This window comes from Podarcis vaucheri (genome assembly GCF_965113315.1).
Source record: "Podarcis vaucheri genome assembly, chromosome: 15".
NCBI lineage: Eukaryota > Metazoa > Chordata > Lepidosauria > Squamata > Lacertidae > Podarcis > Podarcis vaucheri.
In genome coordinates, this window is record NC_138753.1 from 20,901,153 (window position 1) to 21,019,783 (window position 118,631).

The 118,631-nt window shown below is 46.5% G+C and overlaps 1 protein-coding gene across 6 annotated transcripts; it reads right to left on the reverse strand.

Annotated features, from left to right (window-relative positions):
- Nucleotides 1-524: 524 nt before the first annotated feature.
- On the reverse strand, nt 525-115,798 carry IGSF9B (immunoglobulin superfamily member 9B). 6 transcript variants are annotated; one of them, XR_014214128.1, is made up of 21 exons: nt 115,467-115,798; nt 76,245-76,442; nt 71,848-71,994; nt 61,591-61,742; nt 58,453-58,570; nt 52,448-52,589; nt 51,572-51,717; nt 45,350-45,492; nt 38,992-39,132; nt 37,312-37,428; nt 32,640-32,790; nt 27,903-28,026; nt 22,315-22,490; nt 21,511-21,737; nt 20,182-20,266; nt 19,247-19,408; nt 17,717-17,762; nt 15,613-17,244; nt 14,723-15,089; nt 13,216-13,261; nt 1,624-1,665 (listed from the first exon to the last, which is right to left on the reverse strand). XR_014214128.1 is itself a non-coding variant. In XM_082201350.1 (20 exons), exons 1-20 carry the CDS (start codon nt 115,531-115,533, stop codon nt 531-533), a joined length of 4,308 nt encoding a protein of 1,435 aa, XP_082057476.1. In that variant the 5' UTR covers nt 115,534-115,798; the 3' UTR covers nt 525-530. The 6 variants fall into 6 exon arrangements, 5 of the variants coding, with proteins under 5 accessions (XP_082057476.1, XP_082057475.1, XP_082057479.1 ...); XM_082201350.1 differs by lacking the exons at nt 13,216-13,261; nt 14,723-15,089 and adding an exon at nt 525-754 and having other exon boundaries at nt 1,544-1,665; nt 27,915-28,026; XM_082201349.1 differs by lacking the exons at nt 13,216-13,261; nt 14,723-15,089 and adding an exon at nt 525-754 and having other exon boundaries at nt 1,544-1,665.
- Between the last annotated feature and the right edge of the window lie 2,833 nt (nt 115,799-118,631).

Sequence of the window (118,631 nt, forward strand, 5' to 3'; positions counted from 1 at the left end):
ACTTCGAAGCTCCATTTCCCTCTCCTACAGAACTCCATGCACTGAGCTCTTCCTTTGCCTGATCCTCTGCAGGAGATCCAAACAAAGCTGATTTGCTTAAGCAGGGATGTTTCTCCCATGCCCGCCCACCTCCCTTCCTCTCTCATTTTGGATATTGCCTATCCTAACAGATTGCATTGCAACTGAAAATGCTACAGGGAGATGCAAACGGTCCCCCCACCCTGCAATGGTCAAAGACTTCATGTTGGGTTTACTCCTATCAAATACCACACAAGGGTATTGTGCACCATATGTAAGTTATTAATTGCTTTGTTAGGCACTTCCTGCCCCCCCATGTTGGTACCCAAAAACAAGACTGAAGCCCACACCCTCCAGTATGGATGAGCCACAAACACACACGCGTGCACACACACCTGTGCTTCAGCTTCTTCTCTCCCCGCTGTTTCTCTGTGGATTCTGCCTGATCACAAGATATTTGCACCCTTATCCTGCCCCACCCCTCCACACATACACACCCAGCTGGTGCTACTCTAAAGTAAGGTTGCATGCCCACTGGAATCATCATGGTCCACACTGTTGAGAATGGCTGTCTGGTCCTCAGGAACCTGCCGGTGGCAGAGGTCATCCTTCAGTGCTGAGAGGCGGGCAAAGGGGTCCTGGCGAGGATGTCTCTTCTTCTTCCGGAGACAGACAGCTTCGTCAGGCCACAGTACCTGAGAGTTAGGGTGTTGCTGAACCTGGGAGGCAGAACCATCTGAGGAGGAAGGTGACAAGGGCAGAGGAAGAGGGTGGTTAGGCATTTTGCACAGGCATCATGGCGGGATGCACAGGCAATCAGCAGTTTTGTTTTGTTCTTTGTTCTTTTTAAGCCAACAACAAAAAGAAGGAGGAAAAAGAAGTTCAGTACACAACTTAAAATATAACCAAGGCAGAGAGGTATTATTTTAGCACATGAAAAGTTGCGTGATTGTAGGAGAACAGGGGAAAGAAAAGCAATGTTTTGGGGTGGGAAGGTTTGCTTTATGCAGAGAGGGTGTGAGATGTTCATGGGATTGCCAAGAGGATGGATGATCCTTGGGAACGAGGCAGGGTTTTGTTTAAATAAAGATGTAACCAAGAGGAGGGCAGAATAGGAGGAGGAGGAGGAGTTAGGAGAGTTTATTGAGGAACTGGGGTAGGAGGGAAAAGGAAATGAGAGACACAGGAGCTGAGTTTAACGAGAAATCCACCGGAAAACTGTAGGAAACACCAGCTCAGGGTCTATACAAACTGGAGGTGAAAAGGGCTACAAACTACCTTTTGGCTTAAGGGTTGGAGGCAAATATCAGTGGGGTGGGTGGTGCAACCTTTCACTTCTGAAGATCCCGTGAACGGGTGAAAAAACAGGACAGAGTAGCACACTTTCTCTAGGCCCAGAGACAGAATCAATTCTCATTACAAGTCATTGACTTCAATGAGTATTGTGCCAGGCCCAAAGTGGCAAGGGGCAGGCAGGGCGGGGGGTGGGACGATTAGCCGGGAGTCTCGTGTTCCTCGCACTCACTGATTTGTTTTTTGGATTTCGAGGAGCCCTTGGATGACTTTTTGGGCTTCTTTATCCGCTGGTATTTCAGAGCTTCGAGCCTCTCAGGTGCAGCAGCGTTCCGGGTTGGAGATGGACGTTTTCTAGAAAGACAAAACAGACAAGCGCCATCAGTGGCCCCCTGCCGTATTCTGTCTCAAGGGAGGTCTCTCTGCTGGGAAGAGAGCATTCAACCTCTGTCAGGTCTGCCGTGGAAAAGGAGGGGGGAATATGAGGAGGGTCCTAGGAAGGTGAAATAAGGGTCCACACCACCACACTGGTGCTGGAGGGGAAACCTTTTTTTCCCTCACCTCTTCATGAATATATATATATATTAGTGTCATCACCCCACACTGCCAGACACCCCTGGCATTCCCCAACCAACCCTACCAGCTCTTTCTTTGGGAATTGTTTGATTTTTTTTGTTTGTTTGTTTTTTTGCTACTCCCACAACAAATGCTGCTCAGGTCGAACCAGGCAAAGGTTATAGAAAAAAGACATTAAGACTCCGACCCCTTGGCCATTCCTGCAAATGGAAGCAAACTCCTACAAATGGCTGGATCTCTAGAAATGAACCATGCTGGAAAAAATTGAAATAAAACTAGCACCAAGGCTCTTGAATTAAAATGATCTGCAATCTTTAAAAAAAAATTAAAGTGTCAATTCTAATGTCCAATAAGGCACTTTTTGGAATTAAGAGGGGAGGAAACGTGAAAGAAAAGAAAAGTCATATAACAGGTGTCCACAGTGGTGAGGCAAATTACCAAAATTTAGTAGCAAAAGGATGCATCCCAACTCCACAGCACAAAAAGGTGAAGGACATGAAAGTATCATGGGGTGTCGGGTGGCAGATGCAATGAGGGAAGGTAATAAAATTCTGAACTTTATTTCCAATATACATTTGCATTCATCCCAGTTTTGTTCTAGTGAGATATCATTTCTGCATATTCACCACACAAACATACAGCACACAGGTCCAAGGGAAAGGAACATTGCAAATTGTCTTGAAAGGTACAAGAGAAAGTGGGAGAACTCCTAGACTACCAACGACTTTCTCAAAGGACGTATCTAGACCATTACACTGTCACACTTCAAACTGATTTTGGACAACCACAGCTCCAGCTGATGGGTTTTGCCATAGGCAATGGCATGTTGTTGGGTTGGCTGGAGCTACAGCTACAACTCAAAGCATACTTGCTCCATCAAAATCTGTAGAACTTAATATGGGGCTTCTTCCACATGCCCTGTGTTGGACCCCAAGTCCCAACAACCCCAGCCAGCATGGCCATCAGGGATGATGGAAGTTGGAGACCAACAGCATCTGCAGGGCTAAGTCTATTGTTTCTTAGATAAGGGCCTTCTCTTTAATAGTACACCATCTCTGGAATGTTCTTCAGGAGGCTGACTACACCTTGTTCTAGAGGGACCTAGTTTCCCACTCCTGAATTTCTCCCTGGACAGACTGGGTTTGAAGCGAGCTGAAAGGCCTTCTCTCTTTATTTCAAGATAGATGGCCAGGCATCTGACGAAGTTCCGGATTGCCACAGGTCAGATTTGCTCTAGCTCAAACGCTTGTCCCATCACCCCACTCTTCCCCTAAAGGATCAGGTGAAGGACTGAAAGATTACATCTCTCCCCCCCCCCTCAGCTGAACCACTGTACCCATAACATTGCCAATGTGCCCTGGATGTCCTGTCATCTGCAATGTCTTGCTAATTGGTCCATTAGACCAAATAGGTGGAGCTAAACAGGTTTTGACTGTTTGGGGGATCAGAAACGAAAAGGAATACACTGTGGAGGCAGCAACTGTGACAAAATCTTCCAAAGTTCTCTTTGGTTTGGGGACACTCATCAAATTCCAGGGCCAGAACAACCTTCACAAAGAGTTGCTTCTCTTGTCACTGTCCCCTTCCTTGTGTATAGAACTGCAGAAATCTTCTCTGGCACCCACAGAGGGGGCGAGTCTCTCCTTTGCTGGGGGCAGGCCATATCACAGGGCTTCTCATAGGCATCTGATTCACCACTGTGGGAGCAGAATGCTGGACTAGACAGCCATGTGGTTGTAGTGGTTAGAGTGTTGGATGAAGACCTTCAGGGTTCAAAACATCATGAAGCACACTAGGTGATCTTGGAAACCAGTCACTGCCTCTCAGTCTCACAGTGTTGTTGAGGGGATTGAATTATGAAGGGGAGAACCGTGTTCATCACCTTAAGCTCCTTGGAAAAAAGGTAGGATATAAATGCAATAAATAATAAATGAGTGACTAGACTAGACTAGACATAGATAGATTTGGTTGCAAATATAATGAGCTACACTTAGTTCACAGTAGTGTAACATGGTATCATATTGTCATTTCTTTGTTGATTTTTCTACTTCTGTTTCTTATTACTCTCCCCCCCACCCGCGCACATTCTTGCTGTATCATCCTGCTTCTTCTCCTTCAGAATCATGTGGTTTAGGGGAGGATGTTCCAAAGCAGATGTATTATATAAACACACAAACACAAACTCTGTGGGCCAGACATTATGCCAGCTTTCACCAACCCAGTGCCCTTTTAGATGCTTTGAAGTACAACTACCATCAGCCTCAGTCAGCATAACTATTCTAAAACCCATGTAGTGCACCAGCCTAGCGAATGTTGCCTTGCGCAGTTCTCAAAACCCATTGCCTAGTTTCATGTTGCTCTAGTAAAGTCCTGGGCTCTGTGCTTCTGCCCTCAGTAGCAAATAAATATTGTGCAAGATCAGTGCTTGAATGATGAGGAGACTGGTGGGCCGAGCCCTGTTTTAGCCATATAATCCCCCCCACCCCAATTTCTCAAAACAGCAGCTAAGGGGGTCAGGATCCTAGCTACTGTTATCTAATCTGAGCACTGGGAATGAAGAGTTTTGTGAGAGAAACAAAATGCCCAAGGCTAACTGTTTGGAATGCAGCAACCCCTCAAAACCCAGGTAAATCTAGTGATGGGAAAATGTTATCTGGCTTTCTTTCTTCTTCCCTTTTGGTTAAAAAAAGTGACGAAATACAAAATTACAGAGTATGAGCAGATATTTATTGAACCTAATACTTCTGGTATGGAGATAAGAAGGAAGTCTGAATAAATGTTGATGTAGAACAGATAGAAGCAACATGTTATCTTCACTGTTTCTCTTCGGTTCTTGAAATGTTATTCAGATTCTCATCTCCTTCCATATTCTGTTCTGCTGCACTGCAAACAAAGCGTCTCTTGTGTTTTTGCTGGTTTTAAAAGGATCCAGGGAACAGAGATGGTTGCAAACAGGAGTTCTTTCAGGAAGGCCAGCTTTAAATAGGTAGATAACGGCAACAACAAAAGGAACGTAGAACATCTTTCCAGCTCCTTGACTTCAGCTTTTTCAAAGATGCATTTTTTTTCAATGGCATCCCAGGTTCTTCACTGCCTCCCATAACAGCCTAACTCCCATGTTCAAACTTGAGATGCAACAAAAGAAGAAGATGGAGAGGAAGCAAAATAACACCGTCTGTTAATAAAAACCCTGAGAGGGCTTCCTTTAACATGTGTCTTGAATATCCAATCTGAGTGTCCTACCATTTGGGACAATTACGCCAGCACACAATTTTCAGCAAAATTTAAAATGTTATTAACAAGCTGGGACACAAACAGCAGAAGTATGAAAAGTATGGCAGAAAGAGAGAAATTAGTCACTCCCATTTGAAGTTTTTTAAGAGACGATGGAAGGTGGCGGTGGGCCATTTGTCAAGATCCGGTCAATGGCGCAGAAGACGGCAGCAGAAAGGAGCTCCAGCCCAAGTTTGCATTTCCCTGTTCCTGCAGAACATTTGGAATCAAGCTTAAAGTGATGACGTTTCTTTTTCTTCTTCCTTGTAAACTACTAATCCAGAAAACTGCATTAGCCCAGCTCAGGAAACAGATTATGTTTTTTCCCTTGTTAATGTTAGATTATGAGGCATACTGGGCTGCTAACTAAAGCACGTTCATAATAAGATTTCAAATAATAAAATTCTCTCTCTCTCTCTCTCTCTCTCTCTCTCTCTCTCTGTGTGTGTGTGTGTGTAACATATATTCAACACCAAGCAGTAGTTGATATCAGGCATCTCCTGTCTACAAGGACTAGATAAGATAAGATGGGGAGCAAAACAAGTCACCTTGAACATTTTTGTGCCATCTTTGTGATTTGAAGTACATCTTTTCTACTGATCTACATTTCCCCTGCCTACACTGAGGAAATGTGTGCATGGACTATTCTGTTTTTTTTTTGGGGGGGGGGCAAAATAAACCTAAAATATATAAGAATATGGATATATATATATATATAGAAGTAAGCTATACTAATTGCATAAAAATAAGCATTCTAAGCATGAAAGGCTATGAAACCTCTCCAATTATTTTGGTGAAAAGACAGGCTGCATGTTCAGGACAAACATGCAAAAATGGATAGACTTTTTTTTTGGAATGGCAGGATTTTCCAACTTGTAATGGCACACACTAGTTTGGACACTACCTAATGCAGAATTGGCTGGCTGGTGTGCTACTGCACATCATGCCAGTCTATGGCTCACCACTCTTGCCCATTCCAATAGCTGCCATGCTTACATCTGCATTGAGTGCTGGGCTATTGTTGAGCACAATTCCCTATTAAAGCACTGGAGAGCCAGTGTAGTGTAGTGGTTAAAGTGCTGGACTAGGTCCTGGGAAACCAGGTTCCAATTCCCACCCAGTCATGAAGCTCCTTGGGTGACCTTAGGACAGCCACTGCCTCTCAGCCTAATCTACCTCACTGGGTCTTTGTGGGCATTAAATGAGAAGGGCGAGAACCACATACGCCACCTTTATTTCCATGGAGGAAAAAAGTGGGATACAAATGCAACAAATAAATTATGTTGAGCTATTTATTTTTTTTAATAAAAGTATTTATATACTACTATGTCATAAAAAAATACCATATTGGACACTATTCAGTGTAACTGGCCTACTTGTGAACTGTTATCAATCCCCTCGCCCACCCCACCTTTTTATTACACAAATGTGGGATACCTGTTCAGAAATCTGTTGCTGTATTTGGGGTATTTATCTGCAACTATGAATGCAGGATATTTACTTTAAATAAGATAGCAGATGCTTAGCTCAGTTTTCCCACAAGTTAATGTTAGACGGCAAAGGAAGGAAAGCCACTAATCAATAGCATATAGGGCTTCAAAGGTTGGGATTCAGGCTATTTTTTTAACGTATCATGGATATTTGTTGCATCCTTACTTAAAATCCTAAATTCTAAATCATACACAAGCCTGTGTGTGGCTTATTTTCATTCATTTTACTTTTGAGTCCTAAGCCTGTTCTAGAAGGAAAAGCAATTGTGATGGGTTTGTAACATTTTTTTTTAAATCCCTGTCAGTTAAGGATGGAGATAGACTACATTTGTCTGTTGTCTAAACTAGGTAGAATTTCCAAGAAAAGAATAACAGTATCACTGTGATGCAATCAAGATTAAGATTTAGAGTATAAGGTGTGCCTTTCTGGCTGAAGCAAAGGCCTTTCTTTTTTGACCAGCATCAAGTTTTCTATAATAAGCCATTAGAACAGGCATCCCCAAACTTGGTCCTCCAGATGTTTTGGGGCTACAACTCCCATCATCCCTAGCTAACAGGACCAGTGGTCAGGGATGATGGGAATTGTAGTCCCAACACATCTGGAGGGCCGAGTTTGGGGATGCCTACATTAGAAGTTCACAGGCATAACTTGAAGGTGGTGGTGGTTAGTGTTGTTCATACACAGCAGGGGCGGACTTTGGTATATGGCACCCTGAACGAGGACAAAATTTGGCACCCCTTGCCCCATCTTTCTAATTTTCACAGTAATTCTTTTTGGCACAGTTGCTTTTTTATGGATCTTCTCAGTAGGTATCCACAGAAATACAGGTTGATGTTGTTGTTACTATTTTGTGCCACCTTGGCTCGGTGTCCTGTGCAGGGGAACTGCTGGCACTGCCCTAAATCCAGTGCCATACCCAGCTTTTGGTATTCAGACCACCCTGCAGTGGCGGTTCCATTTTTAGGGTTTGAGGCTAATGGTCAGGGGTCCCTTTACCTAATTTAACATGGATGAAATGTCACCCATTCTTCAACATTACCTGCAATGTAAGTCATTTTTACTTCTCAGGGGAAGGGTGCAGCTCAGCTGCAGAGCATCTATCTTGTACCCCCAGAAGGTCGCAGGTTCAACCCCCAACATCTCAAAGTAGGAAAAAAGACTCCTGACTGAAACCCTGGAGACCTGCTGCCAGACAATGTAGATCACACTGAATTTGATGGACCAAGGGTTTGACACAATATAAGGCAGCTTCCTATGTTCCTATGGACTACATCAATTGTAAAAATTTCTAGAGGGGTAGCCATATGTGTCTATGAAAGTAAATGCAAGAAATAGTGTTGTAGCACCTTAACACATTTATAATGGTACATACTTGGAAGTGTCTAGGAAATATGTCACTCTCCCTGCTTCCTAATTTGGGTATTTTAGACTTTTTCTAATGGAATAGCCTAGATTAGATAGTGTACAAGCTTTGCTTTGGAAACACTGAATGTCAAGTACAGTTTTTTAAAGGAGTAAAACTTTCTAATGATCCATCTCACCCTGTTTTCTGTCTTCAACTGTGAACAGATTAAAATGGTTTAGAGGAAACTCTTCAAGTATTTAAGGAAGTTACCAATTCAAAGTCATTTATTCCCAGCTTTTAAAGAGATGAATGGTTTGGGGATCCACTGAATGTAAAATATGAACTGACTCAGACCCTGCAATCATCATTCTTTGTGTGCCTCCTTCACAAGAGGTCAGAGGGTGGCAACACAAGAACAGGGCTTTTCTGCGGTGGCTCCCCATTTGTGGACTGCTCTCCCCAGGAAGGGTCACCTGGCACTTCATTACATATCTTTAGATGCAAAGTGAAAACATTTCTCTTCAACAAGGCCTTTGACTGATTAAACAATCTATGACCTTTTAAATGTGTTTGTGGGCCAAGCAATTATTATTATTTTGTTATTATGTGTTTTTATGTCGCAAACCACCCAGTGATCTTTGGATGAAGGGCAATATATAAACATCCTTATTTAATAATAATTATAACAATAACAACATAGTATTTAAGTAAGTTTTACTCAGAGCACACCCATTGAAATGAATGAATATTACTAAACTAGGTTCATTCGCTTCGGTGAGTTTTCCCTGAGCAAACCTAGTTGACTATCACCCCACTCTTTCCTGTTAAATGCTAATGTTATGGCCCATTGATTTGTCTTTTTACAAAAACTAAACTAAACATGGTACCAGGTGATGGCATGCTGTGTTAGCCACATTTCAAATTCTTACCCAGACTCTATAATTAGGGCTCAAATGGCTAAGTTTTTTCCTGAAATGTCCAGTTCTTGTTAATTGAGCATAGGTGAAAACTAGGCTAAAACAAGAAAAGACTAATATGGCTTCCTTCCATAGTGTCCAAAGACAAGAAGAGAAAAAGCACCTGGAAGAGATACATGGTTTGCCTATTTGGCACAGTATTTTTCTTGAATGGCAACAGCAAAGGACAACTAAAATGAGCAGTTCTACTAGTCAGCAATGGCAGAAATCGGGAGCTATTATTTCTCTGGATCTTCCTTCCCAGCTGAAGGTTGGAAGAGTAGAGGAAGAAATGTAAGGGTGAAGTGGCAACCCTTGGCACTGGAATGAGACACCGAGCTGGAAAGGTACAATGAGCACAGCATTACCTCAATAAATAGAGTCTCTCCCCAAAACGCTGGATTACAGCCTCTAGGATTTTGAAGCTTTTAAGCACAGAGACCCCTCCTTCTCCATTTTAAGGGATTGCCAGCCACCTCAAAACTCCAAGAAGGACCTACGCTTGAGTGATACTGCTGCATAGCCATTTGCAAGCTGAGTCAATGAAAGATGCTCCCATCCTGCCCCCCAAGCATTTTCCTACTGCGGTGCCAGGCTCCACCACCACCAGCAGCAGCAGTAGCAGCAGTGCAATGAGGTAAGGAGGAAGCTGATAAAAGAGCAGGGCACACACCAGATAAAGGCATCCCTTCACCAGGTTTGCGGGGGACAGCACAACTTGTCTACACAACGGATTTTCACCATGCTGACAGGAGAGGGATGGAGAAGGGAAAGGAACAAGGGAGAGGAGGCACAGGTTGGGAGGTGAGGAGAGAGAGGTGGGAGGAGGGGAGAAGGCAGGAGAAGGAGGGGAAGGAAAGAAGAGGAAAAAGTAGTAACAATGGAGTGAGAAAAGAGAGAGAAAGCAAAACGTAAGGTAGAAATCATAATGAAATAAGAGAGAAAAAGCAATCAGACAAAGAGGACTTACAACTTCTCCAAGCCAGAGCGAGTGTGAAATGCATGCAGAGAACTGGCACATGGACAGCCTTTAAAGGGGAAAACTCTTCTCTTCCAAAAAAGACAGACAGACAAGAGTCCTCAAACTCCAAAAGATGTACACCAGAGTGACAACTGTCAGGGCATATGCAAGTCCTGGCCAACCCCCACCTAGGCTCACATCTAGGGCTATGAGCAGAAGGCCCTGCCCCACTTAAGGGAAGAGCACGCAGGACACCAGCTTCGCCTTGTGGTTTTTGGGTTTCCCATTGCAGAGATGAGATTAACTGTGAGGGGACAAGGAGGCCTGTCCTTGGTTAACAGACATCCACAGTGAACTGAGTGTACACACATAGCTTTTTATATACTAAAGGGCTGCAGGGTGCAGTACTGCACACCCACAATTCAGCTTCCTGAGAACCAGTGCTTCGCCCCCACCCGAGAACCAATGCTTTCAACCATGAAAAGTCAAGTTTCTAGCCCATACGGACACAAATATATTTTTGAAAATGTGTGGGCAATGCTTGCTGAGATCCCAGAAGCCAGACAGGGTTTGTGCAACAGTTAAGAGGCAGGATTTTAGCAGCCTGCTCTCCACAACAAGCAAAAACAAAATAAATTATATGAAATAAGAGCATCACACAAACTTTGCAAATATTTGGTGAGGGTACCTTATCCAGCTTTCATTGATGCAAAATTTGAATGGCCGAATGTGCAGAAAGTTGAGTGTGTGTGTTACACATACAGCCCAGATTAAAAACTGAAAAGAGGGCGATGACAACGCAAATCAAACCAGGCCATGGCTCAGTGGCACAGTCCTTGCTTTGAATGCAGAAGGTCCCTGGCTCAGTTAAACAGTTCAGGTAGCAGGTGATGATAAAGTCTCTCTTCCCAAGATCCCGGAAAGCTGCTGCTAGTCAGAAAGGATAATCTGGGCTAGAGGGAGAAATGGTCCAACCTGATTCAAAGTGGCTTCCCATCTTTTGGTCATGTGATCTACCAAGGCAGGAAATGGGGAGCCTGTCACCATTGGCTGGGGTTGATGGGAGTCCCAAAACATTTGGAGGGTGCCAAGCTGCAAAAGACTGCAGTAGGGGGTGGACTAAGGAGCCTGGTATAGCAGTCCCATCCAAGCTGCCACTGGGTATTAATGGGCCTTCCATTAGGGAGGCCTAGAATAAATCACCCAGGATCTTAAGTGTAACTTGGCCTGCAGTTCCCCTGGCATGACCTTGTATTGAAATCCATTCCCCAGTCCTCAGAAGACGGCACTGGGTTTTTTATGTTGCAGAAGAGAGTCATCCAGAGACACTGACGGCAATGCTCCAGATGCCTGTCCAAATTTGTCTGCATCTCCGCCGTGGAAGTGAGCTGATCTAAGGCGTCTGCACAAATCTCATAAAACATGTCCCTCTTCAGTTTTTATGGCTCCATAAAACAGTGGGGTTGTGTGCGTGTGTGCTTGCGGGTGGGGATGGCTGTATACTGACCTGGTCATAAAGTGCCCAGTAACGCTTCACCCACTGACAACTTTACAACCCCAAATCATAAAGCTATCACTTGCCTCTCTTCTTTATAGAGTCTCTTTTTAAATAACAACAGAGTATGCAGTCGCTTATCATCTGCCGGTTTTCACACAGGGCAGAAATGCCCAGCCTCTCTCGTTTAAGGAGAGACTCCTAGTAGATCAATGTTGCAGGACATAAATCAGTGCCTGCACAATTTGTGGTCATTTTTTGGGCAAGCAAAGCCAACCAGGCCTTTACAGCAGACTACTAGGGGTTTTGTCAAAGCCTCTCCTTTTGCTATTTTGCTAAGAAGAATGGTGAGAACAAAGAGTTTTCATCCAGTATTTGGCATGTTGCCACCCAAGGCTGGCGGTTTGAGATTCTATCAGTGGGTCTCGCAGACCCTCCAAGTGCCTCTATTTTCCAGGAAAAGTCCCAGATTTACAGAAGCCATCCTGGTTTCTGATTTGGTCCTGGAATGTCCCACTTTTTCTTAGGACATCCCTATTTTCATTGGAGAAATGTTGGAGGGAATGGAATAGGATGTGCCTATTTTCATCGGAAAAATGTTGCAGGGGATGTCTTTATTTTCATCAGAAAAAAATGGAGGATATGGGTCTTGCAAAAGGCTCCTCCCGCTCCTGACAGTCAAGGTGCACAGCTCTCAAGGCCATGACAATTATTTTGGCACCTGAGACAGAACATCCCAAAGCCCTGCTCCCTGTCCCCATCACTAAAAATAATTATAAATCAAATAGAGGCATCTCCCAGTTTATGCAGCAGTTTTGTTCCAGGCTTCCCTGTGTGTAAATGGAGCACCCTGGAGAGTCCTACTGGCTCACAAGGAGACCCTCCCCAGAGCCTAAAGAAGGTCTGCTGGTGAGCCAGGAAGACTCTCCAGGGTGCGCCACGTTTCCAGGTTCCACTTCTGGGTTTGTGGCATGTTGCATGTGCACCGTCACATCAAATATAGTATGCATAAATGGGGAGTTAGCAGTTTGCTGCCCTTTCATGACACCCAAAATCAGCTGCCTGGGGTGGCTGCCTCACTCTGCCTAATGGTAAGGCCAGCCTGCTCATTAAGTATGGGGAAGAGATGGGTAATATAATCTCATACACAGCAAGCTATATGGGAGGGTCTCTGAAGAACGGGGTTTGGAACTTCTGACTGGTATGGCGGTTAAAAGTGTTAGGCTAGAACCTGAGTTCACTGCTTCAATCGCATTGCTCCACTTGATATCCATTTATTGTGGTCCTTCTTGGTGACGGGGCGCACTCTTGAGGAGCAAGGGGGCAGCAGGGGGGAGGTGTGAGAGGTGTAAATAACTTTTTAACTTAGAAAAGCTGGTATCACTGGATCAAGTTAATTTGTTTTGTTGAATTAATTAAACTAAATTGGATTTTGGATACATGTTCAATTTATTGTTACTAAGGCAAACTGCTATTCTGAGCAATGCTTTTTGTAGAGTAGGGAGCACTGGGGAAGAGTTTATGGAATCAAGGGGTCAGTGGGCCGAAAAAGTTTGGCTGATATAGAGTCTGTGCTTATAGAGAGAGGGAGATGTACAAGAGAATGGGGAAACCCAAAAGCCACGAAGACTAAGTGTGCAAAGGTTTGTCCTGGATTTTGCAATACCTTATTCCCCTTTAAAGGAAATGTATAGATATATAGATATATGTTATTGAAAAGAGCCCCCCTCCTTTGGAATCCCCTCCCATGCCCCTCTCCCCAACCACGCCCCACAGCACCATCCTTCCAGACATTGATCGCCCTTACCTATTGAGCTGAGGAGTGGCTTGTCTCGACAACACTGCCCAGATAGCTGAGATTAATCAAAAACAAAGCAGTTATCAACACCCGCAAGGAGCCAAGCTCCACAAGACATCAGCAAGTCAAACGGAGGAGGAAAAAAATATATAATAAAATAAATCCAAAAGGAAAAGTGAGGGGGAAAGAAACCGAAACACAAAAGAAGCAAACAAACAATGCTGGAAAAACAAAGGGGGAAAAGAAATGGAAACAAAAGAAAGGATGGCGAAAGTGTATAGAAGGCATGGCTTCAAAGCACAGACAACAGGGCGCTAACACAGAGAAAGCTGCAGACCTGCAGAAAGCTTCAGGCTGCAGACCTGAAGCCAGCTCAACATTCATTTCCTCCTTCCAGGGAAGCCTGGGAACTGCATTTGCATGAGGAGGGTAGGGCCAGCCTCAACATCAAGTGGGACAGTGAATGGTTTGGGGGTACCATTAATGGGGAGAAATTTGACACATTAAAATTAAATTTGACACACTTGTGAGAGGGTAAAGGTGGGTTAGGGATCTCTTAACAGGAAGTGTTCAGCTGAAAAACCACTACAATTCCCATGATTCTTCGGGGGAAGTCGTGGCAGTTAGAATGGTATGAAGTTTGTGGTGTGGACGTGTCCTCTAGAGTAGTGTTCTTCAACCTTGGATCCCCAGATGCTGTTGGACTACAACTCCCATCATCCCCAGCCAACTAAGCCAATTGTCGGGGATGATGGGAGTTGTAGATCAACAATAAATGGGAGCCCAATATTCAATAACACTGCTCAAGAGTGTCCTAATATGTTCCCATATGTGGTCTTTAAGTGGAAGTCTTGGATCCATTAGGTTTCAGATTGTCTATACAAGCATAGGTTTAAAGTAACAGAGGTTGCTTTCATTTTGCTAGTCGTTTACAGCGCCCTTCAGCAGTTTAGTGCAAAGACATGTCTCCTATCCCTTGGGTCCAATCTCCTGAAGCAGCAACCAATAACCTTGCTAAATGGGTCTCCAAAGACTTAAGTGCTTCCAGGTACCAGAGAGTATAGGTAGAATGCAAGGATGTTTAGCAAGGGGGTGAAAAGCCAGCTTCCCACACTATACTCAAGTCTCACACCTTTGCTCTACAATGACCCTACCACAACCACTGCTTGGGATCACATACCAGGCCGACCACACAGTCTAACCAGCCCACCCTTTGTTCCTTGCTTGCTGTTGAGTCACTTCTCCCTCCTGATCCAAATTGATCTACACATGTTTCCATCAAGCCATTTGGGCGGGGGGCAGGGTACCACCACTCATTTCCACAACACTGGGGGATCAAGAGAGGGGGCAAGGGGAGTCAAACTCCACTACATGGAGAACAAAAAAATTGTTTCAACAAAGACAAAAGGATGGAAGGAGAACGCACCTACAGTTAGTGTGAAAGACAGAGGTGTGGGGAGGAGAAGGAAGAAACGGAAAGAAAGAGAAGACGCTTTGCCTGGTGCAACCCTGGTACCTGGAAAACCAGCTGCTGGAGGTAATTGGCCAGCTGCAATCCCTTGCATGGACAGGATCCGAGGGTGCTGGCGGCTTCCTGATTTGACTTCTGTGTGTTTGGGGTAGATTTTGACTTTTTAAATTTTTTGGTCCTCTCCTTACAAGCTGTTCATGTGGCTAATGTCTTTGTTTCTCTCGCCTCGCCCAAGTCTTGTGGGTGGGGCTGCAGCACCCCTTTTGGAGATGTTGTGGAAAAAGGCGGCTTGTGCGGCCATGTTTCGTTCATGGAAGATGACAAACCCTCTCGGGGGGTAAAAGAAGGATGTGAAGAAGGCAAAGAGCGGGCCTCAAGGCCTTAATGTCCCAGGAAAGTAAACAGCCAGGAACTAGAAGAGGAAAATACTGGTAATATCTGGGGCTCGCTGACCCAGTTGCAAAGCGAAAAGAAACACCACCTGAACCTACAGTTTTTAGACATTTGGACACCCTCTTCATTTCATCCCAGCACGTGACTCCCAAACAAAAATGAAAGCTTCAATATTTTTATTTCTTGTGATGGGGGAGGAAAAGGGAGAGCCCTTGAGCTAACCAACAGTACACAATTCCCAACAGTCCCAGAGGCCAGGGACCCTATGAATCTAATCGCCCATGCTGAGGGGGTAATGGATATTGGCAGGGGGTGGCCCAACACTGCAAAACTTGACTGGGGAAGGGAGGGGGGAAATAATACTAGAAATCCCAGCTGGAGGCCATCTCCAAAAAAGTTGCTGCAGCGTGCCTCGACATGGATTCAGGTGATGGTGGCAGGGGAAGAAGTTGTGGGGAAGGGATGGGAGCAGGTGAGGCGGGGAGGGAGAGAGAGGCTGGGGGGGGAGGGGAAGCAGGCAATGTCCACACACACACACTTACCCCGAACTGGTTGTCGGTGTCGGCTCCGGCCTAAGAATGTCCTCCCCTCCCCTCCTTGGAGAGGGGATTTGTCCGAAGACGTCTATGGGCTCCACGGGCAGGGAAGGGCACTGAGGGGGGGGATAGCCGGTGGCCAGAGAAGTGAAAGCCATGGCTGGCCGGAAGCTGGGGCTTCCTCCCCGGCTGCTCTGAGCAGGGGATCCTGTTGATGGGGTGGACTTGCGGGAGAAGCTGACGGCCGCCGGAGGCTGCAGAGTGATCTCAGACATCTCCGCCTGGTGGATGAGGCCCGGCCGTGGCCTGGCCCGCGCCGTCAGCTCTGGGGAGCTGGTGCGGGAGCTGAGGGGGCTCTGGGTCAGGGGGGAAAGCCTCGAAGGTTGTAGCACCACCTGATGTAAACTGGGCTCAGCCCTCCTGGCTTGCCGGGGGCTGGGCCGAGGTCTGGGTTGGGGGTCGTACCACCTGGTGTCCAGGCCAAATGTGCTTGTGCCGCTGTGGCTGACTGACTCGGACGGCCCATGGTAAGGCAACACAGGTATGCCCATGCCTTGACTGGTGTGTCTTAGCTGCCCTTGACTCGCCATTGGTTGCATAGGTTTGTCCTGCCATTTGGCGGTGGTGGGCATGGAAGGTTGGCTTCTGCTTGGCGACTTGCCAGTCCAGCTCTTTGGTGCCTCCAGGGCCAGGATGCCAGGGTAGGATGTGGGGACCTGGAGCGAGGAAGGTGGTGGTCCCCTAGGAAGACTGGCCTTTGGCTGCAGGCTCTCGGCCATTTCGCACTGGTGGAGCTGGTGGGGGAACATGATGGGCGACGATTCCAGGCCGCTGAAAGGGAACTCGGCCCTGCCCCATGGCTCGGGGGACCGGCCCCCCGTCGGAGTCTGGGTCAGGGGCAGCGTGCTGTTGGAGGCGTTCTCTCCGTTCTCCTCAGGGATGGTGGCATGACCAAAAGGCCCCTCTGGGTGCAGAGGAGGGGAGGACATGACAGAACTGAGGGGGCTGACCTCCGGCATGTAGAAAGGCGGAGGGTCCATCTCGCCGGGGCTGCTGCTGCTGAGGTAACCGTAATACGGGCCGTGGTGGAATGGCCTGGGGGCAGGAGGCCTGGCCTGGCCAGTGGCTTGGAGGCGGCTCTCCATGGTGCCCGTCCCCTCCAGGCCCCGGTGAAACCTTGGGCTGTATGCTGGTGGCTGAAGGTAAGACTCCTGGCTGGAGGAGAGAGGCGTCAGCTGGGACTTGAGGGCTGTCACAGAGGCAGGCATCACAGGGTCGTCATTCTCTTCATCGGACTGGCGGAACTCCGGGTACATGTCCGTCTCCTCCACAAAGGGGAAGCCCTCTATTCTGCGGGTCTTGAAGGAGGGCTCCATCTCTGAAGGATCCATGACAAAACGGCCATCTGGCCCGCGGCTGATGAGTTCGATGGGGGTGGTCGCCTCAGCTTCTGCCTCAGCCTTGGAAACACTGTACTTTTTGCTGCTGATGGCTCGCTTGGTCTTCTTGTAAAGGGAGAGCTCCTTCTCCTTGCTGGGGCTAAGCATCCGCTTGCCAGGTGGGCCCTGGTCATCGGAAGATTCAGAGGGGGGACGGAGCGTCCGGATGCTCTCGGGGCTCACTTTTCCAGAGGACAACCTGTGCCATAGAAAAGAGGGGGGCATAATTTTAATAATGGATCACAGAGGGGACCAACGTCTGTAGTTTGCTTAATACCACAGTTTGAATAAAAGGATGTATGAGCACTATATAACATAAACCCCATAACTGGATGTAAAATGAATAAGCAGAAGTTAGGGTGGGACATCATTATTATTAATATTACTTCTCCTTTGCAAAGGCCACATTCACGTCATACATTTAAAACACCACAATACCACTTTAAACAATCATGGCTTCCCCTAAATAATTCTGGGAGATGAAGCTTGTTAAGGGTGCTGAGAGTTGTTAGGAAACCCTTCTATTCCTACATTTCTCAGGGTGGTTTAATCATTTAATCCATCTTCTCAGGGAACTCTGGGAAGTGTAACTCTCAAGGGGAATGGCTGCTTTTAACTGATGATTTCATAGATTTTCTTCTGCTTTTTCCCCCCAACACACAGATACTTACGGAGACTCTAAACTCTTCCTGCAATGGGTTATTGAGAGAGGAGGGTCTGGAAAATATAAAGGGGGTGTGGGAGAAATAATTAAAAGAGTTGAAAGGACAACATTGAATGAAGCACCCTATTTCTTACTTTTCCAACAATGAAAAACAGAACAAGAATGTAGCCAATGTAAGCTGGGTATCCCCACTATTACAGGATGTTCACAACATTAAATGTTTCTCCACATGACCAGATGCTGCTGCACATATCATCATCATCATCTATTAATTTATACACTGCTTACATGTCAAAATGGTTTCTAAGCACTTTACAAGTATAACATCAATTATAAAACACACACACACATGCAATATATGCAATAAAGGAATTCCATTTAAAAAAACATTAAAAACATCCATCATTAAAATACACAAGAAAAAAAGCTCATTAAAAATATTATTTAAACAAAACACAAAGTTCAAGTTCCTGGAAATGCTTGCCTGCACAGGTTTGTCTACAGAAGCCAGTGGAATGCCAATACGATAGGGCCTCTTGTATTTCAGCAGGGAGAGCAAGCCCTAACACTGCATATCAGTGTTTTATAGTAGCACTGCATATAAAACTAGCACATCAGGGAGAAGGCAAGGTCAACTTCTTTTTTCCAGACATCAAATGCTTTGTGGTATTATTATTAAACGTTTGGTCATGCGACACCCCACCCCATGATACAACCTGACACTGTGGAAACAGGTTAGCTCTTTGAGGCCTTATCATCATATCTAGTGATTATATCCAATGTCAGTCATACATTTAATAGACCCATTGAAATGAAGGGCCATGACTAACTTAAGCACATTAGTTTTAACGGGACTACTCTTATTATTATTATTATTACTACTACTACAATTTATTAACCATACTTTGCCATAAGGTCCCTGGATAGGATACAACAATTAAAACACAATGCATTAATATTAAAACACAGTATTACACAACTTAGCTGGATACCAAATAGGCAAGTGGGGGTGTAGAGAGACATTTTAAGACCACATTCACACCATCCATTTACCGCACTGATATACCACTTTAAACAGTCATGGCTTCCCCCAAAGAATTCTGGGAGTTAGTTTGTCCAGGGTGCTGAGAGTTGTTAGGAGGCCCTTATTCCCTGCCCAGAGCTACCAGTCCCAGAATGGCTTAACTATCAATTCCTCCTCACAGAAAACCCTGGAAATTGTAGCTCTGTGAGGGGAATGGGGGCCTCCTAACAATATTTAGAACTTTAACCAACTGCAGCTTCCAGAATTCTTTGGGGAAAGCCATACGTGTTTAAAGTAGTATCATGGTGCTTTAAGTGGATGGTGCAAATGCGGCCTAAGTTTGGTGGAGGAGAAATAGTTTGAACACATATTCTGTACCTAGGAAAGCAAGTGTCTTGGATTGCAGCATGTTTATCCCAGAACTACTTCCTCAAGATTTCTGAGTATAAGGCTGTCTTGACGCCTAGGTGATTATTGCCTTAATTTTCCAGGAAATGCAAGGTACAGACTCACCTTTTTTGCGCTTAAGTTTCCGTTTGCGTTGCTTGTTGACGAAGCAGGCAGCTAGAGTACTGAATAGGATGGCAGCCGCGAGGAAGCAAATGGTGGCAACTATTCCAGCCAGCACAGGCCGGGCCAAGCCTTCATCAGTCAGCTCTGGCTGTGGAAATATGTCTGGGAGAGACAGAGAATAGGGGAGCCTCTTAAGACATGGCTACAGGCACTTGTTCTTCAGGGAGACCGTCAGAGTAAGAATAAACAAATGGAATTACTTCCATCATCTCTTCACCACACACATTTGAGGAGATTTCATTGGAAAATGGTTGATGCTACCATGCTGTGGTAGGCAGTTTTGAAGAGGTTTGGACAACAGTCAACATCTCAAACACATCTCCATGTGGGGGGGAAAACAAGGCTTTTGGCTCCTTCAACATTTAACAGGTCTGCTATGGCCGTCTAGAAGTTGTTGAACTACATCTCCCATTGGCCCCAGCCAGCATGGCCAATGGTCAGGGATGGTGGGAGGAATGGCCCAACAAGTTCTGGAGAACCACAAGCCAGGAGCACTTCTAGTCCAGCATCCTGTTCTCACAGTAGCCAACTAGATGCCCAAGGGAAAGACATAAGCAGGATCCAAGCAAAATAACACTCTCCCCTCCTCAGAAGCATTACTGCCTCCAATAGTGGAGGCAGAGCATGGCCATTGTGGCTAGTAGCCATTGATAGCCTTACCCTCCTCTATGTATCACTCAGATTTATGCATTAAATAATTTGGCAGGAAAACAAAACTGAGTTCAAATCCTTCACCTGGCAGGGAGGGCCAGGACAATTCTTCAGTTCTGAGGCCATTCTCAAGGATCCACTCCTTGTGATGATCATGCCCATCCGCAGATTAGGTTTGGCTGGTGAAAAAAGCTTAATGGAAGGTGGAGAAAGCACTTCCTTACCTGTGCTGGATACGCCGGCAATGTTGCTGGGTTCACTGATGAGGTCTTGCATGACAGCCAGAACTCTGAACTCGTACCATGTATCCTATGGCATGAAATATGTGCATTATCAAACATCGCCTGACACCAATGCTGACATTTGTTGTGAAAAATGAATGCCACCACAAACTGTGGTCGACAGTTGGACTCAGTTTTTAATTGGAAACAGTATATTTCCCCAGCGGTGGGAAAAGAATTGGCTTTATACATGCAGGGAAATTAGCCACTTTTAGTATCTAGAGTCATCAGGTTGCAACACTTGTAGTTAAAGTCAGAAAACAGAGTATTCTAGGGTCTCCGAAGAGATAGTGAGTGTAGCAATTAAGCCCCCAAAATGTATTTAGTGGGTTTCCTTAGGGACCATTTAACACCAAACATATATACACACATATCACTTGATTACCTACAACTTGCTTCGTAAAACTGAATTCACAATACCATTTATACCCCACCTGTCCACAGTCAAAAGGGCCGTCCAGGTGGCTTATACTGGTAAAAATATATAACATAAAATTAAACATAATAAAAGAGAACAGAGAGAATTATTATTTTTTAAATGGAGCACAGAGGATTACTAATGCATTGGTTCCACTTCAGAAGCAAGACCAGGTAATTTGCAAGTCCCATATCCAGGGAGAAATTTTGATATACATAATTTTTAAAATGGAATTTGGATGGGAATTTCAGAAGCATCTCTAGTCTGGAGAGATGAATAGTATGTCAACCACTCTTCTCAAATGAAAGATCAGTGTGTTAGAAATTTGCATCATTAGGGCATCATTTCTGGTGCTCCAAAGGCCTATTTGCCAAGGAACCCTTTGCAGTCTTCTGTAGAACCTCTTCTACAGAAGATTGGGCGCTATGCTCTAGGATAATGTTCTTCAACCTTCGATCCTCAAATGTTGTTGGACTTCAACTCCTATCATCCCTGACACTTGGCTAAGCTGGCTGAGGATGATGGGAGATGTAGTCCAACAACATCTGGAGACCCAACCTTGAAGAACACTGTTCTGGAATGTACAGACAAGCTCATATTCAGTGCTGCTCAGGCTTCCTGGAACCTCATTTTGTTCCTCAGAGAGCAGCCTGGAACATACCCAACGCTCCTCTGTGGCAGAACATTGCAAGGAAAGATAAACAGTTTGGGAGACAAATTGTCTTTCAGGGAAGCTTGTCTATTATTACTAGCCTTCTTATTAAGGCATTCCTATTAAGCTCGCACACTTAATTCACTCCAAGATTTCCCAGAAAGACCACCACACTGTAAGGTTCAATCTGTCATCCACTTACCTGAGTCAAATCCTTTGCAAAGAAGTCACTGTCACTCCCCAAGATGGCATCATCTAAAATCTCCCATCTTTCTCCAACCCGAAACTCCATAATATAACGGTCAATCGGAAAGCTATGATTGGCTGGGGGAAGCCATGACAATAGGACTCCTTGCTGCGTCCGATTGGCTGTTAGGCACCTTGGTGGAGTTACCAGCACCAGGGGTTCTGGAGTTGTGACAGGGAATGCTGAAGATAAAAAAAAAATGTTGGGATAGAAGGGGAAGGGAAAAGAAATATTTTTAAAACAGACGCAAGAAACCTATGGGGGCGGTGATGGGTCTTGTGTTTTACACTTGAATTGTGGCACATTTGCCAAAGTGTTTGACCACTTCTGCTTTAAAAGCTCTGCTATTTCACCCTTACTGTCCCTTATGCCCAGAATGTTTTCCTCAGAATACCTGCTTTATGCCACCTATCCTGCTGCCCCTTAACTGCTTCCTCAAAGCTCTGCTCTTCCATGACACCTTTGGCTCAACCTTTTACTTTTACTGAGAGTAAGCACAGCACTAAATTTCCATGTGCCTTCCCCCCCCCCTTTCTTAAGATGTCATCACCAAATTCTGCTTGGCAGTTCCTGAGATCAATGAGAAGGTTTTTGTCTATGCTTGGATGCAATTAGACACCATTTTGAACCATTTGGAGAACCCTTGAAAGCTTTCTGGTTTCTTAGAATTCCAGAATAACACTGGGTACGACGCTGCTAGTAATTCATTCTTTCGGTTTATGGAACCTTGGGTCATCAAGGTCCTCTTCTGAGTCTCACCTAAAGTATTCACAGTGACCACCTCACTGAAGGAGCTTGTGCCTAGCTTGTTTTGGGCCAAGACACTGAACTGGTAGGCAGTCTCCGGTTCTAGATTATCCATGAGGAACCAACTGGGCCCAGTTGGCACTGGGAAAGAGAGCCAGTCATGAGGTCCAAATTGTGCCCGCTTCATCCTGGCAAGATAGAAGAAAGACAATCGAAGGGGCGGGTTCTTTAGAGGGAAGAAATCAAAGAGGAAAAAAGAGAACAAGAGAGAGAAAAGAAAAGTGTAGAAAGAGGAAAAAAGAGAGAGATAATTCCTTAATGAACAATGGAGCTACTTGGGGTTGGATCTAATGACACCCAGGACTCTGCTAAATACAAAATTCTGCACCAACATGACTCACATTTCATGGCAAGGAATGCTTGATTCTGCGGCCAGACTCAATCCAGCACATTTGCATTATCACTCCAGATTTGAATTATTTATTTTGCTCCTGCTAGTTACATGGGAGGGGAAAATGAGACCTGAACCCCACACCCTCTGGCTTCCCACAGATCTTATTCAGAGACTCCCCTGATTCCTGCAAATGCAGCAGGTGTTCCCACAAGCTTTCAAACCTGTTTTTAACCATCATATGGGCTACAAACCTGATTGTTGATTTTAATGAAGGGCGACACATCAAAGAAGTTGAATTCTGCACCCAACACTTAATGTAATGAGTTTCTTCTCTCACTCTCTTCACACACACACACACACACCTGCAATTTTGTACCACTAAGGTCTGTGTGCAAGTTTCTAAAGGCTTGATCTGTTTCCACAGCAGCAAAAGAGGAGGGAGATGTAATTTGGTTTTTTGCTTGCCACTCTAAACCTGGGTACAGATCTTTCCATCCAATCGGATGTAAACTAATGGAATGATGACAGCCCCCAGCAGTACAATGATAATCGGAAATGATATGTTTTCATCCAGCCATCCTGCACCCATGGGTCTCTTACCGCATCAACCCTGATTATTTGTCACGGCAAATCTAAACATTAATTACTGACGGCCCTCTCCATGGCACACGGTGCTAGCTCTGCTAACGGATAAGCAGGTGGGAGGCTAGGCTGACTCATACGTCAGCAGCGGGACTGCCAAATAAATGCCAGAGCCAAATGCTGCCTTCAGGCTAGGCTCACCTGAGCAGCACCTCCCATGAGGACCACGGCCAAGAAATGATTTCATTCACTCTGGTCGCATTCCAGACCCTGCTGATGCCAACGGAACGGAAGGCAGAGCATTGAAAGAAGGTAACGGGGATTGCCCAGGGCTGTCCCTAACATAAGGAAGAGTGAGGCAGTCACTGCAGGCAGCAGATGCTGAGGAGTGAGGATTGGGTAGGGCTGTTTGCACCATATGGCCAGGTTTGCACCCCCTAAGTGAACCTGCTGTCCTTCAGGGCAGTGGAGGTTGCTGTTTGGCATTGAGATAAGATTCCACTGCTAATCTGGTCAGCTTCTGTACATGAACCTGAGGGAGCCACAATCTTTGCCCTTTGCCTCAAGGAACAAAATGGGGTTGGCCCATTGAATTGACAATTCTCCTTTGCACCACTAATCCTATGTAATGTTTCCACCGAGAGCATCTGCTTCTGCAGAAACAAAGCTGCTGGCGGAAGTAGGTGCAAGTATGTGATTAAAGTGAAGCCAGAGCAAGATCCAGGCAACCCAATAAAAGCCTAGACAATGGGACCATCTGGACAGCAGCCCATAGGGCAAAGGCAACAGTGCCTGTCAGGATCCCTCCAACCAGAGTTCAACCAGAGCCTTTCCAAGGAACAATTTGGGAAGACGTGAGTCCCTTTTAGATCCGAGCAGCTTCAGTCTGTCTTGCTCTGCCCCTCTTCACAGTGACTGGTCCCTGTCTTTTCCTGTTCCTCTGTAACATCTCCTGTAGGCAAGCTTTGCCTTTGCAGCAAAGCACCTGCTACATGCAGGAACTCTGATCCTTACCCTGCTCTGCTGATCTGACTCTGCTACCTCCTCCATTCCTTTTTAATGTTATGCAACAGAAGATGCCAACACAACAGGGGTGCTAGTGGAAACTCTCTGTGCAATACATTGAACCACTTGTCATGCAACAAAATTACCAGCAACCTGCTCATGCATTCTCTTGAGCAACAACTTTCTGCTGGGGCAAAACATTTCAAGGGTGCAACAAGTATACCACTAAGTGACTTTAATTTAGCACGACTTTGGATTACAACCCATAGACAACAGTGGAAGTGGATAAGGCCCTATGGAGCAGGCAGGCAACCTCAAACTGCATGAGGCCCTCCCACTAACGTCAATAAAGCCCTCTGCAAGCAAGCAGTTCAGACCTCTGGCAGATCCTGGCAGACTGTCGGATGGGGAGAAAGGAGGCAAGGGTAGAGAGAGAAAGGAGGTAGTCTCCTTTTTGCTTTTGCCCCACTGCAGGCTTCATGTCTGCTCACAGTTGGCAGACTCTCTCTGATAGATTACCCCTGTTGGAATACAACCATAGAGCGAGAAAATGTTGTCATTTCTTGCCCTAAAGGGAAGATCCAGCTGCTTCAAGCTGCACCACATACACCAAAAAACACCAAACCCAACTGCAATTCACTTGGGGAGAATAAATGAATAAGAGTCCAGCAGGAAAGAGAATCCCAGGATGTAAATTAAAAGGGGAGGGAGAATTTAGCATGGCACCAATAAGTAGCTCCAGTGGGTAATAACTTGCAACTCTTTGCTAAAGATGGAAGCAAACAACTCCTTAGGGCAGTGACTTTGAAACCATGTCCTGGAGCACTCTGGGCTTCCCCAAAGCTCAGTTAGTTAGGAGGGTGGGAATCAATAATGGTGAAAGACAGCTCGTCTGTCATTTGCAATCTCCCCCTGCAACGCCAGATGTTGGAAGGGCACTGGGTTGTGCTCAGTTTTAGGTTGTGCTCAGTTCATGCAGGGCCATAAGGAGGCTCAACAGACGCAACCAGGGACCTGCATGAAATAAGCATGCCCCAGAATCCTCTGCGAGGGCACCGGGATCCCTGTAAAAGAAATGCAGGACTTCTTCAGCACGTGAGTCAGCATGGAACAGGTTCCCTGTAGAGGGGAAAAATGTTTATCATTTATTTATTACATTTAGATCCCACCTTTCCTCCAAAGAGCTCAAGATGATGGACATAGCTCTCCCCACCTCCTCATTTTATCCTCCCAACAACCCTCTGAGGTAGGCTAGGCTAAGAGACAGTGACTGCTCCCCACCCCAGGGTCACACAGTAGCAAGTTTCATGGCTGAGGGATTTGAACCCTGGACTCCCAGATGCTAGTCTAACCCTCTAGCCATTACATGCTACTCTTTGCCTTGGGAACCTTCCAAAAACGGAAGCATCTTGTATCGACAGAGCTGGCTTAATGCAGAAGCATCTGCCACAGATGCCTATGCTCCTTTCCCGCACCCCTGGGGACTCCTTGCACAGACCCAAGACAAAGAAAGTTAACCTATTTTGTTTTAAAGGTTCTGAAAACATCCCTGTTTCTCAACAATGTGATGGGGTAAAAATTGCCAGGACAGCTGACAGCAATCTGGCTGTTCCCCTCCAAGGTGAGACACAGCTCACAGAGTGAAGATGGTTTAATCGTTCCTTTGCGATGATATTTTAATCACAGAGGCAGCTGCATAAAGCTTGTACTCTAAGCCTATTCCCTTGATTGATCTGTGTTCCTCCACCCCCCACAACACCCTTTTCCTTTATCCCACCCCTATCTCCCATCTCTCCTTCCTTCCTTCCTTCCTTCCTTCCTTCCTTCCTTCCCTCGTTTTGTTTCTGTACATAATCATATAACCCTCACTTTCGCAAGCACTACCTTTATCCTCTTCAGGAAGCCAGGTAGATTTTATGATGGGGAAGCACATAGCCAATCTCTGCTCCATCAGCAACACACCATCCTCACCCCTAAGCTGGTCAGCTTCGACCACCAAGAGGAGGGAGGAGAATAAGAGGAGAAGAAAGGGTGGGGAGAAGATCCCCAAGGATTTGAGATGAGAAACGCAACTGAAATGCAGTTCGCTGTCACCTCTACTTTTCCTTCAGAGTCAACAGAGTGACAGAATGTCAATCAGCTTGGAGGTCTCTTTCTGCCAAGCCGTGTGCAAGGCAATGAATTTGCTGTGCTGCAGCAACATCTGAGCACCTGCCTAATATGGCAAAGAGCTTGAAATGGGAAGGCATGTAGCTGCCTTACACCAATTTGCCCATCTAGACCAGCACAGAATGACAACAGCTTTCCAGGGCCTCAGGCAAAGAAGGGTCCTTCCCAATCACCTGCTGCTACCTGATAGTTTTGATGCAAGGGAACCTGTGGCCCTTCAGATGTTGCTGGACTACAGTTCCCACCATATCTGGCTAGTGGTCATGCTGGCTGGGGTTGACAGGGGTTGGAGTCCAAGGACATCTGGAAGGCCAGAGGTACCCCACCATGGTTTTAACTGGAGATTCTGGAGATTGAACTTGAGGTCTTCCATCTGCCATGAATGCAGTTTACCCTCTGAGCTATGCTCCCTTCTCTGGAATCCTGGTGCTCTCTGAGCTAGCTTGTGCTGATAGGCAATGTAGCTACTATCTGTCTACCTATCCCCCACAAGACCTGGGATATAATGATCATGAATAAAATCATGAGCTATAAGCAATTGTTGCGAGGAAAAAACAGGGAGGGGGAGAACAATCTATGCCACCTTGAGCTCCTTGGAGGAAAGGTGGGGTTTAAATGACAAAATAAAATAAACTATGGAATGGGAGAAACCACTCAATAGAAACTTTTAAACAAAACTGGGTGTCCTATCTTTTGTATAGGAATCAAAATCAAACAGGAAACACTTGATGAAACCATGAATATATGACTGGCAGGTTGCATTCAACTTCATGAGACACAAGCTATGTGGCAGCAAGTGCCATAGTTTATCTGCTGCATGAAGTAGGACATTATTTTATCAGTCCTGAGTTTTCCAACATTCAGCTTCATTGGGGGTTCACAAGTTCTCATGTGATGAGAGCGGGAGAAAAACTGTCAAAGAGCAACTGGAGGGGGAATCAAGAGTGTGATAGCAGTGGGGACAAAGTGCCAACACCCCCTTCCCCCAATGCTGGGGTTCTGCTCCAAATGGCCCCTACTCCAATCTAAGCACACAAGGGCCAATCAAATGCTTGATATCACCTCTGGTTTGCACCTCAGGACGTCTGGGCCTCGTCAGTGCCCAGAAACCCACCTACAACACCTTGAGTTCCATTATAGAAACAAAGACAAGAGATAAATGTATTAAACAAAGCACATGAACAGCCTCATAGTAGTGGATATAGGCACTACTGAGAGGGGTGGAGAAAACCCTATTCTGCGTTAATCTTCTTCTTTGGAAAATAAGTATTGGGTACACCTGACACCCTTGCTGGCTCGCTTAGAGTGATTGGCATTCAAGCACATCAGGCTAAAAACAAGCTGTTCGGGGGAACTCCAGCCTGAGAAGGGCAAGGCCCCTTCCTACTCCGAGTTCTGGCCGAGTGAGAAAGAAAAGAAGCAGAGAGCAAAGCATGCTGGGATGACTCACAGAGGGCCGTACCAAACTGAGAATGTCTGTTCATATCCACCATCATAGCCAGGCTCCCAGGAAACATTGGCAGAGGTCATGGAAACAGTGATGCGCACGTTGCCTGGGGCATGGGGGCTTGTGCCTGAAAACAAGGAAGAGGGGTAGAGAAAAAAGAATGAAACTGTTTAAGATGCCGAGGGGAAATAATTAGAAAAAAATGGTTGCACATCAAATTATAGAGTTGTTTTTTTAAAACTGACATGGGGAACCTTTTTCAGCCTGAAGGCCACATTCCTGCATGGGAAATCTCCCAAGGGCCGCATGTCAACGGTGGGTGTGGCCAGACAAACACCGCTCTCCCTCCAAGCAAGCAAGAGGTACCATCAGAACTCAAGGACATATTAGAACCAGGTAAAAGCAATAGAGGAAGGCACAGAGCATGGTCTGGGAAGGTGTGGCAGAGTCCAAAGGGCTAGCTGAAGAGCCACGTTCAGTCCCTGGCCCTGAGAGTCCCTGGCTGCTGCTGCTGCTACTACTACTACTACTGTTGTTGTTGTTGTTGTTTTTGTTATCTTTGAGATCACTACTGTTTTGAGATCATTAGTATGTTTAACAATCCTTACAATAATTTAGTCAAATTTTCTAAATTTGGGTAGCCTGCCCTATATTATACATTCCATTATCTTCATATTTCTTATTTTCTGTCCTTATCAGGACAAAGTACCAGGGCAAAATAAAGAGAGAGCACATAGCTGTTAAGAAGAGAGAAGTGGAAATTAAAGGGCCAAGCAACCAGGTTCAAAGCTGGCAACCTTGTTTTGGAGAGGGTGTCACCATGCAACATCAGTAATTTTGACATTATTCATTTGAGGGCAGGGGAATGCAACAGCAGCACCCAGTGGGCAGCTTCCCTCTTTTCACAACCCTTGACAGAAACCTCTTCTGCAAATACTGCAATAGTCTTTGTCCATTGGAAGCAACACAAATCCATGGGTCACTTCATGAGAACGTGAGCAGAGCCCTCCCAGATCAGGAGAAAGGCCCATCTAGTATAGCATCCTGTTCTCACAGTGACCAACCAGGTGACTATGAGGAGCCCACAAGCAGATTCTGAGTGCAACAGAAGTTCTCTGCACTTGTGATTCCCAGCAATGGACATTCAGAGGCCTCCAACAGTCAAAGCAGAATGTGGACACCATGACTAGTAGCCGTGGATATCGTTATTCAGTGTGAATATGTCTAATGCTCTTCTACAGCTGTCCAAGTTGGTGGTCATCACTATGTCTAAAATGGATACACAACCAGTCCATGCAACCTGTACTTTAGGGAGCTTCAGCTGCTCACACCATTGCATCAGTGTGGTCTGTTTGCTGCATTGGGGCCTGTGGACCTTCCAGAACCACATTATCTTTAAAAAGATACATTATTTATTATAGGCCTATGTAGACATGACTGCTCACAAAGTCCACATTATTTCTAGGTAAAATAGAGTGTTATCCAGGGAAAATTCAATATTCTAAAGCCAAAGAGAACCCCTTAATCATCAAATAATTATGAGGTTTCACAATTCTCCCTCCTCTGCATCCCCTCCACATATATGTTTGGAGGTTATATTGTCATATGAGAAGCTGGGCTTGCTCTGAGGTTGCCCTGAAACTATGGAATATCCTTCCCTAGGAATGTCTGCTAGTCTCACCTATTTGATTTTTTTCTGAACAGGGCTTTGCAGTCCACCTTCTGCTAGGAAGTGGATTGTGCCTCTACCTTTTTGCTTATCTGTAAAAGGAAAGAGGCAATGCTTTGGAAAGGTGCAGATGAACCAAAGCAGTAATCAAGGAAGCACAGAGGATGTGAGTCCATAGGAAGCTGTCTTATACAGGGTCAGACCACTGGAGCTATTTAGCTCAGCATTGTCTACACTGGCTAGTGGGCAGCTTTCAGACAGGGATTCTTTGCCAGCCCTACTCAGAGATGCCGGGGAATTCAACTTGAGATGCTGTGCATGCAAAGCAAATATTCTACCACTGAGCTATGGTTCTTCACCAAAATCTGAGTAATTGGGAGCCTGAATCCTGCTAGGCCCTGACAAATATTGAGGCTGAAGCCATATATGTGTCTAGACTCATCATTTGCAGGTGAGAAACTTGCACCAACCTACAAGAAAGGATGCTCTTTTTCTTCCCCCTCAACCCATCTAAAGAGATAGCCAAAATAAAATTTAAAAAATAAAAAAGAATTAAAGAGCAGATTTTAGCAACAGGTTCACTGGAGCATGAAATTAAAAGGAAAAAATGATCTTCTCTTCCTGGGAACCATCTATGACTCAGACATGGCATTTGCCACAGAGATCTTCCAAGAAATATGAGCACAAATATGACACAGAGAAGCACATCACCTCCCTCCAATTATCCATTAGCCACTCTGCTGGCTGTAGGCTCAGATGGGACACTTGAAAAGTCCACACAATGAAATCATTGAAAAGAGAGGCAAAGAGAAGTTGGGGAAACAGCACTCAACCCAAAACACAGGGTGATGGATTGGCATTTTTTCATTCAAAGGTGGCAGAACAGTATTTTCTTTTATCTCAGGTCAAACTTTCAAGAAAACATGCTTCCAGATGAGGTCGCTGAGATAGCACTAACAGGTGATATCTGCTGTTTTCTAAAGAAACTAATCAGATTTCCCCCAGAAATAGTAAATAAGGATTAGATGGGTGGGGATACATACTGCCATTTTAATGCCAACAACACTATGCAGATGTTGCAAAACAAAAAAGAAAAAAACCCTTGAATTCATCAGGAACCCTGATTCTAAAATAAATAAAATAAAATCATTCCTCCCTGTTTATCTATCCCCAGCACTGGATCAATTATGCATTACCTAGGAGACTTTATGAACCTGATGGTACCACCAGACCTTGGCTAGTTGGCTCTTTTCAGTGAAACATCAGTATCTGGGAATTTTACTTGTCCTCCAGTATGGATCTAAAACTGGATATCTTCTTCATACACACAAAGGCCAGACTTTCTAAATATGGAAATCAGCCTCCGTTGCACTTCTGCTTTCTCTACATACCCTTCATTCCCAGCATGCCTTCTCCTAATCCATTCTTTTCCTATTCTGGAGACACTATCAGCTATCTCAGAAGCCAGCCATGAGCCAACCCTCCTCCTCAGCGGACTCTATTCCATTCTCCTCCTCGCCACCAACATTCAGACATCCTGTCCTGTTTGGTTGTAACCTCTCATTAGGATTTTGTTCAACATTTCTCTTCCTACCCTTTCAATTGCAATGGTCAAGAGAGAACTGCATTCCTTATTACAGATATTTCCATCTTCCTGGATACCACCACCACCTGCTCCAGGGGCGTCTTACCCATAGAGGCTAGTGGCGCAGGCGCCAAGTTCTGAAGGGTGCCAGGGAAGAGGCGGAGGCTGGACGTGGCACCTCCCAGCATCAGCTCACCGTCCTTGCCCACCTCCGCCATGCCGCGCCGAAGCAGCGCCGCGCCCGGAGCCTCCGCCTGCCATGGCCACTACAGCAAAAAGTGGCCAGCTGAGCCAGGAGCCGCCACGTCCAGCCTCTTCCTCTTCCCCACCAGAGGAGCTGCCCTCCAGTCGCTGCCCACCTCCTACTACAGCCCCGCAAAGCTGGGAGCGTCGCCGGCAGTGCCATCCCCCCTAAAAAAGGTCGGTAACTCTGGAAAACGGGGGGCGGGGGGGGGCGGAGGGATCTTTGCACCACGGCGCCAGATATGCTTAAGACAGCCCTGATCTGCTCAAAAGACATATCCACAAAAGCAGATCTGCTATTTTCAGAGCCATCGGATTTGGGGCGGTTCCCAAACTGCTATAGTTCCAAGGTTTAAAAAGCACAGGCAAGACTATTTCACAACTACTGCAGTTCAGTCACCACTTAAAAACAGTGCTCCAGTGGTTGAGAAAGGGGAGGGGGGTCCTTATTAAAACCCACAAGGTCCCCTTCCTGACTCCTTATCATTCTCCCCCCCCCAAAAAAAAAAACACCTGTAAAAAAATTGCACCTTTAAGGGACTGCCATGAAATGTATTTTGAGCACTGTAATTTGAGCACTGATTTACTTTTATTTTATTTTATTTTATTTTATTGCAAGCCACACTATTACACATTGTTATCTGACTAATGTGTATGTAAAGGGTTAATTGCAAGAGCTTCAGAACTCTGTGATGTCATGTGCTCTGTGGCAGTTATGGCAGTTGGTACCTTTATGGCAGTTAGTTGAACAGTCCTAACAGTTAGACCAGCAGGTATGCTGTGTTGTGCTGCTGTCTGCCTCAGAGTCAGAGTCCGTCTGTAACAATTTAATCTATGTAAGATGTTTTAGCAACCTATGTATCACCTACCTGCGTTGCTTTACACTAAGTAAAAGCTATTTGCTCTTTAAACTTTAAAAGACCCAGGACTGTCTTCCACAAAGCTCTGCTAAATGGGAACTAGAGTCTAATTCCCACAATTCTGAACCACCATTGCACTGAAGGGGACAAGGCTACAGCACTGCTGGTTTAACAGTGCAACTGTTCATGCTGATTGTTTTTTTTTTCTCCCCACAGCTCAGTGAGAACTATTTGCAAATGGTTGCTTCCTCAGGACCGTTATCCGCAATAGCAAATATAACATTTTTCACTCCAGGAAAAGAAAAACCACAAACATCCATGGCATCCCCCGTTTGATGCCTTGGCCATGCCCATGAACGCTTCCAAACCATTCCCATACCTACCGATGACGGTCAGATGAGTGCTAGCAGTTATGCTTGTGACTATGTTGGTAGCGACACATTCCCACTCTCCGTGGTCATCCTTACTGAGAGATCGGAACTGGAGGCTGCCACTTGGAAGGGTGTTGTGCTTGCTTCTACTGGGCTTCCCTACCTTGGTCAAACAACAGAGAAAGCACAGGGGAAAGGAAGGAGAAATAAAGAGAGAAAAAACACAACTCAGAGGCATGTCGCAAGGGCAGCAGAGTGAGGCGACACGATGCCAATGCTGCTAGCACAAACTGGGAGAGGGGTGCGATTCTGGGCCCTTCCTGCAGACACTTGGAGGCATCTTTGGCAAAATCATTGGCCAGAGAGGTCAGCTCCCAAAAGGCGGTATGAGCAGGTAAGGCAGGTGTGGAGAAAGGAGCACAAAGAGGTACAAGGCAGAGCTGGAGAACCAGCAGAGATGAGGGAGCAGGCAAGGACAGAGCAAGGAATGGGCATGAGGGTGCTTCTGCTGCACACATAAAGTGGGGTTTGGGCAGGGGACCCCCTTCACAGTGGACAGTTCCTTACTTGAAGGGTTGCCTGGCTCAAGTCCAGTTTAAATGAGAAAGAATCGTAAGAAAGAAGAGCAGGAACAACCCTGAAGTTACACATTCTCAATTAGCAGCTGGTCAGCAGGCTGAGCAGAGACACAGGTAATCAACCCATAGTCTGCTTCCTCTACAGTGAGATGTACAAATTTAGAAATAATTAAAACAGAAATCCAGTACATCTATGAAGTAGCACATGTAAATCTGCATCTACCACTCTTCTTTGAGGGTGGGTTGATGCATTAATTTTTCTTAGCCACTGTTATAGGAATTCTATGTTCATAAACTTACAAGGCAAACACATGCATAAGTATATAAACTACGTGTCTGAAATAGTACAGGAGAGCAATCCTGAAACCATTTTGACTCTCCCAAATTGACCTCAAATGTTTCTCTGCAAGGAGGAAGGAAATGGGAAACCCTCCCCCTTGTTTTTGGCTAACAAATCCTGTCTGAAGGGTGTATCTGTGTATGAATAGGGTGAGCCTGTGACCTGGATTCAGGAACTGAGTATTTATCATCACAAAAGAATGGCCAGGATGCCCAGATGAAAGCAATCAGTGACCATTAGGTATCTTGGCAGACAGGTTTTCTGCTGTAAACCACCCCTTCAGTAATGTATGTATGATGTTTTGGGGGGTGGTCTTGAGCTGCAAGGGAGGCAATTTTCAAATGTCTATATAAGAGCTTGCACACCATTGTTCTAGGTTCCTCTCCTCCCTCCCTGCGTGGGGTGAGTGGGGGACCCTGTTGCAACAGTTTAATAAAGATCATGCTTACTAGCTGCTTTGCTTCTCAATATACTCTGGTTGGCCTCTGTTATTTTCTCCTACCATTAGAGAACCTACTTAAGGACTCTATATGGGCTCTTAGATACCCCGTAAGGGAAAGGGAGTAATATTTTTCTTCTAACAGTCACCTTAAGAGGCACCTGCTTCTGACAACTGGTAGTGATGGCCGTGATAGCTGGAAAAAAGTACCCAAATGTTCCTGCACTACTACCCCACTGGCAAAGCACCCACTTGAGTACAGCAGGCTTCTCCCTGCAGATGTTCACCCTCCAAAGGATGCAGGTCAGTGGGGTCAGGCAACAAAAAGATGAAGTGTTCCGTGTGACCTGAATGCCTGCATAATTCTGCAGCAACTGAAGGCGGCTCACCTAACAGCTATGAACCTTACATAATTGTAATGTATGTTTTTAAAAAAGACAGTAATATTTGGGAGGCAGAATAGATGAATTCTGGGATATGAAACACTGAGTGCATACATTTATCTGCACTATGACTTTAAACCACTTCTAGGCCAGTTTTAATGTCCATGACCCCCAACCCAAGGAATCCTGGGAGCTGCAGTTCTTCAGGAGTCCCTTCAAAAAATATCCCCCATGCCACAAAACTACAGTTACCAGGATTCTTTGTGGAATGGGTCAAAAGTCATGACAGCTGATCTGGTCACTGGTAGATAGATATTCTTTTGCATTCTGTACGTACTGTTATTTAGTTTAAAGCTTTAGGCCGCTAGAGGGAGCTACGACACCATGGATCTCACCTGCATTCACCCTATTAATATCTGGTTGCATGATGAGGCAATCACTCTGTTTCCCTTGGGTTTCAGGCAGTGCCGTTTCCCAAAGAACAGGTATGGGAACCACAGGACTACAAGCCCCACCATCCCTTGCCACCAGCTGTGCTTGGTGGGGATGATGGGAGCTGCAGTTCAGCAACACCCTAAGGGACAAAGGTTCCCTGCATCTGCACCAGAAGATGGCCCTAAGGTGATGTTTAGGGTGGCACTTGGCCATGGGAATTACCGTATTTTTTGCACCGTAACACTCACTTTTTTCCTCCTAAAAAGTAAGAGAAAATGTCTGTGCGTGTTATGGAGGGAATGCCTACGGGTGGCATGCCTATGGATTTTCCTCCTCTAAAAACTATGTGCGTGTTATGGTCGGGTGCGTGTTATAGAGCGAAAAATACGGTACTTTAGCAGCAATGGACAAAAGAGATCTCCCCTTCCTGACCTCTGACAGTGTATGTTGCTTTTGCTTGTCAAAAAGAAAGAAGATGCAATGCTATAAGGAGGTACAGACAGTCCAAGCAGCAATCAAGGACACCCTGAGGACATGAGCAGCTGCCTTATACTGGGTCAGCAATGTCTACACCAGGCATAGGCAAACTCACCCTCCAGATGTTTTGGGACTACAACTCCCATCATCCCTAGCTAACAGGACCATTGTTCAGGGATGGTGGGAGTTGTAGTCCCAAAACATCTGGAGGGCAAAGTTTGCCTATGCCTGGTCTACACTGACTGGCAGCAGCTCTCCAGGTTTTCAGACTCTGTGTCTTTCCCATTACTACTTGGAGATGCTGTGGGATTGAACTTGGGACCTTCTGCACGCAAAGCTGATCCTCTACCACTGAGCTACTCCCCTTCCCTGAAGTTCAGGGGCCCAAGTCCAGATGTGGAGCACAGCTAGGCAAGCAGCAGTAGGCTAGGACTCTTAAGAGAGTCAGAATGGGGAGAATGCAAAACAGAAGATCACAGAAAAATGGGAAAGCTGATATCACTTGGTGGCTTTGGTTTGGACCTTACCCTCTGCTGAATCTCTCACAGCAGACACAAAATGGGAGAAACCCCTTGTCCATTTGCTAAGAGTCAAAGCTTGAGGGAGGACACCCAGTGGGGCAGCAGCTGAACGAGATGTTTTGGGGTGGGAAAGCTCAGAGCTTATACACTACTTGTAAGAAATATGCCTTCACTGGAGGTATTTAAGCAGAGGCAGGATTACTATTTCTTAGGGCTGCAAGATTCCTGCATCAAGCAAAGGGAGTGGGACTGGATTACCTCCCAAGGTCCCTTTCAACACTAAAATTGCAATGCTCCTCATATGAAAGCCTGCTGTAGTTAAGAGACAGCATCCTCCTGATTGTACTCCAGCTAGGAGCGGGAGAGAATTTTGAGTTTTGTTTACATTTTAAGGAGAAACTACCAAATTTGCACGTCTCAAGCTGATGCACAAAACAAAAAGCGGCTATCCTACAAAATTCACACTTCCCCAAATTCTGCAATGCGGTTGCCCAACCAATCTGTCTAAAATGTATATATTAAGGGAAAGTGGGAATAAACATACATATATTTCATTAAAATAATGAAAAAGAATGCATTGTGTTTGGGGAAATTGCTTGCAAAAATGTGCACATTAGTAAAAACAAAGGTGTATTAAGAGATATTTGTACTCAAATGCTGGCAAGATTTTCAGGAGCCCCCCCCCCCCAAAAAAAAAATGCAAATTGCTGGGGAAATGTTGAGAACTGGATTTAAGAGTAGAAAAACAGAGAGAAGCAAAACTAATAGGTTCCTTCATCTGTAGCTCCAGCAAATTATGGTTTGATCTGGCAGTATGTTGCAAAATATTAGCACAGAAACCCATGCACTGCACTGGGGCAACTGTAGCACTGGAGGGAGGGGTCCACAAGGGGGAGGGGGACCTGCAGTAGATACCGGCACAGAGGAGTGAGTGGAGGAAGTGAGCAAGTGAGAGCCAGTGTGGTGCAGTGGTTAGAGCATCAGACCTGGGAGACCAGGGTTCAAACTCCCACTTAGCCATGAAGTTCAGTGGGTGACCTTGGGCCAGTTGCTGCCTCTCAGCCTATCCTATCTCATGAGGTTGTTTTTGGTTTTTTTCGGGAAAAGTTTTCAATTAGCAATAACCTCATTGGCTACGATACTGCCACTGCGCAAAGCTATCTCATGAGGTTGTTGTGGGGACTAACTGAGGAGAGGGGAAACCTTGAGTTCCTTGCAGGAAAGGTGGGATATGGATGCAATAAAGAAATGAGTAAAACAGAGCGGCTCATTTTGCAATTGCTGCTGTTGCTGGCTGACGGTGGCTAAGGTTTCTGCAGCTTCTAAGGCTTCCTTGCTAGGAGCTGGGTCTCTCCCCCACCCACCTGCGGGACGGGGGCGGCAGTAGTACAGCCCGAAGCGAAGCAGCTGAACCTGCAGTTTTGCTCTTACCGGGACAGAGTGTGGCTTCTCTGTCTGCAATATTCATCAAAAGCCAAAGGCACTGCAGATTTTTCTGGCAGGCCGGGTACCTTTCTCCAGGCGATGGCAGGAAAGGGGTCTCCTGCAGCAGCACAGGGTATCAACAGCTCCCTCCCTGCCTCTTGTCTGTACTCCCAGCCTGGTAGCACCGTAAAATAGGGCGGGTCCTGCAGCCAGGGATGGAAGGCAAGGGGAGAGAAAGGCGGGTGGGGGAAATTAAAAAATCGAACAACTCTCATTGAACGCACAGCCGAAACCTGCATTAAAAAAATCTGCCATCCAATTACAGAACTTTTAGCCAATTAATGAGTCTGCCAAAAGCCAGATGGTTAAACAGATTACATTGACATACATACAATCACTGACCCATGTAAATTCACGGATGAGGCGGGTGTGCAATACCTTCTCTGTGTTCGTTCTCCCTTCGCACACTCTCCCCCACCAACGCTTAGCTGCTCACAACGCTCATGCAAGGATGCAGCTTGCTCGACTTGGCTTGCATGATGCTCTCGTGCGCACACACTCACATTCACTGTCCATTTCATGGAGACAGTGTGTAAGAGCTGCCCAATGCTGGCAGATTGACAGGTCATCTTCTCTGCTGGATGTCTCCAACTGACAGCACCATCTCCTCCTCCTCGACATTTGCATGCTGACTTTTTCAGCTTCTTAGAAGGTGGATTGTTATAGTATGTCATATCACTGGGGTCCCCACAGGCATCCTGGTGCACTCAGATACCACAACCCCTTGGTAGCTGCCAGATCCTCATGCCCCTCCCCACTTTATTTTTTAAATTAAGAGTTCTTCCTCTCTCTCTGTCTCTCTCTCTCTTGTTAGGTTGATTTTATTAAAGGAGGCTGCCTTTCTTTTGTTTGTTTTTAAAGAATTTTGCTCATTGGGCAGGGAGGGTCTAAGTATCACCAGATAATGGTTCCCCACCCCCATGAAATGGATACCTGTGGTGTCTGTGGCAGTTTCTTAGACTTCCAAGGGGGCCTCTGAGCTCAAAAGGGCTGGGCATCTGTCTTCTATCACATTAGCAACAGAATCAGACAGACACATTTCAATCGAATGAATCTACAATTCCTTTAAATCAAAGCCTGTGGTCTCTTCACTTTAGGTGAGCTGATCTGATTTGGGGCACCCAGAGAGGCTCTGTACTGTGCCCCTGCACACCACAACCAGCCAGGAGAGCTTCACAACAGTCAAGTCTTGTCATCACAGCTGGCATTTTGTTGATGCGGATTGCATCCAAAGTTAGGCATGCTCAGTGCAATATGCATAGTTCACAAGCTTTTCAGAACAGCAATATATGAAGAGGTGAGATACTAGCTGCATCTGGCTCTTCCCAACTGTCCCTCAGCGTTATTGCATCAGGCTGCTGAGCTTGAGGGAGAAGCAGAGCAATTCAACTGCCTCTGTTGAGAGACCAGACACCTTTAGCCTTTCCTCAGATGTCACCTGGCAGCAGCCATTCCATCAGGCTATGTGGGCCATTTGCATTCAAGCTGATTGGTATAAGCACTTTAAGAACTACTGCCAGACCTGGGGGGGGGGAGTTCTGCCCTCCTCCCTCCCTGTTCCTTTTTCCTTGTGTGCCATGCCTTTTAGAATAAAAGCCTAAGGGTATGCAGTGCCACACTACTTCTCTTTTTTTTGTGAGTACGCTGCTTTGTGAGCCTCTTCAGTTAAAGAGAAAGATACTAATGTTTAAAAAGTAAATAAATACCTTCAGTACGAGTCGGGCAGGGGGGGACTGGCCCATTGTACCCAGGGCATTATAAGGCACGCAGGTGTATGTGCCAAGAGCTTCTTCCGTTGCCTCTTCTATTCGAATTGAGCCATCTTCCATCAGACTCCAGCCAGAAAACTGCACAGGCAAGAGAGAAGACTAGACACATTGCAGTTTTGAGTTTCATATGAGATATATGGCTGTTTTGTGTTTTTCTCTCCGCTTAAATTATCTGGTTGAATGTGTAGCCATATATTTAAGTGTAGATGCTGCATAGACTGGAACCGCAATGAACCCCTCCTCTTCAGCTGACAATTCAATATATACTTTGATGTAATGCTTTTCATTTGTCAGTAGATGTCTCTACAGTGCTTTTTGCACCACCTAGTGATTCAGGATAGAACTACAATAAACTTAATAAAACTTGTAGTTGTAGGATTCTGTTTTAAAGACTTTTTCTTTAAGACAATGGAATTACTGTAGCTGCATTTTGAGGGGGAAGACCAATTCTTGGGGTGAGAGAGAGGAGCATTTTAACCCTGTCCAATTCTGCATTTTTTTTCTTCTGGAAGTCCTCCCCTGCCCTGACCCCCTGCAGACACATGGGTTTCACCTCTGCAAGTGAAATAATATGGGTATCTAAAGAAATTTCAAGTGGAGGCCTAAGGACTGTGTCATGGCCAGGAGCTGATTATGGGAGAGGGAGTTAGGAGCAAATCTGTCCTAGGTACCTAATTTGGATCAAAGAGTTCTAGGTCTAAGCACAACATGTTAAATACAGGAATGGGGGCCTGGTCTGTCCAGGTACCTGTTCTGATTCAGGTTTTCGGTTCCCAGGCCACACAGGCCTCCATCTCTATGCCCAGAAACCTCTAATGCAGCAACAGGGTCAACGTTACAAGTGTAGGGAGCATGTAAAGTTCTCCTGGTTTCAGAAGACCTCTGAAGGCATCCTCAGGTCAAACTGAAGAATCCACTCCAAATTTCACAATCTTCTGGAATTCTGGCAGAGTGAAATTGCCCAAACTTTCCAGAATGGGAACAAGCAATTCAGCTTATCCTTAATTCAGAAACATCATAGCAGCTGCCAGATCCTTAATGTCAGAGCTTAGAAAGTTCATTTTTTAAAAAGCAACTAATTCTAGTTCTAGGTGAACGTGTCCAAAAAGAAATTAATTCTAGTTCATGTTGGTCCCCCTTTACAAAATGAACTATCTTGGCTCGTGTTCCGTTCAAGTTCATCCAAATGATCATTGGCAAAATACTTTTCAGTATTCACAAAGTTACAAGCAGCTGTGCTGAGGCATACAGTGTACTTCAAACAACTAAAACAACAACATCAAAATATGGACACAGTGGGATGTGAATAGCTTAATTCATTCCTTCAAACAATTATCATATTTAAGCTTAAAGGCCCCCAAAGTCCAAAGTGTAAAAAAAGAAAACCCACATGTAAGACGTTGAAGGTTTTAACTGGAAATTGTTCAAAGTTCCACCCTAAAACTTAATCTACATTCAATTCACTCAAAAGTTATGGGAGCAACTTTCAGGTGTCGTTCAGAGGTCTTTGAACTAATTCAGTGGACTTTTTTTTAATTCAAGCTACTTTATTCCAAGCACTGTATAGAAGAGAGAGAATGGATTACTGGAGTTAGAAACTAGTGAGCCCTGGTCCCCAGTTCTTTTTCTTTTTTCTTTTTCTAAGGGGAAGGTGGGGAGCAGGAAGGAAGATTCAAAGCTGCAGCTGTAAAACATCAAGAATCACACCTAGCAAATTCTGAGGAAGAGGAGAAAAACAGGACAGCAGTTCTTTAGATTGGGGGGGGGGGAAGGATTCATAAACCAAAATCCCCTTGTCAACATTTTGGACTGCATTTGTAATCCCTTTGTTTCTGTCTGCTGGGAGACGGTCAGTTATCATAATTGGCCTACTTGGATGGCACAGATGTATCGCTTCGGGGAAACATGTTGACACAGAGCCCTGCTAATGAGATGTGGACAATTCCTCCTCCTGGCATCAGCTTGAATATAGCTCAGGTCAGTAGCGCTCAACAAAAACAAAGTACCCTAGGATCACCAATTATTCCCATCATCATGATGGCTGGGGTGCAAAATCATCCCATACCAACCCGAGTGCCGGCCTTGATTCCAGCATACAGCAACTTATTCCAGAGTAAGCTGACTGTACTTTCAAGGGAACATATGCTCGCTCGCCTCCATAGGCAAGTGAAGGTCCACATTCAGCCCCAGTGCCCACCCGACTTAAGGGAAGCCATTTGTATCAGATCAAGGCAGGAGCACCGCTAGGTATCCAGAGGGCTTTGGGTGCAGGCCCACAACACCTATGTGTATCCATGTATAGATCTTCCTTTGGGAAATTAAAGTGGTGGATAGAACATGGTCTCCCCGGCACTGCACTTTACAGCATGCATCACCCAATAAGCAAGACTAAAAATGTATTTTTTTAGGTTTAGGTGTTTAAAAGCGGGGACTGGGAAGAGGCAGGGCTCTGCAGAAAAGAACTGGGCTCAGGCTTCCTAACAATCTTCCTGGATGACCAAAGGATCATCTGGTGCACTGCTGCTTCTCCAGCTGTGGCCAAGCAGCTTGCAAACAAAGCAGGACTGAGGTATCCTTTGTTGCCTGCTCAAAAACATCTGAGATCTCATGCCTCTGAATAAAGCATCGTGCCAAACATTGGGTCCCTGGGAGTGTCATTTCTGGTGGTCAGGTCCTGAGAACAGGAGAAGTTAGTATCCATCCAAGCAGCCCAGTAGCAGCTGTGTTGTCCAAAACAAATCTGGGGCCTGGTTCTAGAGCACCAATCAAGGGTGGCAGGAGGGGCAGGAGCTTAGGGACTATTGTTGTACCAGAGAGAAGTTCCTTGGAATACAAAGCAAACACTAATACTACGGCTTTAAAAAGGTCCTGGTGGGCAGGGATTGGCTCATGGGAATCAGCTGACTCAAGAGTTGTAACAGGCTGGGACGGCAGCCAAGATGGTGCCTGAGCTACAGTGCTGGAGCCATGTGGGGAACACAGGAAGCTGCATTATACCAAGCCAGACCATAGGTGCGGTAGCAGGAGCCACCACAATGAGTCCTACCAGTTCAATGGGACTTTCCCCCTCTTCTCCTTTCCATGTGTGTCCCCCCCCATTGGCTCTGGAGGGGTCAGGGGAGCAGGCAGTGGGAGTAAGCAGGCGCACCATTCCATCAGGCAAGCAGAAATGCATACACTGATGGAACATTTGTGTTAGTGCAACACTGAATTCCTTCCCATTTAGATCAGGATTGCCTACACTGACTGGCAAAAGCTCTCCAGGATTTCACTCCCAGCCCTGATTGGAGATGCCAGGGATTGAACCTGGGACCTTCTGCATGTATAAAGGTAAAGATAAAGGGACCCCTAACCATTAGGTCCAGTCGTGACCGACTCTGGGGTTGCGGCACTCATCTCGCTTTATTGGCCAAGGGAGCAGGCGAACAGCTTCCGGGTCATGTGGCCAGCATGACTAAGCCGCTTCTGGTGAACCAGAGCAGCGCACAGAAATGCCATTTACCTTCCTGCCGAAGTGGGACCTATTTATCTACTTGCACTTTGATGTGCTTTCGAACTGCTAGGTTGGCAGGAGCAGGGACCGAGGAACGGGAGCTCACCCCGTCGCAAGGATTCGAACCACAACCTTCTGATTGGCAAGTCCTAGGCTCTGTGGTTTAAACCACAGCGCCACCTGTGTCCCCTTCTGCATGTATAGCAGATGCTATATCACTAAGCAACAGACCTTCCCCAGAAAGACATGCAACCCTGGCACCATGCGATAATAAGTTATCAACATGTTATGAACATAACTTCTCATTGTATCTTGGTAGAAACAATCCATGACAAACATGTTTCTTTGCTCAGCTTGAAATCTAGATTGCTCATTAATACATATATATAAATACATTTCTACCTTGCTCATTACAGAAATCCATTCTGCTGAGGGGAACACCCTTACTTGGTGCAATATCTGCTCATCTGGAGCTCCAGGAAGTGAGGAGGGCACAGTGTGGCTGTAGCCAGACAGGGAAATATTGCCACCTTCCTGTATGGCTGAGGAGGGGGTGGCTGCCTGATGCCGCCCTCCCCCTGGCCAAGCCGGACCCTCTAAAAGAGTGGATATTTCCCACAATCAGGGCATGGGGGTTGTGCCCTGCCTGTCCCTGGGGTATTTAGGAGGGTGACCTGGAGCAGACCACCCTCTTGGTTGACCAACACATGATTTACCACCCACCCGGACAGCTAGAGGCCTGCTCAGTGGGGGAGCAGGCAAGTTGGCGTAAGGACGTTGCTATGGTTAATTAGTCATCATATTTGGGGCCAAGGAGCAATTTTCTTCTACAAGCAAACTGGCCAGCTTGCAGACTTTCGCCCAGTGCTATTTTTCTAGAAAAAGAGGTGCAGGAACTCACCATGAACACCTCCTTCATTCTCTTAGAATGACAATGGTGTCCACCTGAGAGGTACTGGAACTGAGTTCTGGTTGAAAAAAAGCCCTGCTTTCGCCTACCTCATAGCAACTGTCACAACTTTGGTGTATAAGGCATTTGGCTGTATCCTTAGTCACACAAGTACCCCATTAAAGGGGTCCAGAAAGGATGACTCTGTCTGGGAGTCCACATGAAGACCGATGAGCCAAATCACCTCTCCCAATGGTGGGCCTATGCAAGATTGTGGCACCTGACCCATATCGGGAGCAATTCCCCAGCACTGGATCAACCCATTGGGTTCCTATCCGCCACATCTGCCACAGACATCATGTGTCTGTGGTGGCAAATAGTGGGCATGATCTTTCTAAACATTGAGCATGATGAACACTCACTGATTTCAATGAGTGAGCTAAGGACATAACAAGTATCTTCCCCGTGGAAATCCACAGGGCTTCCAAGTGCTCAGCTTTGGCTGGATTGTACCCTTCCCTGATCATCAACACTATCATGCCTGAAGTTGAGAATCACATTAGTAGATGACTTTCCTGCACACACACTCCATTAGAAACAGTCAGAATATAATCTTTAAACTGTTAATATTTAAAGGAAACTCTAAATATTGAGTATTTTGTTTAAATATTTAAAAGAATGAAGTCCTTGATAGGATTTTTCAAACCAAGGTAATAGCAGGACGGAGTCTCATTAAAGAGGATCTTTTAAGCATCCCATATATAGTAATATCTGCCAGATGACCCGTTATACTTCCACCAGTGTTAGATTAATGATGCTCATCTCCCACAGTGACAAGAGGAATAAACTCCCTATGAGACCCTAGATGGAGAGATTGCTGTTGATTAGATTGAAGAATCCAAATTATTGTTCTCTTCTAAATGCCAAGAGACTTTCACATGGTGTGGGGAGGGGGGGAGAAGTGCAGCATCTTTGTATGCAACAAGGGTGTCCCAGCCTATATTGGCAGAGATCACATGGAAGGGGGTAGGTCAGTGGGTCACTAATTAGCAAAAGGTATTCCTTACGGGACAGGTATTCAACCAGTAGGTTGGGACGCACAGGTGGGGGCTCTCACAGGCTGGAGGGGAAGCTGGAAGAGCCTGAGAAAGGACCAGTCCTGACTTTTCAGCTTTTTCCAGCTGTTGCTGCCATGTTGGAATCCAGCTGAGGCCAACCAAACCAAAGAAGAACTACATGCAGTGTTTGGGCTAGAACATGTTCTTCTGGTAAGACACCCATTTTTAATTTCCAAGAGTTCTGCAAAGTAGCAGGAAAAGGGCAAGTGTCTTTTTCAGTAAGAAATATATTTCAGACCAACTGTATGCCTCTTGCCCTAGCAGGCAGATGAGGTTTAATGTTGTGCAACAAAGGAATCCAACACAATGGATGTGCTAGTGGAAATTCATTGCACAATAGATTGCACCATCTGTCATGCAACAAGGTTACTACCAACCTGTTTATGCATTTGCTTGTGCAACAACGGTGAATTTCTTCATCGGAACATGTATACAGTTAAGAGGCATTAACTTAGTGCTACACTGGATGCAGAACCATTGAGTTCAACAAGGCATACTCGTAGCTAAGCAAGTATAGGATAACAACCAAAACCTAGTTTCAACCAGGATAATTAAATCAGTGTGGTAGATCAAGACCAGATCTGGGGAGATTCAGCTTCAAATCTCCCACCAACATTACTGAAGGTTGGTTGCTATCTCAGCCTAGCCTACCTCATAGGGCTATTGTGGGAATAAAACAGGAAGGGAACAATCTTGCATGCCACCCTGAGCTCCTTGAAGAAAAGTCCAGATATTAATGCAAGTAATAAACAGCTTAAACAAACAAAATCATACACAACTAAGAGTTCTTTCTACCTTTTCAATGTGCAGAGGGCGTCCATCTTTGTTCCACTTGACCAGGGTAACCGGAGGTTCCGCCTCAACTGGGCAGCGAATGTATCCATGTATCCCCACAGGAACGTATATGACGGGTGGCATGTTGACCACACGGGCAGGATCTGGGATGGGATAAGTCAGAAGGGATGAAGAGCTTTAAAATATGAACCCTCCAGACAAGCATCAAGCTTGTACCTTTCTACTGTGGCCTAATAGAACAGAGGTCAGCAACGTTTTTAATAATGGAGTCCAAAACCCCACATACTAAATCAGTAACATTCATAAAACTCTGGCCTCCAGAGACCTTTATCCTTGTGCTCATTATCTCTGCCATTTCCATTAGAGCAACACTTAGCATTTACATGGACCCTTACGTCACCAAAAACGTTTTATCTCAATCTATCTGTGCTAAGCTCTAGGAGCATGGAAGCATTTTTCAGTCATGAGGGAGGGAGGGAGAAGGAGAGGGAGGGAGGGAGAGAGGGGAGAGAGAGAGAGTGAAATATAGGCACATACACCCCCTCCATCTTCACACACACACACACACACACACACACAATCAGCGTTAAAATCCTTTGCCATCTTACTCAAGAAGTAAAATAAACCTTTCCCAGTCAACATTTAGCAGGTGCAACTCACACCTTTCCCAAAGTTGTTTGCATAAAATTTGAGGAAGGATAGTTATACTATAATTAAAAATGGGGTATGGGATAACAAGGTTACCCGCATTGGTACATCCCACTGGGAGTTAGATGGAGTGGAATTTGAGGTGTACTTGAAGGTCCCTGTTCAAATACAATGAACCCTGTAACCATAGAATCATAGAGTTGGCTCAAACCACTAACCATCTGGTTAACAGCCAGATGCATTGACCCATTGCGCCAGGTGAGAGAGAGGGGGGGGAGAGAGAGAAAGAAAGAAAGAAAGAAAGAAAGAAAGAAAGAAAGAAAGAAAGAAGGAAGGAAGGAAGGAAGGAAGGAAGGAAGGAAGGAAGGAAGGATTTTGATCAATTTCTCCATGTTATTCTTATTTTATTTTTATAGCTGGGAAGGTGGGTTGTACATCATCAAGCTGCCACCTAAAATAAAATAAAAATCAAGGCTACAGTAAGATGGGAGCTCCCACTCAGGAGAATGAAGAAGAATTCTGGGTAAAGCAGAAGAGAGATTCAGTGAGCACATACTCAACAGCGCAATTCTAAACATGCCTAGGTTTTGCAGAATTTGAAAGGGGCTACTTCCAGGTAAGTGAGTATATGATTGAAGTCCAGCTTTTCATAAGCGACATTATACTTCCCCTTCCTCTCATTCTGCCTGCATCTCTCTCCCCCCCCCCAAAAAAAAAATCTACTCCTGGAAGTTGGGGGACATTCTGGGACAGATTTGGGAGGCATGCAAGGGGGCTGCAAGGGGAAGAAAGGAAGTCTCATTGTGCAAAGAAGCTTCCCCTCACATGACATTGGATATTGCTCCTTGTTTCATCCCTTTCCCCCCAGTTATTAAAAAGATACCATATCTATACCACAGCCTTAAACTGCTTAAGAACAGTCATTCTCTCTCCGCAGGGAACTCTGGGTATTATAATCCTGGGTGGAATCTCAGCAACCAGTGGGGGTGGGGGGAAGAAAAACATATATTTATCTATATGAAAACTACCACATTCAGAGAACTCTCAATTGAGCACAATAATAAGAGAGGAATCAATTTTCAGTTTCCTTATTTTAAAAAAACACATTTCCTTTTTAGTTCTAGCTGTTGTTGTTAACTCAAGAGGTTTCACTGCTTCTTTGGATAAAGAAGTTACCTGTAATAGACAGAACATGCAGTGAACCAACAGAGAAGGGTTTTTTAAAAAATCAAATACTAGATATTACTTTTTTAAAAAAATAAAGGGAACGAAGGCAACCTAAAGTAATTTGCTGGGAGTTCTCTGCTCTGGCAGGGACACTCTGATCGGCTGGAGGAGTATAATTGGAAGGGAACAGGAGTCAGTATTAAAACCTTTAGTTGCATCGCTAAGGAAAGGAGGCTATTTTGGAACACATGTGGGGGGAACATAAAAGACAACAAGGATGGGGAAAATACCTGACAAATAGTTATGAACATCAGAAGCTTACTGTGAGGGAGGCTGCTGGTATACTGTCTGCACTGACTGGCAAAGACACACACTCTCTCTCTCTTTCTCGGTGGTGGATACAGGGGTGTGGGCTTATTGGAGAGAATGGAAGCTGAAACATGAGTTGCAGCATGATTTGGGACCAGTGGCATAGGATTCAATTTTTAAGTGCAGGAGCTTATCATGACAGCTTTCGTAGCCAACAAGAGTTCAAAAATGCAGACACCACTGACAATCCATGCACATGTACACCTTAAATAGCAGGTGTATATAGCACAATACCCATTTTGTTGGGATCAGTTGACATCCTTAGGCTAGTGAGTTGGCAAAGGGTTGTGAAGTGATTGTTAGAGTGTTGGAATTTGGCTGGGGAGACCTGGGTCCACAGCATTGGTCAACTATGCAGCATGACTGTAATCCTGGAAGCAAGATCCATTTGACTCAGTGATACTTAGTTCTGACTTCATAAGTTCAAGTTGTAAAACATACTGAGCTTTAACAACAGATCTGAAATGCAACAGTTCTTCTAATCAGAGATGAAAACAATCTTGCAAGGAGGTGTCATGAAGCAGGAACCCCATCAAAGAAAAAGAGAGAAGTGCCCAGCCTCTGCTTCACTATTTTCCTTCATTCCTCTGATGCTAATCTGCCACAGACCACAGCAAAACGCTTGATACCACCTCATTAACTTGCCTGAGCAAGGAGGGCCTGTCAGCTACCCATGTGGTCCAGCACATGACACTATCACTCCTGCTCTGGAAAGAAAGAAAAAATCCCAGAGCAGTGTTTTCCCTCTGCCCTTGTTTGTACTCCTCAAAATCACTGGGGGGCAGAGATGGGGGTCAGAGACAAATGCATAGCACAGTCAGTTCTAAGTCAGGACCTAAATCAAGAAATCTGTCTAGTGCAGAGCTGGAACAAGGGGGTAAGGCAGAATGGACAGGAAAAGCAAGTTTGCAGAGACCAGACCAGACAGGTAAAGACAAAAACTGACTGAAGGGAATACTTGAAGTAAGGCTGGAGGAGCACACAGGCAAGGCCAAGGCCTGTCTGTTGCCTAGGCAACAACTCAGGCCTCACCTGGAGGTATTTATAGCCAGACCAGGCCAGAAGAAACCAATAAGCTGACATAGGGCGGAGCCACACCAGAGCCCAGGAGGACAACAATGTTCTTCCTTCTACAACAGTGACTGGGTTCCTCTCAAGGGGCTCCAGGACACTGCCATGAGGTTCTTGGTTCAAAAACTGGTTGATTGCAACATCGTGCCTGGATCCTGCACCATAGTCCTCCAAATCTCATCCTCCACATCTTCCTGTGTCTGCTCCCTTGCGCTACACAACCTTGTCCAATTAGCAGTATTACAGAACAGAGACTATAACCTCCTTTTGCATTCTCTGCTTTCTGGTCCACTGACTATTTGGGAATTCCAGATTCATTCGCTTTTGTTTTTCTCCTCCCCTTCCCTTGGGTGATGGGGGTGGGGAGCAAAAAAAAAGGCAACGGGTAATTCCTAGCGTCAAACCAAGAGTGATTGAATGACGCCACCATTGTCAGGGATTTTGGATCCCCCTGCTTCTGTGATTGATGGGAACAAGTCAAAAGGAGGAGGGAGGGCATTAATCCTTATTATTCTGGCTTTAGAGGGTTTTGTGTTCGTTTCTTTTCGCTTTCCAAATTTGATAGCCTGCCAGGGACAAAATTAAAAAAAGAAAAAACCCACACAACAGAGGTATTAAAGATTAAAAACCAAATGATTAAAATCCATAAAAGAGCCTTGCATATTCCCATGCAGCAGTGTTCCAGCGGCACTCAGCACATGAATTGTGAACGGGAGTAAGATTCTCCAGAAGGAGAGGGATTTTTCAATCAAAGGTTTTGTCTGATCACACTGCACTGCACAGCACACACACAAACACACCACTCCCCCAGCCCATCACACTTTGCAAACAGCTGACAACCACCAAGGACTGAAACGTTTATCAAGGTCATCTGATGCCGTCTGTGGCATCGTAACCCAGATTCATATCCAGGGCGTAATGAGGAACTTGATTTGTATACACACAGTTTAGTGCCATGTCTTAGGAAATGTAATCAACATAGGCTCAAGGGATTGGTAACGGGACACTGAGCTTTTTCACTTCTAGGTCACTGGACAGCATCCAACTTGGTTGATTAATGACTGGCCAAAAGCCGTTGCCATCTGACAGCTACTTGGGGAACACTGAACGAGACAGCTTTCCCTCCCAGACAAGAAGTGGAGCAAAAGTGACCCGGAAAACCGGAACCTAAAAGTGATGTTCCTTTCCTCCTAGGTACATAGCATGTCGCAGATGCGTATGAAGCGCCAAAGTCCAAACAGTGAATCCAGAACCAGGAAGAGGTTTTAATTCTGGGCAAAGATGTAACCATAGTTAGGAGATGTGGAACATGCTGCAGGCGTAGTCACTTTCTCCTCCTCACTTTTCTGGCATTAATCCCTCTCCTGTCTGTGGTTTACTTTTTAAGCAATGGTGTAGTGTTGCACCAAGGTTAACACAGACCATGGTTAGAAGTAACCAGTGTTACACCCTGGTTTCAAGGAAACTGTGGCTAGCACTAACTTAACTGCAAATGCAACACTATTTTATTTTCTTTAACAACAGTTATATACCACTTAACTGTAAAAATGATGATGGGTGTTATAGTCCAAACTATCTGGGAGGGCACTAGCTTGGGCAAGTGGTCATATGTGGTCAAAGTGCACAGCAATGACCCATGAGCCAACATCTGGGTCGCTTCAAGGAGCTGCAGGCAGTGCCTGCTGAATACTGCTGGTTGTTACTATATGCCTTGGGCTTTCACCTTGGAGGCAAAAGCCTGCCCTTTCCCAAGCTGCTTGCTGGTCTATTGATCCCCAACTTCCTTCTCAGAGGCAGTGGCATGCCAAGTGTGCCAGGGCATCTGCACAACTACTGTGTCCCTTCCAGCTCAGCCTTGTGGTTAACATCCAACTCACACGGCTGGGCCTGGGAGCCGCAGGACAGCTCTCACCAGCCACCTTGAGATAAAACAAATGTAACAGAGATGAAACCATTCTGATGCACTTGAGTTTGCATGGATCGGTATGGTATCTCACCTATAGTTCAGCTTTTGGAAAAACCCCTGGAAACAAATGTATACACATACACAAGCACACGTTAGGGACTCCGACAATCCTACCTACCCCTTTGGCAATTGCCCTTCCCCTACATCTGACCAAAGCCCCCTCCCTTTACACCTCACCAAGCCTCTCCCCTCGCTCCAACATCCAGCTCCTTTTAAAGCAGAGGGGGAGGCACTTCACAGAGCAGCTTGCTAAACTGCACTGTGAAGCACATCTCCCCTCTTTCCACTCCAGGAGAGTTTAACAGAGAGGGGACAGGTGCTCACTGAATCACAGCCTGAAGGGCGCTCCCACCACCCCATTAAACCCCAATGCACGGCCAGTCTGCCTGGGCCAGCCTGCTGCTCCTCACGCTGCAGTTGGCATGGCTGCCATAACCTGCAGAGCAGGACAACGTTTTACGTGTGAGAGAGAGAGAGTGAGTGAGTGAGTGAGGGGTTAAACTGTGTCCTGTTTGGGGGGTGGAGGGCTGCAGGAAGTAATGCTGGCCAAGCGCCTAGCAGATTGCATGCACTGGTTTAAAAACAAAGAATTAAATAAAAGCTGATGGGTGTGCATCCTGCCTAGGCAAGGAGTGGCAGCTTAACCCTCCCCAGGGACATCTAATACTCGTATGATACTCTAACTCTGAAGCATCTGCTGCTTGGTACAATATGGCAGGGCTAGGTAGCATTGCATTAAACAAAGCAATTAACCCAGCAACCGCACTGATCAGCTTGTGCCTCGTCAGTCCCAGTAATTTAGGCACAATTTATTCTCCACTCTGTGGGCTGACGTTGTGCCAACACAGTCATCTCAGTGCCCGTAAAAAGTTACGGGGAGGCTGCACAGGGATGCCGCTGCCGACATTTCTCATGCCAGTAAGCATGTCATTGACTGTCCTCCTGTGTCTGGGAGCTCATCACCCAGGCAGCCTCCATTCACCCCAGACAAACGCACTCACACTGCACAGTCAGGTAGGCAGAGGCTGATGGCGAGCGCCCTAGGCTGTTGCTTGGAATGCAGGTGTATTTTCCAGCGTCTTCAGGCTTGACTCGGAAGATGATCAGCGTCCCATCAATCAGGATCCGAACCCTCAGCTTTAGGTCGCTGCAATGGAAAAGGAGCAAAAGAGAGGACAAGTGAGCAATGACAGGCTCAGGGAGAAGGGGGTATCCAGTGTGTAGCAGAAGGAACATAGCTCAGTATTAGAGCATGCGCCTTGCATGCAGAAGGTCCCAGGTTAAATCCCCGGGCATCACCAGGTAAGGCTGGGAAGATAACCATGTCTGAAAACCTGGAGAGCTGCTTCCAGCCAGTGTGGCGAGTACTGAGCTAGATGGGCCCAAGGCTCTGACTCAGTAAATGGCAGCTTCCTAGGCTCAATTATGAATGATTTAACACCACTGAATGTGAACTGCATGATGGGCAAGAGGCAGACATCTCCTGACTACACAGACTCCCGATATTGACAGGTTTGCAGCACAGCACAAAGGACTTAAGCACAAAACCAGAGTCATACTTGGGATCTCCCATGGCTTTTACAACAATTGAACAGCTAGTTTGGGCAGGGAGGCAAATTCAATCAGGATCACAGCATTGGGGAAGGGGGTTGATCCTTTCCATCAAACCTTGCCATCAAACGTATGTGTCAAATGCACTTAATTAAAAATGAATAACTGTTAGTGGATGAGTCCAAGGGCCTCCTGCTGGAGTGTGCAGTCCTTTGAAAAGAGAACTGAGGCTGCTTGCTCACCCTAGCTGCCCCATTCCCAACCACATCCTTCACCAAGACCAGACAAGAAAGAGAGAGAGACCCGAAAACAGAATCCAAACTCACTTCTTAAAGTAGACGTTCTCGTCTTCCCAGTGCCAAGTGTAGGTCAGGTTGCCTGGATATGCCTCAGCCTGGCAGGTGAACATTGCATCCTGGGAGATGTTAACCGTGATGTTCTCTGGAGGGGAAACGATGAAAGGGGGTCCTGTGGGAGAGCAGGAGACAAACAGTTACCTCAGCAGCCAAGAAAGGGAAGATGAGCTCATTGCTAAGAGCGGCTGACTTAACAGTGCAGGGAACGAGAGCAAGAAGTGCCACCGTGCCTAACGAACACAAACTCTTGGCATTTTGCCTAGGTCACATAATCCAGCACAGCTCCACTCTGAATTCCTCCCTCATAGAGTAAGAACCGTGTACTTTTGAGTTGGTGCATCTGGCCCTGAGACGACTTTGCCGTAAGAACATAGGAAGCACCCCCATTGGATCAGGCCAAAGGACCCATCTGCTCCAGCACAGGAACTGATCAATCTGAACTTATTGCTCTCAAAAGGTGCTTAAGGCAAACTACTCTTTCTCAGCCACAACCCCTCAATCCCACCTCAATGGGTACTGGGGCGTAGCTCAGGGCAGAGCCTTGCTTTGTATGCAGGAGGCCCCAGATTCAATCTCAACCATCTCCAGGTAAGGACTGGGAGAGCTCTGTCTGATACTCTGCAGAGCCATTGCCAGTCACTGTGTGGAGATTCCAGGCCACGGGCCAATGTTGGCCAACCAGGGGATCCAATTTGGCCGACAAGGCTGTTTTCCCCAAATCACGCAGGATCGTCAATCAGCTGATATCTCTCAGGTGATGGAAGGAAGCGGGGGTTCAGTTCTGTTTTGGTTGCACATGCAAGTCCCCAGCAGGGAAGAGCTGCTCGCAGCCAAAACAGGATTTGACCCATTGCTCTTCAGCCAAAGCAAGCAGCCTCAGTTGCTGTTATTTGCAGACATTGGCTACTAGAGAGACTTTTCCCACCTACAGCCAATGTTTGCAAATTCCAATGTAGACTACTGGTCTTGAACTGGAGGGCTGGGACCCATTAGTGGGTCACAGCCTGATCCAAGATGAGTAACAAGAAGAGCATTGCCACCATGCAAATGTAGGGTGAAATATTAAGAAATTGGTCCCCAAATGCATGTTTGGGTTAAAAGTGGGACTGAGAAAAGTGAAGGCCCCTGTTGTGCGCAATAATGAGCTAGCTGGACCATTAGCCTGGCTCAGTATTGCAGCCATCTCCCAAATTCCCAACTCCAAATCTAGAATACTAGGATAATGTTGGCTTGCTACAGAGGTTTGTGGTCACGATTATCAAGATGTTATGAGTTGCTTTCAATTTTCCGAAGTGCTAGAAAAATGCTTATTACTATGATTATCTATAGCCCAATCTCAACATTTGGCAAAGGGCCATTTTTAAATTGAAAAGAATTATTACGGGGGTGTTAACAATGGCCATGTTTTCTCCTCAGAGCTAGATGGAAAATGAATGTTTATGTATCTATGTGTCAGTCACCACATGGCATAGATTCAGAATATACAGCATTTCTCAGCAAAGCTGCTGCAGAACCATCATGGGTGCTTGAAACACCCAGATCCTACAGAAAAGTAAAGAGGCTAGTCCTCGTGGCTATCATGTTTCCTGTCCTCGAGACAGATGAAGGGAGCAGTTGCAAAGGGTTCTGGGGTTTACGTGGAAGTTGGCCCCTAAGTCAGGCATTTTCCTCTTCTATATGTAATAAGAGGCATGCTTAAAAGGCTACAAAGAGGTTATCTGTCACTGGTATCTAGAAAATCGAATTCTGTGGGGATTCAAATACGACAACTTTGTGTGTATATGCAAGTACATACAAATCATGGCCTGAGTGTGACTCTATTACACCATACATTTAAAGCACTGTGATACCACTTTAAACAGTCAGAATCCTGGGAGAGTGCTGGCCAGTGGTCAGTAATGATGGGAGTTGCAATCCAAAGTCGGGTAGGCAAAGGCTTGGCCTGTGAGGTTGCAAACACTGCTTTAAATCAGCATTATTTGCACAGAACATCATTTCTGCTCTTGCAAATTTTACACTCTCCTCTCCAGGAGCAAATGTTGGCTAGATTAAAATAGGTTTTTGCTTTGTTCATGAAGGAAAGTTGTGCATGCACCGTTAAAAACAAGAAACAATAAATGGCTATTTTCTCTCCAAATAGATCTCTCCCTTCCCCACCCCACCCCCCATTTTTCATTTTAAGACTCTCCAGACTTTGGAGGGAGGGTGTGAATTAAAACAGTCTGCCTATAAACCAGGATGGCTGTTCAATCAGGATGGCAGGCCCATGCACAATTGTGTTCCAATTAAATGGATTTTTCTTTAATACTAATGGAATGCAGGGCCATCATGACAGACGAATGCCACTTACACATTTGCGGTGTCTGAAAAGGCCTGGGAGTTCTTTTTTTAAAAGCTGGGGTAGCCAGCTGAGAAGGAGGTCAGGGCTCCTGCAGATTTAACAACTGCGCAGAAGAGGACAGTTTTGCGGGACATAGATCATTTCCTCTTCTTTAAAAGACAGAAACCTTTTGCTTCCAAGAAAAGAGGGTGGTGACAGCTGTCTGCCCTGCATTAATAACTTTGCAAGGGAGCCTTGGAGTGACTGTCACATAGCTGGGGGGTGTCACACATGTACCGCAAAGATGCCACAAATACAAATAATATACTTGGGGGGGGGGACCTACCTAACATATTTTGATGAATCCCAAGGCTTGCAGAAGTTCAAGAGAATCTTTAAAAAAAATTCCAAGGTACCCCCAAAAAACAAGTGGAGGGGATGCTCAGTAACTACTGAATGTTGTGTGCTAGTTGGAACACTCTTCACCACCCAGCCCAGTTTGAGCTCCTTAATATCCAGTAGTCAAGCAAGGCTGTTGGGGAGGAACCCTGATCAAGAGCACTCCTGAAGAGCTGCAGGCCAAAACTCAGTGGTAGAGCATCTCCTTTGAATGCATAAAGTCCCAGGTTCAATCCCCAGCTAGGGCTGAGAATGCCTCCTGTCTGAAACCCTGAACAGCAACTGTAAGTAGAGACAGTGTTGAGCAAGATGAGCCAAGCGTCTGACTACATACAAGGAAGCTTCCTGTGTTCCTGGGAGGTGAGGACACGCTGCAACATTTTGTTGCAGCATGATGCAGATCTTTGGGCACTCCAAAGCATATCCACAATGCAACTAATCACTGCTCCAAAATGTTACCCTCCAAATGGGGCAAGGAGTCTTCAAAAGGGGCTGCACCTCAGTGGCTGAGCGTGTTCTTTGAAATCAGAACATTTAAATGGCTTGGAATGGCCACTTACGCACTTATGCCAGTCAAGAACAGACAGCGTGAGTCACAGGACACTGTGGCCTCATCCACTGGCCAGTGAACCCAGAATAGCCTGAGCCCTTCCAAGAAAATATGCCATCAGCAAGGGCAGGACAAGGGTTGCAGGTGGCCTCACATATTGACCCGGAGGACTGACAGCTGGGGGAACACAAAATGTCATCTCTCTTCCCCTAAGGGGACTCCCATCAGAACCCACTAGCTGTTCTCTGTATTGCTGCCAAAAGAAACCAGGGGAAGAGAAGTAGCCCGTGCTCTTCTGGATCTGTCTGCAGAATTATTTCTCCCTTCTTTATTTCTTTTGCTCTTTCTGTTCCCTCCCTGTTTTTAAAATGGTGATGCTGCAAACTCGAACCGCAAGCTGTCCCAGCTCTTAAAGAACAGGAGGGACCCAACTGCAACAATAAAAATCAATGCACAGACAAATCCAGCTTGCAGAACAGCTGTTAAGCAAGCAGGAGGAAGGGAGCGGGAAGGGAAGTTAATACTATCGATGCAGACACAGGAAATCAATACAAAACGCTCCCCCTCTCCCCTCAAGGCAAGGCCAAGGCTGCCAGTTTGGGCTCCACCTGCTTTCTGCGAAACCTTTTGTCTCCCATGCAGGACAAGGAGGCATCAGGCCTCTGCTCTTTTACACACACACACACACACACACACACACGACCCACTGCTCCTCTTTTGCATTCCTTGGGTTGTTCAGCTGAGCTAGCAGCCTTCAGCGCTTTTTAGATGTCTGAGGTCTGGACTTAATGCTCTTGTTTATTTATTGATGGCATTGTGGAGGGGGGTCTTTTTTTAATGGAGGGTTGGGAAAGAGGCTCATCTCACTGGCTGAAGGTTATGTGGCCACATGCTCAGGGTCACCTTCAACAGATGCTGCTGTTAACTATTCTTTTAGCAGGAGGCACTAAGAAAAGTCTAGGAAGCACAAGTGGGGAGGCCAGTTGGACTCCATCTCCCATCATCTCCAGCCAGCATAGCTGATGGTCAGGGATGATGGGAGTCTTAATCCAGCAATGCTTGGAAGGCTGCAGGTTCTCCCACCCGTGCCAGAGAGCACATAGGAAGACAGGGTGGACGATGCTAACTCAGAATCATAGAGTTGGAAGGGACCCCAAGGGTCATCTAGTCCAACCCCCTGCAAGAGAGGAATCTCAGCTAGTTCAACACCCTGCAAAAGCGTTTGTGGCCAAGACTTTTGGGGATGCAGCAAGCCTCTCTCTACATAAAACAGCACATTGTACAAATCTGCACATGCAATTTCCTGTCTGAGAAATACAGGACCACGAAGAATCAGGGCTGAAAGGTAGATTCCACACACAGCCCAATTCCAACACTGTCCCCAAACCAGCATTTTACTTCCCTACACAGGAGTAAATAAAAACCACCTACATAGATGATTAAAAAAAAAGATGTGGAGATGCAGTTTAGGGGGGGGGGTCTCAGCCTGCTCTCTCTCCTTATCTCAGCCTCTTCATTAACTCTCAATACTATCCAGCCATCATGCTAGCATGTGAAGGGACAACCAACCACTGGGTTTTGATAGACAGATGCTTGGAAGAATTACAAAATAAGTTTTGGGGGGAGGAGGAGTATCAAATTTCAATAGTATATATATATTTCTATGAATCCCTTTTTTGCATTTTTTAAAATTAGTTTTATATGCCTCCCTTTATCAAAAGATCTCAGGGCAGTTCACAAGAGAAAAACACAAATAGTTAAAACCAGTGCTTTTTTCTGGGGGTACGCATACCCCTAAACATTTTGTGAATCTTTTTACTTTTGTCCATTTACTGTATTTATGTTTCCCAATTTGAACTATAAAATGGTGATTTTCTTGAGTCAAAATGAGAGTACCCCTAAACATTTTTAAGGGGGGGGGAGCACTGGTTAAAACAGAAACATTGCACTCCTGTTGCAGGCTATTGCACACCTTGGTGTTTGTGAGACTCTGCTTCTCCCTTATTTCTCATATTATACGCAACCCACCATGCAGAGGGCATGGTAGGGCAGCAGCACTCACCTGCACTCCCAACAGCCAAGTCACTGATGAGTACCAGGAAGGTTGGCGCTGTGCAAACATGGCACGCTGACCTCTTTGCCACCTCTCCTCTCCCAGTAACCAGCAATGACCCGGCTGTAAAGAGATCAGGGGAGTGGCACGACCATGCCATCCACACCTGCTGTACGTTCATGCTTAAGAGAATCGCAGGGCAAAGGAGGAAGCTACTGTTCGTGCCGTGAAACAGAAAAGCCAGCTCACAAAGTTTACCAAACCCAGAAGAACAGTCTTCATCCGTTAGCCACTAAGGCATTTCTCTAACGACTTCAATTGTACACTAGGCAACAACTCCTAAACAACTCAGGTTCCAGTGGCTTCCTAAAAAGAATAAACAATGCAGCCATTGCACAGGGTCATACAGGACAAAAAGTGAAATATAAGACCTAAAACAAATATAATTAAGTAAAATATGCTGCTGAAGCAAGCATCAGTTGTAGCACCAAATGGTTACCCCCAAGCTGCTGCTGGACTGCAACTCCCATCATCCCTGCCTAGTGGCCATGCTGGCTGGGGCTGATGGAAGTTGGGAGTCCAGCAATGTCTCTAGAGCACCAGTTTCCACACTCCTGTTCTAGGGAGCCCATAAGGACTCTCCAGCTAGTTACCTTGGACAAGCAAGCGGGTAGTGTGCACAGCCTCTCCCTGGATGCTATAAGCCCGGCAGGTGTAAGCGCCCCGGTCATCCCGACTAACGGAAACAACAGTCAGACTCCCATCACTAACCTGAAGAGGGAGAAAAAAAGAGAATGAAAGTTCATCACCCAAAACCATTGCAGATACAAACATGTGCATGAACACACACGCACACCCCAGCTAAACCTATGTGCAGCATTAACTTCATGCTTTCATTCCTTCCCAATGCAAATAGCAGCTTCAGAGGGGCATTTTTTGACAGGCAGGGGAGGAAAGTGTTAAAACACCACCTCCCTGATCATCACCATCGCTCCCACAATGGCTGCTATTTGCATTTCTAAAAAATATGCATCTAGACCATTTCTAGCTGGTGTCACACACACACACACACACACACACACACCAGTATCCCATGCCAGAAAGCATGAATCTCATATTAATGACTTTGCCACAATCTAGTTCAATTTTGTATCCTGCATGAAAATGGAAAATTGTTCAGTGGCTCCTCCATCAACCCATGGATGACTATAGTGAGACTTACAATGGACATCATGTACTGAATAGCTAAATCAACACTGTACCTCTATGTTCTTGTTCATCATCACCCCATCTTTCCTCCAAGGTGGCATACGTGCCCCCCACATTTTACAATCACAACAACCCTGAGAGGTAGGTGAGGCTAAGATGCGGTGACTTGCCCCCAAACACTCAATGAGCTTTATGACTGAGTGAGGATTTAAACTCTGGTCTCCCAGGTCCTAGTCCAGCACTCTAACCAATAGAGGAAAAAGTGGGAGACACAAATGGAAAGAACTCTTACCTTTGTACTGTTGGCTACATTCCTGCCAAGTGAGCCCCAGAGGTTTATACACAGAAACACACACACACACACACACACACACACACACACCTCCATCCAGGCAAGCAAAGGAATGATCACATTTGAAGAACACATTCCAGGCATACAAAAGCGATCAAGGAGTGCATGGATGAAGCAGGACCAGGGAGGGGTGGAGCATGGGGAGAGGAGGTAGAGTTTAGAGAAAGTCCCAAGGGCCAGACAGAAAAGGCTGGAGGCCTGCATTTGGCCCCCGGAGTGTGAGGCTGCACCCTCCTGCATCATTTTAGCTATTCATTTGTTTATTTAACAAACTTTATACACTGCTTGATTGGAAGGAAACCTCCAAGCAGCTGAAACAAACATGAAACATTAAAGTGTTCAATAAAAACACAGTTAAAAACATGAAGATAAAACCAACAGCAGCTAAGAAGACATAAAACACACATAAATTCTAATTTCAACCCATGTGCAACTGCATTCATTGTATGTGCCTATCTTACAGTTTAGCTTTTCGTATTTTAAACTTCATCCATCGTTATAATTATTCCCCCTGTTTTATACATGTTATAGAATGAAATAAAGAAACCCATACATGTAACTTCTGCAGGTCTGGACAGGCTTGCTGAAACAAACAAATGTTTTATGTGGGCTCCAAAATGAGTACAGCGGAGGCACCTGCTGATGTCAATAGGCAGGGAGTTTCAAAGTGTGGGTGCTGCCACACACAAAGACTGATTTCTTACACATGTGGAACGAATATTAGGGGGTACCTAAGCCCCTTTCTGAATGGGGATATGATAATCCCACCTCATCCTGCCATAACACACTGTGGACAGCCAAGCCCACTGCAGGGTCACTTAAGCTACCATACTTTTATTCCCACGTTGCTTTGTTTAGCACAAGTGTGAAGTGAGCATACAGACAATGCATGTATTATTTCCTCCACCTTTGATCCATCCTCTTCCACCCCGCTGCCAACGCGAAGCTTCATTTCACTTCACCCTTCCATTTCAGCTCATTAACAAATGACTCCTAATTATTCTCGTTGGTGCCGGTACCAATTCCAATGCCTGATTTGCCAATTACAATTCATACAGATGGAATTCCTGGCTGAGCAAAGGACAGAGGCTTTTCCGGGGGGTGGGGGAGAAGAGAGCATTTATGAGAAAGGATGAAACAGGGTGGTCCTCTCTGTGAGATTTTGATGAGGGTATGACGGAGCTTTGCACCCCGTGGGGCGATTGTCACAGCTCAAGACAGCAAACATGACATATTTAGAAATGCATAGTGTTTTTTTTTGTGTGTTTTTTAAAAACCGGAAACAGTAAAAGGGTGTTCAGTGCCACAGGCACTGCTAATTGATGTGTGAATCCTTCCCGATTTGGGCATTGCATTTCAGAAGGTTCTCAGGACAATAAGTCCATGAATGTCAGCTGGTAAATACTTGCAAATCCAATAGCGGTACCCTGTGGCCATCCAGGGGTTAAAAGTACTGTTTGCTTGGAATCACAAGATCAGGAGAGTTATCAAGCACCTGCCATGTATAGGTAGGTAGGTAATATGGCTGGCAAATTTATTTGCCTTTCTGGTGAAGTTGACAGAGAATCTCTCTTGCAATTTCCCCTAATACACCAAACTTCAGTGGTTCTGTGCCTACTGCTTTGGAAGCGAAAACAGAGCCATCCAAAAAGAGAAAACAGGATGCTGGACAAGACATGACCCCTCTCATGTTCTTACATTAGCCCAGTACAGCATGCTTGGATCACCAGCAGCTCTCCAAGCCTCATCCTGGGTTCTTTCCTAGCCATCCTACCCACATTCCATTGAATGTGGTGATGCGAGAAATTGTACCTCCCTACATTAGGCATGGGGTGCGGGTGGCGCTGTGGGTTAAACCACAGAGCCTAGGACTTGTCGATCAGAAGGTTGGCGGTTCAAATCCCTGTGACGGGGTGAGCTCCCGTTGCTCGGTCCCTGCTCCTGCCAACCTAGCAGTTCGAAAGCACGTCAAAATGCAAGTAGATAAATTGATACCGCTATAGCAGGAAGGTAAACGGCTCTGGTTCGCCAGAAGCGGCTTAGTCATGCTGGTCACATGACCTGGAAGCTGTACGCCGGCTCCCTTGGCCAGTAAAGCGAGATGAGCGCCGCAACCCCAGAGTCAGCGACGACTGGACCAAATGGTCAGGGGTCCCTTTACCTTTACATTATGCATGCAGAGGATTTCCTCCATCCTTGAGCTGTGGGGCCCTTCTGAGCATGACCTTACCTGATATTTATTGTTGGCACCTAAGAGATCCCCCTCTTTCAGCCAGGTGACGGTTGGCTTAGGGTTCCCGAAAGCCATGCAGGTGAGTGTAATGCTGCCGCCTTCCTTCGCCTCTACGTATTGGGGGGGAGTTTCTGTGAAGGTGGGGGGAGCTGCCAAGGAGATTGGGGAAAAAGAAGAAGTGAGAAGGATGATGGCACACGCCCTGGCCACACATTCCGAATCTGCTTGAACTTGAGCATCGCTGGCCTACAAACCCTTTGCAAATGCAACATGGTTCTCTTGACCCACACATAGGTATGGATGCATCATACCTATGTGACTTTTATAAACTTTGTTCTGTCCTGTATCCAATTCAATCTGCTATTTCTTCTTAGGGAGGGTTGGAGGAATGAATAGGTAAGAAAAACACACATTTAATTATTTTTTTCTTTGACATATTTTCTCACATTCAAAGTGCATTTTGGTAATATCATTTGACCGAAGAACTTCAAAGGCACGTGAAATCCAAAGGAGGGGCTGTGTTCTGATCCGCACAACAGATGGGGGTGTGTGTGGATCAGGTCTGTTAGCATTGCCATTCCCCCACAAAATGGATTCCGTCAAGCATCCCTTTACCTGCACAGGCTTCAGACAACGTTCCAAGAGTAAGCAAAAGCATACAGTAAATAGCTAAAGAGTGAACAACTGGAAAGTGGATTTTATATAAGGTTCTGTCCAAATTTTAGATAAAGGTTCTGCAAACCTTCCAGCTTGTCAATATCCTTCTTAAACTGTGGTGCCGAGAACTGAACACAGGACTCCAGTTGGGGTCTAACCAAGGAGGGCAGCATGAACTATTCTTCGCAAGGCACACACACACAAAGAGCCTTGTGGCACTAGACTAACAGATGGCATAAGTCTTTGTGGATCTGAGACTATTTCAGACACATGAAGTGTTATGCTCGGTTGGCAGATACCTTATTTATATATACATACACATTCATATGCAGAGAGAATATATATTATAAGCAGTGCGAGCAAAAGGCTATGAAATGCACGAAGCGTAGTTTGCGACATTTCTATGCAAAACTCTTAAGTATACATTCAAGCAAGTGCAGTGACCTTTTGCAGTGGCCATTTTGGCTAATGTGAAGTATGAAAGGAACACCCTCTCCATCAAATACAGGAAAATCTGCCTGCGTTACTCCGGGACCCATTCACCCCACCATTGTAGGAAAGCTATCAAAATGCACAGATGCACCACAGTGCAGATAACTAATCTGCCTTTTGATTAAACAGGCTCTGGGAGAATTATAATATAGGCCTAATCATAAATAGCTGTTAATTCCAATTTTCTACGAAGGCATTCCAGCAATTTCAATTGACTCTGAAAAGAACTGATTTTTGGGTAACCACCCCCAGAAAACGTTGCTTATTTTCTGAAAAGAAAAAAATTAACTAGGCTAATGTGCTCAGGGTGGAGGGGCAAGAGAGGGTGGGGAGAGAATCATAATGTATGAATTATAAATTCTTAAGAACACGAATTCTACTTATATTGCACTGTTGGACCTGGAGGATTAAGTCTGCAATAAGGTTATTTAAAAACCAGGGTTTTTAAAATTAAGTGTTCAGTGTCATATGTAGAGGAATGGCGGATTCCTTGGAACCGGAGACATCTCACTGGTGCGAAGATGCTGTAGATATATCTGATTTGCAGTTTCCAATGTGAATTATACACGCTGCCAAATGCCACCCTGGCCGTCCTCAGGGGGCAAAACCTTAGGAGTTGGCTGGACTGAAAGAACTAAATCCCATTGAATTATGGAAGGCTATGGACCAATCCTGGGAAGAGGCTCTGATGCAGTAAAAAGGTGGCATGTGGGATATTTTGCCACTCCTTTGATAAGCCACAGATCTCAAGTCAGAGGTCTAATGTGGCTCAGAGCCAACCCAGAGCCCTGGGTTCACCTGTTCATATGGGCTGGGGAGCTTCATGCCTTGGGAGCTGGATGTGGCCTTCAGGGTGTCTCTTTCTGTCCCCTAGGACTCTTACATACATACTTACTTACTTACTTAAACTTTCAAGTAACACTACATCATGAAAATATATCAAAGTGGTTTATATTAATAAAACCATGCAGTAGAAGCATCAGGAAGTTAAAAGCAAAACAAAACAATGCTGAAAATGAACACCAGTAAACCACTGTATAAGGATGTATTCTCAATTGCCTGCCTAGGCCTGGCAGAAAGGGAAAGTTTTCAGCAGGCATTTAAAAGTTGGCATAGAAGGCCAACTTTTGAGTCTGTATTGGCAGAGTATTCCAAAGGGCTGGGCAGCTTACATTAAAGGCTTAGGATTTCTCCACGTTACCAAACGAACCACATGTAGGGAATAGTCAATGATGTTTCTGCAGATGACCTCGGTGCACAAGCTGGGGTTGAAGGGTCCAGGAAATATCTCTTCCCAAGCCACGCCTCCTCAGGCCACATATCCCTCTTCCCAGGTCACACCGTTCACTGATCTTTACCGTCTACTGGCGTTTTTGAATGACTGGAAAGTGCCCTTGAACTGCGGCTATACTTCACGTTGGCCTGAACGAAGGCTGGAGGAGTGCATGTGTGGGTGTGCGCCTGTAAAACATTTGACTTTTGCATGGTTGAATGTGGCCGTTGGGTTGAAAAAGGTTCCCTCAGCCCTCATCTGGGGTCTCTGATGAGGTGAGGAGGCAATGAAGATTATGCCCCCTTCCTCTGCCCAAAGTCTTAAGGTACGCACTAAGAGGTCTAATCACAGCAGTTCTCTCTAAGGGTGCCTACCAGGGACTGAAGAATCTATCTCCATTCCTGACATTCATTCCAGTCTGGCAGAGCAAAAAAACTCCAGAACTCTGGAGGCCAGAACCAGGTAAATCTGACCACCTCACATGCAAAGACCGCCATAGACGATTACCGCAGCATCTTAAGGCACATTATTTCGTAGACGTTGCAGCAACATGACACTGGAATCAGAGGCTGACAACTCTACCATGCAGACAGCCGCAGATGTAAGGCCTTTGAAATTTTCTTGTGTGGTTTTGAAAGCTATTCTATGTCACAAAGAAACAGGGGAAAGGGTTTGTAATACCCATAAGCATTCTGGCAATTGTAGGTTTTCTCTTACACAGCTTGGTGAGTGAAAGCAACTTGAGATGTTAGCCCCAGCTTTAAAAGGAAGGTTGTTGTTTGGGGAGGGGGCAAAACCCTCCATTTGGGCTCCCAGCAAGCATTAGGAACATCATTAGCCCTTAAATACAATGCCACAGAATTCCAACTTTGCCGTCCCATCCCCATCCCTTGGGGCAACTGAACCAGACACAAGTTAGTTAGTTTTTTTGCGATTCATTAACTCCCCACAATGCAGCCAGACTGGTGGGTTTCATTCTCTCCAGCCCACAATGTCACAGTGTTGCGAGCTGCCACCGACATGGCCCAAGAAGTGTTAAACAAAAACGAAATCCCAGCCACACTGGAAATGGTTTGAATGTTTCATTCTCAGAACACACACACACACACCAAAAGATGGTAACGTAAAAGTCTCAAGGTCACGGCTTATGCAGGAAAAGATTTGCTCTTCGTGCTGCTAACAATGGTGAACCAAAGGAAAAAAGGAAGAAAAGAAAGAAACCCTAAGGATGATATTCCAATTAAGGCTGAGCTAAAGGTTCCCTTTGGAGGCCAAAAAGAGAGGAGAACAATCTTACTTTTTAACAGTGTTTTGCTGTCTTCTAATTTGCAACAGCAATATTCCTTTGGGTGCTTGTAAACCCCCCCCCCCATTTTTTTAAAGGTTGTTTAGAAATCCGTTCCATCGTGACATATAGTCATTCCAAGGGGATATTTTTAAAATAAAATAAAATAAAATGGTGAGGCAGGAAGAATGGGAGTGCTGCTGCCATCCACAAGATTATTCATTTAATTAAGAAATTTATATATAGTGCTTCATCAAAAGGCCACGGGGAGTTTTGAAACATAGCAATATGACAAACAACACACCATACATGCATAATGTAATATACATAAAATACACAAAAACGAAAGCTATATGGATACAAACCATAGTATGCATTTGTGGCAAACTATTCATAAATTATTTCAGCCATTCACCCAAAAGCCTGTTGGAAGAGGTGTGTCTTCACCCATTTCCTAAAAGAAGCAGCTATGTGCTCAGATGCACCTCAGTGGGCAAAGCAATAGGCAGACCACTGAAAAGGCCCTTCCAGGGACTTCATCCTGTGTAGGGACCATCACCTTCACCCTATTTTGCACCCATTTGGGGACCCATACTGGAAAACCACCCAGATACCCAGATACACACACACACACACACACACACACACACACACACCATTTTACCAATTGCAAACGAGGTGCAGAATTGGAGGTTCAGTCCCAACTGCTATAGGATGGTTTTACACTATGTTGCTCCTCTCCTTTCTAGGCTATCTATAATCTATATCTATATCTCTATCAATATCCCTATCTCTTCCTTATACCGAGTCACACCTATAGTTCACCTAGCCCTCTTCTAATTCCCCACGGTTTCAGGCAAGGCATTTCTCTGAGACCCAGCATCCTTTATTTGGAGATGATAGAAAGTGAAGTTCATCTCTGCCACTGAGATATGCATGCAGGCGCTCGCCGCCTTCCGAAGCCACGGCCCTGGTGATAGCAACTCCCAGCAGGAACTGGTGAGAGGGGGAAAGGGAGAGCTTCAAACAGCCCTGGCTCTGAATTCCACATCCCATTACGAACCTTCAAATGCAAGCCTGGGTTATAGTGAGGTCTGCTCCTACCATCAGCCAACCCTCCCCACCAGTTCTCACTACTTCCCCCTCCAAGCAAGTGAACCTTTGCGAAGGGGGAGTGTAACCACGCCTAATTTGCTGGGAGAGCCAGGAGATGCCTTTCAGGCCTCTGCTGGATCAGGCCAAAGGTCCACCTGGTCCAGAATCCTGTTATCACTGTTACCAACCAGATTCCCCAAGTGGGAAGGCTGCAAGCCAGAATGAAGTGCAACTGCACTCTTCCCACTCAACTTGAAAACCATCTCTTCCTGTTGGGATTCAGGGGGGTTGTAGTTTCCTAGCTTCCCAATTAAACTCCATTCAAGGGCACTGACTTAACACTTTCAATAATTTAACTTTTAAAAAGATAGAGACCTCTTGATATCAGGGGAAGAGATACAAACCAGGGAAAACAGTCAGGCAAAGCCAGCAAGCCCCATGATTAACGGTGGATACGCTCTAGTCCTCAGTTCATTTATGTCACATTCAAAAAAAAAAAAAAAGCATCCAAAATGCTGATGGGAAAATGCAGCACTGTCCAGAGCCTCCCCAAAGCACTTTACAACTCTGAAGCCTGCATTGATTATTCTGCAAGTCAGAGAACCTCTCTCTTCAGTCAGCCATGATGCAACAACAGTGCCCCTTTGTCCCAAGGTAGCGTTGCTTGATTTTCTAAGGGGTACAGCTGTCTATGATCAGTGAAAATGTTTCTATGTGTATGGGGGGGGTCCCAATAAAATTAGGTCTAATCAAATCCTAGTAAACTTGAAGAATTATAACTATTGTGGCCTCTGAGCAGTACTGAAGTGACCTATCCAGTGAGGAAGCATTAAACCTGGCACCACCGTAGATATGAAGTTGTCAAAATGAAAATTCAGAAGCAGCCTTTCTCCTAGCAGTGAACTGCAAGGGCAGGTGTGTGGGGATCCTGTGTCCCTCTAGATGCTGCCGAGGTACAACTCTCAGCATGCCTGGCCATTGGCAATTCTGGCCAGGGCTGATGGCAGTTGTAGTTCAGAAACATCTGGAGGGTCAAATGTTCACCATTCCTGCACTACATGATCTTTCAACAAACCCTAGAGGTCTAAACATTTTCCCAGGGGTGGTTTCCTTTTTTTAAAAAAGTGCCAGCCAAAAAAATACGAAGACATTTCCCCATCAATGGAGAAAAAAAGACAAAGACACACAGGGGGAAGCCTGTGATTTTTACAAAGCGGTTCCTGTTCCATTCTCTGAATTGAGACATGACAATATGCCGCATTTTGCAAGACTTCAAGGCTTAGCTAATTAGAGCAATAAAATAAAATAAATGGAACTTCTGATGTCCTTGGAGCCAAGCCTTAAAGCAAACCCCGGCCCACGGTTTCATGCAGGCATAGCTCCTGAGCTTTGCCGCCGCTTGCAAATCGTGCAGCTGGAACGAGAAGCAGAGTCTGCCTCAGTGAGCATGCCTCATACTTCAAGAAACACACATTCAAAGGATGCTCAGTTGAGTGCAAAACTCTTATTAAAAGTTAACGAGGCCAAGTTGCTCATTTTCCTGGAGGTTTGTTCCTCCCATCTCCCAGGCACGTCTTTTAAGTTAGGCACAGAGCAGAGCCATTTAACGAGGTCACTCACTTTCCCCTCTCTGCTTTTCAAGGAACACTTCTGCCCCCCCCCTTTCCGACATCGCTGATCACCCCCAAACACTGTCACAGCTTATGAAAGTCGCAGGTGACGAATCACAAGCATTAAATGGCATGTCTGAAAAGGGCATCGCAAAACAGGTCTGATATGCAGGTGAGATGCTGCAGCAGCCAGACACACCTGCAGTTTCCTCCATGGTCAACAACTCAGCTTCTTAGAAAAGGATGCACCAGCATTTTGTATCTCACCTACAGAAATGGGTTACCAGAAAGCAAGGCAACATTCCTCAGGGAGATGGATTAGGTCCACGAGCTGCTGTTTTCCTGCTCATCCCCGCTGCATGTTAACCCTCCAATATGACATCCTTACCAGTCCCTGATCAGCACTCCTCCCTCTCACCTGATGACATCCCATAACGTTATTCTACTACAGGGGCAAGGGACATTTTTCAGCCCAGGGCCAGCATTTGCTCATGAGTGACTTTCCGGGGCCCACATGTCCAGAGTGAGCAAGGCCAGAGGCAAAAGAACAAAGGCTCTTACCTTTGTCCAAATGGACTATATTTTCATTCATGCAAAAGCCAGATCTTTGCATAAACATCTTTCTCCATCTTCCATGCTGGTAAGCAAGAGCCATTATCACAGTTGAAGGATATATTGCAGCTGGGCAATATCACTCAAGGAAAGACCAGTGAGGGATGGGGGCATGGCCTGCGGAGATTTCTATGGGCCACAAAGGGGTATCTGGAGGGCTGCATTTGGACCATTGGATGGTGGCTTCCACCTCCTTGTTCTACTGAAAGCCATCTCAGCACAGGTAGCTGCTACTTTTGTCCCAACGCTAAGCAGCTCATGGGAGATGCATCAGCTCCCTGTATAATAATATGGGTCACCTCCTACAAGGCCGGTTTTAGGTAATTCCTCTCCCTCTCACTGGAACTTGGAGGCCTGGACTGCTCCTTGCCACCCACTTACAGCTTCTCAAACCTTGCCACTAGATCCCTTTTTCGGCTCCAGAAGAGTCACTGAGCTCCAGCACCCAGCTACCAACAGGCTGCTGCACACCTGCTCCACCTCACTTGTCACTGCTTCTCCAAGACTTCATGCTTACCCTAGGGTGCTATGCCTTTTTATCAACAACAGGACACTTGCACTTCCTTAATGTGCTGTTCCTCCTTGGAAGCAGGAACTGAAAGCTCTGGGAAGCAGAGGTACTTTCCATCTGTTGCTGCCATGATAACTTGGACCCCAGTAAGCTATTCACGCCTAGACCTCAAGACCCTCTAACAGTAACCTTGAATCAGGAATATCCGTCTTGCAGGGCCACTAGCCCTTGACTCTACTGGCACAGAATATGAGGAGGGGACTCTTTTTCTGATAAGAAGGGTTTATTGTCAGACTGTGAACCCAGGCCTGGCTCCTCTCACTTAACACATCATGTATCCAGGCAGTTTGTCTTCATCAGAGGCAAGATCAACAGTTGGATGCCAATGATGAAGTACCCTTTGTTGGCTTAGGCAACTTCTTCCTGTGCAAATTCTCCGCAAAACCAGTGTGGTGTAGCAGTTTCAGCATTAGACTAGGACCTGGGATAGCATGGATCAAATCCCCACTCAGTCATAAAGCTAATAGGGTCACCTTGGGCCAGTCATCGCCTCTCAGCCTGAACTACCTTACAGGGTTCTTGTCAGGCTAAAATAGGGAGAGGGAGGACCACGTTCACCACCTTGAGTTCCTTGCAGAAAAGATAGGGAGTAGAGGCAATAATTGAATGAATTTGGCAATCAGCAGAGAGGCCTCTGGCCTCCATCAGAACAAAATTGGTGGCAGCTAAGAATGAGCTGTCCATGGTCCTGCAGATCTTGACTCCACTCCTAACTGTCTACCTCCTCAAACTTCTAAGTTTCCCACATATTTATGTTGCTGTCATAGTTTCTACCACTTGGTTGAAAGTAATCCAAAACTGAAACTTGACATTTCAGCTCTGCTAAGCCAGACAAACTCTTATAGCTACATCCTGCAAAGGGGCAAGAAGGCCCATGCACCAGCCAGCAGCCTGAGGAGACATTCTCTCCCTCCCTTGCTCCCCACATGGAAGCAGCCATGTGGGATTACCTTCTAAGATGATCCCATGGGGGGGGGATGCTGTGGAATGCAAAGTCAACGGGAGAAAGTTCAGAAGACAAAACGTGTGCATGAAAAGCTTGCTGCTACATGATAGGAAAAGCTGAATAATTGCATTCAGGAATACAGCTGTGGTCACTTGTGCAACAGAAAAGGGATTTAGTAGTTGGGGTTACAGAGAAAATTACAGCCTCCTGTGATTTACTCTATAAATGTCAACTTGATTCAGTGTTTAGGTAGCCAAGCAATGTTACTGAACAGACATTTCACCACAGGAGGAGGGGGAGGCAGATGGATCTAACTACGTGTACAGCTCTATTCGTTCTATTCTCAACTATCCTCTTACCAAAGGAAGCCTCAACAGTTAGTCAGCTGTTTTAACCCCCAATTCCTTCTCAATATATTTATCCAAGCAAAATATAGTAGGTTATTATTAATCGTATATGTATTTGGACAATAATATTTTATACATAATAACATATGGAAATGTAACTGATTACGGTAAATATACTATATTATCTTTTTCTTATTGTATTTTTGCACTATTTCTTTCTCCGTTTTCTTTCCTCTTTCATCACTGAAATTCTTTCAATAAAATGGTAATTTGTTTATTTTTTAAAACCCAATTCCTTCTGTTACCATCTCCATATGAACATAAGAAGGGCCTGCTGGATCAGGCCAGCAGCCAGTCTAGCCCAGCATCCTGTTCTCACAGTGGCCAACCAGATACCCATGGGAAACCCACAAGCAGGATTTGAGCACAAAAGCACTCTCCCTTCCTGGTGTTTCCAGCAGCCACCGCCAATCTTTATCATCCATGGACTTCTCTAATCCTCTTTTAAAGCCACCCAAGTTGGTGGCCATGGCTGCCTCCTGGGGGAGTGAGTTTCATAGTTTAACTATGCACCAAATGAAAAAATACTTTCTTTCCCCTATCCTGAATCTTCTAACATTCAGCTTCACTGTATGTCCATGAATTCTCATGTTATAAGAGAGGAAGAAAAAAACTTTTCTCCATCTACGTTCTCCATGACATGTATAATTTTGCAAACTTCTATCATCTCACCCCTCACTCGCCTCTTCTCTAAACTATAAAGTCCCAAACCCTGCAACCCCTCCAAATGGAGGAGTCTCTCCATCCCTTCAATCATTTCAGCTCCCCTTTTCTCCCTTCACTCTTATTTCCCACTCATTGGCCACTGTGACAAGACTGTGATTTAGACTATTCTTGGGTCCGTGTGGGTTTTGGGTGCTTGATCCATGTGCTTTCTCTGAGTATGAAACACATGGGAGCCTCAGAGGACAATTTCAGGTCCTGTAACCAGGGGATGCAGAGAGAGGTCAAGGGAGCACCAAGCAATTAAACGCACCTTGCGCAAAGGAGTTATTGAGCTTGTGGAATAGCTAGGTAGATAATTAGGCTTCTTTACTGATATTTACTCCAAGCAGACCCATTGACATTAATGAACAGGACTAGGTTAATTTCAATAGGTCTACCCTGAGACAAATTTAGTTGCATTATTATACACACATATACACATCTCCCATGATTGGTCCTACTTCTGGAATAGGCAACAGCAGATGCTTTGATGAAAAGGGAGAATTCCACCTGGTGGAACAGCATGAGAACACTTGTGTGATAGGCCACCACACATGGTTGGCAAGAGAAGAGAGTGATACAGAGCAGCCCCCATACTTACCATTGACGGTGAGGTGCACCCAACTGCCATTGTGGAACGTGTCGTACTGCTGATCCAGCATGAGCACCTTGCACTCGTACCAGCCTTGGTCCTCGGAGCGAACCTGCTCAATGCGCAGAGATGCCTTGTCATGAAGGTTGGCACGGCCTTGAAGAGAGCAACAAGGTGGAGATCAACAGAGTTCGCCAACTGAACCCAACAGAATGTGGGCAGCACAAGGACATTCAGGACAACTGCAGAGCCGTATTTTGCCAGTAGGAGGAGAGTTGTGTGGGGCATTCATGGTGGTTGTGATCCCGGGTGCTTACCCGCAAATGAGTAGAACACTAAACATTTTCTTCCACAGGACTTTTAAATTTTGGTCCATGGAAGATGTTCAAAACAGCACCTACAAGACTCATGAATCAGCTTCAATTGTCCCTGTTTATTTATATAGGCCACACCATACATTTATAGCACTCTGATACTACCGTTTTTACTTGAATGTAATGCACCCCTTTTTTGGCCAAATTACGTTGTGAAAATTAGGGTACACTACATTCAAGTAAATATGGTATATTAAACAGTTATTGCTTCCCCCAAGGTCTTCTGGGAGCTGTAGCTTATTAAAGGTGCTAAGAGTTATTGTTGTTGTTTAGTCGTTTAGTCGTGCCCTACTCTTCGTGACCCCATGGACCAGAGCATGCCAGGCACTCCTGTCTTCCACTGCCTCCCGCAGTTTGGTCAAACGCTCAGAGTTGTTAGGAGACCCCTATTCATCTCCCAGACCTACAATTCCTAGAGTGGTTTAACCATCTATCCCTCTTCCCAGGGACCCCTGGGAATTTTGTACTTTTGTAAGTAGACCAGGGATCTCCTAACACAGGCATAGGCAAACTTGGCCCTCCAGATGTTTTGGGACTACAACTCCCATCATCCCTGGCCACTGGTCCTGTTAGCTAGGGATGATGGGAGTTGTGGTCCCAAAACATCTGGACGGCTGAGTTTGCCTATGCCTGTCCTAACAACTCTCAGCATCCTTTGTAAACTCTAGGTCCCAGAATTCTTTGGGGGAAGCCATGACTGTTTAAAGTGACATTGCAGTATGAATAAGGCCTTAGACAACCAACACAGGCCAGGAAAGGGCATAGCTCAGTGGTGAAGCACTGCTTTGCATGCAGAAGTTCCCGAATTCCAACCCCTGGTAGGACTGGGAATATCCCTGCCTGAAACCCTGAAGATCTGCTGCCGGTCAGTGAAAGCAGTACTAAGCTAGACCAACTAATGATCTGGTTCAGAATAAGGCAAAGCTCTCAGTAACTTACAAAGCAAGTTTACAACTTTTATAAATTCTATTAAATACCCGCATGAAGAGAAAAGCCATAACCTGGCACCAGAAAGATGTCAAGGTTGGCATCAGGCAGGCGTCACTTGGAAGGGCATTCCTTGGGCAATATATGCATGTGCAGGAGCCCTAACCATCACTGCGCAGCACCCAGCCTTCCGTTTCACATGCTGCCTAGATGTGCTTTGAACAGCTAATATCTGAACCGCAAGGATGCTTTTCAAGCATACCTTTAACCACAACAGCAACCACTTTTAATTCTGTGGAGGACAGGGCTATTGCAGAGTAACATGGTTACAGCAGCTGGAGCAGTAGAGCCTCCAGCAATGTGAGCAATAGTCCTTGGGGGGCGGGGTGTCAAGCAGTATGAGAAATGGAGTAGAAAAACAACCAGAGACCTGGGAAGGCAAAGCAAAAGAAAAAGATGAAGTCAGAGAGAAGGAAACTCTGGGTGTTTGGTTTCACAGAGGCTGAGCATATTTTGGAAGAGTCCTTCTTTGGCGGCGCATTTTAGGTGGTTCAGCTGCATGAACCATCCTAGTAACTAGTTTGTGTGCTACAAGCATTTGCAGCTGTGAAACACTGAAGGGCATGAACGACTCAGGGCCAGATCAGAAGTGGCAGGATCATCATTCACATGCCTTGCCCTGTTTGCATTCAAGGCAGGCAAGGCTGGGAGGGTCTTATGGTTGCAGAAAGAGGAGCATGCGAGAGAAGGGTGAAGAACCTGCCCCCACTCCATAGCTCCTTTCCCAGCTTTGATATCAGAAGTGAGCTGGGAAGGGGGGGGTGCCCGGAGAAACAGATTAAGGGTTAGGGGGAAGGGACAGGGGAAAGTTCAGCACCCCTGACCCACATTCTCCTGCTGATGTAAGACATGCAACCCCATCACCCCTGCTTTATAAAGGAATGAGACAGGGGCAATGTAGATGGAGAGAAACTGTGTCCATCACTGTTGCATCTTGTTTAGACACCAGAGCCCCTAGTTTCCAGGAAAAAGCTCAGGGAAATTCCTGCATCTCGAGATGCATCAATGGGGGGGGGAGGGGAAGAGAGACAGACAGCAGACAAAGCGAATGCATCCGGTTTCCAGTCTTCTCTGAGGCCAGAGAAAAGCTTGTGGGGATTAAAATATCATCACTGAAAGCTGTTCCCTCTTCCCCTTCCCTTTTCAAGAAAGAGCCTGTGTATTCAGGGTAAGGCAATCCCCCACGAAGCAAGCAAACCAGGTAACAGAGAAGGGAAGAGGAGAATGAGGACTAGACTGAGAGGCACAGAATGGAGCCTTCCTCAAAATGTACCCTGCTCACATAGCCCCTGTTTAATCCTTTCATCCTTGCCTACAAGGAGACCTGAGCGAAGAGCAACTCTGCTTTCTGACATGCATCTTTCCCATGCTTTGGCATTTGTGCTGGAAAGTAAGGGGAACGGCCTCCCAAGGGTCTTTGTCCTCTGCTTCATGGCAGAGGCCAGTGTGTTGCTGTTTCTCTCCCCACCCCCCTTTCAGGTGCCCTCTTGGTGTGATCTAGCAGCTGAGCTCTTCTTAGAGTCCAAGGGCAGAGAAAGACAGACAGAAAGACAGAGAGCGCCCAACTGACACCCAGCACTGGTTTCAGCTAGATTTTGGGGGGTATGGGCTGCACAAATGATGCCCAAACTACTGCAGCAGTGTCAAATGCATCTTCTCTCCAAATCTGCCACTCAAGTGCCGGGAAAACCGCAGTGCTTCAAGAGGTGACCTAATAGGCTAGTTCGCATTCCTGAATGGCGTCCAGGGGCACTCCTGGCTGCTTGTGGCCACAGCAAACATTCAGCCAGACACGTGGGAGAGGCAGGTGCCTGCAGCATAGCCAAGGCCATCCAAGCCACTCTCTTCCATCCCTTACGCTGCCTTCTTCTACATTTGCTTTTCAAAGTTTTCAACTCTACACAAGCGCTCAGAAATTCAAAGGACGGTCCAGTAAGCACAGGAGTCCTCCAGCATTTACCAGGCATCCTCGTCTTCGGAGCTATCCTGAGATGGCCCTGGAGTCAAGCCCTCTGGGCCACGTGGAAGCCGGGGACAAGGACATGCCAAGGTAGGCCATGTCCCTCCACAATGTCAGCTCTCGTTCTCTTCTCACCGGCTCCCCCCAAACGCATCCGTCCAAAGAGGTTTAGCACATGAGCATGCGAGCGAGTTGCAGCAGCAGCAGCAGCAGCTCCCCCTTCCAAGGATGTCACATGAGGTTTCCAGCACAGGGCCCCCGAAAGCATCACTCAGGGCTCTCTGCTGCCACTGGAAAGCCAAGGCAACAGGCACGGGAGCAGCAGCGGATGCCCTCCTTTTCGCTGCCTCGGCTTCTCTTGGCCCCGACAGCCCAGCTGGCTTCTCTCTGCCGCTGCTTAATTAAAACCAACCAGGCAGAAATGATGGAATAAAAAAAAGGGGGAAAGAGAGAGAGAACTTCCTGAAAAAGAAGAGGGAGGTGGTGGTGGTGGAGGCAAAATGAGCCTAGCCTGATCTCTGTATTTAACCAGCCAGCCCAAATTGAACCAAGGGTAAAGACAGATGCAGCGGTTTACTTGTGGCAGAGGTCACTTTGAAAAGCATCTTATCTCCCCAGCCACGAACACAAGATACGCGTTTTTCTGTGCAGCTACAAGTTCTGGGGTGGGAAAGATACAAGAAATGATTCTGCAGGTTTCAAATCTATAGACCCTGCAGATTAGGAGCTTACAGAACTGCTGCCTGTAAAGGGGCGGGGGGAGTCCACAGTGGTAAGCACCTATTGGCTAGCAACTGTGATGATTTTACAAGTGTCCCTCCAGCCTGGATTTGGGTTTTTTTTACAAGTGTATTATGCAACATGTCGTTAATTTGCAACAAAAGTAGTGCATTACTGGTGGACTTATATTAGATGAAGCATGCATAATCCTGCTTAATAGGTGGTTCTGCAATGCTTCCCTTTTTCATGCTTGTCTTTTAAAAATCAAAACCCTATGCAAATAATAGAACCCATTCAAGTTTTTAGTGTAAATGAGAAAAATTCTTCCATGGTTTTTATTGTGACGGGGTAAAAAGAAGACTCACCGGCATATTCTGGGTCCACATGGGGAGGGTAGAACCCAAACTTGATGAAGATGGGGATAGGCACTCCAAACTTGAACCACTCCACCACATAAGGAGGGGGCTGGCCGGTCAGTGGGTGGATTACGTCGCATCCCAGGATCACACTCTCACCAGCACGAGCTGTCACAAACTCGGGTTCCTCCCTTAAGCCGTGGGCACCTAGAGAAAATGAAGGGGGAGAGGGGGAATCAGTGGTGCTGCTTCCCAATTGCTCGTCTGGCAAGGGCCAATGATTCTTATTTTCAGTAGGAGCAACTTTTAAGCTCAGCAAGCTTCGAATGGCCAAGTGACATTGGCTGCACTTACTCACTCGCACTCTGTACTTGCCAAGCCGCAGGCCAGAGGACTCCTTAACCAGAGGCAGTTTTAGGGGAGCAAAACTAGTTCAGGTGCACTTGGCACCATGCTGCAGGGGGCACCACAACGGTGCTGCAGAATGGACCGAGAGAGGCCGGGGGCAAGTTTTAGTGTTGCACAAGGTGCCACTGGAATTTGAGAGCCCAAGGTCCACCACTGCCTTAATGCCCTCTTCCTGGGCAGAAAAAGAACAGAGGTTTTGGTGGAAGGCTCCCCACCTCAATCAAAAAACACCACAGTAGATTTTACTGTTTCTAGCCAATGGCCATCACAATCCCCACCCGTGCTATATACCGTATTTTTCGCTCTATAACACGCACCCGACCATAACACGCATGTAGTTTTTAGAGGAGGAAAATCCGTAGGCATGCCACCCGTAGGCATTCCCTCCATAACACGCACAGACATTTCCCCTTACTTTTTAGGAGGAAAAAAGTGAGTGTTATGGTGCAAAAAAGACGGTACTTGAAACATCATCATACCACTTTAAGCAGTCATTACTTCCCACAGAGAATCCTGGGAACAGAAGTTGGCAGATGTTAGGTGATCCCCTTATTCCCCTCCCAGAGCTACAATTACCAGCGTGGTTTAGCAACCAATCCCTCTTCAGGGGGAACTCTTGGAACTCTAGCTCCATAGAGGGTGGGGGGGTCTCCTAACAGCTCTTGGCAGCCTTAATAAACTACATTTCCCAGGATTCTTGGAGGGACGCAATGGCTGTTTAAAGTGGGAGGATATTGGGGCTTAAAAAATTCATAATCAAATGTGTTTAGTACAACTTTGGCTTTGCAACACAGTGCCTAGGAAGAGAAGAAACATGTCTGTACTTTTCCCCATGATGTGAGGAGCTTTGTTTTTTAAGGCATTCTCTTTTGGGGGGCAGCACCCCACTACCAAGAATCCACATTCTGAGGGTTTCAAGCAGGGATCTCTCCCAACTCTAGATGGAGATCCCAGGGACTGAAAATTCTGCATTGAAGGGGGTTGGACTAGATGATCCTTGGGAGCCAAATTGCAAATCTACTATTCTGTGAACCTGGGGCCTTTTGCATGCAAAGCACATGTTTTATCATGAAGCAATGGGCCCTCCCCTTATATCCATCAGGAGGGGACAAACACACAACTGGCTGCAAATTTAATCTTGAGAAATACCATCGTATTCCTTATCACGGTCAACACCAAACTTGTGCTCAGAATGCGCTGCGCCTTTTGCATCATCTCGGTCCACTTTGCTCTTGACAGCCAAGCGAAGGGGGACAGGCTCCCAGGATGAAAGGGTGGGTCAAGCAGAGGGCATAGGAAAGGGGAGAGATCAGCAAGATTATAAAAAAAACCAACACAAAAAATAGGCATCTCTGCAAAAGGCTCCAAGATGAAGCTGACTGTTGAGGATAGAAAGCAGGAAGTAGAAAGAAAAAAAACTGGGAAGAGAAGAGACACCTGTGTGTCCAAAGGAATATACACTTGTTTGTGCAAAAGCCTGTTCTGTAAAGGTAGCAAGATAAGAAATCTACTCTGGACCCCTCTGCTCACAGCACATAGGCAGGCATCCTCTAAACGCCCCCTGCCTGGAGGGGATTTACCCTGAGCCGACAAAGGCAGAGTCAGGCAGTTCAGGCAGTTGCCGAGTCAGCCTCCAAGCATCACTCCAAGGTGACCTTCCCGTGGGGGCTTCTCACAACCACCACCAGAGAAGCCTCTCTGCCTCTCATTTCAGAGAACAGAAAGGAGGAGGGGAGAACTGGGAAGAGCCACATGGGTTTTGGTGTGTTTCTTTGCGAGGAGGGGGTTATTTTAGCATCTCTGCATCACCTAGCAATACCTGCAGGGAATTTCTCCCCTCCCTATAGCAGGAGCAGCATCCATTCATAAACCAATTTGCCTTTGCAGCCAATCACCAGCAAAGCGCTCCAAAAATTCCCTGGAACGGGCCTTTGATGGGGAAACCGCTGACGCAGCCCAAGCTGCAGTACAAGCAGTGGCAGCATTGTTAAAATAGAAACACAGTGGATTACAGCGGCTGCTACACCCAGGGAGACAGGGAGGGAGAGAGAGGCCGGCATCCATTACACACACCTGGTACCTTCCACCCTAACTGCAACCTGAGAATCACACCTCCATCCAACCTATGAGCCAGAATCCAGAGTCAAATGCACGCACGGACACTTATAGACCCAAATTCTAAGCCTATTTCACCTGAACATGCAGAGCATCAGAAGTTCAGCTCGAATCTGCATCATCGTCTGATGCCCCAGAGAGCCAATACTACTCACTGTAGACAATCCTGAACCAATGAGCTAACTTGCTAAAAAACAGCCGCCCCATGTCCTGGCTAAAGACTCAGCTGTAATCAAACAGCATCAGATTTGCAACTCAAATCCTGCAAAAGGGAGAGGCGTATCTGCATCACTGTCTCTGCCACCTGCACCCAACCCTAGATCGCAATGCTAATTTTTGGCCTTTTAGACCCACAACCAGTTCCCCACATGGGACCCCAAGATGTGGCCATTTGATGGGTGGCGGGGTGCTGACCTCTGACATGCTGTAGGAAGGCACTGCCTCACACAGCTGAGAGCACATCACACAATGGGAAGACCACAAGTCTACCGGGGCTGGCCCCATCATGGCTCAGGTGGCATATTGGAAAGGGTGATGGATCACAGACACCAGCCTCCTCCACCTGTATGGCTGGCCCATCCACCACCATCACTGCCCTGGATCGAACTGGCTGGCCAGTCAACCATTCCCAGCTTGCTGGACCTGTCCTCTGCAAAAAACAGACCTGAACAATAACTGGGAGGGGAAATAGCTCTTTGCAAAGCAGCGGTGCAGGTGCTCTCTGGAAGGAATTTGCCCACAATGCCTCACTTTGAGAAAGAAGCAAAACAATGTGTAGAAAGGAAATGCCCATAGAAACCCGTGATTAAAATAAAAATACTGCCTTACTCATGCTTCCAATATTGGATAGCTTTGGATAGTTTTGTGTCTCATTTGTAGAAAATATATACTTTTTTGTGCATTCTGCAATCCCTTCCTCAGAGTGCAACGTTCAGGTGGCCAGGACCGCCACTAGGGGACATGGCATGGCTGGCACACAGGTCTGTGCAGACTTGAAACCTACCATGCCTCCCCAATATTACTGGCCTACAGGGTCTGACTCAATCACTCTCATTCTCTCATTCACACACGGTAAAGCTATGTGAGAAAGGCTCTCAGTTCAGTTCCCAGACTAATCCCACCTTCAGGGAAACAGCGTCCAGAGAGCTGTTAGCTCAGTGGTAAAGCAGAACATTGCATGCAGAACGTCCCAGTTTCAATCCCCAGCAGAGGAAAGACTTCTGTGTCAAACCCTGGACAGCTGCTGCCAGACAGTGTGGACAATACTGGGGCTAGATGGACCAGTATTGCACTATAACCCCCCCCCCCGCCCCCGCAAGGCGCTCAAGGTGGTATGCACCCTCCTCATTTAACCTCTACAACAACCCTCTGAGGTAGGTGAGGCTGAGAAGCAGTGGCTGCCCCCAAATCTCCCGGCAAGCCTCATAGCCGAATGCAGGATTTGAACCCTGCTCTCCCAGGCCCTGTTCCAACACTCTAACCAAAACACCACGCTGGTGTGCCTTTGCTCTCAGGCTTTAAAAGAGGGGATTAGATGGATGATATGTCTGTAATCCACATTGATAAAACAGATCCTCAAGGTTCATAACCCTGTTACCTCTGCATGTCAGTACAGTAGCTGTACAAACAGCAGGAATAAGTACTGACTGCAAGCTCTGCTTGTGTGCTTCCTGGAATCGTCAGATTGGCCACTGTAGAAAGCAGCAGACTGGTCTGGTTCAGTGGGACTCTTTCTGCGTTTGAGGAGCAGAGGAAGCTGCCTTGTGCAGACAGAGGCTGCTGGCCCAACCAGACCAGCCTATTCTGTCTCTCCAGGGTTTGGGTCTTTTTCCAGGTGAGAGTCTTTTGTCAGGGATGGAAGCAGGGGACCTTCGCATGCAAAGGCTGTGCTGTGCCACTCAGCCGGGCTCCTTCCACCAACGCAGAGGGATGAGGGTCACTTAACAGCCCATGCCTCACTGGTCTAACCAGGCAGCCAACCCTCCTGGTCTGCTGTTGCGTAACCAGTGTCAGGATCTGCAAAGCCAGTAAATCGCAGCATTTATTTTTAGAGCCCTAACTGCCAACGCTGTGAAAAATCACAGCTTCCTTATTAGAGGAGAAACATTTTTTAAAATAAAAAATAAACAGTATGGTTATGTCAAACCTGTGCCTTTATTTCCACAGCCTTCCTGGTTCACCCCCTCCCACCCCCTACATAGCCTCAGATATCCACAGAAACCTACATGGGTGTTTTTTTAATTACTTGTGCATTTCTGTGTATTACACACACACACCACTTTTTTCTTTCTCCACATTTGATTGCATGCACAATATTTTGCATGCAACCAGAGAGCTCAGTGTTTCATGCAACATATTTTGTTCCACCTGCTACCTGCTCAAGCTCTGCCTCAGAACCTCCAGATTATGCCAAATGTTGCTCCTCCCCTGCTTCTGCTCCCCTCCCTACCTGGTCCAGCCTGAGTTGGGGGGAGATTTTGGCATTTTTGGAATAAAAGATGTTGGTGACTCTCTAACCAACTCACACCACACGAGGTCCAGTTGTTAAGGTGCAGGCGCAGAAAAGGGATAGGGTACAGTGGGTGTCATGGAATAAGAGTACAGTGGTACCTTGGTTTAAGAACAGCTTAGTTTATGAACAACTTGGATTAAGAACGCTGCAAACCCGGAATTAGGTGTTTTGGTTTGTGAACTTTGCTATGGAAGCAGAACATGTTCCGTTTCCTGTTGAGTGTGTTCCATTTGTAAATTGAGTCACCTGCTGCTATTAGAAGGCACGCCTTGGTTTAAGAACGCTTTGGTTTAAGAACGGACTTCCGGAATGGATTAAGTTCGTAAAGCAAGGTACCACTGTATTGTGATTTGAATCCATAAGGACTAGAATCTTACTTTTAAATTGGGTGGGAAGGGAACCAGCTTACATTTAGAGGGAGGTAAATCATTTGCCTCTATATTCTGCAGTGCTACCAAAACTCAGCATGCGCCTGGCCCTGATTACAGATTCTAATGTCCCTTTTAATAAGCACTTAAAACAAAAGCACTGAACATCAGAACAACCTGGAACATTAGCAATAATGGCATGGCCATCCATTAACACTTCATTAATAAAAGCCTGCCTGGTCACTCTCTTGGGGCTGACAGGTGAAAACGAAGCTGAAGCCCATCTCACCTGGATTCAAAGTAAAATGCGGACTTAGTTTATATCGCTAGAATCACTTATATAGGGCAAGCTACGGCAGGAAGAGCGAGAAAAAAGCTTGGCGATTAGAAATAAGGGCTACTGGGAAAGTGAGGTGCTTTGAAACAAAGAAAAGGTATTTTTCTCAAATAAAAGGCCTCCAAGCATCATTATGTTCTTGGCTCCTTTTGAGGAAGAGAGCAAGAGTTAACCAAACACATTGCTTTTTGCAAAGGAAAGGAGAACCCGGCACAGCAGCTGGTGCAGCCTGGTGATGTCATTTCTCATCAGTACTGTCATATGAAGCTTGACTGTCTGTAGAGAGGGACGGGGTCCTCCATCTAGAGATTAATATCTACAGAGAGAGAGGCACACCAGGGCATTAAACCTGAAGCAAGACCTTCCATCAGCTTGGGAGCCTCCTTCTCCTCCCTGCCATCCCAGCTGTGTGGAACACAGGCTGTAGTGACCCTCCCCACCAAAGGCAAGCGAATTGCATTCCATGAAGATTCAGGGATGCTCTTAGCTGTCTAAAAATTGACTAGGAGGTAGATGGGCAAATTGACACAGGTGGAACAAGTTGTGTGGGTTGAGGGTCTCTTTTCCAAACCATTAACACCCACCCCACTCCAAATATTGAATGTTGAGGGAGGGAGAGAAACAAGAAGCTTCATCCCAACAGAGAGGTCCTATTCCTCACTCCCAAACCCCATTTTTTAAAAAAACCCTTACGTTTTGCACACTCTAGAAATGGGTGTCCCTATCAGAGAAGACCCATCTGTCAACTGTCAAGGGTGAGGGTTTCCCCCCTTACTACAACAGCATAAACCCCTCACCTCGCACGCTGCCCCGTATGCACAGCCAACAACCATTCAATTCTATTTTTGAAATTAAAGGGGAGCAGGGAGTGGGGTGCTAAATATGCCCCTCCCAGGGGACCCAGCCTTTGAAAGAAAACAAGCCAGATCTGAATAACCAGAATCCTTAAGTTGTGCCCTCCACCCTCCCTCCCTCTCTCTCTCTCTCTCTCTCTCTCACACACACACACACACACCCTTATCTATATCTATGACTGGATGAGTGGAGCTGGCTTCCATCTACACTGAAGATTCAGTCATCCCAGGACTAAACCTCAGCACAAAAGAACCACAGGCTTGCCTCGCTCCCCTCTCTCTTTCTTTCTCTCTCTCTCTCTCTCTCCCTCCCTGCATGAAAGCAGGACAGGACCACTGCCTCCTCCAGCGAGGCATCTTAAGAAAAAGAAGTTGAGCGGGGAGAGAAAGAGAAAAGCTTCCCCTCCCCTTGCCAGCTCCTGCGCTCTGCTCTGCAGGGCTGGTGCTGATTGGCCCAGAATGACATCACTGTTTTTTCCACAGCAGGAATCTAGTACGCCGGCAAATCTATTTTTGGCACCCAGGAGATAGAGGCATTAACCAGCAAGTGGCCCCAGCGGGGCCCCAGCGGGGCTTACGACGAAAGTCTCTCGGGGACCCGGGTGGGACAGGTGGCCTCGGTGTTGCAGGTTGCAAAAACCGGATAGCTGGAGAAGCCACAGCGCTACACAAACACCAGCACAAGCCTAGGGAAGATAATAGAGATATGCATACGTGGATGTTATCAGGAGGGAACAAGAATGCGGGGAAGGAGAGAGGGAGAAAGCTGTGTGGCGTTTAAATGCAGATTGCACCGCATCAATTGCAAAGGGTGGGCAGGCGCTACTCTTGTGTGATCAACTTGGGGTTCACTTTTTTTTTTACTAGAATCCCCCAATGACCCCCATCCAGAGCCTGATGCAAAACAGTGGCTCAGAAGCAATGGGGGGGGCATGCACTCAGAATAAAGGGGGTCTGCTGAATACATCTTCGGCCAGAATTTTCCCCCAGTACCAGAACCATGCTGAATGTCCTTCCACAAACACCCCAAAACCCTCTCCTGGTCCCCACCCAAGCTAACTTTATTTCAGTAGCCTAACTTAAAGGGAAGGGAAGCCTTTTTCTTTTCTTTTCCTTTTTGACAATATAATCCTATATATGTCTACTCAGAGGGAAGCCCCACTGAGTCCAATGGGGCTTCCTCCCAAGCAAGTGGGTTTAAAAATACAGCCTTGTTGTTTTTTTCTACTGTCAAAATGTCTAGAAGTTGAGAAAGACCTGCAGCTGCAAATGGGTCGGAAGTCTTATCAGGAGATTTCAGATATCCCCTGGTCTATAGGACTGCAGAGTTAATGGTGGAATCGCTCACCTATCAGCTGCCCCTCCCCTCTCTTTTTTTAAGGGAACCCTGCGCTTAAAAATAAAGGGGGTGCGTGAGTGAGAGAGGTCCCTCTCAATTTCAAAGACTGATGGCAGCTCCCTGCTGCCTCCTCTCCATCCCCCAAAAGAAGCCTATAGAAAGCATCTACTGCTGCAACCTCCTCTCCCACCCTCCATGCAATGGCTGACCTCCCCCAATGCGCACACACACACACCAATTGCACACGCTTTGTTCGCACCTTGATGCGCCTCATTATCACTGCATTTCAAATCTGACTGAGGCTTTCGCAACCTGTCAGCAGACAAGAAGACTTCAGCTCCTTCCCTCCCCTCTCGCCCTCCCCACCACCTCAGAAAACCTCCACGGATGTGCAGAAAGAGCAGGAACCTGCCACCTCTCCCCCCCACACACACACACACAATATCTGAGGGAGGGTTGAGGGAAGAAGAGGAGGGGAACTTTTATTGCTGTCAAACATGCATGCATGCTATTGCAAGGAACATGCAAGGACCTCTGGAACTCAGAGCCCTGAGCAATGCTTCCTAAAAGCAACATGTTCTGCTTTTCAGTCACTGGAGCTGCTGCAAAAGATCCTGGGCAAAAACTAGCTGAAGCCCAGAAGCCTTTCACATCTTGTTCTACAGTGCAGACTCTGGCTGCATCCGCCTTGCACCTTTTGCATGACTCTCTCCTAAGTGTTACATGCTTTCATACAACGTAAAACCTACTTCTGGGATTCTAGTGAAATACAGCGCAAGGCTCATTTCCGTGTTCTTATATTTATTTATTTATTGCAAATAATGCAGAAAGGAGTGCTAAACTTGTACTATATTTTACTATAGTTCCAGAAGGGGCTTATATATATCATGTGCGAGCTCAAATAGAATTACCTAGAAATTAACTGTTAGGGAAATACCATGCAAATAGAATAAACTGCCATGTGAATGCAGCCTCTGTGTGTTTAAGAATCCATGTAAATAAGGCAGGAGTTAAGAACCTGAGGCTCTGGGGCTAAATACGGCCTGCAGTCCTCTCTATCTGGTACCAGAAACTCTCCAGACCTCACTACCACTCTCTCCAAGCCACTAGCCTTGCAAGGGCTACTTCACACCTCAAACCTTTTTGGCTGGTTGGAATGTGTCCCTGGACAATAAAACCTCTTGCTCATCTGAATGGGGAATAAACAAAGGTGTATGGGGCAGGAAACAAAGGTTAAGTTCACATTAGATACCCTGCCCACTTTTGCCTCTGGCCCCACTCCCAGTACATGGAATGGCTCAGTGGGTAAAGCATGAGACGCCATCTCAGGGTTATGGGTTCAAGTCGCACATTTGGTAAAGATTCCTGCGTTGTGGGGGGTTGGACTAGATGACCCTCGTGGTCCCTTCCAACTCCACAGTTCTATGATTCAATATGGCCCTCCAGCTGAAAAGGGTTCCTTATGATCTTATTCCCACCCCGCTGCCATTTAACATTAACCATCCACAAGTTCTGCAGCTTGATCCATAGTTTTAGAGTCTCCATCTTTATCTCTCTACAATGTTTTTAATTTCCCTGGGGATTTGGTAGCGCAATTCCTCTAAATCAATTAATTCAAGCACCTTCTCTGCAATATCTACTTTGCAGCCGTCACCCATTTCCGGAGAGCACCTTTATGTTTCGCCCCAAACTTGACCCTCGATTTGACAGCTTGTGGCCGGAACCTTTTACACCTTTTCCTGATGTGTTCAAGACCAGGCTGCAACTTCTTTTGTTGTCCCAGGTTCATTTTCGCCTTGAGAATGAAACTAGAAGAAGTACTAGCAGGGGTAAATTACAGGGAACGACCATTTTGCAAGAGATCAAGGCACATGTGACCACCGACCAAGCGTGCCCACCTTGCCCCTGCAATTGAGGGCAGTGGCACACTGCAGGGTGCATTCTACCTCCACTGTCAGAGGCAGTCTAGTTCTGAATACCAGTTGCTGGAAATGGCAGATGGGAAGAGTGCTACTGTGTTCATGCCCTGCTTGCAAGCTCCCCTTAGGGGCATCTAGTTTGGCCACTCTGAGAACAGTATGCTCGGTGAAGGGCAGAGACAAAAGGCAGAACATGGGAAAAGTGAAAATTCAATCTCATGTTGCATGTGGAATTACTGGCTAGATAAAGGTAAAGGTAAAGGGACCCCTGACCATTAGGTCCAGTCGTGGCTGACTCTGGGGTTGTGGCACTCATCTCACTTTATTGGCCGAGGGAGCCGGTGTACAGCTTCTGGGTCATGTGGCCAGCATGACTAAGCCGCTTCTGGCAAACCAGAGCAGCGCACAAAAACGCTGTTTACCTTCCCACCAGAGCTACCTATTTATCTACTTGCACTTTGATGTGGTTTCGAACTGCTAGGTTGGCAGGAGCAGGGACCGAGCAACGGGAGCTCACCCTGTTGCGGGGTTTCGAACCACCGACCTTCTGATCGGCAAGTCCTAGGCTCTGTGGTTTAACCCACAGCGCCACCCACGTCCCACTGGCTAGATACCAGGTCTGAAAAGAACTAGTTTCTTCTCTCTCTCTCTCTCTCTCTCATACACACGTGTGGCACAAAAGCCATTGTGAAAAGGGCTCCCTGAACAGGCAACGTTCCATTTCATTTTACAAAGGTTTATACCCTGCTTTTCAACTCTAAGATTTTCCAGATGGACTATTAAAACAACATTTAAAACAAGAATTCAGAACACTGAAACAATTGAAAAAGCAGAACATTAACAGCAGGTGTTGGAAATCATTTAAAAACAAATGCCAGAGGGGGCAGAAATTTATCAACAGTAGCATCTAGCAGGCTTGGGGCCAAAGAGATAACAAAGGCGGCGTCAAGCAACTCTTTCTAGAGAAGACACCCCCATGGCTCATCGGCACCATCACTAAGGGCTGCAGAGCACGTGTGGATTTTGGCAAGTAACTTATCCCATGGCCAAACTATTCTTCGGGAAAAGGGCAAGGCTGAAATTAAAATGTGCTCCAAGAGAAGTCACCCCAGTTTGTAGCACCTGTGAAAAAGGTAGATTCCACGCTTCTGTACACAATATGCATTTTAGAGCACATTCAATTCATATTCTGTCCCGTAAAGAATTCTGGGTGCCACTACCAAGAAGGCCCTCTGCCTGGTTCCCTGTTAACTTCACTTCTCACAGTGAGGGAACCACCACATACTTTGCTATGAGCTCCTTGGAGGAAGTCCAGGTTGCATCCAAGGCAAAGTAAGAAGAATAAGCATTTCCTGGGTTATAGCCCCTTTCCAGACTCCTTGTTCAGGGTCTCACAAAGGAGCTTCTGCTGAAACTTCTATCAGTGATGGGAGGTTGGTTGGATGCTTGGAAGGAGAACAGTGCCCCAAGCTGCTTTTTCAGCACCTAACGAAGCCAGCTCCCTGCCCAGTCATTTTATGCAGCGTAGAAACTCGGAGCTGGTCCAAGTTGTCTCTGGTACAAAGCAATTGCGGCATCTCCCGAACACACAGCTGGAGACCAGCCAGGAAACAGAGGACTTGATGCGCCTTGGCACTGTCCCCGGTTCTCTTATCTCCCGGTCAGCACCAGTGCCACCTGCTCACCTGTAGAGCTTTGCAAATTCAGTTTAGTTTGCAAGGCTCGAAGCAGAGCAAAGCAGACAGAGAAGGAAACGGGAAGCAGGCAGCAGAAGAGGCATAGAATCCCAGGGACCAGGGAAGTCATCCAGGTCCAACCTTCTGGCTCAATGCAGGGTCTGGAATGCTGGATGCAAGCACAGCATCCCTGGCAAATGGCTGCTAATCTAGTGGGCTACCATCTCTCTCTCTCTCTCTCTCTCTCTCTCTCTCTCTCTCTGTGTGTGTGTGTGTGTGTGTACTCGGAGTCCACTTTAGACCCAGACATGACCCGGGAACTTGGCAGTCAGTATGAGCCTCTGGTTCGGGCAGGCAACATAAAAATACTAAGGACTAGCCCCTTGCCTAAACAGTCATTCAAGGATTTTGCTAGTTATGCTTCAGACTCTAGCTTTCCTAGGTGAGCTCCCAGGTCCAGCCACCAAAACGTATTTTTGTATGCCGTTTTGGCTAATATACATATTTTTGCAAGCAATATACCCCAATAAAATGCATTTTTGCCATTTTCACCAATATATGCATTTTTGTGCATACTTTCAGTACATTTTTGTTGCTTCAGAGAACTGATTTGCAAAATTCAGAGACATGTGAGTTTCGAAGGACAGTTGTGCCTCAATTTAGCTGTCAGTTTGAGAAATGTGAACTACTTGGTTTCTCAATAAAATGCAAAAAAAAAGAAGAAAAAGAAGTTATCCTCCACCCATGCAGAAGACCATGCAGAACATGAATGGAGCAGCCCTGTACAAGACTTCTGCTCCCCAAGACAGCCAGATGGCTACACAAGCAAGGTTCTCCCTGCCTTAAATACACTTCCCAACAAGCTGAGTGGTTCCTTTTCACAACCCATGCATATCCAGAGGTAGCACCAAAGCCACTCATGTATTCCATTGCATCAGTAGCTTTCAAAGCAGGTAGTCCTCAGTGATGAGAGCCAGTGTGGTGTAGTGGTTAGCATGTCAGACAAGGATCTGGGAGACCAGGGTTTGAATCTCCACTTAGCCATGGAGCTCACTGGGTGACCTTGGGGCCATTCACTGCCTCTCAGACTAACCAACCTCACAGGATTATTGCAGGGATTAAATGTACCACCTTACATGGAAGTAAGAAGTAAGAGCAGATTTAAACCATCCCTCAACTGGCCATTCAGATAAGATGTGCAACAAGCACAATCTGCATCTACTAAGCAGTCACATGAATACATTTAAGAGTTTGCTTGCTTTCCTCTTTCCTCCTCCTCCCTTCCTCCTTTTGGGTCATGGCTTGTTAGATTACAAACCTGAAGGCAAGTGGCTGTTTGAATTGGTTTTGGAAACCATTCTGAGAGCTTAAATACAACCATGGTAAACTACCTTTCAATGAAGGGTCATTTCCACATACCCACTGAATGTCAAAGCAGCTCAAACTTGCAGCTGAGGCAAAAGAACAGAGGGTGGAAAGGTGCCAGAAGCCCCTTCCCCAAATTCGATTCAAGCTATGAAAAGAACCCGGAGATTAAACTGGAAACAGCATTTCTCAGGAAGTTGCCCAGGTAGACGACATCCGATTGATCTCCTGTCTCCGTTATCCTGAGCCAGCTTCCAGATCCCTCCATGCTAGTAGCATAATGTTTAGAAACAGCTCTCGACTAGACTGTGTTTCCTCGTGGGCCCTGCTGACAGGAAGGAAGCCGGTAATTCAATCTCCACACAATCCTTTAATGGTTTCTCAGCACACAATTTTTTTAAAAAAAAATAAAAATGCATAACCACAGCAGCTCCAATAAAACTTGACAGTGAGCCAAGCCAAAGGCATGGGAATATGCCCAGCAACCTTCCACCCTGAAAAGTCTCAGGTAAGAATATAGTCCACTACTGGAGTAAGCCTCAATGCCTCCTCTTCCATGTCTTGGCCATGAGGACATTGGCTGCAATTACTTTGCAGTGTACATAAAATTAGGGTTTGGGAGCTTCCAGATTACCTGTTTATTGATCATAGACCTGTGGAGTTGGAAGGAACCCCGAGTCATAGTCCAGCCCCTGCAATGTAGGAATCTTTTGCCCAATGCAGGACTCGAACTCATGATCCTAAGATAAAGAATCTCAATGTCTACCAACTGAGCTATCCCATGCAAGCTCTTTCCATGCTGGGTTTTCCTGCTGCGGAAAGGGCTTTTAAGTTCTCTGCCTTCTTCCCGAGCTTTGGGAAGCCATCGTGAAATCTTGGATGGGAGGCAAGGTCACGTTTGTACATGCTTTGCCAACAGGCATGGGGGCCAGGAATGGAACCCCCATATGAAATGGTTACCACCTGTATATGTGATTTCAGCTTTATGCACAATCCCCAGAACGTAAGCCCCACACAAGGTGCGTGTCATTTGTATTTGAAGATTGCTTTCATATCACCTCTTCTCCAGGCTAAACATACACAACTCCCTCAATGGTTCCTCATCTGATCTTTGATCATCTTGGTCACCCTCTTCTGCACACCTTCCAGCTTGTCATTCTCAAACTGCAGTGCCCAGAACTGGTCACAGAACTCTAGGTGGGAGTCAGACCAAGGCAGAATAGTGTGTTGCTATTACTTCCCTTGAGGACGCGGGTGGCGCTGTGGATTAAACCACAGAGCCTAGGACTTGCCGATCAGAAGGTCGGCGGTTTGAATCCCCGTGACGGGGTGAGCTCCCATGCTCAGTCCCAGCTCCTGCCAACCTAGCAGTTCAAAAGCATGTCAAAGTACAAGTAGATAAATAGGTCTGCTCTGGCGGGAAGGTAAATGGCATTTCTGTGTGCTGCTCTGGTTCACCAGAAGTGGCTTAGTCATGCTGGCCACATGACCCGGAAGCTGTACGCCGGCTCCCTTGGCCAATAAAGCAAGATGAGCGCCACAACCCCAGAGTCAGCTATAACTGGACCTAATGGTCAGCGGTCCCTTTCCCTTTACCTATTACTTCCCTTGATCAGCACACTACTCTCTTGATGAGATACTTTTGTTGATGCAGCCTAGAATTGCATTAAATCATTTTGTTAACTTTGGTCCAGTTCTCCAATCTGATCATCCATCCAAACTGTTTGCAGGGAGATTAGATGGCATTGGCTATTTAACAAGCATTCATTTTGATTTGTTTGTGGGGAAGTTATATGACCCTTGCATTAAAGCAAGAATTATCTGACAATTAGCCTTGATTAGAGTGCACACATTCTTGCTCTCTCACTCTCTCTCTCACAGACATACACACACGTAAGTCCCTAATGTTTTAGCCTTTACTGCATTCCTCTCATTTAAGCAAACGCCTGTCACCGCATGCATGACATCACTCCTACTTACTGCAATTTACAACCCCTCTGTCAACATTTGGGATGCTTCCCCTAGAGGCCATTCAAGCAAATGAGACAGGCTTCTAAGCAAGGCTGATTGCATATGCTACTCAGCATCTAGTTTAAAAAGGGGAAAGGGGTGGGGGGAGAGAATAGATGCAGCATAAGGTTTAATTTGTGCAGGGCTCATCCAAGGAAGCTATTTTTAATACCAGGGTCAAGTCCTGGAATACGGGTAATAATAAAGATGAGGCCACAGCACATCTCTCATTTACTGAGCAACCCAGGCCTGTCCTGCAGGCGTCAGATGGAAGGGGGGGGCAAAAATTAAAACAGCGGATCGCCACACGAGCTTAACTGCAGGCACAGAAGCAAAGTCTTGGAAAAGGGGGAATCCGAAGTGCTGGAAACGCAATGGAAGCAAACCCTCCTCTCCCTGCCTTGCCGCCTGCCTATCATGTCAGCTTCAACACGGCTCACTCATGGCTTTTCCTTTGCAAAGATATGAAGTCACCTTTTCTCTCTCCTGCTTTATTTGCATGCCGCGTGCCTATTGGATGGGAGAGCTCTCCCTTGATCTATTTGCATCCTGCAAGCTCAACGTGGAAGCACAAGCCACAACCAGAGCACATACGTGTCACGTAATGCCAAGAGAGAAGAGATTTTGCCATTTCTTTCTGTCTCACCACCACTGCCCACTCTCCGCTCTCCCCGCTCCCATCCGTAGCAGATACTCTCTAGTGTCTGCAAAGTGGAAACACAGTAATTGCTAAAGGGCAAGTGAATTGTGGGAAAGAAGTAATCTTCAGGATGGTTTCTTTGGTGGGGGGGAATGGCAGCATGGCCCAGCAAGCAGGCAGCTATATAAAGAAGTAGCAAAAGCCTATCCCTGGCAGAACTGGGACCAGAGTCCCTGGGCAGGTCATAGTCACAGAAGCATCATCAGTCTGAAAAAGGAGAGGTTGGGTGCAAGGCTAGAGTGTGAGCCATGAAGTCCATCAAACAAAAAAAAGGCTTCTGTAAGCAATTATCTGTGTGGGTAGACACATAAATGAATCCATTTCAGTTTCTCTAGTTTGTCATTTTCCAGTCTTAAGTTTGGTTCTCTAAAATTCCACAACTGTTTGAGTGTTGTTTTGTTTTTTTCAAGTTATCATGAAGATTTGTAAGTCTCTTAGTGCAAATTTAGTCCAGCTATACCGGACCCTCTAAGTGTCTCTATTTTCCAGGAACAGTCCCAAATTTACAGAAGCCGTCCCAGTTTCTGATTTGATCCTGGAATGTCCCATTTTTTCCTTAAAGGTAAAGATAAAGGGACCCCTAACCATTAGGTCCAGTCGTGACCGACTTTGGGGTTGTGGCGCTCATCTCACTTTATTGGCCAAGGGAGCCGGCGTACAGCTTCCAGGTCATGTGGCCAGCATGACTAAGCCGCTTCTGGCGAACCACAGCAGCGCACAGAAACGCTGTTTACCTTCCCGCCAGAGTGGTACCTATTTATCTACTTGCACTTTGATGTGCTTTCGAACTGCTAGGTTGGCAGGAGCTGGGACTGAGCAACAGGAGCTCACCCCGTCACGGGGATTTGAACTGTCGACCTTCCGATTGGCAAGTCCTAGGCTCTGTGGTTTAACCCACAGCGCCACCCGCGTCCCTATTTTTTTCCTTAGGACATAACTATTTTCATCAATGTTGGAGGGTATGGAGTTATGCAAAACCATGTTTCCCACATTCCTATGCCTTGAGCATCATTGGCATATGACAAATTGCTTTATCCCGAAATTGCTTTACCCCAAGTCAGTCTCTCTCCCAGTAACTTGTCTGCTCTGTGAAGCAGCATCTCTCCCAGGCTCCCCACTACCCAATCCGTTTTCACTGGAGATGCCAAGAGAAGGAACTGAACCTGGAGCCTCTTGCAAGCAAAAGCACCATGGAGCTCTGGCTCCCTCTCCCTGCACAGTGCCTTGCCACAAGGGACCCCAGCAAAAAGGAGAAGCTTCTGCTTTGAAGCCCAGCTAATGCCAAGGTCCACATCCTCTTCCAGGTACCTGCACGAAGAGAGAAAGTTTCCACTGTCCTCCAACGACCCATCACTCTCTCCCAGATCGCTCTCTGTCTATTCTCATTATACTCCTTCAGCCTTTTACCTTTCTTACTTCCAACCTCTCAATGGTATATGTTGGATAGAAAACCCTGACTAGGAGCAGACAGATTAAAGCTGGTATCTCCCTCTTTCTCTCATTTTAGTTACGTTGCCCGGAGTTACGTCACCCAAGAGTTCCGACAAAGAGTAGGAGAAATGTTATACATAGGGGAGAAAGATCACCACTACAAATCTCCAGAGCTGCTTTAAAAATCTTTCAGAAAGCTTCTGCGAAATTGACCGAAGCTATCACCAGAAGTTTCCATCTTGCTGAAGCTAAAGGCAAATGACTTCTTGTATTATTTCCATCTTGTTAGAAATAAGTAGCAACAACTAAAAATGATGTCACTTTGAACTTATTCTACAGTGCAGCAACAGCAGACAACTTAATAGCAATAAATGCATTCTAATAAGTTAAATTTATACAGTGGTACCTTGGTTTATGAACTTAATCCGTTCCAGAAGTCCGTTCTTAAACCAAAGCATTCTTAAACCAAGACGTGCTTTCCCATAGCAGCGGGGGACTCAATTTACAAATGGAACATACTCAACAGGAAGCAAAACATGTTCTTATTCCAAGGCAAAGTTCACAAACCAAAACACCTGCTTCCGGGTTTGCAGCGTTCTTAATCCAAGTTGTTCCTAAACTAAGCTGTTCTTAAACCAAGGTACCACATAAGCCAAGCTTCCTTGGCTTATGGCAATGGTTTTCAACCAGTGCGCTGTAGCACCTTGGGGTGCCTTGAATGATAGTCAGGGGTGCTGTCAACAACACTGGCCTCTATCCTTTTTCCTTCCCTCCCTTCCTCTAATGCCCTCTTGCATCTCTGCCTCCCTAAGTCTTGCGCGGCTTTTTGTTGCAGCAACCCTGGCTACAAGCTCTCCAAACAAATAGTGCCTCTGAGGCTGGTTGGGGGTGCTTCCCAGGCCCCTGTAAGGCAGTGTGAGAAGACACCTCTCTTTGGGGTGGGGGGCGCAACTCAGAGACCAGGGGTGGCAGCTGCGGCTGCCCAGAGGACTCCCAAGGAAAGGGGAGAGGGGACGAGGCTGAGGGAACATTCCACAAGGGAGGGTGTTCAAAAAGTGGTGAGGGGCTACCAGCTCTGCAAGCAAGGGGAGACATAACTGGGCTCCTGAGCCCCACAAGGGTGCCACAGAAAGAATGTAGTTGGTCAAGGGAGCCATGGACCCAAAAAGGTTGAAAACCTCTGGCTTATGTTGCTAATGCTGTCCAACTTTTGCTAGAAATTTATTAATGTGACCAAGATGCCTTCCTTCTGCCTTCCTTAGGTCCAACACCCCCCAAATACCGTGAACTGTTTGGCCCATTTGGATTCCCCATTCCTCCAGCATGCCATGTTTAATTGCATTTGGAGAGGGGAGGTGACACAGATGTAAATGTGGGAAACAGAGCCTACACACAAAAAACTACCAAAAAACCACACCACAGAGCAAAACCCAGGTCAGTTTCCATGAAAGTACTTCTAAGAGCATGGGGTTAGAAAGGATCCTGGAGGTCATCTGGTCTAACCCTCTGTTCAATGCAAAACATAGGATTGCAACTATAGCATCCCTAATGGAGGACTGGCCAGGCTCTGTTTAAGTGCATCCAGTGAAGAGGAAGAACATGAGACGAGTCATGCTGGATCTGGCCAATAGCCCATTTAACTCAGAATCCTGTTCTCACAGTGGCCAACCAGATGCCACTGGGTACATGAGCACAGCAACACTCTGCCCACCTGCTGTTCCCAAAAACTGGTATTCAGAGTGCTGATAATGGTGGTAGAAGATAGGCTTGTTCTCCGTTAATTTATTTAACCCACTTTTAAAGCCATCCAAGTTGGTGGCCATCACTGCCTCCTGTGGGAGCAAGCTTCATGGCCTAGCTCTGCACTGTGTGGAGAAGTCCATTCTTTTAGCTGCCCTGAAGCTTCCAACATTTAGCTTCTTTGGATGTTCAAGAGAGAGGAGGGGGGACTTTTCTCTGTCCCTTTTCTCCATGCCACACATAATTTTTCTATCATGTTACCTGTTAATCACATTTTCTCTAAATGAAAAAAGGCCCAAACACTTCAACCTTTCCTCAAGAGGAGTCTCGCTCCATTTCCCTTGATCATTTGAAGCTTCAGAAGAACAAGTATGCTCCATCTTTCACATAACAGCCCTTCAAATATCTGAGATTCAAAGGCAGTTATCAAGTCTCTAGCTGTTTCAACCATTCCTCCACTGGCAATTGGTGCCCCTTGGGAATGGAAGGGCAAATGTCTGGGAAACCAACAATAGAAGGATCTCGAGACAATGACAGACAGAGTCAACTAATCTCCATTTTTCTGCCTGCTGAGTTCTACAAGGGGCAACCCTGAAACTAAGGAGAAGGAAGCTGACAGGCAGTGCCACCCCCTGGGTTGCCTGTAAGAGGGCAGGCAAATGGGGGCTGGGTGAAGGAAGAATGAAGTTGGTGGGGCATTGGCCCTAATAGGCCTGCCTCCACTGCATTCCTCTTAGGACTTTAGTTTCCAGACATCTCAACAGCATGGTCACCCTTCTCTGGACATGCTGCAGATGGCCAGCATCCTTTTTAAAACATGGTGCCTAGAATAGGACACCATAAACCAGATGTGATCTGACTACTGCCAAAAAAGCTTAAAACTGAATACTTGGAAAGACCTGGAGTTCCTACATCCCAGTCCAACTCCTCTGGCTTTAGCTACCTGCTCAACCCAAGTAATGGCATGTTCAGAGAGCTCCAGCCCATGAGATAAGCAACCCCCAAAGTTGACAGAAGATCCCACTTAATCATGGACCTCTGCATCCCTTTCCAAGAGAAACAAAGTCCGCATACATGCACCCAAATGCCAAACCACTTTCATCATTCTAAACAGGGAAACAAGTGGTTGCTGTTGGACTCAGAGACTCAGCCCCACCCAAGATAGCCCATGGTTAGGGGTGATGGCAATTGTAGTCCAGCAACATCTGGAGAACCACAGGTTCCCCATCCTTTTAATAAACATTTCAAAATCACATGTGTTTCTGCCATTTGGTTACTTGCAATTGATTGTGTAATGGGACTCGGCCAAAGAGTAACGGGTTTGAAGAGATCTGAAAGTTCTGTTCTCATTCGCATGCATGACACTCAACGCTGCAGTCATGAAGATGTGAACACAGAAGCATGGAAAAGTCCACGGCCGAGAAAATCTCTCTCAACCTCTTTAGCTCTGGGGTGAATTGATTTTTTTTTAATGCAATTTAAATTGTAAGGGGGAGGACAGATGTAGCTTACCATTTTGTAATGCATTTATTTCCTGAGTGAGAGTGCATATTAACTTGTTATACTATATACAATTTAAACCTACTGATTTTTTATTTATTTTTAAATGGAAGTCTTCATATTTCACCTGCAGTTCAAGCCTGGGCATATTTACTCAGAAGTAAGCCTCACTAAGTTCACTGGAATTTTCTCTTGAATATGTTTAGGATTAGCATCATTCAAAACATGTGTGCACGCAAGCCTACCTGCCCTTACCCTACAAGAATTGTATCAGCTTATGGAAAAGAAAAGCTATTTCTAAAAGGTATGGATTTCTTTTCTTTAAAAAAATGAGCATTTTATTGATTTTAATAAACAAGCAATAACAAACCAGGTGTGGAGCAGAGTCAGTCAAACATACATCCATAACATTGTTCAACACATGGATTATCAAAAGACCCCTCCAAAGAGTAACATGTGTCATTGGTGGTTTAACTTGGGAAACATATTTATTAATATAGTAAATGAATAAAAACTACATTGCATCAAATCTATCTTTAAAAAAATGGTCCCTTGCCACTGCAAAATGTATATATTTCTGTACAGACGCAAACATACAAAGATCACTTTCTTGCTACTGTCACTCATGGCTTGGTGAATTCCTCATTAATATTACTGTGTTCTATGTAGGTTACTCATGAAGTTGGTTCAGAAACAACAACTGGTACATTTCACTGGTTACAAGATAGCTCCACTCATCTGCTGACAGATGTGAGTTGGCAAGAGCATGCGTATTCTAGCACACCTCAACTGGCAGCCAATTTCTAGGTCAAATTCAAGGTGCTAGTTATGCCCTTTACAACCCTAAATGGTCTGGAAAGTGGTTGTATCAAGGGACGCCTTCTCTAGAAAAATCCCTCTGGCCCAAGAAACCAGGGCCCCAGCCTTTTACAAACTGAGGCAGTCTACTAAAAGCAGGGCCTCACTGCTGCAGCCCCACAGCTATGGGGTGGAGCTCATTTGTATATTTCTTTCCCTTTTAGTAAACAGGTAGATATATTCTGTCAAACATTTGAAAACTGAAGCTGGTGCTTTTTCTGTTGTTGTTTTTTTTAATTCTTAAAACTATTTTATTTCTCCAAGGAGCTTAAGATGGTATACATTGTTATCCTCTTCCTCATTTAATCCCCCTCAAAAACTTTGTGAGGCAGCTTAAAGCTGAGAAAAAGGACTAGCCCAAGGTCACAACCAGGGAGCTTTATGGCCAAATGGGGATTTGGTTGCCCAGGTTCTAGTCTCACACTCTAACCACTATGCAAAACAGCCCACAATCCAATAAAAAGAGAGTTGGGTTGTTAAAAGAGAGTTAGGTGTGCTGAACCATGAGCAAAATGCCCCCAAACGTTCAACAAGCAATGAGCAATTAGAGGGCAAATATGTTCCATTAGACAGAAAGTTTAAGTGACCACGCTGTTTGGTCAACAGGGTTCATAAATATTCATAATCCACCAGGGTAGAATACAATACATGACCTATTATATCATTTATAATGCTGGACCCAGAAGTCAAATATCTTCCCCAACGGTCTTCTATTTTGCCAAGAAAGAAAAAAAGCAACGCATGCTTTAATTTGGCATGTTCAGTAAGATGGTCAGGCTCATTCGTTTTTATGCTGGCTGGGGCTTACAGGTGCTGTAGTTCAAACACTAGATTGGCAGTTTAAAAAACCAGAACAACTGGGTTTTAAATGAGAACAGCAATCGAATTTCAGAACAGAGCAGGTGATACAAGATATCTGGGTTCTGGGTGAGGGATCAGCAGCAGGGAAGGAGTGCTGCCCATCTCATGCAGCCCTTAGATGCAATAAGAGCCCCCCCCCCTTCCATTTGGTCTTTGGAATGCCTGCTCTTCATCCCCTCCAAGATGCTGGCTGCATCCGTTCATTCTGCCTCAACAAGCAGCAGCATCCAACCCTGCCTCCGTCGCCCTAGTGCAGTAGGAAGCTAGCTCCTCCAAAGCACCTCATTGCGCAGAAGCAGCCACGCTTGTCAGTGTAATCTGAAGGGTTCACTCAAGGCCACAGGAAAAAAGCTTAGAGGATGTTAAAAACCATCTCACTACAGGCAGCGTCTGAAGCACTGGGCTTTCTGCCATCAACAGGTAATTAAAGGGCTCAGTGGACCACTCTGCCACTTTGCACACCCATCTGGAACTCCTAGCAGGCCTGGGAGATATATGCCCTGCCCCAAACCAGGACTGAGATACTGGGAGTGTTTTGCGTCCTGGCCCTGCATTCTTGCCTGTCCTTGCCATGTGGCTCCATTAGTGGCACAGCCATCCTCCTGGGTCCTCCCCAAACCACAGTGCAAATTACTGGCAACCAGAGGGAGAAGAATGCACACTCGCAATGGCCCCATGGCAATGCAAGGAGCCTATCTGTAGTGCCCACACACAAATCTATCATGATGAGTCCATACCAAGCTCTTAAGATGATCAAGAAGCAGCAGGCAGCTCTTCCCTGTTAAACCTTTTGGAAAGGGGAAGAAGAAAGAAGAACTGAGCATGTCCGGTGACCTCCAAACACACCCCAAATTAAGCCTAATCTCAGGAAGGGAAAATTTTCCAAAGTGTGACAGCAAAAGGAGTAGAGGTGTACAAGGGTGGAAAAATAGAGAATAAGAGTTGCCTTGCTGTGTCAGGTCTATCTAATGCAGCACTGAGTTTCCAACTTTGGTGGCCAGCTAGACGTTGGTAGCCTCCTGGGGATATGGAGGTTCCACTCAGCTCACATACGTAAATAAGGGTGGACAAATCAGCCTATGCCTGTACTGTGTCAGCTTGGCATGTAATCAGCCATGCCCATTTTGCCCTGTTTCCTGGAAGGTGCTTTTTACTGCACGGTGGGGGGATGCATTTATATTAGATGCACTTTCCCCTAAAACATGCTTTTTTGCATTCTCTCCCACTATATGCATTTGGATGGTTTTCTGTGCATTTCCCCTTCAACGCATTTCCCCTCAAATCAGCATTTTGCACATTTTTTTCACCAAAACTGCAGGGGGGTGGGAATCCAGAGAACAACTACTAGGCGATCTAATAGCTGCTTTTAAGACTGAAAAATGCCAGTTCGCTTTAAAATGAAAAACAAACCAGGATTGGTGGCAGGGGATTTCTCTGTTCCGACAGCTAACAATAGTTGATAGGTTATCCTTCAGGAAATGACCCTCCGTGTATTGGGCTCCACCTTCATTCTTATTTTTCTAAGGAAGCAAAACAGACATCTAAGCAAGTGTCTATCACCACATCCAATAGGAGCAAATTCCATGGCTGAATCACAGATTTGGAACTTCCTCTCTACAACAGGGTGGCAGGAGGGGGGACTACAATCAAGGAAGAGCAGGAAGTACTGGGTGAATCATAGGCTCACACACAACACATCGCCAGTCAAACCCGACTGGAGCCAGCATCTCTGGCTGAGCTACTGGGTGGGGGGTGTACTCAGCCAGTTAGAAACTGTGTGACAGAATGCTGCAATTAGATGCTCAGTCATCTAAGAAACTTCTGAGGAACCTGCCCTCATTCTGCATGCCCCTTCCCTCCCTGTCACTACAAAACATCCAGCAGGTTATCAAATTGCCGAAGGGGTGGGGTGTATCGTTCACAGGCCCCCTCCCTGACCACCTCTGGCAACAGCCATCATCCATGATCACCATCTTTTTGCAAGTCCCTGGTCAATGACCTTTCCTTCTCCTCGGTTTGCTTCTCTGTATCGGTGAAGAAGCAGCATCTGGAGGGAGGGTTCATGTAGGTTTTGGGAGCAACATTTCCTGCTTTTAAACCAGATTTTCCAAATGGAATGACTTGGACCCGTCTAGGTCAAGCAACCTGCCTCAAGGTTATACAGACCGGCAGAGAAAGCAGGGAGAGGGCCCAAAAATGGGAAGTGGAGCAGATATACGGGAGAACTGGAACTGGTTCAGACACCACCCCATTCAGATGAACCCAACTCCCCACAAGAAAAAAAGGCTAAAAGAGAAATCCCCTCTTTCCAGCAGTAAATATATATATATATGCAGAGGCAAGTAGAAGAAATTAGGGTTTCAAAGATCCTTTGAGATTTTCCCAGTGAACAATGACCATATAACACCGGTCTTAAAGGATCTACATTGGCTCCCAGTACATTTCCGAGCACAGTTCAAAGTGTGGGTGTTGACCTTTAAAGTCCTAAACAGTTTTGGCCCTGCATACCTGAAGGAGTGTCTCCACCACCATTGGTCAGCCCTGACACTGAGATCAAGCACTGAGGGCCTTCTGGCAATTCCCTCACTGCGAGAAGTGAGGTTTCAGGGAACCAGGCAGAGGGCCTTCTTGGTAATGGCACCCGCCCTGTGGAACGCCCTCCCATCAGATGTCAAGGAAATGAACTACCTGACTTTTAGAAGACATCTGAAGGCAACCCTGTTTAGGGAAGTTTTTAATGTTTGATGTTTTATCATGTTTTTAATATTCTGTTGGGAGCCGCCCAGAGTAGTTGGGGCAACCCAGTCAGATGGGTGGCATACAAATAAAATACTAACAACAACAATGCCCCTCAGAATGCTATGGCTGCGGTGCCCTCAAGGATCCCCAACAAGAAATAAATATGGGGAAAGCAAAGCAAGCCTGCACACTAGATATTGTCAGGTTAAACCAATTAAACCTTCTGCCACTTCAGAACAGCCCGACTGTCTCACTATGAAGTACCGGTAACTGGATAGTGTTTGTTTGCCCTGCTGTGGCCTGGAGAATGCTGAACATGAAACCGGCTTCTGTTTATAACAGCTCCGGACCTTGGCTTTGAAAAATAATAATGCAGTCCTAAATCTAGTAACTAGGACGCTCAGTGTTCTCTGAAAGCAGAGATAGGAAGAGGACAATGCCCCCATTCAGTCCTGAGAGTTGCCAGTCAACATGAATAACATATTGGGGCCTACGAAGCAAGATGGTTCCCACCAAGCACAGACCCAACCTACATTTTAAGGGCCTGTTCATCCAACGTCAGCCTCCTTAAGTTTCAAAGCAAACATTACCATTAAGAAAAAGACCTGCCACATCCACAGACTTACCAGCCACCGCCCATTTTAGCCTCACAGCAACCCTAAGAGGGAGGGAAGCACCGTGAGTTTGGCATAGTGTTTGGACTCAGACCGTGGAGACCAGAGATCAAATCCCTGCTGAGCCATGGAGCCCACTGGGTGACCTGTAACCAGCCACGATCTCTCGGCCTAACCTACCTCACAGTGTTGTTCTGAGGATGAAATGGAGAGGGGGGAGAACACTGTAAACCACCTTGAACTCCTTGGAGAACAAGTGGGATAGAAATGGCAGAAGACAAAGACGGAAGGCAGAGAGGGGCTCCATTCACATGGCAGTTTGTTCCATTTCCACACTGCTTCCCTAACAGCTATTCCTTACATTTTATTTGAGCTTTCACACAACTACAATGAAATGTAGCACAAGTTTAGCACTCATTTCCGTATTGCCAGTAGATTTTTCCTGGAAGCAAATAACATGGAAAGGAGCACTCAACTTGCATTATATTCCCCTATAGTTCCAGAAGTGGCTGTTGCATCATGTGAAAGCTCAAATATAATGCAGAACTTAGCAGTTAGGGGAAAGTCGTGACAATGGAATAAACTGCCCCATGAATGAAGCCAGAGTGTTCGTCCACACTTCCACTTGCCCCACCACTTTCCCACGGGAAAACCAGCTGTTTACCACTGAATTGGAGCAAACGTCCATTGGTTTTTCTGTGGATTGATGCTTGTTCCGATTCAACACTAAACTGCAGGTTTCCATGGGGAAAGTGGTGGGACAAAAGAAAGACCACTTGGAACCATGCTGAGAAAGCAATGGGCAAGCAGAAAACCTCTCAGGCCCATGCTTTCTAAGCACAGGACAAGCAGAAGTTGGGACGAGTCCTCAGAGAGAGCATCATGGCCAAGAGAAGATTTGAACCTGGGTCTCCCTGGCCCCAGGCCAACATTCCAACCAATGCACCACCCTGGACTTCTGCTGGAAGCATCCATGTGTCCACTGCCAGCAGTGCAATTGACAAGTAGTCTTACCAAGAACCCTGGGCGATTACTGTTCTTCCCATCCCCACCCTCCACCTCCACAACCTTCTATTGGAGCCCGGAAAGTAATCACGAGGAATCAGATTAATCTTTGCCTGCCCAGCAGGACTGGAAGATTACGGCTCTCGCTCTCCTCCCAAGAGCCAGAAGTCAATAGGACCTCACAGTAGGGAGGCAGGGCAGGGAAAGTTCCCCCTAGACTCAACCAAGATTAAAAAAGGATAAGGCAGGAAAGCAATGGAGCTTTCCCCAGCCAGGCACCACCTAGTCCAATGCTTCATGCCTTTTGCTGTGCTTCTAATGTATAGCAGGGTCGGGAACTTCAAGTGTGTGGGCCAAACACAGCCCACTAGGAGGCCTCTCTCTCTCTGACTCTCAGGACTGAGCATTGCTTTGTCTCCTTTCTGAGTGTTTTTGCCTGACTGGAATATGTCTTTGACCTCATGATGGTGCTTCTTACTTGCCTGGATATAGGACAGAGAGGGATGGGCGACTTTGAAGAAACTAGCCTACTGAGCAAAGCTACAATTTACTTTCAATGCTCCACCCACTTTTGACTCTGGCTCCACCCACCTCTGACATGTGGCCCCCAAAAGGGAGACCAGATGGGAATGTGGCCCTCAAGTGAAAAAGGTTTCCTGCCCCTGATGCATAGAAATGTGTTTCACATGTAACCCACCTTGGGATCAAAGATGAAAAGCAGGGAAGAACTACAATAAGAGATGTGGTAATATTAATAGTAGTAGCAGCAGCAACAGGGAAATTATTATGGTTATTATCCGCAGCAAGCGGAAGAGAAAGTTCAGTGCTGGATTAATGTTTGCTACTGTGTACTCACAATCATTCACAAGATGCCGATATCTGGAGTGCAAGTTAACACCTTCAGCAACCTACAGGAGGAATGAGGAAACTGTTGCCCGCCAGCTCCCAGCAGTCCCAGCAAGCAAAGCCAGCAGCAAGGGATGATGGGAGCTGTAGTCCAACAGCTTCTGGGAGGGCAACAAGTTCCCTGCCCCTGACTGATGGATTTGTGACCACTGGCCAGATAAACATCCAACCATTTCCCCCACAATGCAAGATCAAGGTTGCTGCCCAATGCACCCAAACAAGAGAGCAATGTAGTCAGTGGTACAGCCCACACACATTTGGGCCAGGAGACTCAATGCCACAGGCGACTGAAGGCAGTGTTGTAGGTCCATTGCTGCCTGTGGGGAGCGCCCTCATTCCTACTGCCCTAATGTCATCTGACAGGCTTTTGATGCACCACAAAAGGACTAAAGAGATCAGTGTGCACACCATGGCCAGCAGAGTCTCTATTGTAGTAATTCAACCCTTGGGGAGAGGGAAGTACAACTATTCCCGTCTCCAGATTCAAGTCACCCAATGTCATAAAGCCAGTATGGTATAGTGGTTAGAGTGTTGTAAGCCAGTTACTGCCTCTCAGCCTAAGCTACCTCACAGGGTTGTTGTGGGGATTAAATGAGAAAAGTGAGAAGCATGCATGCCACCCTGAGCTCCTTGGAGAAAAAGGTGGGCTATAATTGCAAGGAAAAAGTGCACTTTGGCACATCCATTCCTTCCCAGCCTGCCTTCCAAGAGCACAGGTCTGTTGGGTCTACTAGTTAAAGCTTATTTAAGATGTCACACTTATTATCCTGTCTTTTGTCCATGATGGGAACACTTATGGGCCATGCCTTTGGTTCCAAGAAGTCTCCCATCCAGCCACTGACAAGATGCAGCCCTGCTTAGCTTCAGCAAGGTGGCCGCTTCCTGTGCTTTTGACTCGTACCCTAGGATACTGCTGCAAGCGTCTTTGCGGAAGGAAGGATATAAATGCAATGAACAAATTATAAGCACCAAATCGGCCTGAATATAAGCCACCCTTCTTCCTCCAAATTCTGACTGTGAAAAGTTAAAGTGCAGCTTATATTCGCAAACTTACAAAAATTGGTTTGGAGTTGGCTTGTCCCCAGATGTTGCCTGGTTTTGGATGGGCCGGCTCCCAAGATGGCGGCATGGCGAGGGGGTCCCTGAGAGGAAGCAAGAAGGCGGCGAGGAGGGAGAAGGAATGAAGGGAGGAGCGTAGACGAGAGAGGCAGAGAGTGAGGTCTGCTAGGAGGAGGAACATGAGATACATCTTGGACTGGAGATAGCCCAAGGTGCTGCCCAGCTTGAGCCGCTGAGGGGCATGTGAGTCCTGCCAGCCGCCACCTCTCTCCACCCATCCCGTGGTGGGGGGCATGGTGGTGCTGACCCTCTGGAAGTGCTGATGCCCACCACCGCCGGAGTGAAGGTGCTGCCTCCTTGGCCCACCTCGGCCCCGCTCCTCCTCGGGTATTGTCTTTCCCCCCGTTTACGGGTAATTTTAAAGGTGTGGCTTATAATCAGGCCAATGCGGTAGTAACTGAAGTGAGATAAACTGCACACCCAGGAAGAAGTTGCTGAGGACCACAAAAAAACGTGGCTCCTAAGTGTCTGGAGAAATTCTCCCATTTGGACCCCTATCTGCTGTGCATCCATTTGAATGAAGTGTCGCCTTGAGCTGTCCAAACTAGCAAGCCAGGAATGCAAGCATTTATCGATTGGAGTGTCACCTTAAGATTCCATTCAGTATTCATGGCTTATTTGCAAAAGAGAAAAGTCAGCAGTTTCAGCAACGACATCCGTGCAAGCAAGAACTACAAATTCCAGTGATCTTTCTTTTTTCTTTTTTTGAAGGAACACATTTGTATTTGTGTGTGTGTCTTCATTCACATAGCACATACATTTGCCTCTTTCAACACATATGAAGCAGTGCAACTGGTCCCCAGGCCAGTCCAGAAGGGGAGAGGATGCACCTGGTTCCATGCAACCAACCCATGCAGGTGGGAGAGAGGGATTTCCTCAACCAGGCTTTGACTCCTTAAGGAGGTGGTTGGCACACCCACATCAAAATCTGCTGCCCCTCTCCACCTCTGCCACTGAAGAAGCTGCGTCACCAAGGCCCATGGTAGCAGCAGCTGTCCTGCACTCACTCCTGGACTGAAGGATGCTGGAGGAGACCATCTCCCTTTTTATTTTTAAATATTTTTTATTAAATTTTACAATTTTATATTCATCACATGGAGGAGACCGCCTCTCGATTTGTGCATATACTGATGCTCGAAATGTCCTTCCACAAAGTTGACCACAGTTCATTCTTTGCTTGCAACCCATTCGTTTGTCAGAGCTGCGAAAAACAACAACAACCACCAAACTCCAGAACTCCCCACACTTTACCTTCCTGACCCTCTCGCTCTACACTTAGCAAGTGTACACAGGCACACACGTCCACACCAGGGGTGCATGGTAGATTTTGCACATGACAGTTGGCATCCTGCATGCTGCAGATTCCACCCACAGTTACCGTATCTGCCTCCCAAGGGCACACCCTCCTGCACAACGCTTCTGGTACATGCTCGCAAGCAACACCACGGCTCGTGCAGCACGCAGGCTTCGCTACGATCGTGTAGTACTCTCAACCCACACCCACGCACCGATTGGAATACGCAGCCATCATTCTTCACCCTGTGCGTACACTTGTAGAGCACTCACTTTTGCGCTACACACACCGCTCAAGGCAGACACGCTTGTCATATAATTCAGCGCCCACCTCTTCTCCTTCCTTTATGCTCAGACAAGTTCCAATTTCCCTTTTCTAAACCTGGTCTATTTATCTCACTGCATCACAGCTGGGCTTACACTTATCGAGAGGAGGGGAGACTCTTGTTTTTTTTTCCCCAACCATCATGGAGTCCCCCCCCTTCCTTAAAGCACCCCTCTTGGCCCAGAAAGAAGACAGTAGGTGCCACTATCTCCCCCCCTTCCCCCCTTCACTAATCTTCAGTGGGTCTTTCAAGACCAGGAAGGGCTCTCCCACCAAGCACTCCAGCAACTGAAGAGGCTGGGGCACCTCTTTTAGGAAGTCAGTGCAGCGTTACTGGGGGGGGGGGCACGTTCAGTTCAGTTCACGTTTCAATGCAAATCACAGATATCCTTTTGAAATGCACAAATTCTGCAGTGCACTTTCTTCTAACCAAATCACATGTGCAAAATGCATAAACCAGGAGGAAAGGTGTGTGGAAAGGCAAAAATGGGTGGAAATATACAAAAACTATAGCAAAAGTCTGAACAGTTGTGCAAAATTGCAGGCAAAAATGTGCATATTAGGAGGAGAAAGGCACAATAAATTGCTGGTGAATTTTCATGAGCATTTTTAAAAAATGCAAATTGGTGTAGAAATATGGAAGAGTGTAGTTAAGAGTAGGACAATGAGAAACTGAGAGAAACTGAAATTGACAGATTCATCCTCCCCCATTTCATGTAATGGTCAGAGTTTCAATAATAGGACCAAGGGGATTCTAGTACAAATCCCCACCTGTCCACTCCAGTGTTGATTAATACCTGCATTTACTCCAAATGTAAGCACAAAGCAGCCGATGCCATACAAAAACAAATACAATGATGTTAAAAGACAACCAAACAATGCAAGGGGTTAATATGTCCAGCTCTGTGCAATGCACAAATTGGAATGGGTTAAGAGAAGGGTAGCAAAGATGGGCAGGAGCCATGGGACTGGGGTGGAGAACTTCTAGGCTGTAGCCTAATCTTGACCCATTTGTGGATCCAAATTGGTCCATGGAGCCATTTTCACCAGCAGGGATCAGGAGCATGCTGCTAAAGAGAGCAGGATTTAACCTGCACTCTTCAGCTAATAAGCAGGGGTTAAATCCTGTTCAGTTTGGCAGGATTCAAGCAAACCGCCTCCTGATTCAGGAAGCAGTTTGCATGGAATCCCTGCTAAAATGGGAAAGGAGATTCTGATGCAAACCCTTTTATTGGTTTCAATGGGCCTACTCTGAGTAAAACTTAGTTGACAAGCACCCCAAGTTCTGAGTTCTCTTCTTCCTTGGAGGTTTTTAAGCAGAGGTTGGATGGTCATCTGCCATGGATCCTTTAGCTGAGATTCCTGCAATGCAGCCGGTTGAACTAGATGACCCTCAGGGTCCCCTTCAACTTTACCATTCTGTGATTCTATGAGGGCAATTTCAAATGCTGCAGTTTTTCTGCCACAGCACAGAACTGCAAAATGATACCCAGAGGCATGCTGAAATCATCTCCAGTACGGGCTGACTACTTTTCATGACAATCTCTGAGGTGGTGTACATGTGCACACAAACAAAAAAACACACCCACCCCAAGATCAGCTGACTTTTAAAGCCCTAAACGGCCTCAGTCCTATATACCTGAAGGAGCATCTCCACCCCCATCGTTCAGCCCGGACACTGAGATCCAGCGCCGAGGGCCTTCTGGCAGTTCCCTCATTGCAAGAAGTGAGGTTACAGGGAGCCAGACAGAGGGCCTTCTCAGTAGTGGTGCCCACCCTGTGGAACACCCTCCCTTCTGATGTGAAGGAAATAAGCAGCTATCCTATCTTTAAAAGACATCTGAAGGCAGCCCTGTTTAGGGAAGTTTTTAATGCTTAATGCTGTATTGTTTTTAACATTTGATTGGGAGCCACCCAGAGTGGCTGGGGAGACTCAGCCAGACGGGCGGGGTATAAATAAATCATTATTATTATTATTATTATTATTATTATTATTATTAAACCAAAGACATAAACAACCATTAATCAGGTTACCGGCAGCAAATACAAAATCACCTCAAGGTGACTAATCAGAGAACCATCTGCAAACTTGGCAAAAGGGGTGGTTTCATGCCAATTCAAAAGTCAGGTGTGCATTTCATAGGCATTTTCACCACTTCCAAAACCATCTATGACCATTATCTCTTTCAGGTATTTTTGCACTCCTGCATAAAAGGGCTCACAAAAAAATGTTCACAAGAGACTGGGTGATGAGAGAAGGGGTTACCATCTCATTATGATCAGGCAACCTGACGGAGCCTCCCTCATCTCAATCAAATCATGGGCAGCTAACTAAAACATGAGTAAGAACAGTGAGGAAGTAATCTATGCACACTTTCATTGTTTTCAAAAGAATGCATGAAACATGGGATTCTCCCATCCACATTTCTGCACCAGCTGCTCCTGCAAGTCCAGGCTGGACCCAGGGCAGGAATCTTGCTGCACAAGCAGGAAATCACCAGCAGAAGAATGCAGGGAATATCGATGCAGCTGCCTGAGCAATGGAGATTCCTGCCTCCTTCCCCATTCAGACAGAGAGAGAGAGAGAAACCGGAGGGATTCCTTTCCCCTCCATGACATCACCATCATGCCAAACCTGATTGGCTATGTAGCACCGTGGCATCATCATACTCACTAAGCAGCATCTGACTGGCAGAGAAAAAGCCACTTTAAACTGGGACGTGCAGCCGTTGGTAACAGGGGTGTAGGAAGCCGCTTTCTGCCAGGTAATTCGACTATTTGACCGCCTAGCTCAGTGGTGGCAGCAGCTGTCAAGGGGCTCGGGTAGAGAAATATTTCCCATCACTGGCAAACTGTGGATCTTCTTCTGTATATGAAGCAAATGCCCTGCTCTCCAAGGAGCTGTGGCCCCTCCCCTTGTGAAGTGTGTCACCCCCAAGGGGGCTAGTTGCAAGGAGGAAGCTTCTGGTGCAAAGAAACCCAGGATGATCTCCGCACCCACTTCCTCCTCCAGGTAGCTGCATTGACAGGGGGAGTTTCTGCCATTCATCCTCCACCAACTCATCACACACACACCATCAATTCTCACTGTGCTCCTTCCTCTTTTTACCTTCGATCCCACAGTGGAACAGTAGGCAGGACACAAAAATCTGGTCTGGTGGGGGGTAATGTAAAGGGAAAGAGCCCCCAACACACACGCACCCTAAAAGCAGCAAAGTGAAAATTCAGCACAGTACTGTCTCCCTCTCCCTTTCAAGCTGCTGGTGTGGCATAAAATAATGAACACAGGTGTGCAATGACAGGTAGGTTAATGGGAGAAAGAGCTGCTCTTCTGATGATTTTCAAGATTTTGTTCTACTGCAGGGTAGCTCTTGTAATAAGAATCCCTCCCTCTTTCCGGTTTAATTCTAAATCATCACATGCCACCATCAACATACGTGGTGTTGACAGTGCAATCATTTTATTCACGGATTCATTCATTTAATTTATATCCCATCTTTTCCTCCAAGAGGCTTCAGGTGACATGCAAAATTCTCACCCCCCCTCATTTAACCCTCCACAACAACCCTGCAGGGTAGATTAGGCTGAGTGGCGGTGACCAAGATCATGCAGTGTGCTTCATGGGAGAACACAAAGGTCCTGGGCCCCAAGGAACAAACCGCTGAGAGCTGCCTTGCTCAATGTGATGACCGCCAGATGTCTTGGACCACAACTCCCATCATGCCTGACCATTGGTCACACTGGCTGGGGCTGATCAGAGTTGGGAGTCCACCATCTGGAAGGCAGCCCTAGGAACACACAGGAAGCTGCCATATCATTGGTCCACCAAGCTCAGTATTGTTTACACTGACTGGCAGAGACTCACCAGGATTCCAGACTTGAATCTTTCATATTCTACACCTGAGGATGCCAGAGGTTGAACCTTCCCATTGCAAGGCATGCACTCTGCCACTGAGCTTCCCAAAATCAGGTTATAGGAAGCTGCTTCATACTGAATCAGGCCATTGCTCCACCCAACTCAACACTGACTGGCAGCAGCTTTTCAGGGTTTCAACAAGACTTCTTCCTAGCCCTATCTGGAGATGAACTAGATTCAGTCTGGGAACTTCACACATACTCCACCAATGAGCCATGACTTTTCTCCTAGGTTGAACCTATGGCTTCCAAGATTTTTCTAGACCCCCAACTCCCATCAACCCCAGCCAACATGGCCAATGGCCAGGGATGATGGAGACTGTAGTCCAACCATACCTGGAGACCCACAGGTTCTTCATCCCTGCTGTAGGGCGTTGTCAACTACAGGGATGGACCACCTGTGGTCCTCCATCCCTGACTATGGGTCATGCTGGTTGGGGCTGATGAGAGTTCCAACAACAGCAACATTTGGAGAGCATCAGGTTGGCAATGGCTGCACGGTTATCACTTGCTGATGGAATTGTCTGCTTTGTACAACATGGGTTGATCTACTGGAGTTGTGGGGAGAGAAGGATATTTCTGCTTACAGGTGGTTGCGCTGCGCTGGCTGTGTAAATATGCCAATAAAATGATTTACAAGCCTATAAAGATTGATAGCAACCCATGCACACCTGTGATTCTGGCACGACGCCAGTCTGAAGAGAGGGGAAGGCAGCAACATTTACACACATTTCACTGTATAGTCCCTAGGAGACAATCCCAACTAGCCACAAGAGGACAAGCTGGTTTGACTGCTTAAAAAGCCTTTCCTACATGGTCTGATAGGTCCACCGCCGGATGGAGAGATGGTAGGATCCAGAGCATAACTTGTTAATCAGCTCATCATCAGTGGGGCTGCAGTGCAGTGGAACAAGGTCTTTGCATGCAGAAGGTCCCCAATCCAATCCTGCAAGGGGAGGACCCCGGCTGCAGGAGAATAATCAGGAGCGGTTCCTCCTTTGCAGCTGTGACTTGAACTGCAAAGGAGGGTCTGTTGCTTTGGAGCCCTGGTTTGCATTCATGCTGCAGGGGGGCAGGAGTAGGAGCTCTGAGCTCTCTTCCAGTTCTTCCTCTGCAGCAACCACAGCTGAACTTCGCTGTGCCTGACATTATATATGATGTCAGGGGCAGGAAAGAACACAAGAGGAGCTCTGCTGGATCTGGCAAGTGATCTGTCTAGTCCAGCATCCTGTTCTCACAGGGGCTTGCCAGGTACCTGTGGGAAACCAGCAAGCAGAAGTACTCTCCCCTCCTGCAGTTTACAGAAAGTGGTATTCAGAAATATTGCTGTCTCTGGCAGAGGAGACAAAGCATAGCCATTATGGCTTTCAGCTGTTGATAGCCATGTCCTCCGTGCATTTTTCCAGTCCCCTTTTAAAGCCATCCAAATTGGTGGCCATCCCTGCCTCCTGTGGGAGTTCCACAATTTAACTATGCACTGCATAAAGTACTTCCTTTTATCTGTCCTGAATCTTCCAACATTGTGCTTGATTGGACATCCAGGAGTGGATGGATGTCCACACCAAGGTGGGGGCAGCTTCCCAAAGTATCTTGGCGGGCAGATCTCCAATTCCTAATTACACCCCCAAGACAAAGGTTTCCCACCACTGCTGCAGACTTTTCTACACTACCCTGGGATCTTGTGGGCTGAACGACAGTCTAAAACTGCAATAAATAAGCAGATAAATAAGAGAACCCTGACTGAGATCCTAAAGCTGGAGAGTTTCTGCCAGGATCACAGTGCCAAGCTAGGTGATCCAGCTGTCTGAGCTGGTTCTAATGTATCCGCAGCACTGAGCATCTCAGGAATGTGTAATTCCTGGTGCAAACTGGCCTTGCCCAACTCTGCATGGCTTATTCCTCTAGCACAGATTTCTCCCAATCTGGCACCCTTCCATATGCTGTTGGACTCCAGCGCCCATCAGCCCCCAGCAAGCACAGCCAAATGTCAGAGATGATGGGAGCAAGAGTCCAACAAGGGCACCAAGCTAGGAAATATTGCTCCAGGCCACTCTGGCCTATGCTAATGGGCAGCAGCTCTCTAGAAGAGGCATTTCCCATAAGTTCCAGCCTGATTCTTTTAACTGGATGTATCATGGACCGAGCCCAAGACCTTCCGCATGCCAAACAGCTGTGCCACCACTAAGCTATGGACCTCTCCTCCCTGATTTCAGCCACCTATGTAGATGCAAGCCACAAAGCCTCCACTCCTGGGCCAGCCACAGTGTCTAACCTACCTCACAGGGTTGGTGTGACGATAAAAGATGGGAAGGAGGAGAGCCATGCATGCTGCCTTGATCTCCTTGGAGGAAATAAATAAGCATATTCAGGTTTGCAGGCATTAATGCCTTACATCAGCATTATTTATTCCAAATAAAACATTATGCCAGGCAAAGCAAAGTTACAGGGTGGGAAATCGGGTCTCTGCCAGAACTCAGCTTCCCATCCATTCCCCATCCCCCCAAAAATGTGCAAGTAAAAAAACCTAGGACTTCAGGGAGAGATCCCAGCCCCTTCCCTGTTGTGCTAGTGTTCTGCTTGCAGGGAGTTCCATAATGCAATTCACCAGTACTGCTACCTGCAGTCTGAAGCACCTTGTTCCCACCTCATACTGCTGCACATGCAGACCACATCTGGCAATGCAGGGGTAGCGACACTAGCCTCCGACGGAAGGTTCCCACTAAACACACTAATGCAAGGTGCTTAGCAACCAGAAAATAAATGACACTGGAGAAATGCAATTAAACTAATGGATCGTGAACATGGTTGCGGGAAATTTGTTTAGAGAGCCACATATGCTAATCCTGGAAATGTACGCCTGACACCATCCCTTAAGAACAGCCAAGCTTTACTAAAAATCATTTTTAAGACCATCCTTCCCCCAAAACCAAAGGGGAGAGCTGGCCAGAGGCCCTTGACCCAAAGCAACAAGAGGTTATATCAGGCAGGTGAGCGTGCCTGGTCACCTGCGGCAAACAATGTCACTTCGAATATACCAAGGAGAACAGCTTCTGTGAGCTGGGGGGAGTTGTGTGCCCTTGTTGCAGGGTGCTGACATGCCACATAAATGATATACAGGTAAGTGTGGTGGACTAGTGACTTGCAGGCTGGTTTGCATAGCTGGACACCAGCTCTTAACTGAAAAAATTGTAAGGTGTTCATGTCATGCCAGCCTCCAGGAGAGTGGAGAGACAAACCCACTATCCTTCCACTATTTCTTACTCTGCGCTCATGGACCTCAGGGCTGCAGCATTGCCCGCTTCCAGACAGCAGCTCTCTCTGGTTAACTTATTGAAAGAAATGTCTCAGAGTGGTCATTCCCTGCAACCCCACTCTCCCCCAGCACCACCAGCAACATTCAGGTGTCTTCCATCCCATACGTTGCACACAATGGCCCTCTATGAGCTAAGCTTTCATACGCTTGAGTTTGGGTTGACTGCCCTCCACAGAGGTCATTTTTAAAAAATGATTAGCATTTTCATAAAATGCTCAAGGCTACTGCTACTCTAACCTTTCCCCCACATGCTGTTCGGAACCATTTAAGTACTTAACAATCATACATAACCAGGGCTGATTCACTGGGCAAGAAAGAAGGTATAGGTTTATGCTGCAAACTTTAAGCCCCCTGAGCAAATTGTATATTCACCCGCACAGTCCTTGCACTGCAATGGCAAGAGACACATATATATATTTATTAATATGGGTATTTATTTATATACTGCTTGTAGCAGTTCACAGCTATAAAATCCATTATAAAATACATACATGGTTAAAATACCCAGTAGCAATTTGCTCAGAACATTTAAGAGCATACTAAATAAAATACAGAATAGCACAAGTTGAAAGCCTTGACTATTTGAACAGGCTTCTTTTAAATGACAAGTTTAAAAAATAAAAGTTGAAGTTCAGTTTTGGGGGCCAGTTTTCCTAAACAGGTGTGTCTTCAGGAGCCGGCAGAATGCCAATACTGATGAAACCTCTCCCTTTCAGCTGGGAGAGCATTCCACAGCACTGGTGGCACCAATGAAAAAGCCCTGAAACCAGAGACTGCAGCACAACGCGGTGAGAATTGCCTTTTGCCAAACATCCTACCCAACCTCTCGGAAATCCAGTTTGTCATCTCTTAAGTAAAGTTAGAATCTTCTATTGAATCACAAGCTTATTCATGCCTGCAAGGGGAAAAAAATGAGCTAACCAACTCTCTATATCTTAGTATTTACCGGTAACTACCCAGGATCGCATTTAAATACAAAGCCCAGATGGATTTCTTTCTGATGAACATGTGAAACTAGAAATCTCACTTTCAATGGTGATCTCTCTGCCCCAAGAAAAATACTGCAGGCAGCTACCTAGTGACAGGTCACACACACGTGAAAAAGGTTCACATACTTCATCACTGACCCAGGATCTCTAGCTCTCCCTAGAGTATTCAGAAAAGAGAGGTTGGAAGTAGCTTAGACTTCCAGGCAAACAGATCTTACATATGAGCAAGCATTGCAGCGTTCAGTGGGGCTTTACATCATCGGTAAGCATGTACAGGATTGCAGCCTTCACAGCACTGCTTTGTTAAGCAACTTCAGCATTAAAGAAAAGAATCGTCCTCTTGCTAGATCACGGACTCATACGTTACTTGGATCACGAACATGCACTGGTCAATTGCACACCTTTCTGCAAAGTCCATCGACATGCTCTCTGCCAAACCTTCCTCTGAAATTGTTACAGAAAAACCAGGCAAACAAAAATAAAATAAGACCAAGAACGAGCCACGGTCCAAGGTTTCAAAAACTCTGCAAAAGACTTATTCAAGTCCTGCTCTCACTTCATCGCATCTTTGGCTGATTTTTATTTTTTAAATGGTTTTTACTGTACTGATGAAACCGTATCACTTAACCATTTCTGAAACCAACCCCTCTCCGGGGAGGAAGGCGGGGAGCAGAAAGCATGCTGCCTTTTTTATTTGTGAGTATTTCTTCTTTTCTTTTCCTTACAATCTGAAGCGATCCCCTACTCGCAAGGGAAACTCCTTTTGCGCGAAGGCGGCGGCGCGGCGGACGACAAGCCGAGCATCCTTTCCCGAATCGAAGGGATACAGGTAACAAATGAGAGATGAAAGGTGTGGAGAGAGAGAGAGAGAGAGAGAGAGAGAGAGAGAAGGGAAGGTCCACACAGGAAGCGCCAGCCCGGAGAGCTTTCCCGGTGCCCAAAGAGGCCAGCCCAGAGCGCAAAGGAGAAACCGCTGCAGGGGGGTGGAGGGGGGGACGGACCCGGTGCACTTCAACTCACCTTGAGCTGCTGCCAGTCCTCTGGTGCTGATCACACTTGCTATCAAAGTGGCCACATACCAAATCATAGTACTACCGCCCGCCGACCAGGAGCATCATCCTAGCTGCAAAGCGCCCTGCCCTGCCGGGGACCTTCTCATCTGCCCAGCCCAGCCCAGCCCGGGGCGAGTGCACAAGGCGCGCTGCCTCCCCCTCGTCTCCGCTTCCTTCTCATGCCCTCCGCAGCCCTCCTCCTGGCTGCCTCCCCGCCGCCCTCGCCATCCTGCCTCTCCCCGACGTGCAGCGGCACCTGCGCGGCTCGCGGAACGCACAGCCAGCAATGAGCGAGCGAGCGAGCGCCAGCCAGAGCGCACAACTCCTCTCCGGCGCGCAGCCTAGCCTGGGCCATTTGAGCCTCCTGGGCGACGCCCCCGCCGGCCGACGATTGGACGGCCGGGGAGAGAGGCGGGCCCCCATTGGCTCCGGGCGCAGACAACGCTAGGGAGGGGGGAGGGAGGGAGAGAAGCATCCCCCTCCTCCCCCTTCCTCCCCCCTCCCTCCCAAGGTGGGTTGGAGCGTGCAATGCACAGAGCCGCAGAATCATGCGCAATGCCAGGGAGAAGGAGTTGGGTGCCTCCCCCCTTCTCTCCCTCCCCAGTCGCCTTTTCCTCCCTCCTTCCCTCTCTCCCTCCCTGCTCAAGCTGCATGGCCGGTTCCCCAAGAGGAGGGGGCTCCCTGGAGCAGGGTGAAGGGAGCAGCAAGGAGGGGGTCCGTGCAGCGCGGGGGGGGGCGGGGTGCTGGCTGCAGCCCCAGCTCTGCAGAGCTCCCCATTGCAGCTGGTGTGGAGGAGAAGGGAGGGAAGAGGAGGAGATGCCCCTTTCCAGAGCTCCGGTGCACTTACTCTCCACTTCGCCCGCCGCTTCCCACACTCCTGCCGATGACTCCGATCCCCGAGTGGGATGGCGGAGCTGTCAGCCTTTCACCCACTCGCCCTGCTTGCGCTCCTGCAGCTGAAACTCCTCTCTTCTCCCTCACCAGCCCTCCGTTCCTGCTGGTCTCCCTCCTTCCCCTGCCACCAACGACCAAGGTTTGCTTTGGGGGAGCCTGTGTGTATTGCATGCCGGAATTGGTAACCTTTTCCCTCTCCCCCAATATTCTGAGTGTGGTTGATTCCCCCCCCCGACTCCACAATTGAGTTTTAGGGTCTGCAGGGTTCGCCCCCTAGCAAAATGCTCGTAGTCATGATGATGGACGGAGAGGTTTGGGGAGGGGGAGTCTTGGATCTTGCAAAGTCCGGGAGGGGGGCGTGCTTCCCACTCAGAGGCACACTGCAGCAGCCCTACCCTCCCGGACCCTCTCGTGGGAGTCGTGCTGTCACAGTGGCAGAGCACATCCTTTGCATGCAGACGATCCCAGGAGCGGAGACCTTCAAGGCAGGGCTGCGGGTAGAAGTCCGGGGACCCACTCAGCAGAACGAGCAGGAGGAGGCGGGTCCGAATGCATCAGGGCTGGCTTACCGCGTTTTGGAGTGACGTAATACTAGGCTTCCCCCAAAGAAGCCACTAGGAGAACAGGGTGCAGGAATAGATGGGCCGTTGGCCTTATCCATCTAAAGAGAAGGGCTGCAGCTTAGCGCAGGAATGTCCCAGCATCTCCAGGAATGTCCCCTTCCTGAAACCCTCTGCCAGCCAGGATGGACAATGCTAAGCTGGGTGGACCAATGATCTGACTCAATACAAGGCAGCTTCCTGCATTTCTGTGTAAAGGTGGGATGTTATAAAGACCATAACGTCCATAATATAAAATCACCTCACTTCCCCGCTGGGTCCCAGATGAGAAAGCCCTCCTGTCTGAAACCCTCGAGAGATGCTGCCAATCAGTGTGGACAGTACAGAGCTAGATGGGAGACTGTTCTGACTCGGTAAAAGGCAGCTAGCTGCCTGTGTGCTTAAGCGGAGGCGGGATGTTTATCCCAGCCCATTATCCCCACCATGCAGCCCTTGGCTCTTGCTCTGATATGTGAAAAGTGCAACTGAAAACACCATTAGGGTGAAGGCTAAACCCACTCACATCGCGCCAGCCATTGAAAGTCGCACCTGCTCCTCTGGTTGCCTCCTTTTCTTTGTGTCTGGGTTATGCTGCAGCTGGGAGGGGGAACTGTTTTCAGCCCAAGGGCCATATCCCTTCATAGGCAACCTTCTGGGGCCACATAGCAGTAGTGAGCGGGGCCAGAGGCAAAGGTGGATGGAGCAACAGGTCATGTGTCTCTTGCTTCATGCAGAGGGCCACTGGAGGTTGCTGCACACACATGTACAAATATATTTACATCTTCCAATAGACACTATCACAGTGCAATGCATAGCTGTCAACGTTTTCCTTTTTTAAAGGGAAATTCCCTTATTCCAAATAGGATTCCCCACAAGAAAAGGGAAAAGTTGACAGCTATGTGCAATGGTATTTTAAGCCAGGCGAAAGCATTTGAGGAAGTTAGTGGGGGGGTGGCCTGGAGGGAGGGGGGTGGCCTGGTGTTCAGGTTTCTAGCCCTTGTGGTGCAATGGAACACATTGTGGGGAGCTGAGGTGTATCTTAGAAAAGTGGGTCCTCTGGGTGCATTTATTTTGGGAATCCACATAAAGAGGGAATGTGTTGTTGTTGTTGTTGTTGTTGTTGTTGTTGTTGTTGTTGTTATGTTCCCTACAAGTGATTTTAAAAACATATGCATAAACATATCAGGCCATAGGGAAGAAAAATCCCCATAACATTAACATTCCATACAAAATATTAAAAAACAGCCCCCACCAAACAATGTTAGAAAGCTTTGGCAGCACACTAACAATACAATAGACTTAACTCAGTCTATGAAAGGCCTTGGGGCCAGGAGGCATGTTTTCACCTGCTTCCAAAAATATGTCAACAAAGGCACCAGGTGGACCTTGCTGTGGAGGGCATTCCGCAGGCAGGGAGCCATAACCAAAAAGGCGCTCTGTCATCCAGGGCTGGTTTTCAGCTGGAAATCACCTGAACTCAGATCTGGCACCTCTCAGCTGGGTGCCATTGCCATCATAAGAGAACAAGGCAGGCGTTCATGGTGAGTTCTGGCACCTCTTTTTTCTAGAAAAAATGGCACACGTCATCACCCTCTGAGCCTCCCTGAGAGGAGGGCCCCCAAGAAGGGCCTCAGATGACA

Excerpts from the sequence above, each read along its gene's own strand:
- IGSF9B (XM_082201349.1), bottom strand. The coding sequence starts at position 115,533 with ATGATTTGGTATGTGGCCACTTTGATAGCAAGTGTGATCAGCACCAGA. Across the intron at positions 22,491-27,902 it reads TCAGTTTGGTACGGCCCTCT|GATGAAGCGGGCACAATTTG; the intron begins GTGAGTCATCCC and ends CTATCTTGCCAG. Across the intron at positions 21,738-22,314 it reads GGTCACTGTGAATACTTTAG|CATTCCCTGTCACAACTCCA; the intron begins GTGAGACTCAGA and ends TTTTATCTTCAG.